Below are 136,756 nucleotides of genomic sequence, written 5' to 3' on the forward strand. Positions count from 1 at the left end.
ATTCATAAGTCTCACCACTTTCATTTCGGGATAAGGGGTCAACCACCCACCATAGACCTCTGGAGTCCTTGAAGGTCATTTGCTGAACATGTTTTGGTCAAGTTCTCCATATTTCAGTTGAGGAAACTGAAGATTGGGTTTGGGTTCACAGTGCTTGTTAATCATAGGACTGGGACTGGACTTAACTACAAGTTTAAATGATCTTAAAAACCACAAAGAAAGAGAAATCTGGTCAATCACTATGCCAGCAGGCTGTAACACCTTCTGGTGTCTGTCTGCTTATTTGTATCTCTCTCATGATAAAACATATTTTCACATATATAAGAATGATAAGGGTCACATTCTTCTTCTTTTCTTGTTTTCCTTTCTTTCTTCTCTTCATACAGAGAAGCTGGACTTAATGTTTTCCAGATAAGCTGAAAAATATTTTCTGTATTTTCATACAGAAAATGGTTGGGCTCTAGAGACTGACAAATTAATGGCAAGAAAAGCAGGACACCCCTGGCAACTGTGGGTAGCCAGAGCCTTGGCGATCTCTGTCTTGGGCAGCAACTGAGGGCTAGCCAGGAAGCAGGTCAGAACTGATAAACCTGTGGAACAACTGAAGCAGGTTTCAAAACTGCAAAGGGAACCCTTGTTTGGCCCTGGTTATCATTCCTTACACATCTGGCTTTAAACAACATTCATCAACATTCATACAACAGCCTTCAATTTTCCATCTTGAACTGATTATCTTTTCCACCCTGCAATATTTTAAAAAGTATTCCAATCAGCCTGTCCAGGTGCTTAAAACACATCAACAAGATAAACGTGTACCATATGTAATTAAAGAAATAGGGAATGGAGGAGGCTAGAAAAATAAGGGTAAGAAGAAAAAATAATGAAGCCAAGGTGAGGTTATTACACTAAATCCTGGCATCTCTAAGATAGGGTTAGTTGCTGGAGACAAACTACAAATCTGGCTTTTAAGGTCCTTGGAGCCAAAGCGAAGAAGGAAACAGGATTACTTACACGATTCATGGAGATGAGAAAATAAGCTGAGAAAACCATAACTCAAAAAGACACATGTACCCCAATGTTCCTTGCAGCTCTATTTACAATAGCCAGGACATGGAAACAACCTAAATGCCCATTGACAGATGAATGGATAAAGGAGACGTGGTACATATATATAATGGAATATTACTCAGCCATAAAAAGAAATGAAATTGGGTCATTTGTAGAGATGTGGATGGACCTAGAGCTTGTCATACAGAACAAAGTTAAGTCAGAAAGAGAAAAACAAATGTCGTACATTAACGCATATATTTGGAATCTAGAAAAATGGTACAGATGAATCTATTTGCAGGGCAGGAATAGAAACACAGATGTAGAGAACAGATGTGTGGACACAGTGGGGGAAGGGGAGGGTGGGATGAACTGGGAGATTAGGTTTGACATAAATACACTACCATGTGTAAAACAGCTAGCTAGTGGGAACCTACTGTATAGCACAGGGAGCTCAGCTCGTTCTCTGTGATGACCTAGATGTGGGGGAAGGGGTGGGGAGGGAGGTCCAAAAGGGAGGGGATATATGTCTACACATAGCTGATTCACTTCATTGTACAGCAGAAACTAACACAACATTGTAAAGCAGTTATACTCCAATAATTTAAAAAAATGAGTTTCTAATGATAAGCATATCTGTTTCCTGATAGCAAGGCCTGATGGACTTTTCTCCCATGGGCCTAGAAAGAGAAGTTATGTAAAGCAATGAGGGGTGTCTTCAACACATCCCTACGGTAATTGCAAGTTCCACAAGGCTTATGAATTCTGTTCCTTGTATATGGATGGAAGGGCAATGCAAAAAAAGCAATTTTGGACTTCCCTGGCAGTCCAGTGGTTAAGACTATGTGCTCCCAGTGCAGAGGGCATGGGTTCGATTCCTGGTCGGGGAAAATCCTGCATGCTGCATGACGAGGCCAAAAAAAAAAATAAAAAAGAAAAAGCAATTTTGAGAAGCAAAATAATCAGTGTAAAAATCCCTTGAGTTAGTTTAATCCAAAGATAAAGTCTAAAGAATCTAGAAAAATAGATCCATTGGATCTCCCCTGAAATAACAGCAATAGCTCCCCCCTGGTCTCCCCCTTCAACCATGCTCCTCTTTTTTTTTTTTTTTTTTCCGGCCATGCCATGCTCAGCATGGGGGATCTTAGTTCTCTGACCAGGGATTGAACCCATGCCCCCTACATTGGAAACATGGAGTCTTAACCAGTGGACCTCCAGGGAAGTCCCAACCATGCTCCTTTTTTTTTTTTTTCCCCGGTACGCGGGCCTCTCACTGCTGTGGCCTCTCCCGTTGCGGAGCACAGGCTCTGGACGCACAGGCTCAGCGGCCATGGCTCACGGGCCCAGCCGCTCCGCGGCATGTGGGATCTTCCCGGACCAGGGCACGAACCCATGTCCCCTGCATCGGCAGGCGGACTCTCAACCACTGCGCCACCAGGGAAGCCCCATGCTCCTTTTTAATTCATTCTTCACACAACAGCCAAATATGAAACAGCAAATCTGATCATATTATTTCCTTAATTAAAACCCTTCAATAGCATTCCATTGTCCTTAGGATACAGTTCTCCCTCTTTAACATGGCTCACAAGCACTTTTTGATTTGGTTCTTGCTAAATTCTGCTAGAGTGCCTTTCTTGCTGCCTCTACTCATGCTGGAAACCTCTCCCAGTGCTTCCATTTGGCTGGCTGATTCTTCTTTGTCCTTCAGGCCTGCTATGGGCTGAAGTGTGACCCCCCTAAATTCATGTGGTGAAGTCCTAGCCCCCAGTTCCTCAGAATGCAACTGCATTTGGAGAAAGGGTCTTTAAAGAGGTAATTAAGTTAAAATGAGGTCATTAGGGTGGGCCTTAATCCAATATGGGTGGTGTCCTTATAAGAAGAGGAAATTAGGACACAATATATAGAGGGAAAACCATGTGAAGAAAAGGGAGAAGATGGACATCTAGATGCCAAGGAGAGAAAACAAATTTCTATTGTTTAAGCCATCTGGTCTGTAGTACTTTGTATGGCAGCCTTAGCAAAATAACACAAGACCTAAGCCCTGGGGACAAGATCTCCCCCAACTCCCCCTCCCTCAACTTCCCCTCCCCTCACTGCCAACTGTATGCCTCTGCTAGGTACTCCTATGGCACTTTATGATTGTAATTTCTCTATCAGAGCTTTTACCACAGTGTATTGGAATTGCCTGTTTTGCTTTATTTAGATTGTTTATTTTGCTTTTGTTTTTTGGTCTGCACGTCTACCTAAACCATAGCTTCACAGGCAGGGACCATGTCTCTTTAGTTCCCTACATCGTGCCCTGTGCCTCGCATAGTGTCTTACACATTCCAGGCATTCAATAAATAGTTGAATGAATGAATGAATTGAGGATGGTTAAAGTCCTACAGGTTAAACTAATGTTAATTAAAAGTCACCTAAGACCTAGAGGCTCAGGATGTAATTTTGAGGCTTTCTCTGAATATTCAGTGTCAGAGATCAGTTAACTATCTCAAAATATTAATATGTGAGGGCTTCCAGCTTCCTCCTTTTCCTTTGCTTTGCTGAACTTCTTTCCCTAATCTCACTCTCTACAGAGGTAAAAAATGAAAGCCAAGCTCATGAATTTGGCAAGAGAACAGAGGAACAGAGCAGAAACCTATAATCTTCAGGGTGTTGTGCATAAGCGTTGGGGTGGGAGGGGTAGGGGCATGCCTTGTCAGGGATGGTGCAGGACTGTGCACGCTTAGAGGAGGGGAGATGGTGGAGACAGGATGGAGGGGACAGAAGAGCAGAGTTGGCAGGAGGAGAGCGAGATTTCCTCTTTGGATCAGTAATTAGTGTACATATGGTTTGCAAAATACTTTTCGTAAGCACAGTAGTATATGAGAATTTTAAAAAATAAGGAGCGCATTTTCCATGGGATAGCCAAGAAATTTAATTAGTACAAAAGATTTCTATGGTGAGCAAGGAAGCCCAGTCAGGGCTGAGATCATCTCAGATGTTTCTTTTCTTTCTTATTCTTGTTAAAGATCTCTGCTCTTTTTTATTTTTAAAAATCTTTTTATTGAGGTATAGCATATACATGGTACACAAATCATAAGCTCAAGAAATGCTTAGTTTTTCAAATAACATTATTTCTCTGATTATGAAAACAACATACGTGCATTGTAGAAATATTTTAAAATGTGGGAAGGAAATAATTATCATTAATAATCCCATCACACAGAGATCCCTTTTAACTTTCCATCCTTTTGCTATAGACTCTATTCAAGTATGTTCTTCATAAAATTGTGACTGTACGGTTCACATTGCCTTTATTATTTTTATTGTGACTAGTTCCCTATATTATCACATATTCTTCAACAACTTGACATTTAACTGCTGCATAGAATTTTATCATGTGATCTTACTCTATTTAAACAATTCTCCATTATTGAGCATTAAGGTTGTTTCAATTTTTTGCCAATATAAATAATGCTGCATAAACATTGTTCAAGATCATCTCCTGCCCACATATGTTTATTGATTAGAGGATATTAGTATATCAATTTCCTTAGTGAAGATGATCAGAAGCCCTGATTTTTGGGGTTAGGTTAATTTATATTTTCAAGTTCCAGGATCCTTGGTACTACAGAAATACAGGGACAAAGTAGAGAGAATACTCAATTGAGAGAAATGGGGTTAAAAGTAGAAGTTAAGTTTGCCAGCTTAGTTCAGTAAGTGGGTTGATGACAGATACAAAATTGTGCAAGCCAGGCATCTAAGAGCCTATGTAAATACTGAAAAATAAGAGAATGGCCAGATAGTACTTCAGATATTCATCTATACTTTTGCTCTTCTTATACATCTCCCCTGCCCATTCAAGCTAGTGGTCACCCTGTTCTCATTGTCTTAAGGAAGGGATGTTGCATGTCAGAAAGCAGAAGTCTGCTAGACTTTCTGGCTTCTGTTTCTAAGGGGTTACGTTCTAGAATAGGGAGAGGTAGACAAGGTGTTTGAAAAGTGAGACTTGAAAATATTGTCCTGGCTAAGGGGAAGGGAAGTGATGAATGAACAGAGATTGTGGGGGCCTGGAGCAAAGGAGGGTGGTAGCAAAACCCTAAAGAGGAAGCAGCTTCAAGGTGCATCCAGGCATGTGGGATGCTAGGCAGCCTTGCAAAGATCCCTGTGTCCAAGTGAGGGGAAAGCTGATTGAAATGGTGGACATCTCTGTTGAGACTTGGAACCAGATTGTGACCCGTATTCCCCCATCTTCGGCATCATGTAAGGTTCTGGAACAACAGAACAACCCAGAGGAAGTAAGGGAAACCCCCAAAGAGTTAAAGCTGTTTCTCTGTGAGATGAGAGCTCAAAATAGGAATAGAAGTACAGAAAATCAAGTTATATTTCTTTGATATTTAGACTATGGTTTGAAATTTATATCCACTCATTTGTTTTTCTATTTTCTGTAGAAATTAATAAAAATTTCCAAAATCCTAACAAAAGTACTAATGAGAAAAAGGGTCATTCTCAGCTACATTGCTTCAAATCCAGGCACATATTTTTATGGGGCATAAAGCTTTTTTTTTTTTTTTTTTTTTTTTGCGGTACACGGGCCTCTCACTGCTGTGGCCTCTCCCGTTGCAGAGCACAGGCTCCGGACGTGCAAGCTCAGCGACCATGGCTCGCGGGCCCAGCCGCTCCGCGGCATGTGGGATCTTCCCAGACCGGGGCATGAACCCATGTCCCCTGCATCGGCAGGCGGACTCTCAACCACTGCGCCACCAGGGAAGCCCCGGGCATAAAGCTTTATAGGGCAGAATGGTAAGATATAATCCATACAACATCTGATAATATCATGGCGTTATTTAAACAATATCTGACATGCCTTCACACTATTTCAAAGGAATGAAGCAGTGATTTGGATATTTTAAGAATTAATTTATAATAATCAGAAACTTTAGGGACTTCCCTTGTGGTCCAGTGGTTACGACTCTGTGCTCCTAGTGCAGGGGGACCGGGTTCGATCCCTGGTCTGGGAAATAGATCCCACATGCCGCAACGAGGATCTGGTGTTCCGCAACTAAGACCTGGCGCAGCCAAATAAATAAATATTAAAAAATAAAAAGCTTTAGAACTTTAAAGTATACTTTAGTTTTTATTAACTTTCAGTCATGTTAATGATGTCACATTTTATAATTCAGTAAAGTCAAAGAGTGGCTTATCAGGGTCTCTAATGTTCTGACTTGATCTAATAGTCAAACTTGGAGTATTAAGAGCCTGAGCTCCATTCTCTCTGGCTATCCTGCAAAAATAACGTTTCTCATAACCAGGTTTGTGATAAGGATTGGATAGAGAACATTGCAGGTAAGATTATCTGGTAAATTCCCAGTGGACAACTTCTCTTTGGAGTCTTTTAACCTGGTTTGATTGTCCAAATAACTCCTAGGGGAGTTTAATTATTCAAACATAAGTGACCTAATGCTTTCCAGGGAGGAGATGTTGAGATGAGATAGGTACATAGATAGCTAGACTGGACAGATGGATATGATAGAGAGACAGACAAATAGAATGAATGGATAACTGCTTTTCTAGGCAGGTCTGAATTGAGTCCTAGCTCCTCCTTGGTACAGGTGAGCTGGAGTAAGTGGGTTAAACCTCAAGGCCTCATGTGTCCCAGGGTGCTAATGGTCTGCATGGACTTCACACAGTAAACAGGCTCACATGAGAGATGATGTGACCCAATGCTGCTCTGCTGGCTCACCTTGGGCACTCAGTATTCACGTCCCCAGGGCACATTTCTGATGAGGCTCCTTAACAGGGAATGACTTATTTACGAAGATGGGCCATTTTATAATGTCCCATCCTTCCAGGAGAGGTTTTAAGGCTGCTTGTCACCAGGTAGGGGTTTAAAAGCAGCTAACTTCTTTCTCTCCTCTACGTTTAAAGACATTGTATACAGATGGACCGTAACTGTAGACTTCCTACGTTTTATTCTTGTAGCAATTGTAACCAGTTACGGGGTCATCAAGCTGATCAGATCTTGTCTCATGGTCTTAGGTGAACAGGGGAGAAGGGCAAATGCAGGAACTCTTGCTCCGTCTCATACTGTGGATTCTGACCACGTGGAAGAAAGGAAGGACTGAGAGGAAGTGAAGTCCAGGTCTTACCTGGAACCCGCTGGTCCACAGAGTAAGCTTAAGTTAGCCATCCTCCCTTACATAGGAGTTTGTGGAAAACTGGTGTTCTTTTCCAGCAGAAAGCAGAAGTGAGGCTTTTGGGGAGGCTTTCCCACTGGGAGTTTTCAAGTCTAAGCAACTGTAAGGCATTGATTTTCAAATGCACGAGCACAAGCCTTGGGTTCTCCTTGTGGTGAGTTGAGAGGAAGGACATGTAAAGTTGAAAACTCATATTTGTACATGTTTGGGAGACCAAAGCTAGCTACCTTTAAAATATCGTGAACTACAGGGACTTCCCTGATTGTCCAGTTGTTAAGACTCCGCGCTTCCAATGCAGGGGCCGCTGGTTTGATCCCGCTGGTTTGTCCACTGGGAGCTAAGATCCCACATGCCGCGCAGCCAAAAAAAAATTGTGAGCTACATATGATGTGACATCTTTCTAAATCTTCTCTAATGGGATGTGAGTAAATAAAGCATGAGAAACTGCTTTAGGTTGTAAAAGAAGGTGTAAAAGAAGTGTAACCCCAGTGCTAGTTAAGTAGGGAATCTACAGCAGTTCAATCAACAGAGACACGGGGCTGGAAGGGAGCTCAGAGACCATCCAGCCCAGGGTCAGCAAACTGCAGTTGCAAAAAAAGAAAAAATCAAAAGAAGAATAATATTTCATGACATGTGAAAACTATGTAAAATTCAGATTTCCCACTGTCCATAACTAAAGTTTCACGGGGACACATCCCTGCTTATTTTTTAATGTAATGTCTATTGCTGCTTTTGTGCGACCATGACATGGTTGAGCGGTTGTGACAATGTGTGGCCCACAAAGCCTAAAACATTTATTAACTGACACTTTACAGGAAATTTGCTGACCGCCGATCTAGCTCAGGGTTCAGGTGAAGAAAATGAGGCCCTGATAGGGTAACTGGCTAGCTCAGATGGCTAAACAGTAAGTGGGCTCTTAATATTATTCATGACGTCTCTTTTCAGTCTATATCTTTTTAGTTATCATTACTATGTCAGCAGTTCTCTCCTCCCTTTGAACCTTTTCTAGCTCCAAAGATCTTTCCTAATGGAATGTTCTAGAATGTATCCATAACTGTTTTAAACAAAGACAGGATATGTTTTCTTTCCTTCTAATGCCCTTTTAAAGGATATTTGGGACTGTGCTAACCTTTCCAATGAACGCACCTTGTGACCTGCATGAAATGTCTTTATAAATTAGTTTCCAAATCCACCCATTAAGGACTTTAAGACAATTAGGATCTATTGCCACCAAGTGGCCAGTGGCACCTTGGTTATGCTCGCCCAGCTGTCAGAGAACTATCATAGTATCACAGGGTTTCATCGTTGGAGCCAACCTTAAATTCCAGCCCCTTAATAGTGAACATTGATTAAAGAGCTCATAATGCTGTCTAGTCAAGTGTTAGAAATAAAAATAGAGGTGGTTTTTTTTTTTTCTGTTTTGTTTTGTGTTTTAGAAGCATAGTCCTTAGTCCTTCCTTACTCACTTTTTTTTTTTTTTTGCGGTACGCGGGCCTCTCACTGTTGTGGCCTCTCCCGTTGCGGAGCACAGGCTCCGGACGCGCAGGCTCAGCGGCCATGGCTCACGGGCCCAGCCGCTCCGCGGAATGTGGGATCTTCCCGGACCGGGGCACGAACCCGTGTCCCCTGCATCAGCAGGCGGACTCTCAACCACTGCGCCACCAGGGAAGCCCCCTTACTCACTTTTAAAGCCAGATGTAAAGAAATGCAAAATCACACATACAATTTGTTGCTATTTTGTCATTAATCATTGATAAAACTGACCCTGTTGTTAGACTGTACCACAGCTTTCTAACTCATTAGGTTGTTTTCAGTTAAGTACCACTCAGAGGTGTTTGAAACACCTGATATTCTTTAAAAGCCATTGCAGCTAGGTGGTATTTATTGTTTTATTAAAAGAGAAGTTCGTGGCCTCTAACTCTGCTTATAAACCATCAGGAGAGGAGCCTGCTCATCTTTACAACCTTTTCCTTCTCTCACATTAGGGTGAATTGTGTGTTCATATCTTTTGCCTATTTTTATATTGGGTTTTTGGTCTTTGTTTTCTATGATTTCTAAAAATAATTTATATATTAGAATACTGCCCATTATCTGTGATATATGTTGCAAATATTTTCCCCTCAGTTAGTGATATACCAATATGACTTTACTTTTGGTATTCTTTTTTGTGATGTGACAATTTTTTATTTTTATGTAGTCAACTTTATCAGTATTTTACTGAATCTAGATTTCAAGTCATAGATAGAAAGCCTTTCCCCACATTCAGGTTAAAAAAAGAATTCACCATATATTTCTTCTAGTATTTTTATAATTTCATTTTTTACATTTAGAACTTATGATGCATTTGGAAGTTAGTTTTGTGTATGGTTTGAGGTATAATCCAGTTTGATCTTTTTTGGAATGGTTATCTTGTTGTCCTCCCATCATATATTTATTTGCCCCAGAAATTTTTATTTATTTTACATTTTATTTATTTTTGGCTGTGTTGGGTCTTCGTTGCTGTGCGCAGGCTTTCTCTAGTTGCGGCGAGTGGGGGCTACTCTTCGTTGTGGTGTGTGGGTGTCTCATTGTGGTGGCTTCTCTTGTTGTAGAGCACGGGCTGTAGGCACATGGGCTTCAGTAGTTGTGGCTCGTGGGCTCAGTAGTTGTGGCTCACGGGCTCTAGAGCGCAGGCTCAGTAGCTGTGGCGCGCAGGCTTAGTTGCTCCGTGGCATGTGGGATCTCCCCAGATCAGGGCTCGAACTCGTGTCCCCTGCATTGTCAGGCAGATTCTTAACCACTGCACCACCAGGGAAGCCCTGTATGATTCCATTAGAATGACATTTTGGAAGAGGCAAAACTTTTTCCTTTCTGGTTATAGACGGGGTGCCAGATCAGCCTGAAGCAATGCCTTCTTTCACTGGAGAAGCTGGTCCAGAGCCTGAAACTGCTAGTGTTGGAGGGTCTCCTGCAGAGGCGGGAGGGGTGGCTGTGGCTCACCACGGGGACAAGGACACTGGCAGCATAAGTTCTGGAAGTCTAACTAATTCTATTCTTATCTATGGACTGACAAGAATGCTATTCTTTAATTCCTTCTGATGTTCTCTTGTGGTAATATGTCCATAGGAAACTGGGTAACACGTATTTCTTGCAATTTCCTTCTGCTTCTGGTTCCATGCTGTGGAGGCTCAGGGAATAATTTTTGTGCCTGCCTTCTTTTACTTGTCTATTGTTTCCATTTCTTATTTTCAGGGTTTCACTTTTATTCCTTCTATTGACAAAATCAAGAAATGAAAATCTCTGACCTGCTGAGACCAAAATCCCCATTCCACCAGGTTACTTTCTTCAGTTAGCGAGCAGTAACTTTCCACTGATTCATAGGATGACATTACTTCTTTCCCATCAGCTTTCTAACTGGAAACTCATTTAAACTATTTTATATATGATGGTACTTATCTTGCCACATTCTAACCACAAATCTGAATTGCTACAAATAATTTTAGAAAGAAAGTTCTATGCCTAGAGGGCACTTTAAGCGAGAATGTAAAGTTTCTGAGCAGTAGCTTGACAAACATTTATAAAGTTTAAAAAAATAAATTCCTAACTTTTATTATAAAATTTCTACATATTCAGAAAAATAGTGCAATAAACACCCCACAGCACCACTCAGATTAAACAATTATTAATATTTTACCATATATTTCAATATATATCTATATTTTTAATGAAACATTTAAAAGTAAGTTGCAAATACTGTGATCATTTACCCCTAAACAGTTCAGCCAGCATCCCCTAAAAATAAGGACATTCTCCTACATAACTGTATCATCACCCCTAAAAAAATTAGCAATACTTCCTTAATTTCATCTAATAACCAGCCCATATTCTCATTTCCCAAATTTCACTCAAATTCAAATTTCACACATTACTTTTGGTTGCTATTTAGAATTTTATAATCTACAAAGGCCTTTAAAAATGATACTGACTTTTCGAAGAGACCAGGACATTTGCCTGATGTTGCCTCGCAGTGTCATTTAACTCTAAAAGTGGATTGTCAAATTAATTTTATGGCAACCAATTCCTATTACCATGTGAAAGTTTTCAGAAGCTGCAGTGGTTTGAAGCCACAAAATCTTTTGGTCTGACTCATTCTTTCATGGCTCCTGAAGATTTGCAGCCATAGAATGTTGAAGCCAGAAAGCCCACCCGCCACTGACATGGTAGAAAAGGTAAGTGTAATAGTTTCCTATTGCTGCTGTAACAAGTTACTCCAAGTATAGTGGCCTCAAACAACACAAATTTGTTATCTTCCAATTCTGGAGGTCAGTAGTCCAAAAAGGGCTAAAATCAAGGTGTTGCATTCCTTTCTGGAGACCCTAGGGGAAACTCTGTTCTTGCTTTTCCCAGCTTACTAGAGGCCACTTACATTCCTTGGCTTATGGTCTTTTCCTATATCTTCATAGCCAGCAGCATAACATCTTCAAATCTCTCTTTAAAAAAAAAATATATAGTTTAAAAAAATTGAAGCATATAGTTGACTTACAATATTATATTAGTTTCAGGTATACAGTGTAGTGATTCAATACCTTTACAGGTTATACTTAATTTAAAGTTATTATAAAATAATGTCTTTATTCCCTGTGCTATACAATATGTCCTTGTAGCTTATCTATGTTATACATAGTAGTATCTTCAAATCTCTGAGTCTGACCCTGACTTTCCTGCTTCTCTCTTCCATTTATAAGGACTTGTGATTACATTGGGCCCACCTGAATAATCCAGAATACTCTCCCTATGTCAAGATCAGCTGATTAGCAATTTTAATTGCATATACAACCTAATTCTCCCTTGCCATGTAACATAACATATTCACAGGTTCTGTGGATTAGGTCATAGACATCATCGGGGGCCTTTATTCTGCCTATGACAGGAAGTGGCTTGATAAAGATTCATTACTTACTCACAGGAGTCCCACTGCAACCTTATATGTTTGTTTGTTTTGCACTGGAATTTCGTAAAAGATGATCCTATGTTGAACCCTATGCAAAAGAATTTAATATAAGAGGCATTAGAAGGTTTTTATCACAAAATTACATTCTCATAACCAGGTGGAGCCATAATTTGGTTCTGGAGGATAGTGCTGGTTTGTGTATCTGATTTATCTGAAGTGAGATAGTTTCACTGGCTAGTTTTGTTTGATTTTGACAAGGAAGTTGTGTTTTCTTTGACTATAAGTAAGAGAATCCAAGTGGCGTAAATCCTATAATTTGCTTCAACTCAGCATCTTAAATTCTAGTTATCTTCTTCTATCACTTCAAGGTACAGTAAGAGTCCAAAACCGTAGGTTTGGGGCTGGGGTGGGTCACACGCACCTCCTCCTGGGTTATCTGTTAAAGTCAGATTTGAGGTGGGTCATGCTGTTGACACCCAGACTCGTATAGTGTCACAGCGTAACACTTTACTAAGAGTTGAGGTTCTGGAGCCTTGCTTGTTCAATATGATGGTTACAGTTGAGAAAGTCCAGGACAGAGATGTCTGGTGCCTTCATTAGCGTGGGGGAGGGGAGGAGGGTCAAGAGACTGAAAATAGAGGAGACGCTGAGGAATGCCAATAACTTTTTCTTTGTTTCGTATTTGGTTTAAAGTTTACTTACTACATCTGTTTAACGAAGTGATTTTTAAAATTTTTCTTTGAATGTTTTATCTTCTACCTTATCTAAGGTCACTTAATATTGGCCAGGGTGTTGGGAAATGCGTTAATGCTCTCCATAGCCTATCCAATCAAGAATTCTGGTGGATTGAGCCTGCAAGTGATTACTTCTAATCTACTGTCCATTGTATCTTGGCTTTATTAGTCCTTAAATCATAGCTAAAGTACTTCAGGTAAGGCTGTGTTTGTTCCTCTTCTCTTCCTGCCTCCCTCATTTCAATGAAGTTATGTAACTTTACAAAAGAAAGAAGCAAACAATAAACTATTTTCCTCCCCTGTATTCCCTCCTCTTCTTTTCAATGAAACTTTATTCATGTTATTCTGTGTGGACATACTATTCTGTGTCCTGCCCTCCCCCTTACTATTATTTCTAAGCTTGATTACCTGCTTTGACTTAGTGCACATGCCTGTCACATATGATGTTTGTGGCTAGGCTCTCCTGCAATGGGATCATAGCATAATTTCCTCAGCCATCCCCTGGGTGTTGGGTGTCTGGACTCTTTCTTATCTGCATCTCAGGACCTCAGCAGTGTGTCTGTGCTCCCCTGGGTTCAGGCCTCCCTGCATGTGGCCCCAGTGGGGGCTCATATAGTTATAACACATAGGTACTAATTAATTTTGCTTCCTGTTGGCTTATTTCCCTGGGAGTATATTCATAAAAGAAAAATTACTGGCACTAAATCTAAGAGGGATCTGTTAAACCTATTGCCCGAGGACAATCCAGAAAACTTGAACCAGACCACAGCTGGTTCATTTAAGGAAAGGATCATAATCGATCATGTGAAGATGCAGGAAGACTTGTCTTTCATCAAGCTCCAACAAGGCCTTTCTGATATACTCCAGAGAATTGCTTTTTGAACCTTGTTGTAAAGGTCTTACATTAAATTTTTTTGCTTTTCAACTAAAATTTTAGCTGCTTGGCAGACTTTCAGGTTCTTTTTGTTTGTGTGTTTGATGGACTAACTTCTCTTGTGATGAGTAGGGCCATTCAAAGCACTGAAATCTTTTGTGTGATTTTTTGACTGGTGAATCCTTTTTTATCCTTTGGCTGGTTTTTAACATTAATTTTTTAATGGAAATTTGAAAAAAATTAAAAAAATAGGAGTAGAAAAATGAAGTTCTATGTACCTATCACCTAGTTTCAACAACCATTAACTAACTTTCTGCTCTTCTTTCTTATCTTTCTCCCTATGTCCTTATTTCCTCCCCCATTGTGGTATTTAAAACAAATTCCAGGCATTGTATGATCACAACCATAAATACTTCAGTGTGCATCATATTTTGTTAAATGATTAGTGTTGGCAACAAAGCAAATGTGGTAAAATGTTAATAATAAGTAAGTCTAGGTAGAAGTCAGTTTGAAATGATTTCTAAATAAAAAGTAAAAAAAAAAAAAAAAGAGCAAACAAAAAACATGACCATAATATCATCACATTTGATAATCCAAGGAACAGATTTTTCTTGTTTTACTATAAGTCACACTCCTGGAAAAAACCCAGAAAAAATATTAAAAAGGAAATAAGGGGCTTCGCTGGTGGCGCAGTGGTTGAGAGTCCGCCTGCCGATGCAGGGGACACGGGTTTGTGCCCCCCGTCCGGGAAGATCCCACATGCCACGGAGTGGCTGGGCCCGTGAGCCATGGCCGCTGAGCCTGTGCGTCCGGAGCCTGTGCTCCGCAACGGGGAGGCCACAACAGTGAGAGGCCCACGTACCGCAAAAAAAAAAAAAAAAAAAAAAAGGAAATAAGAATCACTCATAATTCTAACCCGACATAATCACTATTAAACGATTATGTATCTTTCTCCAGGCTATTCAACAAACAGACAGACACACAAACTTTTGCATATCATTTAAAAAGTCCAATAGTGCTAATGAGCTTATCATCAAATTCCCATCCTCCCACTCCTCCAGTCCCACCCCCTGCAGTGCTTACCCCTGCTTGCTCTCTCTTACCTGCCAGCAGCCTCTCTTTCATGGCAAAATGCCGGCTGCAGTTCTGTCTTCAGCACAGTATCTTTCTGTTCTATCTACCACAGCTGTTAAGATGAAAGGGAATCACATTTTGCTTATTTTTTCTCAGCAGAGTGTGTTTTTCATTTTGTGTTTAACCTTTATTTATTTTTAAAAGATTTAATTTTATTTATTCTTGGCTGTGTTGGGTCTTTGTTGCTGCACGCTGGCTTTCTCTAGCTGCTGTGAGCAGGGGCTACTCTTTGTTGCAGTGCGTGGGCTTCTCATTGTGCTGGCTTCTCTTGTGGAGCGTGGGATCCAGGCGTGAGGGTTTCAGTAGCTGTGGCACACGGGCTTAGTTGCTCCGCGGCATGTGGAATCTTCCCGGACCAGGGATGGAACCTGTGTTCCCTGCATTGGCAGGCAGATTCTTATCCACTGCGCCACCAGGGATGTCCCTGTGTTTGATCTTAAACATGCTTTGTTTGTGGGCAGTGGATACTGCAGACTGGTTCATTCATCATCCACCTTTTTCCAGCACGTTTTCCTGTACTCCAGAGGCTGGACAGCAAAGGCCACTTTTCCAGACTCTCTTACACATAGAGTTCTGCATGTGACTGATGGGAGTCTTGGAAAGTTGATATTAATGGGGCCAAGAACAATGGCAGAGGACTTTGGTTCCTCCAGCTGCAACGAAGGTTCTAGTGTCTGGTTCTGTGGGTCACAGGTGCTGAGTGCAAGGCATGGGAGGTAGTAAGCTTTTTGCCAAAACGACCCCATGGAGGAATTAAGCATTTCTTCTGGTTGTATTGTTCCTGGTTGTGTAGCATCCAGACCTGGATCATTAGAAGTTTATAAGCTTCCTAGGAATTCCCTAGCAGTCCAGTGGTTAGGACTCCGTGCTTCTACTGCAGGGGCCCGGGTTCGATCCCTGGTTGGGGAACTAAGATCCTGCAAGCTGTGTGGCAAGGCCAAAAAAAAAAATGTTTATAAGCTTTCTTATACCCTATAACAAATCCCCCTCTGCTTAAAGTACCTAGAGTGGATTCCATTGTCTCTAACTAAGAAACTTGATAGATGAAACCATTGAATTCCATGGTACATTTTTATTTTGAGTATTCAAAAGCAAACCCTCTTAACTTCAGTCACTTGTAGTGTTAATGATTTTCCATAGCTTTCCCATGTTCCTGAAAGTGACTTTACATCAATTATTTTACTTGGAAAGTAACAATAATTGGTAATTATGACAGGTAATATTATATCCACTTTATATAAGAAACCGAGAAAAAGAAAGATTAAGCAGCTCATCCAAGGACATATAGTCTATCTGCTATGCTGCTTAGAATCCCACTCCTGGTTTTACACTATTCCATATAGTGGAATAAATAAAACATGAGTAAATAAAACAAAAAATATTTCCGTAGAAGTCCTGGGACCAATTAGAGCTCTAGCAAAACTTTATAGGCGTGGCCACTGACCTAATAGGGTGATTCTTATTTAATATGGTATGCTCATCTGTTTAAAACTTCATTACATGGTATAAGTATTGTTATTCCAGCTTTCTTTCAATTTCTACTTGCATGGAATACCTTTTTCCATGAAATGTCTGCTTATAATTTGAATATTTTCAGAGATAGAAACAAAACATTTAAAGAAAATCGGGAAGTTTTGAGCAATAACCACATCTTTGGGCTGGTGTCAAGGAGAACAGCCACACTCTTCAAAAAACATTTCCTGATGCTTTTGTCAGGAATCAAATCCTGTCCCAACCCTGAGAATTATTCTCTGGCTTTGATCTCTTACCTATTTTCACTATACTCTCAGGCATTTGCCCTCCGTGCCCTGGGAACTCAGTCCTAGAGTTAATTGCTTATATTAGTTCTAGCCTTCTACACTAGCTAGTTGCTCAGACAGCCAGTATCTAAATTTCAGAGGGAGGCAGCTTGTGATATATTTCTATTTCTACTCCCTTCCTCCAATCCAGCTCTTACTATATAAACAGGTACCCCTACCTCCAATCCAAACTCCCTCCACTCCAGTGCGGGACTTGGAGGAGGGAGCGATGTGGTGGTCATTCTAACAGAAAAGAAGGTGCTCTTAGCCCCACTTGACGCTTGGGTCACAGTTGTCCCTCCAGTTCCTAGATGCACTTTCATGATGGTTCTTCCTAGTTTCCTGCCCCTGCTTGGCCTTCTTTGAGTAGTTCACTTCTTATACCGCTGGCTGAGCTGTTCCCATCAAGGCTAAAATTCTCCGTATCCTCGGAATGCACCTTTATTTCCATGGCTGGTATGTATGTATATCTCTGATCCCTACCTCTCTTTCTTTCTTCCTTTCTTTCTTTCTTTAATTTATTTTGGCTGTGTTGGGTCTTCATTGCTGCGTGCGGGCTCTCTCTAGTTGCGGTGAGCGGGGCCTACACTTAGTTGCGGTGCGCAGGTTTCTCATTGCGGTAGCTTCTCTTATTGTGGAGCATGGGCTCTAGGTTCATGGGCTTCGGTAGTTGTGGCATGCAGGCTTCAGTAGTTGTGGGTCGTGGGCTTCAGAGCGCAGGCTCAGTAGTTGTGTCTTACGGGCTTAGTTGCTCCATGTCATGTGGGATCTTCCTGGCCCAGGGCTTGAACCCATGTCCCCTGCACTGGCAGGCAGATTCTTAACCACTGCACCACCAGGGAAGCTGCTGCCTCATTTCTTGCATAACAGCAAAATTCATTCAGAGTTCTCATCCAGGGACACCTAAATGTCCATTGACGGATGAATGGATAAAGAAGATATGACACATTTATACAATGCAATATTACTCAGCCATAAAAAGGAGCAAAATTGAGTTATGTGTAATGAAGTGGATGGACCTAGAGTCTGTCATACAGAGTGAAGTAAAAGCCAGAGAAAAACAAAGACCTTATGTTAATACATATATATGGAATCTAAAAAAGCAGTACTGATGAACCTTGCTGCAGGGCAGGAATAAAGACACAGATGTAGAGAACACACTTGAGGACATGGGTGCGGGGGGAAGGGGAAGCTGGGACGAAGTGAGAGTAGCACTGACATATATACACTACCAAATGTAAAATGGATGGCTAGTGGAAGCTGCTGCGTAGCACAGGGAGATCAGCTCAATGCTTTGTGATGACCTAGAGGGGTGGGACAGGGAAGGTGGGAGGGAGACGCAAGAGGGAGGGGATATGGGGATATATGTACACATATAGCTGATTCACTTTGCTGTACAGCAGAAACTAACACAATATTGTAAAGCAATTATAGTCCAATAAAGATATATATATTTTAAAAAGTTCTTGACCAATCCCTTGTATTTTTCCATGATTAGTGACAGGAAATACAGGGTCTCCTGGAGACGAGTGATCTCACTATAACAACTTCTTTCCACTTACCCCAATTCCACCCAACTTTGGGAGATGCCTTTGTCTCCAGCGGACTCCTGAAATGACTAGCCAGGCTGAGAGCAATGCAGGCCACCTCCTCCAGTGATTAACCAGCGCCCCTTACTGATGTTCCCTTGCTCTTCCAGCGCTAATGAGTTCAAATGCAGGAGATGAGCAGGGGGAAGTTCTGGCTCCATGCAGAGCCAGCCCACAGCTTATATGGCTTTAGCCAGACCAAGAGGAGAAATGATATTGTCCTGAAATGCAACTTTTGGAGACAGAGGTAGGGCAGGCCTAATTTCCCCCAAATTGAAACTAACGCAATTCAACAAGGTTTGATGATCATAGGGACTTTCAGGGTAAAATGTTATATGCTGATCATTACCCCTAAGTTCCAATGTAAATTCTTAGAATGTGCTAAGAAACTCATTTGAGTGAAAATCCTTCATAACTATATAATTCTTTTTTTTTTTTCTTTTGCGGTACACGGGCCTGTCACTGTTATGGCCTCTCCCGTTGTGGAGCACAGGCTCTGGACACGCAGGCTCAGTGGCCATTGCTCACGGGCCCAGCCGCTCCGCGGCATCTGGGATCTTCCCGGGCCAGGGCACCAACCCGTGTCCACTGCATCAGCAGGTGGACTCCCAACCACTGCGCCACCAGGGAAGCCCCTATAATTCATTTTTATTTTCAAAAGAAAGATTGTCTTCCATTGCCAACGGACTCTAAAGAATCTTTCCAATAACTTTTCCTTTAATATTTATTTAATTTATTTATTTGGCTGCGTTGAGTCTTCATTGTGGCACGTGGGATCTTCCTTGTGGCATGTGGGATCTTTCTTTGCAGTGTGGACTTCTCTCTAGTTGTGGTGTATGGGTCTTTTTCCTCTTCTCTAGTTGTTGTGCACGGGTTCCAGAGCATGTGGGCTCTGTAGTTTGTGGCAGGCAGGCTCTCTAGTTGAGGCGCACGAGCTTAGTAGATATGGCGTGCGGGCCGGCATGTGGGCTCTTAGTTCCCCGAAGAGGGATCGAACCCTCATCCCCTGCATCGGAAGGCAGATTTCTAACCACTGGACCACCAGGGAAGTCCCTCCAAAGACTTCTGACTTATTTTATACAAGAGAAAAACATAATAATAGCTTTTTTGAAGCTATTATTTTTCAGATTTCTGCTACTAACAGAAAATCGATTGGGAGAACACGGCCATTAGTTGTCTAAAACCAAAGCCCAGAAAGACTCGGAACACAAGGTTTATACTTCCCCAAGCAGAGAGGAGGAAGGGAACTGTGGAGGAGAGAGAGGGAGCTAGCTGGAGGGGAGAGCACTACAGCAGGAGCAGGTGTTGCTCTGTGGCCTGTTGCCCCGAGCTGCTGAAGCTCAGGAAAGGAGATGACAGTAAAAACGCTGTATATATTAGTTTCTTGTTGCTCCTGTAAAAAATTAGCACAAACAAAATCTATATCTTAGGCTTTACTTATTTATGTATCTAGGTTTATTACAGTTCTGGAGCTCAGAAGTCCAAAAAAGGTCTCACTGGGCTAAAATCAAGGTGTTGGCAGGGCTGGTTCCTTCTGGAAGCTGTTGGGGAGAGCCGGTTTTCTGGTCTTTTTTGGCTTCTAGAAGCCACCTGCATTCCTTGGCTTATGGCTCCCTTCCATATTCAAAGGCAGCAATAGTCAGTGGAGTCTTTCTTACATGGTATCACTCTGACGTGCGGCTTCTGCTTCCCTCTTTTACGGAGATGTAGTTACATTGGGCCCTCCTGGATAATTCAAAATAATCTCCCTATCTCAAGGTCAGCTGATTAGCAACCTTAATTCAATCTGCAACTTTAATTCACCTTGCCATGTAACTACAACCATAGGTAGGTTCTAGGGATTAGGGCGTGGGCATCTTTGGGGGGCAATTATTCACCCTTCCACAAAGGCTTGTATAGGTTTGGCAATAAGCGCCCTGTTCCTCCTCTGGCCCTTTGGAAGCTTGTTAGCCTCTGTGACTTCTCCATACGGTCATGGGGAGGCCGCCGTCAAGCAGACATGGCAGTGGAGGGGCCAGGAGGGAGGGGCCTGAGAGCTGCCTGGTCATTCCCAGGCCCCAGGGCTGTCTCATGAGAGATCTTGCAGGTCCGGGAGGGGCCTCGTAGTTGGGACAAAGTGATGCAGCAGTGAAAATCACTGTGGATCCCATGACTCGGGATACATGGGGATGCAATGCCTCAGAGGATGCCAGTGTGGAGGCATAACAATTACTGAGGGTCAGTTAAGAATGTTCTCAGAGATGTCAACAGGAGCTGCAAATGTTTGGGGAACACCTCCTCCTCACACTACACAAACCTTCCTGTAAGCAGGAAGGAAGAAACCTCTGAACAGATCCCCAGAAATCTAAATTGGTTCAGAAAGCTCTGAAGTTACTGAGAAAAACCCAGTTTGACTAAGATGAAGTTTCTGTCATTAGGCTGAATGGGAATTTGAGAAAGAAACTAGGTTGTTACAGAAAAATAATGAAGGCTCATATTTGACACCCCTGGTTGTGTGCTGAGAGTTGTGCCTGCTACGTATGACTGAGGACCGTGATGCCGTCTCCCTTTCTGACAAGGACGTGGGGAGAGATGACTTTATCTGCAAGCACTTGGTGAAGTGAGGCTCATTGTCAACGGTGTGTGTTTTCCCCGACGAGCCTCTTCCTGTAGCTGAGCCACAAGGCTGAGCTGTTTGTCAGACCTGGGAAGTGTGAGGCACTCTGAATAGCAAAGTAGCTGTTTCCATATAGTTGTTTTGACCAAGATAACAAAAACCCAGCCATCAAATTTTCAGCCATTTCTTAAAAAGTCCAAGTAAAATGTTAAATATAAATCTTCACTCAGCTCTGGGCCTTGCTCAGAGGCGTAACCAGGGTGGGAGCAGCAGGCTGGGCCTGGCTTCAGGGAGCAGGTGCCTCACCAGGTCTTCCTGTGTGACACCTTCTCCGTGTCTCACAGTGGTGCTCCCACAGGGCGCCCTCTAATGCCTTTTCATCCAGATTGACAACCAGCATTTCCACAAGTCACTTTAAAAATCGTGGAAAGGTGGCCCTTTGGAGAAAAATGGTCAGAGGATGAAGTCATCAGGACCTGTACACTTTGTGGCCTCACACAGGTTTGATTGCTCTACCTGACCTTGGCTTAAGGGCAGCATTTAGAGTGATCTGGGAAACTAATGCCAGAATGGCATGGTCTCCCCTTGGTGCTAGAGATCTGGGTTCTGGCACCACAGAGGTGGAGGTAGCATGGGGCGCTTGGGGGAGTGACCTTCTGGCTTTGCCATGAGCACTGTTGCTCAGGACCCCTTGAACTGGGGCCCTAGAATTCTTGGGCTTATTATGGAGAAAGTCATTGTGCTCAGTGAGCTTGTTGTTAAAATCTGAATGGTCAATAAATGTGTTTTTTTTTTTTTTGTGGTATGCGGGCCTCTCACTGCTGTGGCCTCTCCCGTTGCGGAGCACAGGCCCCGGACGCACAGGCTCAGCGGCCGTGGCTCACGGGCTCAGCCGCTCCTCGGCATGTGGGATCTTCCCAGACCGGGGCACGAACCCGTGTCCCCTGCATCGGCAGGCGGACTCTCAACCACTGCGCCACCAGGGAAGCCCTGTTGTTTTGTATTTTAAACACGTGAAAAAAATTACAGTATCAGGAATAATATTAACTAACATTTATTGACTGCTTACTATGGGCTAGGCACCATGCTAAAGTACTTTACATACATTTATCTCATTTAATCCACATAAGAGCTCTGAGGGAAAAGAATGATTATTACCCCCATTTTAGACACAAAGAAGCTGGGGCTGAGTGAGGTCAAGGTTCCCTGCCTATGGTCACGCAACTTGTCAGTGACCAACCCAGTGCTTGAACCCAGGTCTCTCTAGCTCCAGAGCCTGACTGTTCAGCAGCATGCTGTTAAACATTCAATCCTGTAACTACCCATGGGCAGACTCCCACTTCTGGAGGGAACGTAGGTACAGCATTTGGGGGGTAGAGTGCCAGGGTAATACCCCATGAGAGCTCTCTTAGAATCACATTTTCTTACCCCAGCAACTGGTAGGAGGCCAGTGACTGGGAGCTTATTCTTCACAGGGGAAGGCATGGATTTGGCTTCAGGAAGCCTTTGGGGCAGGGAAGCGGGGAGTTTCTGGATCCCTGGGGCCCTGAAAAGACTCATACAGGGCTCAGCTCATGGGGGTGCGGGTGGTGGGATGGGCAAAGAAAATGGAGCTCAATAATACTGCCTTATATAAACCAGACTGGGGCATTTTTTCCCAGTTTATATTGTCCATGGACTATTATAACAGAAGCATTTTCTTAAGGATAAAGCTACATATGGCAATATTAATTATAGATACAGCTCATTGGATTCATGCAGTCCCTTCCCAACAATCTGAGGTGATTCTTGTGATCATGGAGTCTAAACATGACATCACTAATACATTCTGGACAAAACCAGATGTCCTGGTACAGGAGGGATGCTAACCTTTTCGATGTCACATGATAGCAGCAGCAAGTAAGAGTCTAAATATTTTATGGTTTTCATAAATAGGAGGGGACACATTCACCTTACAGTTTTGGACATTTCAAGTTCTTTCCATCGTCAAGGTGTTGGGCAGTGCTGGTGACATTCTGTCTCCCAGACTCGACTCTAGTGGTGGTCAGATCTGATGTTCTGTCACTCTTCACACTTTTGTCTCTGGATCAGCTGTCTGCAAAGTTCAGGGCAGACATTTCAATATTAAAACCAAAAACCAAAACCCCAAAACCAGGGGGAGTAGGTGGGTAGTTTAAAGCCTTGGTTTCGTCTCTGGGCTGTTGAGCGGGATAGAACAGAGGAGGAGAACAGAGGCAGAGACACGAACAGCGAACCTGACTACGGGGATCTCAGCGCTCTGACAAATCCAACCACAGAAGCACACAGGTCTCCTCTTTTTACTTTTAAAGGGAACATTAGTCAATTCACTGTTGTTTGTGGCAGTGCAACTAAGTTCCACGCATTTGGGGTGTCTTATTCCTCCTTCCTGGAGGAAAGGAGTCTGGGGCGATTCCTCATCCCTGTCGGAGATCGTGATCCCAGGAAACCTCTCTGGAATTCCCCCTGGACTGGCCTTCTCCTTCCGTTTTAGGAACGCAGCATGTTTTCTGTGACAGTGCTGCCTCCACCGCTGATGACAAAGCTCCGTGAATTAGACACTACAAGTGCTGGGGACATGTCTTCCGGGTCCTCCATCTCTGGCTGGTGGTCCCCACCCACAGGCCCCTGCAGGCCGGTCTCCTGGGCAGTCAGTTCCGAGTCTGTCTCCCCGCACTGCAGCGGGAGTAACGCCTGGTGTCTGGTCAGGGCGTCGTTGTTTTTCTGGGCCTCCAGGGAGTTCTGGCGCGTGGAATTCCTGTGAGCCATGGCGCTCTTCTGAGGCTCGTCAAAGCTCAGCGAGAAGGTGACTGTGCCACTGCCAAAAATGACCTTCTGCTTGCATCTGGGTTGCTGCTGCGATTGCTGCTGCGCCTGCAGGGTCGAGGGCGGCCGCGGCTGCGGCTGCTGCGCGCACTGGGTCAGGGCCAGCGGCTGTTGCTGCTTCTGCCTCTCGGGCTGCGGGAAGGGGTCCTCGCTGTTGCTCTTGCTGCTGATGGAGGAGGAGGGGGTGGATCCCGTGGAGGCCCCAACGCTGCTGGACCGCTGTCGGGAGACATTGCTGCGGCGCAGCGTGGCGCGGGCCGCCACTTTGAAGGCGTGAGCCGCGGTGCTGCAGCGCACCTCCTCGATGGTGTTACGGGATGGCTTGAAGAGGATGATGTAGACCTTGTTGAAGAAGATGCAGGCCAGCAAGCCAAAGCTGGCTGCCAGGATAGCAATCACCTCCACGGCAGAGACAAATTTGCCGTAGGTGCTGGCGTAGGCGGGAATGAACGAGATCCAGACGATGAAGAAGATGAGCATGCTGAAGGTGATGAACTTGGCTTCGTTGAAGTTCTCCGGCAGCTTCCGGGACTTGAAGGCGAAGAAGAAGCAGATGGCAGCCAGCAGGCAGGTGTAGCCGATCAGGAAGCCCAGTGCCATGAGCGAGCCCTCGTGGCAGGTGATGAAGATGATCTCATCCTCCAGCTCGTGGTTGCGGTAGCTCGAGGGGGGCGCGGTGTTGAGCCAGATGGCACAGATGACGATCTGCATGAAGGTGCAGAGGAAGACCAGCAGGAACTGCAGGTTGAGCCCCCACCACTTGCGGTGGAAGCTGGTGGGAATCTTGGCCTCAAACACCAGGAGGACGCGGTTGGTTTTCACCAGGATGCACGAGATACAGAGCACGAAGCTGATACCAAAGGCCGGCTGGCGCAGGCGACAGGTCCAGTCCTGGGGCTCCCCAATGAAGAACAGGGAGCTGGAGAAACAGCAGAGCAGGGAGAAGAGGAGGAGGTAGGAGAGCTCTCGGTTGGTGGCCTTGACAATGGGCGTGTTGCGGAACTTGATGAAGACGCCCAGCACGAAGGCAGTGAGGAAAATGCCCAGCACAGCAAAGAGGGTGAGTGCGATCCCAAAGGGCTCAGTCCAGGACAGAAACTCAATTTCCTTGGCAATGCAGGAAGTGTGGTTCTCATTGGACCAGAAGTCATCAGGGCACTTGTCACAGGCACTCGCGTCTGTAAAATGTCCCAGTAAAGGGTTAGTACTGTGTGGCAAAGACTGAAATTTGTGAGTGTGAATGTGGTGGTGAGGGCACTTTACATTTTCTTTATTGATGAAATAATTGTGATTTTTACGTTATCAAATAATGTATTGAACCCTGACTTATGCTTAATAATAAACTTAATTTCATGTGTATTTGATGGTTCTATTATTTTTTTTCCTGTGTACATAAGGGGGCTACTTGTTTCCTTTAACACTCCTTACTAATGGTTTGCAGCAGAGAATGATTAGGCTTGCTGGGTAGGTGGCTGCCCTGCACGCTAAGGGTCTGGCACTGTCCACCAAATTTTACAGTGCTTCACACTCAGCCTGACTCATTTTGGACATAAGGATGGGCTTTGTAGACATGCCAGAGCAGACTTCTTCTTAGATCAAGGCAAAGTATTCCACACATGTGACCTGTGCCTCCCTCATCCACAGCTTTCTAGTGAGGGAGTCTACAGACTCATTTGACCAACAAATGTTTATTAAGTCTCCGCTATGTCTCATGCAGTGTGCAAGTGTGCCGTTTGGGGAGTGAAAGGAGCATGGGCTTTTTTTTTTTTTTTTGAGCATGGGCTTTGCAGTCAGAGCTCTGGATGGGAATCCTGGCCCTGCCATTTATTAGCTGTGTGACTTTCGTCAGGCTACTTAAACATTCTGAGCCTCAGTTTCATCATCTGTGAAATGGAGGCAATAATAACCCCATTATTGTGGTGAGGATGAAATGAGTTAAAAACAATGATAAAATAATAATAGTTAATATTTATAGAGTGCTTCCAATATGCTAATCCAGGTTTTTATTTAACAAATATTTATCTATAATTTACCATGGGCTTTACCAATACTAACTCAATTAATCCCCCAAACTCTATAAGATAGGTTTATTATTCCTACTTTATAGATGAAGAAACTGAGGCACAGGAAAAACATAAGTAAGACAGTAAGTACAGTGCCAGTCACTCAGCAGGCAATGTATCATGGCCTATTAACTCTGGAGACTGGAACAGACAGAACTTTGTCGATTCAGGATCATTGAGCTATAAGAAAAAGAAAACAATATTGGAGAGCAGTATCAAAGTAAGAGAAAGATGTGTAACTGTTTGTAAGCTTTTATGGCATTACAGAGACTAACATTCCTCTTCTTACCCCCTCAGTGCCCAGCCCAGCGTGATGCTCAGACACCTTGTTAAATGAGAAACCATGCTAAGCACCATCACAGCCCAGCCCTTCCAGGGACTTCGCTGATCCCAGGGCCCCAAAGTGAACTGAGCTCTGCATGGTATCCACGAGGGGCTGCTCCTTTACCTGTCTCATCACTATACTCCCCATCGGGACACTCCACGCACTCAAAGCAGCAGGTGGGTTCCCCCTCAATGATTCCTTTCCTGGTCCCTGCCAGGCAGTCTCGGCTGCAGTTGGAGAAAGGCACCTGGAGGACAGAGATCAAAAAACAGTGAGGGGCTGCAGCCGCAGGATCAGTCTTCCAGCTCCACTGACATGTGTAAGACGGAGGGGCTGGGCACTAGGACCAGTGTGGCAGACACAGGCCCAATCCAGGCATAGGAAGGTCCAGAGGTCTTTGTTCCTGTTATCTATGAAAAGGAGGGATGCCTATGGGTAAGTGCAGGCGTGCGCGTGCACACGCGCGCACACACACACCTCAGTGGGATTCTAGAAAGTTTAATTGTTGGGAGTCTACGCCGTGACAAAATCCTCCTTAAACAGTCTTCCCTTCCATTGTCTCCAAGTCCCATAATGAGACATCTGTTTACTTTCCATAGAAGTAAAAGTTTGAAACAAAGTAAAAGACACAGGGACATGGACCTACACACAGAGGGAAAGTCACAAGGGGAGTTGCTGAGACGAAGGGAAATTTATTTGAAAATGAGACTTTGAACTTTGTAGTGAATTGCAATTCCTGCAATTTTCTTTTAGGCTTTATAGGGTGATTTCTGAGATCCTTGCAACAGCTCAGTGAGGCAGGCAGGACAGGCATGGGGGAGTCGGAAGTAAATGGATCAGAAAAATATATCAGGTAATTACTAACCAAAAGAAAGCTTCAGTAGCTACATTAACTTCAGATAACATAGAGTTTATTTCATTTAGTTATTTCCATAGTGGACTTCAGGTGCACAGAATTTGATTAATCATAATCCTTGTTTCTTTCCATCATTACTTGTTCACGTTTGAACCACTTTGGTTAGTCATTTTTAATGACTACCATCCAAGACAAAAACTAGGACTGGGACAATAACCTACATCTAACTGTACATTCCCCTTTCCACTTACTTCCTCCTCACCACATAGTCATACCTGAGATGGCCATCATCCTGTGTTCACCACAGGCAAGTAGTACGAAACTCTCAGGGAACAGAGCAACCTCATTTTGTACAAACTCGATCAGAAATCAGGAAAATAATTTTTTTTTTTTAAAAGAGTACCCTCCAACTCAATCGTGTAAGGCCAGTATAATAACCCTGATTCCAAAACAAGACAAGGACAGCATGAAAAAGAAAGAAAAAAAAATTACAGGCCCATCTCACTTATTAAGTTGTCTTCAGAAGCAGAGCTGAGTTGAGGATTTGTGTCCAAGTGATTTATAAAGAAAGTTCTCCCAAGGGAACCAGGAAGAGACTAGAGGAAGTAGGACATAGAAGGGAGGAGAACAAGCAAGGGTGTGATCCTGAGCAAAGTCCCTCAGACTTCTGCCTGATCCCCCAGGGGAGCTCTGGACTGTAGGTTATACCCAAGAGCTGTCCTGATCTGAAGAAAAGGGCTAGGGCTTTCACACTTCCACACCACTCATAGGTTAAGGGAAATGTAAATTCCTAGGCTCTTCTGAGGTTCTCCTTTGCCTCTCTGAGCCTGTGAGCAAAATGGGTTCCATTAGCCTGCAGGCAGTCTTCTGAAAAAGAGCATCAAGTTTTGGTTATTGGAAGTAAAAATGTACAGAAGTCCTGGATATACATGCAAAGTGTAAGGAATCTGAAAGGATCTGGAAAGAGTACAACTACTGTCTACTACTTGAAAATAGATGAAAAATACTAAAACTCAAAGGATATGAAAAAGAAAATACACCGTGATCATGCTGAGTTTATGCCAGGAATGAAAACAAGTTTAATATTAGAAAATCTGTGTCATTCACTGCAATAATAAATTAACACAGAAAAATATGATCATCAATGGATGAAAAGTATTTGATGAAATTTAACACAAACTAGTGATAAAAACAATGAAAGAGAGTAGGAAGAAATACCTTTACCTTGAAAAATACCCCCAAAATTCTTAAAAATCATTCTATTCTAATACACAATATTAAAAGCATTTACTTTAAAACAAGGGTGCTCAGTATCACCACTATTATTATATATTGCACTGGAGTTCCTAGCTGGTGGAATAAAACAAGAAAAATAAGGGCAAACATATTGGAAAAGGCTAAATAAAACTTATTTTTAATAAAACTGCAGATGATATGATTGTCCACATTAGAAACAATTGGAGAGCAGCCCCAGGCTAAAATGCCCAGACTGCCACTGTTCTTACCTGAGTTTCATTAGTTTTTCTTAAAAAAAAAAACCTTCACCTTTTGATGGATGCTATTGGTTGATTTCTAGGTTCTTAAATGGTTGTTTTTGACAGTTTTGCCCAATTTACCATTGCTTCACCATTTCAGAAGTCCTGCTTCTATCTCATTCTCTGATCATGCCAGGTAACTGAGTACTTACTCTAGAAATTTATTAGGTATTTACTACCTAACAGTCTACGTGTATCAGAGATAATAGATGTATCATAAGAATGAAGTATACTTTGCAAAAGCATATGTTTCTTGAAGGTAGGGAGCAAGTCTTCCTCATTTTTGTAGCCCCAGTTTACAAAGTCTTGAATAATGGTTGATATGTGGTAGGGCTCATACTATTTCCAAAATATCTCTTTAATAAGACTGTCCCCGTCTCCACGACTGCTTGAACTGGAGACATCTTACAAAGTTAAACACATGGAAAGCAATAAAATAATTATGATTGCTTCCAGCAAAAAAGAAATAACTGGCTTAACGAGGAATTTCAAAACACTTGAACAGAAGATGATTGTCACTATTTTCTAATGAAAGAGGATTAGAAATGGCAGTATCAGACCTGATGACTGCTAAGACTCTCAGGACCCTGGTTCGAAGGAAAGGAAAGGAAAGGGTAAACTATATCTACAAACATTACAACGTTGTAATGTTTGGCTATCATTATGTTCCTGTAAATTCACTGCAAACTCTACTGGATCACGATATATTATACATTTTATACATTGGTGGTCCAAGTTTGTTGATATTTTATTTAGGATGTGAGCACATCTATGTTTAGAAATTGGCCTATAATTGTCTTTTCTTGTACTGTTATTGTCTGGTTTTGGTGTTAAGATTATATCAGCCTCATAGATGAGTTTAGTAGCTTTCCCTCTTGGCTTCTGTTAGGCTGTGTGTGGCAAACACCTCAAAGTAACAAAATAAAAATGGTTCAATCTACACTAATTAGAGACAATCAATTATGGGCATCAATGGAGGTAAAATATGACCTGGATGAGTTAATAGCAGGGAAGACTTGATAATATAGCTGATCAATTTAGACTTCAGTCAGTTGAAACTTGTGATAATTTAGACAAGAGGGATGGACAGAGTTATATAACCTCTGGAACCCCCAAAAGTTCTGTCTGGAAAAGGTTATGACATGTTTATAATTGAGAATCCACCCTCTGAGGTAGAAGCTAAAAAAGACTTGCACACTGTGGATGATATTCGCTATCTATAGGAGACCTTCTCGTGGGTAACTTATCCTATATATTGGGAAACAGTGAAATTGTAGTATTTCATCAGAAACCCATCAACCTAAGAAGCATTTGGTAAAAAGATGAAGTTGAATTTTTGGTCATGTTATAAAAAGTGGTTCAAGACATTCAAAGGTGATAATAGAAAGGCAAATGCAAAGAGAAATGTAGTGGGTCTCATCCAGGCTTCTTGGAAGAGTTAAAGAGGATGCCCGGTCCAGGGTCTGTTTCTACAGAGGATCCGGGTCCTCAGCAGCCTACTATATTCTAGGACACAACCATCATAGAATAGTTATTATTTCAGCATATCATGTGTCTTTTCCTTAAGTGCATATTCATTGGATAATGTGATTCTGGTTATTAATCAAGCTTCTAGATGCAGTGATACTCATGGAAGGGAGTCCTGATCATGGTCACAAGCATCTTCCTATTTGTAACAGGTCTCTCATAGCAGGAGAATAAATTGTCCTTTTGACTTATACGTCAGTCCCGAGCTATCTGGATGACAGGGAACTACCTCTGTGTGAATTGTCCATGCCCTGTCTTGAGTGATGTTTTGCTCTGGTTGGGGAAAGTTTTAGCCAAGGAAACGTCAGATTTGTAAAGAATAAAATTGTTTCAATATAATAAGTATGGGGCTCAGGTTCTGAAGATTCTCTTCTGTACACTAAACACTCATGGATTTCACAGGGAGCCCTGGCAATGCAGTTAGTGAGTTGAGGGAAGTGGACTCATGATTCTGGAAGTCCAGTGGTGAAGTCCAAGGCCCTCCCAAAGCCCAGCACAGTTTCTGTGGTAGAGGCATCTGGTATCCTGATGGACAACACGTACCTCCCTTGAGAATCCACTCCACAGGATTTTCTCCTCATTGATGAAGAGCCTTTCTCCTTTCTTGGCATAGACATTGTAATATCCAACTTCCTCAAACACTATGGAGCCATCCTCTGGGGAGAGGTGCCAATTGATGATGGAATAGTTCCCTGCCAGGTCTCCACATTCATCAAAAGTTACCTGCTCCCCCATATTGTTGGTAAAGTTTAGGTGCCGCAGGTGCTTCAGGACCTAAAGAACAGAGATGAATATTCTGAATATAAGCCACAGGCTGCCATGTATGGTTATGTAAGTTGAGCGCTACACAGGACAGTAAACTATCTTGTTCAAACAAAGTGGAAGGAACATGACTTGAAGAAGAGAGGCCTTTTTGCAATTCACACTAAGGTACTTATATGTATAATGGCAGCCCTGGTAACCCATGAACTTTATTTGATACTCAACTTTATTTGATACTCAAATTGTAACTGGGGTAGGAACACTTTCTTGAAGTCAGGAAATGAAAAGGAATATATCTCACCGTGGCCACTGGCCAAATCAAGAGTTTTGTAGGTGCACCTCACCTGGCGGTGTCCAGGAGGGGGGCAGGGTTTGTAAGCCAGAGCCATCCCTGGTGTCTTCTGAGATGGGTTTTGGAAAGAGTAAGTACTCTTACGCTCTGCACCATCTTTCCCTATGCTACTGCTTCTGTAGAAGTGTCTTGTTGCCAAAGATCACAGAGAGAGGGTGGAAGGAAGAAAGAAACAAGGCTGTGAGTGGAGTCTTGGCTATCATTGTTGTAATAATCATGTGCAATCCTTTACTTTATGGATCACAAAGCCCTTGTACAAAAAAAGTAATGATAATAATTCCTAAATCTTACTAGTCATTTTATTACCTTTGAGGCACAATGCTAAATACTTTATATTCGTTATCTAATCTTCACAACAAATAGTACTATTACCCCCACTTTATTGATGGAGAAACTGAGGCACAGAAAATAGAAGTATCTAGTCCAGGGTCACACAGCTAGCAAGTGGTGCCAAGCCTGCGTTTGTAGTGGCTCTGCTCCACTGCAGCATCATTAGGCTCCTGCCTCTGCTTCCTGTGTGCCCCTGACTTTGGTCAAGAGGCAGTAGTGGGCACTTTGCAGCTTATCTGTCATGTGGGACCTGCCCAGGGCCAGGGAGTCATTGAGGCACCAAGAGAGAGTGAAACACACACAGTCCAGACTGTGAGAGTAGGGGTGCTCACTTCCACTGTACCTCACGACTCATGGGGCTTTCTCACACTCTGGCTCTGAGTGGGTTTCCTCACCTGCAGGATGAGAGGGCTGGGCCAGAGAGGCTGCAGGAATCTCCAGGTTCTAGTATGAACTTCTCTCTGTTCTATGGTTTGGCGTACCCCAGGAGTACATTTAGAGGTCCCTCTTCCTTTTAGCATAGCTTTTTCTTTTTTGGCCATACTACGTGGGATATTACTTCCCCAACCACGGATCGAACCTGTGCCCCCTGCAGTGGAAGTGCAGAGTCCTAACCACTGGACCTCCAGGGAATTCCCTAGCATAACTTTTGAGATACCTAAAAAAATAGCATCTGATCTGACACTGGGAAAACTTTGGGCCCAGCACCTATTATCCACATGTGTGACAAAGGGAGGCACCTTTCATGTTCCACTCCACTCCAGAGATGACACAGCTTTTAAACAATTTATATCTGTATTGACTTTATTTTAAAGTAAGCATTTATTGTAAGGAAAATCAAATGAAGAAAAGGAGTAACCTGAATTTGCTCATAAACAGCCCTGGGATGAGTTTGGGGATAGAGTCCGTGGCTGCCACATGTGTGCACGGGCACAGCACCCTGGGCACCTGTGTGATTACTGCTGTGTGTGGTTACTCCTTTAGTGCTCTCACTGCTGCCCTGGCAGACACTGGCTGCCCTGATTTTTGTGCCAGGCTTGTGGGGGCAAGGGGACCCCTTACTCCCTGCTGCCTGGTTCTCCTGTTCTGCAACCAGAGCTGCTGAGTCATCCTCAAAAAAGATGGAGAATGAATCCTAACAAGGATTCATGCCACCCATGTTCTCCCAAGCCCTCCTCAGTGGTCATCAATCTTACTTTTTTCCCTTCATTTTTACTGAGCCCTTAAAACATTCCTCAGAGAGGTGGTGCCACTGACATACTCCTTTCTTATACCTCCAACTCTCCTCCTTTTGTCCCCTTGCTCTTGGGATGATCTCCTCCTATGCAGTGGGGTACATCCTTTTGTCTCTACCCTAACACATCCCTGTCTTGATACATCTCCTTCTCTTAGAGGAACACACGTTCCTTCTGCTGTATAAGGCTGACCCCTCTTGTAGTGCTCAGAACCTCATTCTTCCCACCTACTCTGGAACTTTTCTGACATGAACAATCCACCCTTCTCCATTCCATAACCATGCCCCTCCTACTTCCTACTGGGGACCTACCATGGTTCAGATGAAGTATGCCTCAAACTTCTCTAGGTAGCTTGCCAAGCCTTCCATATTTTGGCCCCATGTAACTACCACTACTTGTTAGTGCAAATGTTTTATCCTCATCATATCCTTTCCACGTGTCATGCTAACTTTGCCTTTGCCCTGATGTGTGTAAAAGATGGGAAGTGTGGAGACGTAGGGGACTACCTCTTATTTACACTCCCTATGTGCCAGACATTGTACTAATGCTTTGCACACACCATTTCATCTAATCCTCATAACGAATCTATGGTTAGGAACTATTAATATCTTCATTTTATAGATGAGGAAAGTGAGGCATGGAGAGATCAAGAAACTTGCCAAAGTCATAAGCTAGAAAGTTCTCCAGCTGTGATTTAAACATGTGCTTTTTGCTACACCCTCCTGCCTCCAGGATAAATTGTTGAGAGTGTTGATGGCAGGTATTTGTTAGTAATAGTTCCTCATTAAATATATTTTTAAAAAGCATCATTCTTGTTTGAAGAATACTTTAAAAAGCATATGCAGCAGTAAAGCTAGAGTAGTTAGCATAAATTTTCTTCCTCCTATCCAGGTTTCAATTTCTAAGTTCTTATTCTCCAGGCAACAAGCTCCCTCTCTCCTTTTCTCAGTCTACAGCTTCTCTGCAGTGAAACTCTCCAGACAACAGTGGTGAGTTGGAAGGGGAACTGGAATAAGATCATTTCATAATTAAATGGTCATCTTCCACATTAGATTGGACAGAAAAGTGACTCAAAGATCACCACTGGCTATAATTCTTCTGCATTGCTATTGGCACAGGCTAGCGATTTCTACCATAACCTACCTTGAAAGAAAAGGGAACCGATCAAAATCATTTAAAAATTTTCTATTATAAAACTCATTGTAAATACAAGGTTAGATTTGTATACTGTTAGAATCAATCAACTAACAAACATTTATAGGTTATCCACTGTGTGTTCTGAACTGGGCTGCAGTAGTATAGGATGTAATAGTAATAAAGTTCTCATGGAGTTTACCTATGGATTAGAGTGATAAGATATAAGACATTGGATGATACAGCCAACAGTGCAAGATAAAATACAGTTAATACCTAACTTATGGGGCATCAACTCTAAGTACAGAGAAACTCAGGGGAGATGGACATTAAAAAGGGCTGAAATGGTCAACGCAGGCTTGAGGCATGGTAAAAATTTGTAGTGGCAAAGGACAAGGGGAAGAAAGGTGTTAAAGACAGTGGGCACAACATGGGAAAACAAGTATCAATATTATGGAGGCAGTGAAGAGACCAACTTCTCAAAATTTATGTAAGTGCTAGAGAAAATAAAGGGAAAATAAAGTTGAGAGGCAAAGAGCAGTCAAGGCAAAGAGGCTAGATTTCATATCAAAAGGCACAGGATCAGGTAATCACAAGTGTTGATAAGAATGTAGAGAAATTGGAATCTTACATACACTGCTGGTGGAGATGTAAAATGGTGCAGTCACTTTTGAAAATAGTCTGGCACTTTCTCAAAAAGTTAAACATAGAGTTTCCACTCAACCCAGCAATTCCACTCTTATGTATATACCCAAGAAAAATGAAAACATAAGTCCACACAACAATTGTACATGAATGTTCATAGCAGCATCATTCATAATATCCAAAAAGTGGAAACAACTTAAATGCCCATCCATTGGATGAATGGATAAATAAAATGTGTCATACAATGGGACACTATTCAGCCATAAAAAGAAATGAAGTACTGATACATTCTACAACACAGATGAGGCTTAAAAACATGCTAAATGACAGAAGCCAGTCACAAAAGACCACATACTTTATGATTCCATTTATATGAAATGTCCAGAAGTCTCCAAATATATAGATACAGCAAGATTTGTAGTTATTTATGAATTGGGTCATACCAGTCAGAATGGCCATCATCAAAAAATCTACAAACAATAAATGCTGGAGAGGGTGTGGAGAAAAGGGAACCCTCCTGCACTGTTGGTGGGAATGTAAATCAATACAGCCACTATGGAAAACAGTATGGAGGTTCCTTAAAAAAGTAAAAATAGAACTACCATATGACCCCGCAATCCCACTATTGGGCATATACCCAGAAAAAACCATAATTCAAAAAGACACATGCACTCCAATGTTCATTGCAGCACTATTTACAATAGCCAGGATATGGAAGCAACCTAAATGCCCATCGACAGATGAATGGATAAAGAAGATGTGGTACATATATACAATGGAATATTACTCAGCCATAAAAAGGAATGAAATTGGGTCATTTGTAGAGACATGGATGGACCTAGAGACTGTCATACAGAGTGAAGTAAGTCAGAGAGAGAGAAACAAAAATCTTATATTAACACATTATATGTGAAATCTAGACAAATGGTATAGATGATCTTATTTGTGAAGCAGAAATAGAGACAGACGTAGAGAACAAACATATGGATACCAAGGGGGAAAGGGGGGATGGGATGAACTGGGAGATTGGGATTGACATATATACACTACTATGTATAAAATAGGTAACTAATGAGAACCTGCTGTACAGCACAGGGAACTCTACTTGGTGCTCTGTGGTGACCTAAATGGGAAGGAAATCCAAAAAAGAGGGGATGTATGTATACATATAGCTGATTCACTTTGCTGTACAGTAGAAACTAACACAACATTGTAAAGCAACTATACTCTAGCAAAAATTAATAAAAAAACAGATGAATAGATAAAGAAGATATAGTATACACACACAATGGAATACTACGCAGCCATAAAAGAACAAAATTTTGCCATTTGCAGCAACGTGGTTGGACTTGGAGGGCATTATGCTCAGTGAAATATGGCAGACAGAGAAAGACAAACACTGTATTATATCACTTATATGTGGAATCTAAAATATACAACAAACTAGTGAATAGAACAAAAAGAAACAGATTCACAGATACAGAGAACTAGTGGTTACCAGTGGGGAGAGTGGCAGTATAGGGGTAGGGAAGTTAGAGGTACAAATTATTAGCTATAAAATAAGCTACAAAGACATACTGTACAGCACAGGGAATATAGTCAATATTTTATAATAACTATAAATGGGAATATAACCTTTAAAAATTGTGAATCACTATTGTACACATGTAACTTAAATAATATTGTACAGCAACTATGCTTCAATTAATAAATAAAATAAATTAAAAAAAGAATTGGGGGAATGAGGTGGTAGGGAGTGACAGCTTTGATATGGTGAAATGTTCTACAATTGATTGTGGTTATGGCTGCACAACTCTGTGAATATACTAAAAACCATTGAATCGTACACTTTAATGAGTGAATTGTATATAGTATATGAATTATATCTTGTTGCAAAAAAGAAAGTATAGAAAGGGATTTAAAATATACAAATATGACTTAATTGGTGGAGCTGACGTTCAGCTGCAGGTAGAGGCCTTGATACCAAGGTGACCTCTAGGATACTTGGTGCTGAGAGTTTACTAATGAGAGCTGGTAACTCTAGCCAAAAATGGGACAGGAGATAAAGACAGGCAGAAGGTAAGAGTTAGTAGTGCAAACATCTTATCCAGAAAAGAAAGCACCCTAGAGTCTTTGTGGCTAGAAAATTTATACCTACAGTTTATCAGACCAAGCTCCTCTAAAGCAGATGCTTTCTTGTTCCTTTCTGTATTCCTAATGATTTGTAGAGGGCCTGAATGTTAATGGCTATTGAAACTATGTGTGTTAAACGTTTTGGTTAATAGAGTAAACATTAAATCAACACTGTTAGGTTTGTCAAATGGTGCCCAGAATGAGGTTTTCACCAGTCTGAGGACAGATGAGAAAAACAAGGTCGACGTGAGATCTGTATTAGTTAAAGAGTAAATAGGCAGGAGGACCATAAAAATTAAGGCTTTTATATAATTGGTTGCAATTTAAACCTATATATTAAAAAGCAGAATACTTACAATTATACTATGGGATTAAGGGCCAACACAATTTCTCCTTTTGAGGTATAAATGTAACCTAAGTTCTCGGTTTCTGATTTAAAAAGAAAAATCAAACTTCTAGATTCAAACGAGCAGGCAAACAAGCAAACAGGGAAATACTAGAATTTGTTTTAAAATGTGCTAGAAGATTTTACTTAAGTGTGATAGGATAGATATATCCTATCACACTTAAGTAAATTACAGTTTTCATAGGATAAAATAACTCTCTTCATGAAGGAAAAGGAGGCATCTTGGGTTTTTCTGAGGAAATATTTCCTTTGTAGTCTTTTTAGAAAGCTTGAGCTAAATATTATATTTTGCATGTCATGTTTTCGGTTATAGGCATAATTGAATTCTCAGTAACCATTCAAAACATGGAATGGACTGATTATAAAACCCCCACCACTTTCTTGAGGGAAAAGAGAGTTGGAATTACCATAGCGTAATAATGTTGGAGTAACAGATGGGAGTTGCCTGAGGAGAAGGGTAAGTCCCAAACACAACTGTTCCATGTAAGAATGTGACAGGAGGATGCCGGACAAAGGATGAAGGGAGAAACCAACACCTAAAATGTAGGACTGGAAGTCTCTTCATATAGAGAGAACCAGAATTATTCAATGAGCTATGATAAAGTAATTCAGACTAATTGTATGAGGGATGAGGCTTCCTTTTTTTTTTTTATAAAAAGGCCAAAATATTATTTAAAAAAATAGTTTATTATGTATAGGCAGTATCCTTAGCACTGTATGCATATTAACTAATGTCATCCTCATAAAAACCTCTTAAGTTTCAGATAGAGATATCTATTCTTCAGGTGAGGAAAGTAAGGCACAAGCGCATTAAATGACTACTCAAGGCCATAAAGCTGTTATGTTAGGTAGCAACTGGGATTTAAATTCAGTTAGCTCTAGAGTCCAAACTCTCAACCATTACACTATATACTTAGATTATACAGCCCATCTACTAGGTTGTCTATCTCTAGTTACAACAGGTTGACTAGCGTAAAATTTAGGTTGAGAAGATGGACATATTTTAAAAATGGGATGGTAGAGACATATATAATGAATGCTTGTGGCAACCCAAGAGGCAGTAATAGGAAAAGTGGTCCAAACTGAATGGCATTCAGATCCATGTGCAAGCCCCCTTCCCTGGGGGCTTTCCATTGTTTTCCATTTTTAATCAGTTTTATTGAGGTACAGTTTACATAGGATAAAATGCACCCATTTTAAGAGTGTAGTTCTGAGTCTTGGCAAATGTATTTGCCTGTGTAACCACCAGTACTGTCACCCACAAAGGTTCCCTAATGTCCCTTTCAAGTCAATCCTCACCCCATTTGCAGCCCTAGGCCACTGCTTGTTTTCTTTCTACCATTAGAGATAGAATATCATATAAATGGCACAATACTGTTTGTACTTTTTTTCCAGTCCAGATTTTTTCACTCAGCATGTTTTTGTGATTTACCTGTGTTGTTATGTATAACTGCCTTTGCATTTGACATTTCCTTCAAGGAACAGATCATTTTCACACATCTTATTCATCCTTAAGGGCCTAGTCAGATGACATCTTTTACTTTCTTCCTTATTTCAAATCCTAACCTGCATAGTACCATAGTGTTTCATCCTCACAGCAGGTATGCAAGTAAGATCACACGAGTGTTGCATTTTTCTAGTCAAAATTTGCACCTTGTCCATTAATAATCAATTATCTGTTTACTAAGTCATGTCTTTAAGTCATCTCTTTAGGCATCTTTAATATTTCTTTTGGCATGTTGACTTGCATGTTTTGCACTCGAGCACCTAATTTTCTGCATCATACCTTGCATAACAGGGAAGGTGGAGATGGGAACAATTTCATCCTTAAAAGCAATGATAGGGAATCTTTAAATTGATAACCACTGAACCACAAAAAAGCAACATAAGCTAAAAAGTAATTTAGATATTTCCCCCAGAGAAAACACTCTTCTTTTAGAATTTATTTTTATTTTTTTATTTTTGGCTGCACTGTGCGGCTTGTGGGATCTTAGTTCCCCAACCAGGGATTGAACCTGGGCCCTCAGCAGTGAAAGTGCAGGGTCCTAACCACTGGACTGCCAAGGAACTACCCCCCCCCTTTTTTTTGCCTTTTTTTGGAGAAATTTAAAAGAAGGAACTAATAGTTCCATTAAAAAAGAAAATAGGGCTTCCCTGGTGGCGCAGTGGTTAAGAATCTGCCTGCCAATGCAGGGAACATGGGTTCGAGCCCTGGTCTGGGAAGATCCCACATGCCGCGGAGCGGCTAGGCCCCTGGGTCACAGCTACTGAGCCTGCGCGTCTGGAGCCTGTGCTCCGTAACGGGAGGGGCTGCGACAGTGAGAGGCCCGCGCACCACGATGAAGAGTGGCCCCTGCTCGCCGCAACTGGACAAAGCCCTCGCGCAGGAACGAAGACCCAACACAGCCAAAAATAAATAAATAAATTTATATATATATATAAAAGAAAATACACAAGTTTGTCGATACTTGAGATTATAATTCTGTATAATATACTTCTAAATTATTTTATTTGGGGAGAAATATGAGGAGAAAGAAAAAATAGATGAAGGGGAAGAGAAAGGAAAAAAGCTAAAAGAAAGACTTAAACATAGAATATAACATACAGACAGAGACTGACTGGCTCAAAAAGAAAACCAAACACCAAGAAAGACATGCTAAAAGAGGGACAGATGCGCGTAACACGCATCTCTTAGATGGTCATGTATCTATCATGTGGTAATATTTCCATCTTGTGGCCGTTTAGGGTATTTCCTCTAAAGGATTTTAAAGACATCCTTTAATCCTGGGCCCCGGCAGTGAAAGCGCCAAGTCCTAACCAAGTCCTAACCAGTGGACCACCAGGGAATTCCCATGCATGCCTATTTTTTGACTAGTGAGTGGTTGGTGCAAGGTGGGGGAAAGTACGAAGCATGCCTTGTGCACAATTGTCCTGAGAGAAGGAAGCAGGTGGTTCCTTACCTACTTATTTACATGATGTTCCACTCAGATTTGATCATTAGGCATGTGACCCAGGCTCATCTAATCAGAGTCTAGAATACCCTGGCCAGAGTCATTTGATTCAAGGCTGGGTTATTGGGTAGAATAATTCTCTGCAAAGGACTCTATGTCGTGTTGTCAGGTCAAATCAACTAGATTGCTACTCATTCATTCATTCATTCATTCACTTATTCTACACACATTCAGGTGTCAGGTGTTCTGGACACAGTGCTAAACAATACAGACATAGTTCCTGCTCGTATGAAGCTCAGAGTATTGCAGAGGAATCAGAGGGAAGAGAGAGCTGAGGAATGGTGTGAGGAGGGCTTGGGGTCTCTGTGGAGGTCAAGAGGGAATTGGGTGTTGTGTGCTCTTAAGTTACATGTTGGTGTTACTTTAAAGGCATATGACTTGATTGATAAATTTTAGGGAGAGAAAAGATCAACAAAAGAAAAAGATTGTGATTGACCTTATTTAATCAGAAGTTTAGTTGATAAGAATCTATTTTGGTTAACTGAAGAGCTGTGGAAGATTAACTTGGGTATACATAAACGGCAAAAGCGAGGAAGAAAACACGGTCAGCAAGTGTGTGTGGGGGAGTATGATTTGAAAAGACTTCCAGGAGAAAGTGAATTTTGAAAAAGAGTTAAAAGTTCGTGGTGGACAATGATAGAGGAGACAAAACTTGACAGCTCTTCAGGTAAAAGTACTGTGCCCAAAACTAATAAGTGCTTGTGGGGAGGTGCCAGGCAGATTGGCTTATAAGAGAACTGAAAGAAGGTGGGGCTGGAATTCCAGTCTGAGATACTTGGATTAGATTGTATAGATTGTATGAGTGATAGGTTTCCATGGAGGTATTAGTAATGAGAGTGAAGAATTGTTGGTCCGTCTCCTTATAGACAGAGACATGGCCAAGAACTTAAATTCCAGATTGCCCACCCAACCGCCTGGGTACCTGAGGCTTAAAGGAGACTTACAGCAAGCACACAGGACACTTTGGGCAATGCCCACATGTTGCTCCTCCCCAGAGCTCTGACCCTATTTTCCTATCTGTCTCCTCTCCTCGATGAATTGTGCCAGACCGTGTGTGAGCCAGAAGCACACGAATTTACCTGTCCGAGGGCCAGCTGAGGTGTCTGTGTAGTGGCTACTTTTTATTTTGGCCACTTTGCTACTCTTTCCTCCTCCTTTTGGTAAGAGCATTCTGATTGCCCTTTGGGGAACCAACCCCCCTCTTATTCTCAGTCTAAGTAGTTTGCGAGAACTCCACTCCTAGCTTCAGGGATGGACTTGTGATCTTAGGCTGTCTAATCAACGTGGTTTCTGGGACTTTTCCAAGAAATCCTGGGAAGTAAGGAGAGCCTAGCAGTAAGGATTTTATGAGCCTGAAGCTGCTGCAGAGCCTGAAAACTGCTAAGCCCAAGGAAAAGGAACAAAGAGATGAAGATGAGAGCATCTAGTTGTACCTGGGGTATTTCTGAGATTTTTCAGTATTGTGAGCTAATAATGTTCTTTCTTTTGTTTAAGCTAGTTTGGTTTGAATTTTCTATTGCGTGCAGCTGAAAGTCCCACCCTTGACTATAGCCTAATTCTTGGGTTTTTTTCTCATATGCCCATGCTTTGACCTTGGCCATCTGGATTTTACTTCCGTATTTGGGAGAGGAGTCCCTGAAGAGCAGAACTGTCAAACTACCTACTGGAAGCCTCTTTTCCCTTCAATCCCATCCTGGGATTTTTCTTTAGTCGTTTTTTCCCCCATAGGCTTTTCAAGAGGGAGAGGAAGGAGAGGGAGACATGGAAGGGAAGAGAGAAAGACACTAGTATTTACTAAAAGCCTGTCCCTTTATTCCTCTTTCTTAAAACTCCACTCCATAGCATCATGGCTCCTGAAGTCTTTTTGGTCTTTGACCTTCATTAGAGCTCCCTTTCTCTGCCAGGCAGTGTGTGGGGTGCAGTGCGAAGAAGGAAACTTTCAGTCCCTCATAAAGATTAGAAACTTTAGCCAACAATGATGCCTGAGTGAGACGTCCCACGCAAGAGAAGGGCTAAGAACTTGTAGGTCCTTTTGGCTCATTCTACCAGCCTAGACAGTCACTCATCCCATGAGAATCTCTAAAGTGACTGACATAGGATGTACGTTCTTTGTTTCTTGGCATCTTTTCCCAAGGGTTTGTGGTGGTTGGGTTCTGTATGCAAAGCTGGTTTCATTATCATGTTTTACTCAGTTGATTGATTAATTTGAGGCATATTGAAATCCTACTTCAAATAATCACCACCTGTTTAGAGTTTGAAAATTTACAAACTGCTTTTACATATATCATCTTATTTCCTCTTCAAAAGAAACTTGGTTGGAAAGTAGGCTGGGTATTAGGGTGATTTTACAGATGAGGAGACTGACTTGAGCAGAGCAGTGTCTTTCCTGAGGTAATGCAGCCAGTAAATGGGGGAGCCATAGCTGAAGCGGGAGGCTGAGTCATTCAACCCATATTCAGGGATTCACACCCTCCCCTCATGCCCCTCCACCCCATCATGCACTCTCTGAGAGCTCAGTCTGGGACTGAGGAAAATACAAAAGGAGCGTAAAACATGGTCTTATTGAAAAATCAAGATACATATGCAAGACATGAACAGCTCCATGGGATATAAGATGGGCCAGACTTTTATCTTCAGAAGCTCTATGAAATAAAAAAGATTATGATGTCTCTCCTGTGTTTAATTGAAGAATACAAAAGAAGTCTAAACTAAAGTGTAGGGATTCCACTTAAGTTTTGATAATTTTTTTAATAACTACTTCAGTGCTTCTTTTTGAAATATCCAATATCCTTTTAAGAAGAGTTTTTTCTGTGCCCTTGATTTGCTTGTGTCCTAAGCTTAGTTGACTTATGGAGGGGTCCAGCACATTATATTTTGAGTAATATAATGGCAAAAGTGGTGGCTAAACATAGTGACACTAGGTTTATGGTTTTATGCCCCTTGGTATATGGAATAGAACAGGTACTCAAGAAATACTTGTTACGTACAAGGGAACAATAATTTAAGCACCATTAAAAACACTCCACTCAGTACTAAATCTGTCCCAGGATATTTAAAAACATTTAGGGACCATATTCCTGATATTTTGAACCACTAGACTAAAGAATAGTTGAGCTCAAGGGTTCAAACAGATAATCAAATTAAATTACTATCAATTTTGCAGAAGTCAGTTGCTCAGATGTTTGAAAACGCAAGTTGAATCCCAGGCTACATCTAGTGACCTCATTTCGATATTGGCTTTTTGAGGTAATCACTTTAATCTGTCTTGCTTGGATCAGTCTAACTCTGCTTACACAGTGAACTGCTATCTATGTGAAGGATGTACCTGCCAAGCTTCAACTTTCTTGATATCTGCACAGGAACCGTTGGTGAAGAGCCCTCTCCCAGGTATGCAGGTGTATATATCTTGCAGGGCATGAGCAATGGAGTAGACAGCTAAGTAGACATTGTAGGATATCCGTAAATGTGTATAATCCATGTAAGGGGTCTCGACACTACTGATGTTCTCATCCCCTGTACAGAGAGGTCGGAAGGCAGTGGAGCTGTTGCTTATCCTGCTACCACCTTCTTCGTGACCTCTCAGGAAGGTGTCCACAGGTAATGGCCCTTTAGCACCTTCTTGGAGGTGGCAGTTAAATGTTTCTTCCCAAAACTCCTTGGCAAAACCATTGTGGACAGACTTCCTGGGATGGACTTTCTGCAGGAATTCCCGGAAACCTGGGATCTGCCCAGCCTTCAAAGCGAATCCAATGGTGCCTCCGACCACATGGAAGTATTCAGGCATGGCGATCAAGGAAGAGCTGGCCCAGGCCTCGCTGGCCAGCCAGATCCTACCCGTGATATTTCGCCGGACGATTTCCTTGATGAGGGGTTCCAGGTCTGGGCCACTGGAGAAGACGACGATGACTTTGGCTGTGGAATTCTGGATCACCTCAACCACTTGCTGGATCTCTTCCTCATCAGAGTACTGGGAGATAAGTTCGCTGAAGTCGATGCAGATGTCCCTCTCCTCAGCTTCCTCTCGGAACTTCTCGATTCCTGGCCGGCCATAGTCATCATCAGCGGCAATTGTGCCCACCCAGTTCCAGCGGAAGTACTCGATGATGTCAGCCATGGCGGTGGCCTGGTGTTCATCATTGGGGATAGTACGGAGGAAGGACTTGAACTGATTTTTGTTGCTGAGGAGTCTGCTGGAAGAGGCATAGCTGACCTGGAAAGAACACAGAATGAGTGAGTGATTGAGGTGCCAGGTGAGCCTCCAGACTGTGTGGAGGAGGCTTTCTGAGCATTCACTGATCGAATACATGAAACGCTGGTCACTGCAGACAGGATGGAGTGAAGACAACCTGAATCTATGCCTCTCCAGTGTGAGCACTCAAGCATCTGTCAGTCTATCAAGGAGCATTCTAATTCCCAGCAGGTGATCCTTCACAATGCTACCTTCAAAAATGGGTCTGATCATAAAGTCAACCCAACAACAACAATAGGATCTACTTACCCTTTATGCACTGTTCCCTAGTCTCTCCTAACTTCCTGTGTGCTGCCTCATTGGCTACAATATATCCATGTACATATCTTCTGCCTGTGGGGCCTAGGTTCTCATTTGAACATTTTAGCTTCCCCTTTACTATAATGAACACTTTGTCCATGACTTACTTCTGGAAGGAATCAGGTTCCCTTTGGGTTAGGAACCTAAGGCTCTTTAGAGAAGCCCCTAGGGTTCCCCTTTCTTATTCTGCCTAGTTTCTCTCTTCCAGTCTCCAGCTATTCCCTCTCTCCCCTCCCCTATCTCCCCACTTCCTCCACGCCAGCAGTACTTTAGATAAAAGTACCCTTAATTGCAGTCATTTCTAAGAACTGTTTATCATTTAGGCTCAATTAGCCATTTAGGTTCATTAGGCTCAATTCCCCTTCATCACAATCATGATGATGTACATCATTAAATGTAGTCAGAAAAACATCCTTTCCTCTCCTGGCTTCTCAGTGAGTTCAACCACCACTGGCAGCCCTTTCCTCTGTGCAATTTCAGGTGGTGGTTGAGGCCTCTTGACAGGCTTTTGATGTGGGTCTCCAAAACCTAGAGAGGCTGAAGAGGAACCCTGGAGAAGCTGCCTTGATGTGTTTCCACTTTCTAGGACATAGCCAGTACTGTATTTGAGTATGGATGTGGGTCACTAAGGGTAGAAAGCCTTACCTTTTGTGATAAAAGATCCCTGCCTGAAGAAGTATCCAAATATCATGTAAAGCATTCGTTAGTGCAGAGCTTCCCAATTTCTTTTCAAGTTGTGGCAAACATAGAAGGTGGGGTGAATGGAGGAGGCTGACCAGCCTCGGTGGGTGTGTTCTGACCACCCTAGACCCCACCCACCATCCCAGACCTGGAGAGGGTCAGTATCTCAGCCTATCTGCAGCACTCCTGTGTGTCTTGGCTTATCATTTAGGAAGTTCCAAGTTATTGAACCATTTCTTCTGAAGGACAAAATATATTTATTTTAATTTAATTTGAGGTTTATTCATATTTCATCCCTGTATTCTTTCAGCATTTTTTGCCATTAGCAGTCTTGTCTTTCAACTCTTTTTTTTGGATTTTATTTATTTTTTTATACAGCAGGTTCTTATTAGTTACCCATTCTATACATATTAGTGTATATATGTCAATCCCAATCTCCCAGTTCATCCCACCACCACCACCCCCGCCACTTTCCCCACTTGGTGTCCATACGTTTGTTCTCTATGAAGGACAAAGCATTTTTACACTGAATGGAATTTCTTCTCGGTAATGAAGGAATGCTTAATATCTCTTGTTCTCCAGTTTTCTAGAGAGATTTAAAACTTCTTAAGAAAACCATGTTGAAGAAATTTGGGGGAATGCCTTTTTAATATTTTTCACTGATTGAAACAATTAATTTTCAATGTTCAGTGCTTTAAAATGAATTCTTTCTATATATTTCTTCTTATTAATGAATAGTTTCTACATCAAAAACATAAAAGACATTGATACATGAAAGACCTGGTCCAACTTTGCTAATGAACAGGCATTTTTTTCTGACAAGAGCTTTGATTTTGAGAGTTATAATATGAAAGTGATTTTTTCCCTTTTATTAAAATAAGCTCCTTCTTGCTCTACTGTGACACCTCATGAGGCAGGTAGTTAGATTAAGTAATTGTTGAGATGTTATTGTTTTTAGAGAGCTCTATTTGCAGTCCCAAACAACAGGCTTCTTGATCAGGTTTTTGCAAATGAAAAGTCTACTCAGGCCTTTTGTAAATTCATTCATTATTGCTTACTTCTTTATACTCTTGTAAAATGGGCCAAAAAGGGTTTTAAAGATATAAAAATTACAAACATATCCTCCATGGATATGTTTCTCTTAAAGAATGCATTTATAATATTTGTCCACTTTTTAAAAGGCAAACTATAAAAGTGGGGATAAATACCAATTCATTACCCACTCCCCCCAAAAAACCCCTTAAAAACACACAAAATTTTTTTATTGTAAGAGGGGAGAGTTTCATGAATGATTCAGAAAACTTCTAACCACAACTTGTTCTAGCTGGTCTGCTTGTTCCATCCACTTGGTGGTGTGAGTGGCATAAGAAGTTCAACTGGGGCCTCTGCCTTCACCCAACAGGGCAGTGGTTCCCAGCTCTGCTGCACATTAGACTCATCTAGGGAGCTTTCAGAACTCCTGACGCCCAGGCTGCATCTCATATCAGTTAAACCAGGATCTCTGGGTGGGGGGGGGGGGTGTGAGTCCCAGGCATCAGTATTTTTAAAGCTCTTGAAGTGAGTCCCAAGCATCAGTATTTTTAAAGCTCTTGAAGTGATTCCAACATGCAGCCATGACAGAGAACCACTGCTGCAGATACACTTGCATTGGTTTGACTGATAATCATTATAGTCTTCTCAGCATTTTTAAAATTCAAGTTCAACTTAACCTTATATTTCATCCAAACCACAATGAATTAAACCCTCCCCTTCATGTTCTTTATTTACTTGATGGCAATTACATCTTATGTCTGTTGGCTATGACAACCTGCTTTAACTGTGTATTTAAAATACTACTGCGCAATATGCCAAATACAAAGATGCATATTTGCATCTTGCCCAACACATTTACTCTTCTGGACTTTGTCAGATCATTTTGGCACAGAGATTACACAGCCAGGGTTTCCCCATGGGAAACACCTTTAATTCCCTGAAGTAAGGATTCGGGAAATGATGACAAGACTTTTTCAGTTGCCACATGTATAAAAAGGGATAATGACTACCACCAAGGAAACAGACCTCCCAGCATAGAAATGTGAATTTATCAAAGGTATTCTTACAAATTTTAAATACTAGACACTGAAGAAAATAATTTAAAGCGTGATATATAATTAAATTTAAAAATTGATATATGAGATGCAACACAATTGAGCTGATTCTCACACCCATGGACATTTAGGTTGTTTCCAATTTTTCACTATTATAAAATGATGTCACAGCCCTATAAACATTAATACGGAAAAAAGGTTTGCTCTATAGTGTTACTGGGAAAAAATCAGGTTATAAGATGGCATTTAGAGTTTGCTCTCTTTTTTTGGTGAAAAACATATGCAACTTTGAACAGATGTTTATTAAAGCACTTATTTCAGTGAATTTTTAGTATCTGAAAATGCAGATGTCTATTTCCCTGTCTAGGCTGAGTTCCTGCAGGGTGGAAACTGCTTATTCATATACACTCTACAAGTAGTTGTTGAATGAAATAGAATATTTTCCATTTCTAGAATGTGCAAGATAATGATTAAGCTCCGATTTTGTGAGAAAATATGCTCTGCTTTCCTCCAAGCTAAACTTTCAACCAGAGGAGAGAGAGGCAGAGACTTTTAAGGGACTAGGATTTGGGGCAGATATTTTGGGTTTGAAAGGTGGGATTTACATCATTTGGTCTCATTCCTTTTAGTAAAGGCAGAAGAACGGCCATTTACTGAAGGAATGGAGTGGAAAATAAATAACTGAACCCTTTGAAAAAAAAGACAAAGTTTTATACAAGGTATGTTTAAAAGAATTTTGGAAGGACTGTGAAGGCCCAGTTGACATTGTTGACTCTGGGGTCTCAAAAATCCCCAGTGGTCATGATACAGATAATTAAAAGATCTTTTGTGCCAAAGTAAAGCCAGAGAAGGGAAAATAGCAAACTGTATGGACACTGGGTGTGGCATCCTCCCAGCCTGCTTTCCTGGCCCCTGCCCACATCGCCCCATCTGAGATGGCACGGGTACCTGGGGGATGTAGAAGAGCCCCAGCAGGTTTGCCACCGCTGTGGAGATGCCTGAGCCAGTTGCTCCCACCACTGCGATAGTAGAGGGGATGTGCTCTGAGCAGTTGCAGAACTCATCAAGGTTCAAAGAATCGATTTTGTTCTGAGCCACAAAACTCAGGGTGGCTTCCAGGGCTTTAGAAACAGTGTTGCAAGTGTCGAATATCCTGTATCCCAGGGTCATGTTGGGAAGAAGGGCTGGGCTGCTGTTTATTTCCTCTATGGCAAATATCATAGCTTGTAGCCAGCGAAATCCTCGGAAATTGTACCTGGAAGAAAGAAATGGAAGAAAGCAAGAGGCTTTCTGGTTAACTTCTTTAGAGTACAGACTGGGCAAAGCTGGTATGAACCTGGTTCCATTACTCTGTTGTGGTTTTTGAGACTCAAAGTCCTCTCTGTAAAATGCGGATAACACCTACTTCAGAGGGTGGCTGTGAGCATGAGATAATTATGCAAAATTCTCAGCATGGTGCCTCACACAGAGTTAGGGACCAAAAATAACAAGGATTGTGGTTAGTAATAGAATGAATCATTTGTATCTGCCTCATCCAACAAAGAATTTGAAATAACTGATATGATTTACTTTAGTAAAAGTAATACAGAGATTAAAAAAAAAAAAGGACCAGGGAAAATATAAATAGATTAAGATTTGAAGACATAAGAAGCTAAAAATAACTTCAGATTTGCAGAGTCACGAATTTAAACTGACATTCCTGGAGGTAGAAGAGGAAAGGGAAATGAGTGATATCATCTTCATAAACAAACAAGCAAACAAATATTGTGCATAGGAAGGCTGTTCACAAACAGTGGTCACTTCTGGGTGGTAGAATGATGAGTTTTAAAATTGTGTGCTTTTGTCTTTATACTTTCTATTTTAAAAAATGAGCACGCATTGCTTTTCAAAGAACATTATTTTAAATAAAAATCAAGCAAATTAATGAAGAGAAACAGGGTCAGTGACATAGTTTTCACTCTTCCAGGACACAGCACATAGTGAGAGCTTGATAAATGTTCTGAATCAATGTATCAGCGCCCAGAGAAGAAAACCTAACAACTCTGCAGGTTCTCACTTTGTATCGTGGGTTTCATGACTTGAACTCAAAGGCAGGTGGAAAGAAATACAAGCTGTTATACTTCACTGTATCAGTTAGGTTCCTAAAGGTCCTGGTCTAACTTTTAATGTGACATTTTCTCTTAGTCATTTTCTTCATGTTTCCTTCATTTATTTATTTTTTTAAACCTGCAAAGTTATGAAGATCTATTACTGAATTTTTCATTACCTAAAACATCTATACTGCTAAACTGATTTTCCTATCTTTCTTTAATACAATTAAAAAATATATATATTATTTCAGGACAAGCTCTTGCTTGATCTGAGGTATGTATGTGGCACCTGCACAACTCTGTCCAGCAAGGGAACAACAAAAAGGATATTTGTACACATGGGTTACATGAAGGATATAAACAGCATCAGTGAAATTCTACACTTAGTTTTTCTGCACTCATAAAAAAATGTGAAAATGTTATCTAATTTGTGAGCCCTCATTAGAACACGAGCAGAAATCCAGTTTTGTTGGAATGGTTCTAGTTTTCATTTTCATTTTCTAGCTATTAGGAAGGCCAAGGGAAAGTGCTAGATCCCTTCTAGAAGTTGCAAATCTCAAGAGAAAGTGCTCTTCTCTCTCAGAAGATGGGTCAAGACTTGTGGTGCAGTAATGGTCTCTGATGTCCAGATTAAGGGAGGTGATATACAGTCCTCTGTACTCTGCAGAAGTCAGATACTATCTGAAGGAATTGTACCTAGTGTTAGATGCCATATTCTAAGAGTCATGATAAATTAGGGAACATCAGAGAGAGGGCATCCAGAATGGTGAGGGTCTGAAAATCATGTCATGAAACAATTATTTAGAAAACTATTTGGTCTGGAAAAGAAATGATTCAAGGGGGCATGTTAGCTGTCTTCAAATGGCCGAAGAGAGTCCAGTGAGAGAGTTTAGATGGATTCTGTGTTAGCAGGGGGATTTCAGCTTTCTATAAGAATTTCTAATGGGAGTGACTCCAAATGCTACGGGCTGCATTTTGAAGATGCCCAGGTCATGCCAGCCACTTAAGTTTCTTTCAGCTTTAAAATCCTTAAAAAAAATAAGAGTGAGGCAGCCAACACTCATGTATTATGACCACTGGGGCACTTAAGGTCATTAGGAGATTTTACTACTCAGGTTTGCAAAACCTACAATAAATTTCTTTCTAGGTTCTTGGTCTTCCATTAAGTAACACAGCCTCCAGGTGAACAATGATGACTCAGTTACCAAGTGACCAAGCATGGCTCCAACAGGCCATGGATTTTTCTATTCAGTATCTTTGACATTTTATTTTTGGAAAAATTTCTTTTAAAAAGATGAGTGGGGGTGGGGGGAAATAAGCTTCAGCATGGTTACCAATCGCCATTTTTGAAAAGAGAGAACCAACTTTGAAAAAATTATTTCGGGTTTGGTACAGCTTTTCTCCAACCACCAGGAGGAGAAAAGACTCTCCAAGGTGGCTCCTGACCTTACCTGATACATTCCACAGACTCCGGCCTCGACTTTAGATCTTGATCTTTGGCTGCTACTCCAAAATGAATAGGAAAGAGCCCCCCGAGGATAATGTCCCCTTTCTTCTGGGCTCGCTGGTCAGGCCCATAGGCAGAAGTACACCAGGTAAAAGCCAAGAAGATCCAACAGCAGCTATAAAATGCCATAGTTCTGCTTTCTCTCCAGGGGGAGGGACAAGGGTGCTGGTGGTCTGGGGGCCCCTGAGAACTTTCCCCCTTGGTGCGACTTACTCCCTGCGGTGGAGGCACATGTCTACAGAATTAGTAACAGAATGGAACTGTGGTGTTTGAATTTCCACTTCTGCCCTCTCCATTGCAGACTAGTGAGGCGGGTGGTTCTTGAGTCTTCAGAAGCCACATCATGCAGAGACCACCTGTAGTACTTTCTAAAAACAAAAGAGAAACAAAATGAATTCAACTAAGCCTAAATCCCATGTTGTTATGATAACTGAAACAGAAGTGCCTCAGAATTTCCATTTAGAGAGGCTGAGGGGTAGCAGGTGGGGAGGGCATGGCTTAGCACCTCTTTTTTATAGCACTTCACGTAAGATACAGAAAATTTCAATTGCCCATATCAGAGAAGGACCATGTTCATTTTAAAGAGGCCATTGATAAGCTAAGGCCTTCTCTGATGTTGCACTGGATTTTAATCCCTTCATTCTTCCGTGTGAATAATGCACAGAATTGGCCTAATGGTAGCAGTTCCTTGTATTATAAAACTATTAATGCTATTTTATTCAGCATATATGTTTGTATGGAAAATACAGAATGAGTCATATTTAAGTTTAAATCTGACTCCAAATCAAACAAAAATGTCAGAGAAGGCCACTTATTTTTTAAATTATTGTACTCCCCCCCCTGCTTTCAGGGCCTCCTCATCCCAGATTTCTGGTTCCGTTTATAATATGATACTCCATAAACCTTTGAAGAATAGTTCTTGTAAAGGATGCAGATAAATCAAGGGTTGGATTATGCTCTACCAAACTCTACAGCTGGATCTAGGGAATGGTCCTTCTGCTTTAGCATGATTATCCTAGTAGGAACTCTCTGCTCTTCTCACTCCACACACTGTCTCACCCACTCTGTGGGTCAATTACTAATTACTAGTTACATGCCAACGTTGACTAACTATACAGCCTCTCCTGAGGTTCAGGCCCAAGCACTGAACTGTCAACTGGACATCTCCACCTGGATGTCCCCCAGGTGCTTCCAACTTGACAGACTCTAAACTCACCTTCCTCCCAACCTTGTTCCTCCTTCACTGTCTTCTTCCTCAGCAAATGACATGCCATCCACAAAGACACAAAATAAGGAATCCTCATCTCCTCCCTCTTTTCATCATCATCCTTCATATTCAAACAACCACCAAGCCCTGTAGACTCTACTTCCTAAATCTCTTTGGAATCCATCCACACCTTCCCATTTCCAAGGCCATCTTAAGTACCCTGGCATTTCTTACTTGGGTTTATGCAACTATTTCCTAACTGGTCTTCTTGCCTTCAGTCTTGTCCCTTTGCAGCCCACCTCTGCAAGTCTTTGGATGCCATGGAACAAGTGGTTTGAAGCACAGGCTCTGGAGTTAAACCTGGCTTTGAATCACAGTTCCACTATTTCCTAACATATGACCTTGGGAAAGTCACTTAACCTCTGATCTCAATAAAATAATGCATGGAGAGCCTTTAGCACAGTGTAACTAGTAATCTCACCACAGGAAATGCCAGCTGTAATGAATGCCTTTCCAGCCTCAATCTTGCTAGTCTTCCCTTTGAACTCCATACTGCATGCACACTGAATTTCCTATAGATCCTCAAGTTAGGCCTTTTAAAAAATTCTCAGACCTCACACATGCTGTTCCACCTCCTTGGTCCCTCTGGAAAACATCTACTTGTCTTTTAGCTTTCAGACGTCCATAACTGTGGGAGCATGGCTTGGTCAACTGTGGGGTCGTTGTGTGAATGGAGAAAAGAACTCCTATGGGCCAGATACAACCTTGTACCAAGATGTCCAGCCCGGAGAGTGGAGCACAGGTTGGATTTCTACCCACACTAACCCCTCAGTTGTGCAGTGAGCAATTTTGAGGACTCCTTAAGGAGGCCTGCTCTGAACTCTCAGATTAGGTAGGTCCACCTGTGATAGTCTTTTATATCTTGGATTTTGGAGTTCCCCTCTTGGAAGATTGATCATACTTTGTTATAATTAGATGCATAAATGTCTGATTCCAGACCCCAAGCTCTTAACCATTGTCATATGCTGCCCCTGTCCCTTAGGAAGGGGGCTCTTTCTCCAACAGCGTTACAAGCAGAGGGTGCTGGGCCCCAAATGGAAGGAGCACCCCATCAGACACTCAACAATCACAGAACTGTCTGAAATAACATCAGAACATCCATGACCATCCTAGTTCTCTGACTCCAGTCCTGCTCTTAGATTTTTGGCTTCATTTCTTGACCTTGGTCATATGTTCATTCATACATTTAATAAGTACACGTGCTAAGGACTGGAAATATAAAGGTACCACACACATCATGTTCCCTGCCCTCAGGAGCTCCCCAGCCAGTGGGCAGAATTTACCTCAACATTCAGAAGTGAAAAAAATATATATAGTAACTTTGTTTCCAATGACTAAATTCAACTTTGCTCCCCAGTACTTAGTACAATGTCTGAAACAGTAACTGTTGAATAAATGCTGGTTGAATGCATGCACAAGAAAAGAAAATACTTTGGGAGGAGACAGAAACTAGCATTTATTGAACCAAGCATAGTGTCAGGTCCTTTAAACATCCAATGTATTTTAAACTTCACAGTGGTAAAGAGGGCAATACAAACTCCACTTTTGAGATGGGGGACTGGATTACTCAAGTGAGAAATTCTGGCACTTGAATTAAGAAGGCCTCAAGAACTCCGAATATTAAGGAGTCCTGTGTGGTGTACTGAATTAGGAAAGGGAACATTATAACTGGCTAGGGGAAGTCACTGAGACCTGTTAGATTTTTCCTGTGAAAGATTAACTACTTGGAGAAGTTTATTAACTTCATTAGTCCATTCAAGAGAAAATTCATGGCAAGAAGTAATAGATGAAGGAGAGATTTCGGGTCAATTTGTAGCAATTAACTCCTCGAGTCTAATGTAGTCTCCAAACCACCCTTTTTAGTCCAATTACCAGGGTCTAATTTGCTTTCAAAGCTGAGAATCATTCTAGATCCTCCCTGCCCCTTTCCTCCCATCTCAGATTATGTTGTTTTGTTAATTCTACCATCTCTCTCCACTCTGCCTTCCATTTTCCATTCTTGTTGCCGCTGCCTTTGCCAGACTCCCATCGCCCCCACCAACTTCCTTATCGCAAAAGCTTTCTTTTCTTTCTACCTCACTCCTCCTACCCACTAGATATTGACAATCACAGCAGTACCAAGCATGACCCTAGCACAATGGATTAATTATTGGGTTCATCATTGTGACTTCAGCTTGCAACAATTAGAATACAAAAGTTCTTGAATAATCACTAACATTTCAGTTTTAGGATCTATGGTAGAGATTTTAAATTGTATCCCTTGTACCATACTCCTTTCATGGCACAGTAAAATAGTTTTTAGCTGGACAATGTTGTCCAGAATAAAGACTACTTTCTCCAACTTCTTTTATAATTATATGTGGTTATATGACTATGTTTTGGCCAGTGGGATGTAAGCTGAAGTGCCTTGAGGCAGCTTCTAGGAAACTTTGCTTAAGAGCGTTTGTGCTTTCATCTGCCTTCCTCTGTTCTGCTGCATGGAGGTGGGTGTGACAGCTGGAGCCCATATTGAACCATGAGCATATCCCAGGGAATGATGGTGCCATGAGCTGAGGATTTCACGGAGCAGAAGCTCTATATCAGACTGTTCCTGGACTTATATATGACAGAGGAAAAACAGCTTCTAGCTTGTTTAAGCCACTGTTATATTTTTCTCACTGCAGCTATATTAACAGTATCTATCCAAGAGTCACAAATCAACTCATTTGTTCTCTTTATTGTAAGTTCATTTCATTTAAATCATATATAATCATGTTTACCCTCCTGCAAAAAGTATCGCAAACACAAGCTGAAGCTAGTATTTGTTCTTTATCTCAATGGCAGATATGTTTGGAAGAAGAAATGACCCGTGGAACAGCTGGTTTTACATTTAGAATGTCCTTGAAATCACAAGGAGTGTTTCAGTACTGACAGGTGATTGATTGATCATTGAGCTCCTCATCCAAGAGACTTGGAATGGGAGGTCAGAGCTGACTGGACTATGGTTCCACAGGTTCATGAACTTCTAAATTCATGCAACTATTTATTCACTCAAGAAACATTGATTGAGCTCCTCTATTTGCTAGACACTAGGGAGTGCAAGGTACTGAGGAAAGAAAGTTGAGGCTGTTGCCTTCAATGTGCTCATGGTTTAAAAGGAGACAGGAAGATGTGTTATAATTACAGTGATACAAAAACTAGGAAGAGTCATGAACTAAGCATTGAGAAAGTACAAAGGGAGGAGTGACATTCTTTCTGGTGACTACCAGGAGAGTGAATTAACTCAAGGTGGGGACTGGAAGCTTCATGAGGGTAGGGCCTGTCTCTTTTTCTCATTGTAGCCTGGTACCAAGCACAGTGCCTAGAGCTTAGTAGATTCTCCACAGATATTTGCTGAATGAATGAATAAAGCATAACCAGTAAAAACCAGGGGCTGGTTGGGCAATTCTAGGACAGAACAGGGAAGGGGTCACCCCACAAGACTGAAGGTTCCCAAGGGCAGGGGGCCTCATCATGATCACAGTTGCATCCCCAGTGTGGAACAAGGAACCTGGTACAGAATGGATGCTCAAAAGAATTTGTTGACCTTGCATTTGTCCAAAAAGTTGGATGGCTCATCCAAGTTCCAAAGTTAAGGACAAATTAACACAGGATAGCAAGGCAAGGTTAGGGTCAACACAGCAACACTTCAATGCTCATCAAAGTAAAAACCCTGGCTCTTGCCCCTTGGCTTTAACATTTCTGGAAACTGTGTAACTCTAGAGCAGATGATTTTGCCCACATTTCAACTAGAGAAAAGAGAGGCATAGATCTTCGGAACATAAAACCATTCTTGTAAATTAGAAGCACAGCAAGCTCAGAAGCTACAATTTCTCAATTCCTAGGCTGCAGAAATAAAAATTCTAGGTTGCCTAGAAAAAAGGTGGAAACCAAAATTGATTTCCAGTAGAGATCATTTATCATTTATCTTCGTAGGGTGTGTACACTGATTTGTCTCTGGTTTACTGTACTGTGATCTTTGCCATCTTTCGTCACTCTGATCATAAAGAATACTAACAGTAAGGCGTGAAGCCACCACTGCAGAAAGGTGAAACATGTATGTTTTAATGAGGGTGAACAGGGAAAAACCTGAGAAAGTTCAACCAATAATCACAAAACCCCGCGTAGCTGGCTCTGGTTACAGCTTTCTTTACCTCTTGCTGAGGACACATCCACAACGTGGGTTATTCTATGCACCTGGTACACATTTGCCAAAGAATTAGGGACATCTCATCTGTCATCACAAATGGGACTGTCCTCAGTTCTGTGTCAGACTTCATTCTTTCTATATTAAAGCAAGGGGCATCTTGTTTTACAATGAGGGCCCCCTTTCAGCACTGGGGGAGCACAAACTGCCAGGTCACACTCGGCTGCCTCCCTCCAGCCCTGCTTGCTGCCCGCTCGCCAGCTGCACAGGGTCTTACCCTCCATCTCCCTGACGACAGGTGTGACTTTTGGAGAGTCCATGCCTCATTTAGCTCTGGTAATGGCTTAACTGAGTCGGAAAAATGCAAGGACAGGAGCGTGATAAAAACCAGCTGAGTTGGGTCCCCGTTAGTCATTGGAAAAAGCTATCAGGGAAGGGAGGTGAAGGGATGAATGAGAATGGGGAGGAGCAGCACGGGCGGCGCCGAGCAAAGGGGGGCAAAGAGCCGAGACAAAGCAAATAAAGAAGACAAATAGGAGAGGAAACGAACATTCATTAATGTTGTACTATGAGCTCCTTGACGCAGAGCCTGGTCTGTCCCTTTCATGGCCTGGGACTTGGAGGGGCTCCGTAAAGGACTGAATATGTGTGGAGTGCCCATGGCCTGATACACTGTCTTAGAAGTTTATGAAACTATGGCAAGAAGAAGGAAAGTGACAGAAGAAGAAAAAAGAAATAGAATGGGTGTTGAGGGAAGTGAACAATTAAGGTTAAAAAATGACAAGAAATGCTCGCTCATTTCTCCGGTCCAGAATCTTGTGAGTTGAAAGTGGACACTGGCTTTGGGCGTTAACATTACTAATGCAGGGTGGTCCAGGACTGATTGAGTTCCTTGGGACATGGGACAAGAACTACGAAATTCCTTGGCCTGAAACATTTCCCTCAAGTAAGCTCTGCTGATGGATATGTGGATACCCACAGACTTAATGAAACGGTTCAGGTGAAAAGCAAAGACATGCAAGTCATGTTTTTATAAAGAAAAATGCCAGAGCTTCAAGCCCTACATGAAAGTAATGTTTCTGTGGAATAACATCCTCAGTATTGCGTTTCAAAATCGCAAGGAACCCTGACTAGCCAGGCTAGCGTTTTTCAGCCTGGTGTCCCAAGATGTGCCACCACAAGGTATTCTCGTGTAAGATAAGTTTGGGAATTGATGGGTACTCTGTGCCAAAGGGCACATTCACCTCCCAAAGGCTCTTATAAGTCCTGCAGTAAAGAAAACTACTTAACTTTAACCCATTCATTCCCAAATTTATTTCAGCCTGGGACACTTTTCTCCCTGCAGGACACTTGTTACAATGCTGTGAAATACAGGCTTGGGAAGTGCTCACCTAGTGGAAAGCATAAAACCCTTCACCCGAGCCTCTCCCAGTCTCTCTGGATGCATTTTTTTTTTTTTTTTTTTTTTTTTTTTTTTTTTTTTTTTTGCGGTATGCGGGCCTCTCACTGTTGTGGCCTCTCCCGTTGCGGAGCACAGGCTCCGGACGCACAGGCTCAGCGGCCATGGCTCACGGGCTTAGTTGCTCCACAGCATGTGGGATCCTCCCGGACCAGGGCACGAACCCGTGTCTCCTGCATCGGCAGGCGGATTCTCAACCACTGCGCCACCAGGGAAGCCCTGGATGCATTTTTGAATGGAGAGGTATGTCTGCCTCTCACTGGACCTAACATTTTTTGTAACCCCAGCTATGAAATCCCAAAGGGTAGTACCAGAAAGAAGGAAGGACTGAGGTGGGTTAGGTGAATGCTGATGTATTCTGCCATCATTCTCTGGTCTCAGGCATATATGCCCTCTCTCTTCTCCTGAGGGAGTTTCTGCTATACTCAGTAAGTTTGCACACTGAGCCCTTCTGTCTCCTACTTGTAGCTCTTCTGGCCTCGCATTGTGTCCCCCTACAAGGACCATTGGAACATGCAGTGGAGCACTGGCAAACCAGCTCTCTGAAGGCAAAAAGAAAAAACAAACAAAAACAAACCCCCAAATGCCCTAATTTGTAGTGTTTGCTGAATACTCACACCATGGCTAATTTCAAGCTACCAGTGGTTTAATAGCCAACTTGCAAAAATCCTTGATATTTAACCATTGGCTCTTGTGAACCGGTAGAATCTATTGCAGCATACCACTGGGACACAACTCTAAGTAAGTGGAATCCTGGTCTTTGGAAAAACTGCCCAAATTACTTTATAGGCATTGTGAATCTTTTATCTCCTCCTGTTTCCATCTCTGCTCCAACTGTTAGGAAGCTGCAAGCCAAATTTGTGGCCCAGCTCTAGCTAAGATAGAAACCAAAAGTGTGCTTTTTTGTGTTCTAATATTACTTATAGTATTACTTTTTATTTCTTACTGCACTTATTTCACTCCAATTTCCTCAGCTTGTTAAATCTTTCATTTTTATAAACAGTGATAGGGATATAAACACACAAACAAACATATGCATAAATCTATAGTTTTGCTGCAGGCAATTGTGTCCCCAGGTGAAACTCCCTGTGTAATTAGGAGGAAGGGGCCTGGGAAAGTCACTTTTGCCTCATTAACTGAGTGGGTGGATTTAAACAGACCATTTGGGACACCAGGTCATTAGTTTAAAATACAGAATTTTAGGGGTAAAAGGGACCTGGGAAGTTTATCTGGTTCACACTGAAGGCTTCTGACACATTGATGTTTGGACTGTGGTGGGCAATTTTATCATAGTAGGAATTGGAACTCAGAACTCATTGAAAAAACTGAGGTTTAGTGATGAAAAGGAAGTCATTTTCTTTTTTCTTTTTTTTCCTGATTTGTCAGAGCACCCTAGTGTGTTTTAGTATTATTTTAGGTCGTCAGAAGATTAAACTTACTTTCAATTATAGCCTAAAATCTATTATGGGAATGCTCGTTGTTTTAATGGACCTCAGGTGCACAAAATTGGATTAATCATAATCCTTGGTTGATGACATATCCTTATCATTGGCCCATGCCTGGCCCTTTTTTATTTCTTTATTATTATTATTATTATTTAATTTTTTTCTGTTCTTAAGTTTTTCCCATTTTTTCATCAGAGTTTTGGTCCTTTTCCCCTTAAATTTTAAGAGTTCTTTATATATTATGGATTAGCCCTTTGTGATACATGCTGTAAACGTTTTCTTCTAATTTGGCAGCTCTTCTTTGACTTTACCTTACTGTGCAATTTTTAAAAACATAATTATGTAGTCAAATTTATGAATTATTTCTTTTATTGCCACTGGATTTTGAGTCAGTGTTAGAAAGCTTTTCCTTACACTGAGTTTATAGAGGAATTCACCATATTTTCTAGTTTATTAAATTATTTTCTTTTTTTTTTTTACAGTTAGTTTCCTAATCAGTGTGGAGTTTATTTTTGTGTATGGTGTGAGGTATGGATCTAATTTTATCTTTTTTCCAAGTGGCTGCCTCATTGTGCCAGCAACGTTTATTAAAAAGCCCATCTTTGCTTCCATGATTTAAGACGCCACGTTCATTATTTCCATATTTACTCAGATCTAGTTCAGGTCTTTCTATTCTATTCTTCTGGTCTGTACATCTATTCTTGTGGCAGTAGTACCCCATTTTCATTATGGGAACTTATAGTATGGTTTAATACCTGGTGGACTAGTCCACCTTTGTAGCTTTTATTTCTTAGTGTGTTCCTGGCTATTCCTGCAGGTTTCTTTTTCCTTATGAACTTGAGCATGAACTTGTCTAGGTCCCTAGATATTTTTATTGGAATTGTGTTACATCTTTATGATGAGGAATCTTCCTAAGAACAGAAATGCCTTTCCTTTTGTTCAAGGCTAATTTTGTGTCTTTCAAGAGTGTTTCATCTTTTAGGTTTTGCACATTTTTGTCAAGTTTATTCCTAAGTATTTAATCACCTTTGTTATTATTATAAATGGGGCTTTCTTACCATTATCTCCTCTAGCTGGTCATTGTTTGTGTCTATGAAAGCTATTGAGTTTTGTATGTTACTATATATCCTGATAAATTATTGAGTTCTTTTATCATTTAAATTAGCTTTATTGTTCATTGATTCTCTAGTATTTTCTAGAAATATTATTTCTTTTTAAATTGAGATATAATTGACATATAACATTATATTAGTTTCAGGTTTACAACATAATGATTCGACATTTGTATATATTGTGAAATGATCACACAATAAGTTTAGTTAACACCGTACATAGTCACAAGCTTTTTTTTCTTGTGATGAAACTTTTAAGATCTACTTTCTTAGCAACTTTCAAATATACAATACAGTATAATTAACTATAGTCACCATGCTGTACATTACATCCCCATGACTTATTTATTTTATAACTGGAAGATTGTAACTTTTGACCAACTTTGCCCACTTTTATTTCTCTAAGTTATTTTTAATAATGAATAAGCACCTGTGAATCTGCCATCCAAAACAAAGAACGTCAGTAGTACCCTATGTTCCCCTCTTGCATTCTGTTCTCCTGCTTCCCTCCCACCAAAGAAGCCATTATCCTGAACCACGTGTTCATCATTTCTTTACTTCCTCCCCACCTCCCATAACACCTGCTTAAAAATTTTTTTTTAATTGTAATGAAGGCTAGGAGGATACACATCAAAATGATAAGTGATTAGATCTCAGTGATGGAATTACGCATTTCTTCCTTGTTTTGTTCTTTGAAAAAAAATGTATTATTTTAAAATCAGAAGATGTTATTGTAAAATGTTATTTAAAATGATGGCAATATAAATAGACATAAACATTAAACAAGAAGGAAAAATTGTAAAAAAAAGAGATTTTACTAAGATATTACTGTCTGCTCATACTATAGATACTCTGAAATATATATTGAAAAATATGCTTATGAATGCTTCTTACTTCTTCATAACCTCCATCCTTTTTTTCCCCCTTATTTTTACCTCACCTTTTCTCTCTCTCTCTTAAAATAAACTTTTAATTGACATATGAGACATCAGACATGTGCACAAATCATAAGAGAATTTTCACAATGTAAACACATCCATGTAGGCAGCATTCAGATCCAGAAAAGAACCAGAATCCCTGAGGCCTCACTCATGACTCCTGCCAGTCACTACCCTTCACCCAAGGTAACCAGCAGCCTGACCTCTATCATTACGAATCAGTGTCCCATGTTTTCAAACTTTGGATAAATGGAATTACATAATATATACTTTTTTGTGTCCACCTTCTTTTGTCCAACATTATGTTGCAAGATTCATCTGTATTGTTGTGTGTAACCATAGTTTGTTTTTCTCACTGTTATATAGAATTCTATATGATTATATCAAACATTATCCACCTCCCTGTTAATGAACTGTTTGGTTTTTTTTTTTTTTTTTTTTGTGGTATGCGGGCCTCTCACTGTTGTGGCCTCTCCCGTTGCGGAGCACAGGCTCTGGACGCACAGGCTCAGCGGCCATGGCTCACGGGCCCAGCCGCTCCGCGTCATGTGGGATCTTCCTTGACCGGGGCACGAACCCGCGTCCCCTGCATCGGCAGGCAGATTCTCAACCACTGTGCCACCAGGGAAGCCCTGTTTGGGGTTTTAATGAATGGTGCTTCTATGAACATTCTTGAACATGTCTTTTGGTGAAATATGTTGAGTACATACCTCGAAGTGGAAATGCTGGGTCATAGAGTTTGTATATGTTTAGCTCCAGTAGAAACTGCCAAAAAGTTTTTTATATGGTTGTAACTAGTTTATCTTCCCATCAGCAGTATATAAGAATTTCCATTAATCCATCCTTGCCCACCCTTGGTATTGCCAGACTTTTTGATTGTAGTCATCTCTTGTTTTCCTTTTATATAGATATATTATATCTACCTGTATTCCTAAAAAGTATTTTAAAAATTTTTAGTTGTTTTAAACTTTATACAAGTGTGTCATGCTGTAATCTTTCAAGACATTTTTTCACTTAATATTATATTAATAAGATCTGCCTATGTTACTCTGTTTTACTATAGTTCATCATTTGATTGCTGTATAATAGTCCACTGTGTGAATATATCACACTTTATGCATGCACTTTCCCACTGATGGGCATTTGGCCTGTTTCAATGACATGGCAATTCTTTCCTTCAAGTTTGCTCCAGGACTGTTCGGGAATCATGCAAGAGCTCTATGAACTTCTAAAGGCACTTAAAATGGATAACTGCTATTAACTTCTTGCACATTTGCAAGGCCAAAATGACATGCCCCAGTGTTTTAATCATGCTGTTTTAAAGAAGATATTTTTCCTCAAAGTTAATGAAAAATCACATATATTGGGTTGGCCAAAAAGTTCTTTCAGGTTTTTCCATAACATCTTACAGAAAAACCTGAATGAACTTTTTGGCCAACCCAATATTTTAAAAATTAGGGCCATCTCCTCTTGCTTACTTTACCACTGCAATGAAAGACCAGAGGCAGAAAACTCTCATTCATTTAAAGGTAGAATAGAGTGGTCTTCATTTTTTTCCCAGGCTTAACAACCCAAATTTCTTTCAAATGTTTCTGCTTAGGGCTATTTCATATTTTCTAGAGATACATGCTAATATCCCATGGACTTTCTCTAACTCCTTTATGTCATTTTTTAGAGTATGCTAACAAAAATTGGTACCATGTTTGAGACTGACCTAAGGTTGGGAGGCATCATGTCCCAACCCTTCCATGACTGTGTTTTGTTGCCTTTTGCCCATAACTCCATAATTTGGCTGACTCACATCCACATTCTGGCCATTTAGGTTCTCTTCATTTCTCTAATATACATTTGCTTTAACAGTCCTATCCGAACTTATATTTGTATTTTTTAAATCACCCAATATATCACAGTACAATTGCTGAATTTTCATTTTATTACTGAAGAACTATAGCCCCCTGTTAAATTCATTTTGGATTTTGTTCCCATTTTTGAAGGACCATGTCTCCCTGTCAGAAAATGTCAGTAAAAAATTTAAGGATTTATCAACTGGCCTCTCCAGCTTGGCACAGGAGAATTGTGAGCCATCATTTAAAAAATAAATCCTGCAATATGCCACCTTCCATTGCCCCTATGAGAAGATGCTCCATTGCTAATGACATCTGCAGCTGTTCTGGAGGAAGCCTGTCTCAAAGTAATAAGCCTTCCCCAAATAAATCCCATGTATGTTTCTATAAGACTGACTTTGAAGCTGGATTATCCAACACACACTTACACATGGTGGAAACCCAACCAATTGATTTTCTGTAATGTGGTACCCCTCAAATAGAAATGTGACGGTATAAAGAGCCTCATATCTGTCAGGCTGGGTACGGGGCAAAGTGAGGTCCCTGGATCAGCAGCAGTACCTGGGAACTTGTTAGAAATCCAAGTTCTTGGTCCTACCCCAACCTACTGAATTAGAAATTCTGGGGGTGGGACCAAGCAACCTGTGTTTTAACAAGCCCTCTGGATGAATCTAATGTACACTCAATTTTGAGAACCACTAGCTTGGGTTAGTAGTCTGGTCTTGGCCCTGAAAAATCTGTTTCCTAAAAATGATCTTCAAAATGAACGTGTTTTTTTTTTTTTTTTCCTAATACTATGACTCTCCCTCCCCCCCATCCCTGAGCATAACCTAGCAAAACAGAAATGCACAGGAACACAACATTTTCCTGTCAATGTCAATTCATTCTTCAGATTCCTTGAAATTTTTCTCATGCAATAATTGCTAACATTTTATGACACTAGTTTTCCAGGAAACACAGTTCAGAAATCATTGCTCCATTGCTAGGGTAACTTTCTGAATCTATAATCAGTGTGCATGTTCTGTGAACTACAGAAAATGCCCATTTACCATGGACCAGCCACTTCTTGCCTTTTCTCCCAGAGAAATGGAGGGGATTTACCTATCTGGTTACCATTCTCTTCTACCTCTCCCTGGCAGAATCTTGGGACCTCTACTTTTAAACTTAAATCTTTCATTATTAACCATTTTCAGATTTGCAAAATTTGAGGGAATATTCCTCACAGCCAGTGCGTTAGCCCCAGAAGCCCGGGAAGGTCTGGGACCCTGTTTACATGGGGCCATTAGAAGTCACCTTCACGAATCCCCTCTGTTCAGCACCACCAGTCTCTTCTGCTCTTTGGGAGTCCTTCCAAGGGCTCAGAAAGGCGTCTTCCTCAGGAGCTGGAACAGTCCTGAATACTCTGCAATCCCTGGCCATCCAGTGCATTCTCAGTGCCTCTCTGCCTGCCCCTGAGCCAGTGACGGGCTCCTGCAGAGCTGGCCGGGGTAAGAAGCAGCCACCAGAGTCCTTACAAAGAGCTTTCCCCATCTCAGGTCCCCATTCCTTTTTTGAAATAAAATCCTATCTTATTTTTGCTTCTTTCTTCTCTCCCTCTTTTCTTTCCTTTGTCTTCTGGAAGTTTCTAAACTTAAAAAAAAGTCTTCTTCCAATCTTTCTGATGAAAAATAAGGCTCTTTTAAAAGTTACATGTAAGGATACACTATTCCTTTCTTATTCAGCTGTGCCCATGTGTGGATTACATGTGACCAGGGGTCAGCAAACCAAGCCAGTGGGCCGAATCTGGTCTACCTGTTTCTGTAGATAGTTTTACTGAAATACAGGCATGCCTATTCATTTGCATATTATCTATGGTTGCTTTCAGGCTAGAAGGGCAGATCTGAGTAGTGATGACAGAGACTGGCCCACAAAGCCTAAAATGTTAACTGTTTGGTCCTTTACAGAGAAAGTTTGACCCCTGCATTAAACTGAACACAGAGAAAACTCTACTTTTGCTATGACTGTATACTGACAGCTTTGGAAATAGTTATGTGCTGTTGAGAGCACTGGTTTCTGCAGGTAAGAAGGAGCTGACTCCTCTAACTTTCTCGGAGGAGTGAGTCCAACAGTCTGTTTTGTGGCCAAACAGGTCACTTCTTCCTCTTGGTTGCCATCTGATTCAGAAGGCACCAGGCATGGTGTCTGTTTACCATTTGTTCACATGAACAAAATACAGTTTATTCACTGGCAGGTGAGACTCTCCCGCCAGTGAATAAACCGTAGCTAAGAATGGGAAGTCCAGGCTGAGAAGCTGAATCACCAGCAGCAGCTGCCCCAGCTTTCTGCCCATTCAACAGTGGCAAATGAGTCAGTTCCCTGGAAGCCAGTTACCTTCCTATGAAGATGACTCTGAGGGAGGGTATGATTGATGTGCTGTGGTTGGGAAACAGAAGTATGGCTACCTCCCAAGTAGCCCATGCATAATCTGGGTGGGGTGTAGGCCTGAAGGAAAAAGCCCAGGGCTTCAAGTGAGGGGAGAAACGTTCACTCTGGAGGTAGTCTTAATTCCGCTCCCTCATTGCTGGATGGGAGCAAATTCCCTTGTGAAGTCATCATCTTGCATTTCCCTTCCTCACTCCCCACCCCACCACTTCAAGGATCCACTCCCTAATACCCTGAGGCCCAGAGCTGGGTGAACATCAGCAGCGGATGCCCTTTGGCTAAGGAACACTAGCACGGGGCTGGAACTAGGGTGAGGAAGGAGAGACAGACAGCAAGGGTGCAAAATGCAAAAGGCGCTGCTTGCTATAGTGGCCCTAGTCCCACCCTGCTTGAGGAACACCCCTGTGATTGGACAAGAGGGTTCGATACTCACTGCAGAGAAGTAGACTGTTAGAAAGGACTTACGGGGTTGGGGCTTGTGCACGGTGATTCTGGGGAGAGTTTAAGGAAGCAGAGCTTTGCATGCTGTCAGGAAGCAGGGGTCATTCTATGATTGGGTATCTTAGTAAATCTTGTCTAGAAGGAAGGAAGACTAGAGTGATGCAGAAGCTGTAGTTGGTAAAGAAGCAGCAGTCATCTGACCCAGGATAAGGGGATGTTTGGTCATTGTTGAGGTTTGGACAGTGTTAAGTGTGTGTGTGTGTGTGTGTGTGTGTGTGTGTGTGTGTGTGTGTGTGTTCAGGTGTGACTGTGGAATGGTGACAATGTTAATGTGTTTTTGTCCATGTTCGGATGTGATTGTGGAGTGGCCTTATTTTTGTCTTTATTTATCATGGTCAAAGAGTGGCCGTGTTTGATAGCGATATTCTATGAAATTGCTTATGTTCAGCAGGAGAACATCAGGGCCTCACTGGCAGTACAACCCTGCTCCTGGCTATCAGGGGACATTTTTCTCTTTTTCACTAACCACTTCACTTTTTTCAAAGTCACAAAATCACAGGATAGTGAAAACAGAGAGGACTTTAAAAACCACCTAGTTCAAAGCTCTCATGTTTAAGTTTAGGAGATGAAAGCTCAGAGATGTTACCTGCCTTGCCAATATCACACAGCCAGTAAGCATCACAGGTGGCATGTCACAGCTGGCACTGGGACCCATGTTTCTGGACTCTGAAAGCCCTGCATACACTGGCTCTACCTCCTCAGCAGCCTCATCCATAGGTGCAGGGAGAGCCTACCTTACTATCTCTCTTTCTGTGCTCCAGCCTGCCCATTCCTTCAGTTCCTCCAACAGGTCAGGTTCTTTATTGTTTGAGGCCCTTCCCACAAGCTGTTCCCTCTGCTTGGAATGCTCTTCCACCCCTATGATCTCCACCTCTTGTTCAATCCATTCCTCCTCACCCTTAGGGATTGGCTCAAACACCAGTTCTTAAGCAGGCCCCTCCTGATTCCCCAGGCCCCACTCTCCTGTGCTCTGTGCATCTTTCTAACACTTCCTTGCCAGAGGCCCTCTGAATCTCCACACAGTCAGGGGTCTGGTCTATCTTGTTCACTGATGTATGCTCAGGACACAGCAGATGCTCACTAATGAATGGATGCTTTATCCCAAGCCTGCTGGAGGCTCTTTTTATAGTAGAGTAAAAAAAGGATTCTGAAATCTTGGGGCCTCTATATAAACGTACAGTCTGATTGCAAGTAAAGAATACAACGGGCTAAAGTAAAAATGCTGAGGTGTTGCAAGGAGGTGGATGATTAATTTGATGATCTTATTCCAACGTCGTCTTTCCTGCGATAGCTATCTGGACATGCGGGTGTGCTTGAAAGGACAGCGTGCAGCCAGGAGCCCTTCACACCCTTAAACCAGAGAAAGGTCCTGGAGTCTGAAGCTGCTATTGCATCATTATCTAAAATGTTAGAAGAGAATATAGAGAAGACTGACATGAAAAAGTGTATAAAGCTAAGATAGTTCAGAGAGTTCTTATACATATATAGTATTCTGGGGCAGGGGCGAGGCAGAGAGGGTATATGAATCTAGCTGAGATTCAGCTGATGAAAACTATGGCTGCTCGTCCCAGAAAAATGCACATCTGCACATGATTCTAAATGTCTCAGGGGTTTCATGTACCTGAAAAACAAGGTTATGTGACTTGCCCACAGAGGTAGAGCTAGAATAGAAGGCTTGTTTCCTCATTCCTCATGTAGTATCCTTTCCCTTACAACAAAATGTTTATTCCATCATGAGCGACAACAGGGCATAACCTTTGAAGGTGCGGGCTCTGGATGAACCTGGGGCTCAAATCTCTGCTTCGACAACCACTAGTTGGTGACTTGGGGCAAGTTGTTTAATTTCTGTGACTGTTTCCTCATCTGTATAACAATACAGGAATAACAATAGCAGGTTTGCTTATATTAAAATACTTGTAAGAACTTGGCATAGAGCCTAGCACATAGTAAATGCTCAAGAAACTTAGTTCTTAATATGATGAGTCTAGGGACGCCCCACTTGAATTGAGCAGAACTGTCAGTTTGCCGTCTCTTTCTGGTCCTAGAACACACCTGGTTTAGTTCAGCTGCAGCATGGCTGCCTTCAAACAGCAAGTGTATGATGATGAGACAGGACTGCTTCAGAAAGCCAGGCAAGTCACCCGACAGCTAGATTAGAGAAATGGAACCCTCCCAGATGCAGTTAGCATCCTGTCCACAGGGTGGATGAGATTAGCTGTGTGACACACTCTTACATGGGATCATGATCAAAACATTTGCTGATATCTCTAAGGTGACACAGGCCAGATTGTGACATTCAGAAAGCTGCAAAAAGTCTGAACTGATGGCAAGCAGAACAAGCAAGGAAAGTCTGCTCTAGATTCCACAGGGAGGGATGGGTTTCAGGCTCCAAATGTGCAAACCCAACAATCTGCCAGGTCAATGCAACAACTTGCAAGCCTGCTAGTGAAGAAACCAAGAGAAAGCTCTCAGGCTGAAGAAACCTGGTGGAGGAGACCATGGTTCTAGGCTTGGCTTTGCCACTGCCCCTTGGGACCAGCTGCTGCCCTTTTCTGGGCGTTGGTCGTTTCATCTGTAAGTGGGCCGGAGTTGAGCAGCGCGGGTTTCCTGGGTCCTGCGAGGACCTATCTATGCAGGCGGAGCCTCAGTGACTGCTGGGCTTAGAAGTGGTCACTCTTCCTGTCCCCTCCCCTCAGCTCATGGGTGAGAGGGTCTCCTTCCTCCTTCCTAGCCACAGCCCATCGCCTGGGGGCTCAGCCGTCGTCCTGCGGCCAGGGGCGCCGTGCGGGGAGAGAAGGGCTCTCCCCGGACGCGGGCTCCTTTCTCCGCCGTCAGCAGCCAGCCGGCCTTTCCGCCTGCGCGTCCATGCCCACATCCGCCGCAGGGCTGACTGTGCTGGAGCAGAAAGATTGAAGATCGATTTTCAGCCCCAACCCGGCCGTGGCGTCAGCAGGGAAAAGAGATTGTTTTGACTTGTGATGCATGGGGCTAGAGGAGGGGCCCTCTGGCCTTGGGCGCCGGCTCCACGGCGTGGGGATGCTGCCTTTGAGCCTTCCTGGTCCAGGCGGGCCATTCCTCCGAAGGGCCGCTCCTGCGCGCCTCTGCTGGGCTCGGAGCATCCCGGCCCAGGGTCCTAGCTCCTCCAGGGGTTATTGATAACTTAAGACCACCGACTTACTCTAAGCAGAATGAATACGTAATTAGAATCCAGTAATGCCTGGGCCAGAAGGCATCTTGGAATACTTGTAGCTTAAATCTCCCATTTACAAAAGGGTAAACTGACGCTCAGAGAGGGGAAGCAGCTTGCTAAGGTCACATGGCCAGCCTCTAGCAGTGCTAGGAGTAGGATGTGAATGTCTCTCACTCCATAGAGCTTACTTAGGTAAGGAACAGAAGATTTTCAAAAATTTTTTAGTGTACAAACTTTTTTCAAAATGGAAATGATGAAATAATTCATATTTTAAGGCATGACAAGAAAAATTTAAACATAAAAATTTTCTCTGCCCATTTTGGCCTCTCCCCTCCTCTCTATTGTGCGTTATGTCTTAACTAGACCTCCCCAATGGCAGAAATACCTGCTCAGCTATAAAAGTTAAGTTTTCTTCTCCTGGTGTCAGCCCTGTAGCTCCCCAGAAGATAACATTCCTTTCTCAGTCCCATAAGGATGACCTTACAGGCCACAACGTAATGTCACAATGACTTGCATGTGCAGACATCTTTGGTGAACGTTATGTACAAATGCCAACATATTATCTCCTTAAAGATATCAATTGGTGCAGACTGGTCAGCTGACCTGGGAAGATACTGGGCTGCACCTAATGGAAGTTCTTAGCTTAAATACTTATTTATGACCTTATTAATGTTACTAGCTATATTACTTGTATTCTGCCTATTTTATAAGATTACTGTTTCTTGCATTACCAAATGTGTGACTGAGCCTCCGATAAAATTAACAACTAGGTGACTTGAAACAACTGACCAAATATACAGTCCTATAAGATCAATGATTTTGACAGTGTAACTCCAGATATGGGAAGAAGCAATAAGAGGGAAGCATTTCCTGGACCATAAGACTAGTAAGACAGGCAATCCAGAGGCTTTTGGCTACTGTTAACAGGGCCTAGTCCAATAACAGCACATTGAGTGGCCTATCAACAAAATCCTCACCTGACCTGGGAATGAGCATTCCTAGTGACCTGGAACAAATTGGTCGTGAAATGCCTCCCAAATCTTGGTTGAAATTAAGACAAGGGAAGGAATTATAAAATAATGTTGCCTGACCTCTTGTTCTATATGAATCAAGTCATTCGCCACTGCAGTCGCTGACCTACAATACATCCTAAAAGGAACTCAGAGCAAAAGATCAGGATGAGGGACTCTGCCCTGGGAAAACTGACAGAACTGGCCCCCAGATAGGTATTTTCAGGAGAAGTTTTTTTTTTTTTTTTGCTGTACGCGGGCGTCTCACTGTTGTGGCCTCTCCCGTTGCGGAGCACAGGCTCCGGATGCTCAGGCTCAGCGGCCACGGCTCACGGGCCCAGCCGCCCCGCGGCATGTGGGATCTTTCCGGACCGGGGCACGAATCCGTGTCCCCTGCATCAGCAGGCGGATTCTCAACCACTGCGCCACCAGGGAAGCCCGTCAGGAGAAATGTTTTATGAATATGGATTCTTGCATCTTCCCATACTTAGAAAAGCACTAAAACCGCTAACTAAGATGTCTGTTCCTCATGACCAGCAGCAACCTTCTACCAAGATGTATGCTTGGTTGCACATACCCTCTTCATCAAAAGCAGATATATTCTGACCTCCCCCTTACTTCTTCAGAACAGTTCTCAGAACTCTCTGAGAGACTGACTCCCAGGTTATAATCCTGTTTGGCTTGAATAAAATTTTCTATTTCTTTCTTAGATTGACTATTGGCTAATTTGTTTTTGTCGACAGAAAGATCCATCCCACTGGAACATTTACATATTATGTCCAAATGATACAGAATTTTAAATTTGGAAAGGATATTAGAGATCTTCTGGCTCACTCCCTCACTTCAGTCATGGACTGCTTAGTGGCAGAGAAGAGCAGAGACTCCCACAGACCCTGCCACTGCTCCAGCTGTTATTAAATAAGGAAACTCACCTTAACAGAAATGCAAATAAAATCCATACACACAATCCAGTAAGAAAGTAAAAAATTTTGCTTCTAGTGTGTGTCCTGATTTTGAGGGTAGGGTGGAGTGGGAGGGAAAAATATGGAGGCTGGTAAAAAGTGTTTAGCAGACTTAAAAATGTACATTTAAAATTTAAGACTGTTTACCATAAAATATACACTTAGTATAGAGTATTTTTATAGTGTTGTGGGATCACTAAAATTTAAGCTCAAGGAGTTGGTCTATCTTGTAGGGACGTTATTGCACACAGGCAGGGCTGTGTCAATCAATTGTGGTAACCCTAAGAATGTGAGGGTTAAGTGATTCATAATAAAATGCTAAATATGCGGTTGAGAATCATGGAAAAGATAAATCAGCGAGTATCTGAGGGATGTATTTGAAAGGAGTGGGGTGTTGGGGGATGGAATGTGGGGACAGGAGGCACAGGAGGGCGTGGCACAGTGGTGGTTCTGTTCTTAGGGGATAACCTTTACCTCACAGTGTTGTTGTTTTAGCACATGTAAAAGTGTTCGTCCTCAATAAACAGACACAGCTCTGGCTCTGTTCTACTCAGACCCTTCCCCTCTTCAAAGTTACCAGCCCTTCAGTCCCTTGGGTTTTCAGGGTCTTGATTCCAGCCAGAGACAGATGGGTCTATGTAAGTAGAGCACAAGAGGTGTGACCTCAATCTGAGGAGCTCAGATTCCTTCCTTTTCTCTGCATCTGGCAACACTATTCATAACAGCAAATAATGGAATTCCATGCCCAACAAGTGAGGACTGGCATGAAAAGATGGTACAGTCTCACAACAGAAGACTGTGCAGTCCTAAAAAACACACAGGAAAACTACCTAAAGATGTGGAACAATACTTATGATATGCTGTTAAATAAATTTAAAAAACAAATTTACAGAATAGAATGTACAGTGAAACTAATTTGTTCTGAAAATATGAATAGACAAAGGAAGAAAAGATGGGGGAGTATTAACATCCTTGTGAGATAAATAGGGAAGAGATTACTAGTGTTAGTCCCATGATGCTGAAAACAAACAACAGCAAAAACAAAATTACTTGAGATTCACAGGGATTAAGCAACTTACTTGCCCAATATTACATAACTGGTAACTGACAAAGCCTCAGCTGGAACCAGATTTCACATTCCTGATTCAATGTTCTTCCACTGGACCATTCTAAGCCACTCCTTCTCCAGATTGCTGGTGTCCCTCATAGGTATAACATTTCAGGAAGGACATGTTACTTTAACGTAGCCATACTGACATGGCCACAGGGTCATTTAGATGCCTTTAGAAAGACATCCTCCCTGCTTCCTGAATCTCTCATCGGCAAGTCGTGTGGGCAAGCTGCCAGGCACTTTATGCAGAGACTCTTTGCACCTATGCTATCAGAGCTGGAGGGGACCCCGGGAAATACTTAGCAAATGAGAAAATGAAGGGTCAAGACAAAGTGAATTGTCTTTTTGCAGCTGGGAATGGACACTCTTAAGGGCCTCTTCCAGTCCTCATTATCTCACTTTGTAGAATCTACTCTGAAATAATGCTGTTGTCTTTTAGAGGCTATCCCAGAAGAAGACCAACCCCACCTAAAACCTGAAAGAAAGGGGCCGACAGTTCTCCTTTTCTGGTAGAATTCTTAGTTGATGTGCCTGGGTCAAGAGGAAGGGGCTTAATAGATGTGGATGCAGGTATTTTGTGTGGAGAATGTGCTAGCTTAATGGGATCTCAAAGGAAGTAGGAGAAGATGAGAGTTAATAGACAAATAAGAGAGATGTGAGTAAAAAAAGATAAAAGGTATCTGCCATAGCTGTTCATTAATCCCTGCCAACGATCTCCACAGATGTTTTCCCCGCTCACAGGATGAATTTTGTGACACTCAGAAGTGTGAAGCAATGTGGCCAAGTCACACTGTAATAAATGATGGAGAAAGAATTTAAACCTAGGGTGGATTGTTCCCAGAAGACTTCACTGGTGTACTGGAGATTTTTGTTGTTTTTATTGTTACAGTTTTTCTAGCTGTAATAGATCAGTAAAGAGTCTACATCTTTAATAAAAGATTTGAGTTTAAATGGCTTAATAGGGCTTCCCTGGTGGCGCAGTGGTTGGGAGTCCGCCTGCCGATGCAGGAGACACGGGTTCGTGCCCTGGTCCGGGAAGATCCCACATGCCGCGCAGCAGCTAAGCCCGTGAGCCATGGCCGCCGGGCCTGCGCGTCTGGAGCCTGTGCTCCGCAGCGGGAGAGGCCACAACAGTGAGAGGCCCGCATACCGCAAAAAAAAAAAAAATAAATAAATAAAAAAAATAAAATAAATGGCTTAATAAAAACTGCAGAATTAGAGCCTCTTCCGTACCAATTAGGTTCATTCTTAATATCCGTTGAATGGGGCTTCCCTGGTGGCGCAGTGGTTGAGAATCCGCCTGCCAATGCAGGGGACACGGGTTCGTTCCCCGGTCCGGGAAGATCCCACGTGCTGCAGAGTGGCTGGGCCCGTGAGCCATGGCCGCTGAGCCTGTGCGTCCGGAGCCTGTGCTCCTCAACGGGAGAGGCCACAACAGTGAGAGGCCCGTGTACCGCAAAAAAAAAAAAAAAAAAATCTGTTAAATGAAAGATTAATAAATTCAGAGCTTCCTCCAAACCTCTGTAGATCCTTACTCTACCCCATTATGGACCATCCAGGTGAAGATCTGCTATGGGCAGGGAGAGGCTGGGGCTGAGGCTGAGGCTGGGGCTGGGGCTGGGGCTGGGGCTGGGGCTGGGGCTGGGGCTGGGGCTGGGGCTGGGACAAGAAAGACTCTAGCACCAAATGATGAGGAGTGATGATTCTCCAAGGAAGGCAGTAAGTGGAAAAGAATATGAATAATAGCCTTAAGGTGGAATTTCACAAATTGTTCTTGGTCAAATATATATAGAAACAGTGTCAAATAAAAGTAAACATGTCTCTTTACTGCAGGATTTATACACAGTCTAATGTGCATCGTATAATCTCCAAGAAAAGGACATAGTATATAAAGTTGAAAGTTAAGACAAAATAATGTCATTTTGTTAATTTTCTTCTTATTTTTTCTCTTCCCTGGATCTCAAGTTCAAAGTGCTGTAAGTCCTTGATGTTCTATGATTTATTTAATTCATTTGTGGTTAACTGTGATTCCCTGATGATGATGAACAGGGATACTGCTCTGTGTTTCTCTAGAAATTTTCAGTCTATGTCACACTGGATTAGTTGGAAATAATCAGTACTATCTGACACTGGCTTCTGGCTTATTGTCATAAATTGCCAAACTCTCTGTGTGTTGTTTGGTATTTAGCATTGGCTGGGATTGAGATTGGGAGAAGAACAGGAAGGAATGGTCAGATGCTGGCAAGCTCTGGGAGGAGGTAAATTGCTGCTCCTTGTGATTGACACCAGAATGGAGCATCCTTATTTGTTGTCTGCCTTGGAATCAGAGGTCACTTTTCTTTCTCTCTTTTATAAAAGCATTTTTACTGAAGTACAACTAACATACAACAAAGTTCACAAATCATAAAAGTACAACTCGATGAACTTTTACAAATGTATAACATCCATGTAACCGCCAATCAGATTAAGACATAGAGCATTCCCAGCAGCCTGGAAGACTCCCTCATCCCCCCTCCCAGTCAATTACACCCCCAATTACTGTTCTGATTTCTGTTACTTGAGATTAGTTTTGCTTATCTTTAACTTCATATGTAACTCAGAGCATGGCGATGCTTGTTACCCTGCAGGTTAATGCAGCTTAGTGTAGCCATTACTCACACCCCAGCTGCCACATGTGTTCATCATGGTTGACACAATGTGTGTATACACCTATGTGCGTGCAGATATACCAGCATGGGAGCACTGGAATGAAACTTGTCACAGAATTCTGAATATTTTACCTTATGTGCAAAATGCTGTTGAAATGTCAGAGAAACAGAATGCAATCATGAAGCGAATTATGTTCCCAGCAAGGGTACCAAAAGGCCTTATGCTCTAGATCAAACCAAGACTGGGAGGCAGGGACTCCTCCTATCTAAATCACAAAGAAATAAAGAACATTGAGATCACACTAGTTGCTATTCTACAATAGATCTCAAATGTCTGACTCATCCTCCAAATGTCTCATCAAACTGGTGTGATAGGCGGCACGTCTCCATCCTTCTAACCTTTAACTGGCAGCTTTGCCATTCTAACCTCCATGGTTGGCCCAGCCCTGACCCAGGTTTTGAACCAGTTCCCACTTCTGGTGCCAGGAAGGCAACTCTTCCTGTTGAGACCTAGGTCAACAGATTTCCCCCTCACTCTGTGACTTTGGCAACCCCAGTCTTGGTGAACTCTGATCCCAGTAACCCTGGTGCCAGGTTTGAGTCTCTGATCCCTGATCCAGGCTGGGTTTCCCTAATGCCAACAACCTGCTCTTCTGGAGCTTGGACCATGGCAGCCCCATCCTTGCCTGGACTCAGGAAATGAGCCCTATATTGTTTCTATAGGTAGGTTACACCAGGCTGTCAACCTCTGCAAATCTGCAAATGAATCATGTCACCACTGCTTTAGGGGCCATTTGGATCTTAAGTGAAGCCGGTTTTTATCTACGAAACACAACTATCCACCTCATATCTGTCTACCTCTCCTGATTCACCAACACCCCACCTAGTCCAAGCCATCATCTTCCATCTCCTGAATGACAGGTTCCTAACTGGTCTACCTGCTCTCACGCTTCCTTGTAAGTAATCCATTCCCCACCTCACCCCCCATTTTTCACATAGCAATTAGAGTCATCTTTTAAATACCGACTGATCTGCCTCTCCTAAATGATCTAAATCTAAATGATCTGCTTCTCCAGCTCCATTTTGTACAATTCTCCCTTTGCTTACTATATTCAGCCATCCTAGATTCTTACCTGTTCCTGGAACACACCAAACTCTTTGGCCTTGCTGTTACCTCTACCTGAAATGCTCTTCTTCTGTCTGCCTCCTTCTCATCCTTCAGGTCTGACCTCAAATGTCTTTCCTGACTAATATATCAAAAGTTGCCCTCACCTAGTCTCTGACATTCCTGTATATTTTAAATTCGTAGCATTTATCTGTAGTCACACACTCTGTAACACGGAATTGTAATTTGCAAAGGCAAGCATGTAATTGTTTATCTGTTTACTTACTTATTATCAACTCTCTAACCTCCAAACCTAGATTGTAACCCCCTGAGGGCAGGGACCTGTTTGTCTTGTTCATAGCTGAATCTTCAGTACTTGCCTATGTTGGAATTTAATACGGGTGCAATAAATATTTGCTGAATGAACAGACTATTCACCCTCCCCTTTCCTACCATCCAATTCATCAGGAGATCCTATAGACTTTTGCTTCTTAAATAACGCTTGATTCTTCCCACTTCTTTCCAGCTTCACCACTATCACCTAGGTCAAGCTACCATCAGCCCTCATGTGGCATGCTGTGATGGCCTCTCACACTGTCTCTGTGCATTAACGTGGGCTCCCCTCCCCCTCCAATACATGCTTCTTTTTGCAGTGGGAGTGATCTTTGAATACAGGAATTTGGTCATTTCATGTTCTTGCTTAAGTCACTTCAATGGCTTCCTTTGCTGTGAGGGTCAAGACCACAATTGTTATCATGGTCTACAAAGCCCTGCCTTTTTCAGTCACTGCCTGCCCTCAACCCCATTTTCTGCTCCACACCCATCATTCTCACTACTCCAAGATGTGACTATGTCCTGTTCTTTCCAGCCTCTGGGCCTTTGCATCTGTCATTCCCTTCACTGGGAATCTGCTTCTCCTCACTCTCTGCTACATTTGTCCTGCTCATTATTTGGATCTCAGCACAACTGTCATGTACTTAAGGAAAATTCCCCTGAATCTTCCCTACCCATTCCCCATTCATCCACACAAGATTGGGTCTACTCAGCTACATGACATCATAGAATTATACTTTCCCATCACTGCACTTAAGTTCTAATAGAATATTCATTTCCATAATTGTTTGCTGCTTGTCTCCTTCACTATACAGTAAGCTTCATGGGGATGAGGGCTGTTTGGTTCTCTGTTGTATCTCCAGTGGACACACAATGTCTTAGATGTAGTAAACACTCAATAAATATATGATGAATAAAAATTAAAAAGCAGACATTCCAAATGGTGAAATTATATCTATAAATTATGTATGAGTAGTAGTAGCTCATTGCTGAGGTACTCTTTCATGCGTCAAAAGTCACTGATAACATATACAGTGACATCTTTCTAACTTACAGAGTCAATAGATTCCAATCTTCGTGTTAATAATAACACCAAAAATAATAGCTAACATTTATTGAGCACTTTTTTTTTTTTTTTTTTTTTTTTTTTTTTTTTTTTGTGGTACGCGGGCCTCTCACTGTTGTGGTCTCTCCCGTTGCGGAGCACAGGCTCTGGACGTGTAGGCTCAGCGGCCATGGCTCACGGGCCCAGCCGCTCCGTGGCATGTGGGATCTTCCCGGACCGGGGCATGAACCTGTGTCCCCTGCATCGGCAGGCGGATTCTCAACCACTGCGCCACCAGGGAAGCCCTATTGAGCACTCTTTATGTGCCAGACTGTACTAGTACCTGAAATTTAGCCCACTCAACCACCTATTAGGATGATACAAACGTTTTACTCCCATTTTTCTAGATGAGATAACTAGTTTTAAAGCTTTCTTCCCTTTTTAAATGCATCGTGGGAACTCAGATTCCCTTGTTCTCTGAAAGATGATTTGATGAGTTTCAAATGTCAAAAGAACTGTCAGGTAAATAGTAAATCGATCAGATCCTTTTAAAATTCCAAGATAGGGGCTTCCCTGGTGGCGCAGTGGTTGAGAGTCCGCCTGCCGATGCAGGGGACACGGGTTCGTGCCCCGGTCTGGGAGGATCCCACATGCTGCGGAGCGGCTGGGCCCGTGAGCCATGGCCGCTGAGCCTGTGCGTCCGGAGCCTGCGCTCCGCAAAGGGAGAGGCCGCAGCGGTGAGAGGCCCGTGTACCACAAAAAAAAAAAAAAAAAAAAAAAAAAAAACAAATAAAATTCCAAGATAGACACCCCAAACTGAGATCATTCACACCTGCCCCCCACCCCAGGCTGCTGAAAGCTAGAAATGCCAGTGGTGATGAGTGAAACTGTGTCCCACTGGCCTTCTCTGATTTCCCTTGCCCATGCTTGGGTATTGGGAAAATCAGGTAAAATGATCATAAGGTCAAGGGCAAAGCAGTCTCAAAGGGATAATAAACCTGCAGCCCAAGAAGAGCAAAAGGGAAGAGAATGGTCCTACCCACTTATGCTTTGATGATGTGGCCATGGAGTGACTGTTTGTAGGAGGTGCACCTACAAAGAAACAAGATTAATTTGACAAACATACTTAAATAATAGTGCCTTACATTTGTATAGGGCTTGACAGTTTGCAAAAGAGATTTCATGTCCATGACCTAATTTGATTCTCATAACAGCTCATGAAAAGTGGACATTATGAACATCCCATTAAATATGAGCAAACATAAGCTCTGCGAGGGTAAGGACCTGATCGAAGCCACAGCCCTCAAGTTAGGGCCCAAGCCTGGTTCGGTTCCAGAGTTTATGGTTCCCTAGGCTTCTGCCACCCCATGCACACGTCCTTCAGAGACAGCCCCTCAGAGAGCAGCTCTGGTTGATGCTCAGAACACTTCTGATATGAGTGCCCCTCTTAGAGCCAATTTCTGAGTTGTCCAAGAAAATCAATTACACCTGACTTGGCAACAAAATCTTGTTACTTAGTTTAATCATTACCTTCACCAGCCTTAGCTGGCTCCTGGCAACTTGGACCTATTTCTGAAAAATCAAATCCTCCTTCAAATGTGGAAACTTTGCCAAAACTGAAGATATTCAAAAGAATGGGAAACACAGAGAAAGGCCTGTAATAATGTTCACCAAATATTAATGATGAACTTTCAAGTGTTTATAAAAAATCTTTTAATATTTGTTCTTTTCTACATTACTTGAAATTGCTATAATAAACCATGTTTCATTTTAATGAGAAACAATAGAAAGAGATTTCTTAAACAAAAAAAATGTTGGAAGCAAATATGCCAAAATATTAACAGTATCTAATTCTGAGTTGTAGATGTAGATGGTTGTCATTTGTGTGCATGTGTGTGTTTTCCTTTACCCAGTTCCCCAGCAATCTTTTGAGCAACGGAAACATCATGGAATAAGTGGAAAGCCTTTCAAAAGGCTTTTCTTAAAAGAAGACCACACTCATTTGGCTGTGCACACACCAGTGTGTTGGTGGAAAATAAATTAAGTTATTTTATGCTTCATTCGTAGTCCAACTGTCCAGTTGTGCCCTTTGTTCCCACCTGGAGGCAGAGGTAATCATAATATGGCCCACCTTACTCATATGTGCAGGCAAGGCTCTTTATCCATTTGTTAGATGGTGCAGCATCCATATTTGAGAAAGTAGCAAAGGCAAGGATAAACTTACTTCCTCCTTTCTTCTACCCTCCCCCTTACAGGTCCAGAAAACTCTGGTTTATGTCCTTTCAGTGACACAGATTAGTCTCTTGGTGATGCATTCCACACTCCTGAGGTTAATAAATGACTCTGAAGAAAAGCAAGTCATTTATCATGGGCTTTTGTGTGACCCTCAGTCCAGTCAATGAAAAAATACTGTGCTATGGGCACTTTCAAATAAGGAATTGGCCTTACTGCCTTGTTGCCACATGTCCCGTTAGGGCAAATGGTCTTTTTTGGTCATTTTCATTCCAAGGACTCCTTAGCCACCAAGAAAAATTTTATTTGGCTAAATTTTAGCCATTAGAGTCTAGACTGTAAAGCATTCCTATAGAGTCCAAGTACAAAGTGAACGACAACAGAGCTTACTTGAATAGTTGTACACCTCTCCCTGTTGGGCTAGAGCTGGGACTCAGATGTGGCATTAGATGCTCCTGATGTGCCCAGCCCAGCACCCCCACCTCCCACCCACCCCACTATCTCCTGGAGGTTTATAAACATTCTGAACTAAGAGAGAATAAGAAGGTTGTGTCTCCATGCTCTTGTCTGAGACACACAAATGAGAAGCTGGAGAACTGGGTTTTCTTCCAGCTCTGAATCTGTTTGCTCACCACTCCCCTCCCATTTAAGATACCATAAAGCTACTATGACATATTTTAGAGAGGTTCAGAAGGAAGTTTTGTTTCCTTTTTTTCTCTTTTTTTAGAAGACAGGACAAAATAAAGACTTAATGGGTAAAATGGATATTCTCCATTAAAGGATCTTCAAATGGATATTGTAGGTAGAAAAAAAGAACAGAGTCATAAAGTAGAATCAACAAACCTAAAAGAGCAAATGACAGACTCTGGCACAGAGACTAGAGTGACAAAGAGATAAGGAAATAGTATACAAAACAACAAAAATGCAAAAATGCAGGCACTTCTAAAAGTCACCTTGGAGTTTTCGAGAAGAGGGGATGACACAGGATCAAGTGTTGAGGAGCTAAATGTGGGCAGACAATGCACTGATATAGGTCCTGGACAACAGGCGGAATCTGGCCAAGAGGAACAACCACACGGGAGAAATGAGAAAGAAAACTTCAAATGGAGGTCTTGCACCTCTTAGAAACTACAGGTGAAATAGTCAGGAGCCACCCTGAGTAAGTCATCCTAGATTATCCTTGACCTTTCCTTGCTATGGTTGTCAAAATGGCAGATAGGGAATACGTGTTTTCAGTAATTCAGATAGGTGTTTATGAAACTGGCTTAGTAACTATTTGTAAATAGTTAGAAAAAGAGACAAAAGAGTCTATGATGCCTTATAAAGACAATACATGAGCCTCAGGGTCAGGTGATTACTAAAAGCAATGTATCGTTAGCAAGGACCAGGGGGACCTATCAATCTCAGCCTTGGCCTAGACTTCATATGCAGTATGGTGTCCAAGTATGTGTACTTCAGTCTCAGAGAAGGAGACACACACAAGATGGCCTATGTTCAGAGAAGGCGAGCAGAAAAGTGAAAGCTTGGAAATGAAGCCATGGGGAGGAAACAATTGTGGGAACTAACCCTGAGAGTCTGCCTGGAGAAAAGAACTCTTAGTTGGGACATAGTTTGGATAGTTGAGATGCTAAAAGAAGTCTCAGATTTTTTTCTAGGTGGGTACGGAGAATAGGGCTGGACAGACAGGCAGAAATTCCATGGCAATAGATTTTGGTGTGATGTAAGGAAGAATTTTCTAACCTCAGAATTGTACAGCAATGCACTAGGCTTCCAACACAGCACAAGAAAAATTTCCCATTACAACAGTAGGGCTAGTCAACAATGGAAATAATGCCTCCCAAAGTGAAAGTGAAAACATTTTCAGAAAAAGGCTAGATGATCAGGTGTAAGGGAAGCAGAGAGGACATTGCACCAGGGTAAGTGTGGACATGAGACGTGTAGGTCCAACTAGAGGAACCTGCAATTCTAAGAATAATCTTGAATTTATATTGCACTTTTTTTTTTTAAGATTTTTTGATGGGGACCATTTTTTAAAGTCTTTATTGAATTTGTTACAATACTGCTTCTGTTTTATGTTTTGGTTTTTTGGCCCCGAGGCATGTGGGATCTTAGTTCCCCAACCAGGGATAGAACCCGCACCCCCTGCATTGGAAGGTGAGGTCTTAACCACTGGACGGCCAGGGAAGTCTCTGCACTTTTCTTCCTTGAAACTTAAAGTGTCTTTACCTCTAGTCTCACAAGGTTCAGTGAATCACAGAATAATGAAGCAACTTGCTTAAAAATTGTTTGCAGCCAATTTGGGATCAAAACCCTTCCTAGGAGCTCCCAGTTCGGGCCTCGTATGAGCTCCAGCAGTGATGCTGCCCACAGGGGCAGCATAGCCCACAGGCTCTGGGCCTCTAGGAAACACTAGTGGCCACAGAGAGCTGCAGGTTAAAGCAATGGGTTTTGTTGTTGTTTGTTAGCGGGGATGACAGAAGTGGTGCTTTGCAAAAGTAGATTTAATATTAATTTAAAAATCATAACATTTATTTTGACAGTTCAAATAACATTAAAGGAGAATGATTTAGGGACTTCCCTGGTGGTTCAGTGGCTAAGACTCTGAGCTCCCAATTCAGGGAGCCCGGGTTCGATCCCTGGTCAGGGAACTAGATCCCACATGCCGCAACTAAGAGTTCACATGCCACAACTAAAGGTCCTGCATGCCGCAACTAAAGATCCTGGATGCCACAACTAAAAAAAAAAAAAAAGATTCCACATGCTGCTTCTAAAAGATCCCGCATGCTAAAACGAGTATCCCATGAGCCGCAACAAAGACCCGGCACAGGTCTTAAATAAATAAATCTTAAAAAAATTTTTTTAAAAGGAGAGTGATTAAAAATATTTTTTAAGGCATAGCTTTTAAATAATTGAAAAACATTTAGTTTAAGAAGCCTTTTTTGATAGCTTTTTTAAAATGCTTGCATTTTTTTCCTTAATGTCTTAAAAATATAAAAGGTATGAGATGTTCCCTTTTAACACATAGGTACTATTTCAGTTTCTCTTTGGATGTTGCGCATAAGGCCTCACTGCCATTCACTCTGTGATCATAGCAAGAAGAATCTGGGCCTCAGTGAACTGGTGGGATCTGATGTATCAGTCTGAAAAGCTGAGTTTTATCATTAAAATTAAGTTGAAAACATTAAAAACAAAAAACACCAAAACCCTTCCTAGGAATATAATTCTCAGTGGTTTCTATGCACTTATACCTATGAAGCTACTTGAGTTTATCCAGAGGCAAGATACTACATAAATCCAAGGCAAGCTTTTCAGATTTTATACAGTAAATATGGGGATAATGATTTTTATGTTTTAATATGTCAATAAATTGAATCGAGCAGTCCTAATGACAAATTACAATAAAATAAATGAATGAATGCAGTTACTCTGGTTGAATTTTGGCAAGTCACTCCTGCTGTCTGGGCCCTGCTGGACCAGTGAGGATCACCTCTTCAGATCTTTCCGGCTCTGACATATTGTACACTATCAAAGCCAGAGGCAGCTTTATGACATGGTGCCCCAGAGAGCCAGCTAGTCCTTGACAGGGAGGTGGCTAGCAGCAGGTATGCAAGGGTAGTGGAGAACTCTTGTCCTTCTTATTTTAATCAGTTGCTTATTCACACTGTTGATGAGTAAAAACCCAGATTCGAAAGCAACATATGATTCCAGTTCTCTGTGTAGAGTTAGCCTTTGGCTCTCTCTGGCACCTCTGGTATTGCCTTCCCTCCAGCAGGGCAAAGCCCCAACCTCCTCTTCTTCGAGTGACTCTCCCTGTCCCACTCCTGCCACCTCGCAGGCCCTGAGCCCAAGTCAAAGCGTCTCTGGCAGGAATTGCAGCTCCTCAAGTGATGAACGTGATTTTAAGCCTTGTTTGCTTATAATACTTCCCCTTTTCTTTTCCACTTTAAAAATAAATCCAATTCATTGTGTGATGAATTGGGAGATTGAGATTGACATATACACACTAATGTATAAAATGGATAACTAAGAGGAACCTGCTGTATAAAAAAATAAATAAAATTCTAAAAATAAAAAAGAAAAGAAATCCAGTTTATCTGCTTAATAGGAAATTTGCATTAAGTCTGTCATTTCCTGGTGCTTGGGTGTCTGTTTTATACAGCACTTATTGTCTTACTAGGCAGAGGCCTGTCTCTATGTGGAATAGATCTTTACAAGGAACCATGGCTTAAATGGCCATCCTGTTACTTCTCCTTCCCAAAGTTACACAGGTCTCTTATCGTTCCCCTCAGTGTTCTTTGTGGGATGCAAACTGAATGATCAGCCCTACCTGATGTATTTGCTTATTCATGGTCTCCCTTCATACTTTCCCATGAGTTCCTTCCATTGTTCATTGTCCCAAATCTCCCATTTCCTTCTGCATTTCCCTCTCCCCCCATTCTCCCATGTCTGGAGGTAGCCCGTCTGTCATCCTCCAGGGGGTGCTACTCATGGTAGCTGCTGTCACTCTCTTGAGTTTTCCTCCTTCCTTCTCAGGCACTTTAATAATTTTGTTTCCTTGTTTCTGTTCTGCCCAGTGTTGGGATGTTTTAAAGAGACAGTATTAGGACAGTGTTTTTCAAAGTGTGATTCCAAAACCAGCAGCATCTGCATCACCCAGGAACTTCTTAGAAATGCAAATTCTCAGGCCCCAACTTAGACCTTTCAAGTCATAAACTCGGGTGGGACCCAACAATGTGTAATTCTGATACTTACCCACTGCATTATAAGGTGGTTTTGGCTGGGGACTCAGAACTACTCAAATCCTGCCCTCAAGGTTTCAGAGGAAAATGCAAGTACGGAGAATACTATCTGGGCTTTGCCCCCCAACCCCAATGTCAAACTCCAGTAACTGAGGGTGAACCACACGGAGGATCCTCTTTCTCCACTACGTTAGCCTAAATAATCTAGACTAAGGCAAGCAATCGTGCCCCTTTCTCCAAGGCTAACCTTGAGTTGAGCTCTTTCCAATTAAGTATGAGAAAAGTGTACTCCAAAATACACAGAAACTTGGTGCTACAGGTGCTGAAAACAACATGCAATGATAAAATGTTAAAAGCCTTCCCTTCAAAATCAGGAAGAAGACAAGGATGCCCCATCACCACTTCCCTTTAACATTTTCCCAGAGGTTTTAGCCAGTTTAGTAACATAGTGAAAGGATATCATAAGTGTAAGGTTTAGAAAAAAAATAAAATTATCATTAATTATAGACAACATGATAACCTTAGAATCTACATTCAAATAATTAGAATAAATAAGAGAAATGAGCAAAGTTACCAGACATATACTATATAAATCAACTGCATTTCTACTAATCAATAACAGAATATATATTTTGTAGACAGATACTATTTATAATAGAAAAAAAGTAAAAGTAAGTTTCTCAAAAATAGAATGAACTAAAGATGTGTAGGAACTGTATGGAAAAATTTCAAACATTATTGAAAAACTTTTTGAAAAAATTGAAATAAATGGAGATCTCTACTGTGTTCATGGATAGTAAGACTCAATATTGTTATGATGTCATTCTCCCCAAACTGATTTATAAATTCACTGCAATCCTAATAAAAATCTCAACAGGTGTGTGTGTGTGTGTGTGTGCATGTGTGTACTTGACAGCAGGTGTGTGTGTTGCATGTGCACAACTTGACAAACTTCTTCTAAAATTATATGGATGAGCAACAGGCTGAGAATAGTCAATATTCCTGAAGAAGAACATGGAAGGAAGGCTCACCCTACCAGCTGCCAAAACAATACTACGCTGGAATAATCAAAACAGTTAATAATAGCAGAGAAGACAGATATTAACAGAACAGAGAGCCCAGAAGCAGATTCATGCACACATGGAACCGTGATAGCTGCCAGATGGCATCTGTACTGGTAGGAGAAAGGGCAGACTATGCAATAACAGTATTGGGACAACTGGTTAACCATGTGGGAAAGAAATGAATTGGACCTGTACTCAGATCATACACAAAAATCATTTGCAAATGGCTTGAAGGTTTAAATGTGATAGGCAATTTTTTTTTTAATTTAGGAGAAAATATATAATGTCTTTATAACCCCGAATATGGAAAGATTTCTTAAACAAGTAAAAAAAGCACAAACAACAAAAGAACAGATGATAAATTCAACTATATTAAACTAAGAACTACCATTCATAAAAAGATGCTATTAAGTGAAAAGATAAGCTGCAAAAAGGAAGAGGATAGTTGTAACAATATAACTGAAAAAGGAGTGGTATCCAGAATATATAGCATTCCTATTGTAAGAAAAATAGAAATCTCCCAATGGAAAAACAATGGACAAAAGACATCAACAGACATTTCACCGAGGAAAAAAATGAGTAGACAAGGAAAGAAACATATACACATCTGTAAACAAATTAAAACCACAACAATTTGGCAACAACTCAACTCTTGGCAATGATGTGAATAAATGAGAAGTTGCATACTCTAATGATGGAAGTTTGAATTTGTAAAATCACTTTGCAAATCCATTTCACATTATCTAGTAAACATGAAGATGTCCATACTCTAAGCCCAGCCCTTCTTCCCCTAGGTAGAATGCACTAGAGATTTTTGCACATATTCCAAGGAATCATGTACAAAAATATTTATAATAACATTTTTTTTTACAACAGCAGGAAACTGCAAATACTAGTTGCTGGTAGACAGGAGAATATATAAATTCTAGAACGCTTATACAATGAAATTCTATACAGCAGTGAAAATGAATGAGCCACACCTATAGTCATTAACATGGATTACTCTCACAAATAAAATATTTTAAAAAATGTACATTGGAGAAGAATGCAAAGAACATGACTCCATTTGTACAAAATTCAAAACAATGCAAATTAAACAATGCATTGTTTAGGGATACATAGGTGTTTCTCATATAAGGTAATATATGTATTTTTTTTAAAAAAAACCTCTCTCATCCTACAAAACCATGCATTAAAAGTAACAGACTTAAAAGCTTTTGCACAGCAAAGGAAACCATAAACAAGACCAAAAGACAACCCTCAGAATGGGAGAAAATATTTGCAAATGAAGCAAGTGACAAAGGATTATTCTCCAAAATTTACAAGCAGCTCATGCAGTTCAATATTAAAAAAAACCCACAACCCAATCCAAAAATGGGCAGAAGACCTAAATAAACACTTCTCCAAAGAAGATATACAGAGTACCAACAAACACATGAAAGAATGCTCAACATCATTAATCATTAGAGAAATGCAAATCAAAACTACAATGAGATATCACCTCACACCAGTCAGAATGGCCATCATCAAAAAATCTACAAACAGTAAATGATGGAGAGGGTGTGGAGAAAAGGGAACCCTCCTGCACTGTTGGTGGGAATGTAAATTGATACAGCCACTATGGAGAACAGTATGGAGGTTCCTTAAAAAACTAAGAATAGAACTACCATATGACCCAGCAATCCCACTATTGGGCATATATCCTGAGAAAACCATAATTCAAAAAGAGTCATATACCACAATGTTCATTGCAGCTCTATTTACAATACCCAGGACAAGGAAGCAACCTAAGTGTCCATTGACAGATGCATGGATAAAGAAGATGTGGCACATACATACAATGGAATATTACTCAGTCATAAAAAGAAACGAAATTGAGTTATTTGTAGTGAGGTGGATGGACCTAGAGTCTGTCATACAGAGTGAAGTAAGTCAGAAAGAGAAAAACAAATATCATATGCTAACATATATATGGAATCTAAAAAAAAAAAAAAAGGTCATGAAGAACCTAGGGGCAGGACAGGAATAAAGATACAGACCTACTAGAGAATGGTCTTGAGGACACGGGGAGGGAGAAGGGTAAGCTGGGACAAAGTGAGAGAGTGGCATGGATATATATACACTACCAAATGTAAAACCGATGGCTAGTGGGAAGCAGCCGCATAGCACAGAGAGATCGGCTCAGTGCAGGGTTGGGATAGGGAGGGTGGGAGGGAGGGAGATGCAAGAGGGAAGAGATACGGGGATATATGTATATGTATAGCTGATTCATTTTGTTATAAAGCAGAAAGTAACACATCATTGTAAAGCAATTATACTCCAATAAAGATGTTAAAAAAATAAATAAAAGTAACAGATTATGGACTGTTTTCCTATGGAAAAAATGAAAAAAAATGCTATATCACTTCGTAAACTGAATATTAATAAACCAATAAAACCCTAATAAACAGAATATTAATAAAACCAATAAAAACCCTAATAAACACATTAGTATAATCACAACATACATTGTATTCTTTTTTTTTTTTTTTCGGTACGCGGGCCTCTCACTGTTGTGGCGTCTCCGGTTGCGGAGCACAGGCTCCGGACGCGCAGGCTCAGCGGCCATGGCTCACGGGCCCAGCCGCTCCGTGGCATGTGGGATCTTCCCAGACCGGAGCACGAACCCGTGTCCCCTGCATCGGCAGGCGGATTCTCAACCACTGCGCCACCAGGGAAGCCCCATACATTGTATTCTTAATAAATAAATAATACTGAAACTAGGAGAAAAGAGGAAGATAACTTCTTAGGAGAAGGTTCAAGAAAGGTTGAGGAAGCTGCCTTCGGACAAAACACCTGACAGTCAAGGCATGTGTAACAAGCACTTCCCACACAGGGTATGAGGCCAAAGTGAGCCAAGAGAAAAACTTGGAGTGGATGAGCTCCGGGAACAGAGAGTCACAGCTTGCTGCATTCAGCTGTGTTAGTGTACTCTGTGTCAGCTGCTGCTCCGTGGTGATGCATATTTACATATGGGTAAAAATACTGTATAAGCAATGTGACTCCTGTGTATATTGACACAATTCCCTTATTTACTTACTGCATATGAACCAATATGCATTACAGTAACACCAAGTTGTAGCATAATGAACTGAACATATGTATCTCATAAAACTATAAGGCAAGGGAATGTGAAATACAAATTTGGGCGTGGTTACCTCTTTGGAAAAAGGAGTAGGACTTCACTAGAGGCACATATGGGCTCCAAAGAATTAATTTTCTTAAGCTGAATTATAAGTACACAGGTATCCATTTTATTATTATTCTTTAAACTGTAATATAACTTATCTCTGATATGAATGACAGATTTCATAATAAGAAGCCAGGCAAAGGATGTTTGATGTTTTCATTGTAAACAGTAGGAAAATATAAAATAAACAATCAAAAATTGAAGTTATTTATGTAATTTACTAAGAAAAAAACTAAGATTTTTCTTTGTTTAAAAACAGAATTTGCTAACTGTAAAATATGCAAGCAATGTAGAAAAGTATAAAGAAGAAATCAAAAGAAACAGAAAATTAAAAATCATCCAAAAAGTTCATCATCAAGAGACTTCCTTTTGCTGACTCTATACAGACGTACATGTATAATTTTACAGAAATGGGATCCTCTGATATATTCCAGTCTGCAACCTAGTTTATTTATTGCTATAAATACAGAATAATCATATTCAATGACTTTACAGTAGTATATATGAGTCAAAATGTACATAGCCAATCATCTACTGTTGGGCATTTAAGCTATTTCTTATTTTTTTACTATTATAAACAACATTTCAATTAACCTAGTTTCAAATATTTCTTTAACACTCACCAGAGATCTTCTTAGGATTCATTCCCAGAGGTGGAAATTAATGCTCTGTCACGAACTCTGTTTTTGGTTAGTCAGAGATAATATATATCTATCTTATAGAGGGAATGCTAATTAATATTTTATTTTAGTATTTTATTCTTCTGAAGTTAAACTGTTCCTTCTACAACTGATTAGGTCCTAAAGAAAAAAGCATGAGTCAGAAAACTCCACACCCCTCTCAGGACAGGGTGTGGTGCCACTTGTTTTTTTTCCATTAAAGAATTGAATTCATTCTTTTTTTTTTTTTTTTTTTTTGGAACTTGGTTTTAAAGTACCTGAAACAATGCTTCAGGGAAGGCCCATACCAAAGGCTGAAATGATCAGACCAAGGATTACCAGCTAAATGGAGAATATACAATAAGTCCCCTATCCATGAACGAGTTCTGTTCCGAGAGCATATTTGTTTAAGTCCAACAAAGTTAGCCTAGGTACCCAACTAACACAATCAGCTATATAGTACTGTACTAGATTTATAATACTTTTCACACAAATAATACATAAAAAGCAAACACAAAACATAAAGAAAACATTTTTAAATCTCACAGTACAGTACATTGAAAAGTACAGTAGTACAGCACAACAGCTGGCATCCAGGGGCTGGCATGGAGTGAACAGGCAAGAAGAGTTACTGACTGGAGGAGGGAGAGGAGGTGGGAGATGGTAGAGCTGAAGGACCGTCAGCAACAGCAGACCGAGGGCAAGATGCAATTTCACTCACTCCTGACGTTGATGGAACACACGTTCACATCTTTGAAAGTTTGCAACTTTAAGGTTCGTATGTAGGGGACTTACTGTAAATAGATAAGAGACAGACAGGTGGGCCCGATAGAAACAGAAAAGGGAAATACAAAGGGGTTGATGAAGCGAGCAGCAGAGAGATGATGAGAGTGGTGAGAGCAGAAAGAAAAGCTGAGGCAAGATATGAGGGCACTTTGCAAAGATGCCTTGAGGCCTGAAAGAAGGAGAGGCAGTGTGATGAGTGCAGGAGATCAGTGTGAGTCAATGGTACAGGCAATTGGGAGGCGACCTGGTCAGGACACCAAAGCACACTGGGCTAATGAGAAAAAAACGAATGAAAACCTACATTAAAAAAAAAAAAAAAGAAAAAAAAAGAAACTGCAAAGATAAACTCAGTGTCTGGAGAAATGCTTGTTTGTGGGGGAAATTATAAATATAAAATGGGAGCACTAGTATATGTGAACAAAGACTGCATGTTCAAACAACATGCAGCCATTTTCCCAATTAAAAAGTAAATAAATAAATACAAAATTAAAAAAAACCCTCAATGTCAATTTAAAAAGTAATTATTACATATGAAAAAAGATACAAGAAGAAAATAAAAATCAGTCTTAATTCTATCTCCTTTATCTCACGACTCTTCATAGTTTTTATATATGCTACATATCTGAAATCCTATAGTATGTCAGTTATTACATCATGAACACATTTCTATGCCACCAAATATTCTTTTTTCCAAATAATTTATAATGACTGCTTGGTATTTCACTGTTTCTATGTATCTTACTTAATTTAGCCAATTCCTTTCTGTTGGACATGGAGCCTGTTTCAAATTTTTCATATTATAAATATTGCTGCCCTGAACTTCCTTAGGGTTAAGTCTTTACACATACTAATGATTATTTCCTTAGCGTAAATTCAGGCATGGAAATCGTTAGATTAAAGGATAAGAACATTTTTAAAGCTTTTAATATGCATTGCCAAATTGCCCTCCAGCAAGGGTGTACCCATTTATACTGTCACAGTGATGTATGTGAGAGATTTGGCAAAATCATTATATTTTTTGAAGGATGGAAGAAAGCTCCCAGAAACTAAATTTTGACTATGAGCTTTGGAATTATGTGACATAGGCTTGTATCTAGCCTGTTCCACTTACTGGCCATAAGACCTCAGGCAAGTCAGTTAACCTCCTAAACCTCAGTTTCCTCATTATATTGGGACAATACCTAACTAAAGTTTTTGACAGGATTAAACAAAACAAGGTATAAAAATGCTTAGCACCATGCCTAATACATTGGAAAGACTAAAGAAACAGTAAAGGGCAGTCCTCAGAAAGACTTTTTTTCCTAGGGTTTCACTCTGAAAGCATCCAAGAAATGGAATGAGGCCCCAAGGAGAAGGAATTGAGGCCCCAGGAGACACTGAAGGAGAGTATCAGAATCACCACCAAGCTGGCTCATAACCATGGGTGACAAAAAGCCATCTGAATGAGAAAACTAATTGAATCTAAAATCATGTACTAGTGCAGGTGTCAGTTTAGCAGTATAGCTCCACGAGGCAGACACAACCAATACTTTCATCTAATGGACAGGGAGGAAAGGAAAGAAACATGGAAATCTCACCCTTTCGCTACAAGGCCCAATTGCTCTGAAGACCCCTTACAAGTTTTGGGAAAATTACCAAAGGAAGCTTACAAGGCCTGAGATGTGTAAGCTATCAGCGTGGGTTGATAATACCAACCAAGCAATATCAGGAATGATGACCTCAGAAGAAGGAAGGGAGAAATGAAGGGAGGGAGAAGAGGAGAAAGAGGAGGGGAAAAGGGAGGGGAGGAGAAAGGAGAAAAGAACCGAAGTGTACAGACCAGGTGAATGTGTCCCACTGTTCTGGCCCTAGGAGGTTTCATTAGGGGGGAAGTAAGTCTGAAGATGTACAAGTTAGGAGTGGGCAAGTGAGAACGTCTTGACATATACTTGAATGAAGACAAGGATGGAGAGTGAAACTCTTGTTTTACTGGGAAGTAAAACAAAGGAAATGGGATTTGAGGAAATATGAAAGGAGGGGAGGGGTGTCTGGAAACCTTCAAGAAGAACCAAGGGTTAAAGGACACTGCAGGTACTTTGCTGCCCAGTGCACGGCTGCATGGAAACCTTCCTTCTCAAGATACTGTGGAACAACAGGGCAAACACCAGCAAACCACCCACAACTTCACTGCAGGGAAGGAGATTAAGAAGGGTTCAGTGTGGCCTATTTTTCACCTTCTCATTGATGTGGCTTGATTTTACCAAATTAGGAAAGGACAAGGTAGAGACTGGGGGGATAGGAAAGGAGAAGAGTAGGAAGGGGGATAAAGGAGGCAATCAGTCCCCACCATGGCTATTCCAAGGGTGACCGAGAGATGCAAGGGATGGGCCCTTCTTTCAAGGAGTTCCAAGTCCAGTTAGGAAGACAAAATCCCTTGGTATGAAAATGCAAACACATATGATAAATGGCCAGATAATAACAAAAGATGCAGAGGGGTGTGGGCTATGGGCAGGGTATAGCTAGGAAAGCTTCCTGGCATAGAAGGCCTGGATGGGATCTGGACAGATTCTGAGGTGAGGGGTGTTCCATATTGGGGAGCTAAGCAGCTGGGACAGGACTGAGAAGGCATGTCACTGGAGACTTGGTGACATGTACCACTGTGTGAAAGAGGTAGGACAGTAAAATGGAAAGTAAATTGTTCTTCCCACTTACTGGGAGTCCTAGTACTTCAGTTTTCTCACCTCTAAAACTAGGATAATAATGCCTTTTTTTCAGGGTTGTTGAAAGGGTGAAAAAATGATATGAATAGGGCACTAACACAGTTACTGGTACCTGACAAGTGCTTTGGAAAGTGATAGATAAGTTTATTATGTTACTACTCCTGGACATAAAAGCACAGCATAGAAATAAGAGGACAGGAGAATGAGAATATAAAAAGCAAGTTGAAGATTTCCAGAAATGAAAATGTTCACATTAAAAAGGGACAACTTAAGGGGTATTAAAAATTAAGGCATAAATGTAAAATAGATAGCTAGTGGGAAGCAGCCGCATAGCACAGGGAGATCAGCTTGGTGCTTTGTGACCACCTAGAGGGGTGGGATAGGGAGGGTGGAAGGGAGATGCAAGAGGGAGGAGATATGGGGATATATGTATATGTATACCTGATTCACTTTGTTATAAAGCAGAAACTAACACACCATTGTAAAGCAATTATACTTCAATTGAGATGTTTAAAAAAATTAATTAATTAATAAAAAAAAATTAAGGCGTGACAAGACCTGAATAGGATCTTACTGTAAGTTGAAGGGAGTTTTGCCCTAACTCATGGATTGTGCAAGAATGAACTGCTGTTGGGTTTGACTGATTGTAGATGGGTTGTGGTGTGGTGTATCTGAAGGCTACTGAATGCAACTTACAATGCTTAATAAAAATCTTTATTCTTTTAGTATATAAAAAAAATTAAAGCGTGGATTACAGCAGGGCTACCTAATGTGTGGTCCATGGATCAGCATCACTAGCATCACCTTGGGAGCTGTAAAATGGCGGACTTCTCTCCAGACCTACTTAATCAGAATTTCTGGGGGTGGAGCTCAGTAATCTGCATAATAATATCCCCATCTTAAAGTATGAAAGCCCTGGACTGGAGGATGTGGAAAAGTTTCTTGGCCAAGAGATTAGCTCAAAGTAGATATACCTGATTCCAGTTAGCTTTGCCCTCAAAATAAGTCTTTTCACATGTGCAAGAGGGTTATTAATTTATAAAGAGAACCTTAGAGATTCTACAAGGAAAGTGAAACTATGAAAAAGAGTTAAGATTCAATCTTAATTATAATAGTAAAAAATAGTCACAGTAAGTGGGATAAAGTTATGTTAGTTTATGTTATTCAATCATGTTCTGATAATAAAGTTCTAAAAAACCTTTACGTTTTTAGAGCTTTGAGGATTTTAGAATTGTAAACCTGTATCAATTCATTTAAGTCACAAAACTACCCTATTGTGATAGGTACTCTGGTCATCCCCAGTGTATAGTTGAGGAAAGTGAGACATGGAGAGGTGTCTAAGCTTAAAGGGCTAATAACTGGCAGAGACAGGATTTGAAGCGAGGCAGTCAGACTCCAGATCATGCTTCTAGCTGCTAGTCTGTGCTGCTTCACCCCCACCATAAATGACTTAGCCATTCCCTGACTACTGGGCACAGTGGTTGTTTCTAGTGTTTCAGGTTCATTAATAAACACTGTGAAGAACATATTTGGGTATAAGTTTTTAACCATATTTCTGATGATTTCTTTAGGATAGAGTTCCAGAAATTGAAATCCTTGGTCAAGGGTGATCAACAATTTTAAGGCAATTGTTTTCCAGACAATGTGTTAAGAGGGTAGCCATTTCCTTATTCCAGCTTCTTTATCTTTAAAGTCTTAGTATTCTTGATCAACAAACTGGTATATCATTCTAAAAATTCTTACTTCTTTTGTCGAGTCAAAATATTTGTATATGTTCACCAACCATGTGCTTTTCCTCATTTGAAAAGTGTTATAGCCTTTGCCCATTTTTCTGAAGCCATGGTTTTAAATTCTATGAGTTCTTTAGATATTGAAACTTTTAACCATCTGGCATACTTGCTGCAATATTTTTTAGTTTATTTTCCTTTTAATTTAATTATGACTTTTTATACAGAAGTATTTTAAATGTTTTAAATGTTTATGTAATACAATCTATCAAAATTTTCCTTTATGATTCCCTGATACTTTCTCACTTTGAAAGAAATTCTGCATTCTCACAAAAAATATCCACTGCTTTCCTCCCCACACCCCAAAATTGAAACTTTCCAAACTTCAAGTTTTAACTTGAAGTTACTATTTGAGGATATTTATATATCCTCAAATATATTTGAGTTAAAAATATATATATATATATTTATTTATATTTAAGATTCATTTTCTCAGAGAGCTAAACAAGTTATGTGTGTTCATTTTTTTCAGGTGGATATTCTTTGAGTTCCACGAAACCTGTATAGGATCGAGAGTCAGATAGTGGGAAAAGCAGAGGGCTAGAGATAGAGTCAGGAGCATTAACCAGGTCTGTCATTTATATCATTTATAGCTGTGCTTTCTCTGGCAAGTCACTCTACCTTTCAATGTGGTGGTTTCCTCATTTGTAAAAGATGACACCTAACCTGCCCATATCCCTTATGAGTGCTTTGTCAGTCACTTACTGCTATACCAGCTTGTGTATTAGACTTGTTCATTCAGTATGCTCCTCCAATGTACCAGGCACTATACTGGATTCTGGGGTTTCAGTGTTAAATAAGACATGCTGTCTGTGCCTAATGACCTCAAACAATGTGTATTAGCTCAATGAGTCCTTTAACAATCAATGAGGTAGATAATATTAATAACCCCAGTTTATAGATAAGGAAAGTAGGGCATAGAGTGATTGAACAACTTGTCCAAGGTCACACAACTGGGAAGCTGTAGAGATGGGACGTAAGCCCAGGTAATCTAACTACAGAGCCCAGACTTTCAGCCAATGTACTGCACTGCCTCTCCTAAGATGAGGCTGAAAATTGGCTGACAATGGCACAGAGCCAAACTTTATTTGGAATATTTTCATTTTTAAGAGTGTAGAAAGAAAAGGTCACTTGGCCTCCTCACTACCTTCTTCTCTTGATCACTTAGCACAAAAGGTGCCCTGTGGACGTAAGGATGAGCAGACCTGGATCCTGACCTGAAGGTGCTCATGATCTGATGGACTTGTGGTCTGAAGCTGTGGTGGAGATCCTCCCCTCTCACCAGCTCTTTCAGATCAGCTGGCACCCCCTCCTCTCCCTGGCCACCCTCTTCCGCAAGGGCTACCAGATTGGAGATCTGGGTACCACAGCTGGCGTCTCTGAGTGAACGGTGCCAACATAATGCCTGACACGCAGTTGGAACTCAACTGATGCTTGTTGAACTAAACTATGTCAAATTATAGAACATTTAGAGAGACTCTGAGGATATGATCGTTCTTTCAACCATCAACCTCTATTATGAGGAGAAAAACAAAATTTTTTTCTCCCCTAAGTACAAACAGTTCACAGTTATTAGGGGGAACAATTACAATCGCTTTGAGCCTGCTTCTTTCTTTCTACATGAAAAACAATTTAAACAAGAAACATGCATGTTAGGAACTCCATCAACAAAGAAACATGGGTGAAAGAAGTCAAATAATTCCATTTTTCTCTTTGATAGTAATTTTGCTTGTGTGTATTGAAAGATTTGTTGAAAGACGAATATCTAAAATTAGCTTCCTCTCTGCAGGTATCATATTACCTTTGCCCTCATCACTGATAAGCATTCCCTGAGGGTGGAGGAAAACAGGTTTCCAACCCGGTTCCTGGAGGGGTGGGGGGTGGGAGGGGGGTGATCAATCATAGATGAGAAATACATAAAAGCCAATTAATTCAGGTTACTTAACCTAAGAAACCTTCATCCTTCCTGCTTTTTCCATGTAAGGATAAACCTCAGAGATGAGCAGGGGCAAAGGATACGGGCCAGGTAAGCAGCTACCATATGCCAAGCACTGTGTTAAGCACTTTCCATATATAGTCCATTTAAACCTCACAACTACCCTTTGGAGGAAACATTACCTCAGATTTATAGATATCAAAGGGATAGCCACCAGTGAAAACTGAGGCTCACAGAGCTTAGATATATTGCCAAAGGTCACAGAGATGGAATGTCCACTTTTTTTAAAACTTTTATTTGCATTTATTTTTTGTGGCATTTATTCTCAGGCCATAAGTTTTTGTTTCTTCAGTTTCTTCTGGCATATCTTTTTCTTCTGTGCGACGTCCTCTTCTGGTTTAGGAACAAACTTCTTTTTCAGTAAGGATCATCTCAATGTGGCAGAGAGAGCTCATGTATGGGTTGATCCAACCATGATCTCTGTAAGTCCTGTGCTGCATCTTGGGGGCTTTGTTCAACCTGGATGTGTTCAATGACCAGAGAATCTACATCTAAGCCCTTAAGTTCAGCATTACTCTCTGCATTTTTGAGCATGTACAGTAAAAATTCAGCACTCTTTTTGGGTCACCGACCCTGTGTCCAGCCCCACTGTTTGGCCTGGGCACACCTACCAACTCCACCATTGTAACGATGGAATGGCACACATTGCTTCTTTGAAGTGACATCCTTCACATACTTGGTGGCTTTTTGGATATGCATACCCTTAATGGACTGGGCAGTTTCACGAGTGTTCTTAAAGTGAACATGAAGATTTGAACATCTTGACTTGCATGGTTTTGTGCGGTTTTCTGGGTCAGGTGAATAGTGAACCATTTTTAGAGGTCAGCTCAGGCTGCTTATCGGAAAAGGGAAAGTCCACTTTTAATCAAATTCTAGACTTTCCATGGCAGAAGCAGACCTTTTTTCCCCCTCATTTCACATTTTGCCACCTCACTCATTGGCCCTGCCTAATTTAAGGTCTGTTCATTTCTGTGGCTTCAAGTAATTAGATAGTTGTTCAAGCAACTGAATCCAAGAGAACCACATTCAATCAACATTTCCCAGGATCCACATTTGGGGGGTACAGGCATAAAGCTCCTAGCAACTTTTCAGCAGACACTATCCATATGTCTGGATTATTTTCTGTCTTATGAATGGACAAATGTGGTTACCAAGACTACACTGTATTATAAAGTAGGGACCACCTAAATCCTCTAATTCTCACTGACTTTAATAAAGGCACCTTGGCCAGAGGTTATTGGACTGTGGGAGGACACTTGAGAAAAAAGAAGGAAAAATTCAGTCATGCTAGTGTCAGGCAAGAATTGAACCAAAAGTACCAGGCATGAGTGAGGGTTATATGTGCCGCATTATGACAATGGCAAATGGATGAAGTCTAACGTTCGTCCACCTTGAGCTAAAAGCCTCCCAGAAATGAGAGAGAGAGAGAGAGAAAAAGAGAGAGAGACAGGATGAATGAATGAATGAAATTTGTTATGGATGAACTAGATTTTCCTGATCCTATTTAATGTTATGAGATGGAAGCTGTCAAGGGGTCTCCTAAATTAGAAAGTCAGCTTTTTTTGGGTACCAATCATTGAGTCCTCAGTATATAAGCACTTCTAAATATCTGATCCCCAGTTCTTCTTGACACCTGGCTTCCTTTTGTTTATCCTAAGAACACTTGGATGACAGTACCAAAGGATGACAGACCAGAATCCCACTTGTCACAGCTAATGAGTAATTGAGTTCTGTGGTATTTACCTTGCAGACATCTCAAGCACTTGTCTCCTTCTCTCCATGTCCATGGCCACCATGGTTCAGGCCATCATTACCATCATCTGAATGGTTATAATCTCTTTAAATGGTTGCTCTCCTCCAAACTTACCTCCCATTAACCCAGCATCCACATGCAGCCAGAATGACAGTGCTCTAAACAAAAATGCTCATTAAGTCACTTCTCTACGTAAAACCCTCCAGTGGCTCCCTTTGCCCCAGGATAAAAAATGAAAATAACAGTCAACAACAAGTGGGTGCATAATGTGCCAGGTACTCCATGACTTAATTCAGTTCTTGCAGCAACTTTATGAGAGAGATACAACCTTCGTTACCATTACTTATTGAGACTAAGTGACTTGACCAGGGCCCCACAGCTAGAAAATGGCAGAACCATGACTCATACCTAAGACTGTCTGACCTTAGAGCACATACTTTAATCACTGTGCTTTTGGTGTGATGGCATGCAGGTTCTGTGACCTGGTCTGCCCGCCACTCCAGCCTCATCTCTTCATGAGACCCTCTTTGCTCTTTATGCTTCAGCTCTTTGAGACACTTGCAGGTCCTGGACCTTGACACTCTGTTTCATGCGTGTCTTTGTTTGTTTTGGCACATGGATCCCTCTTCTATAATGCCTTCTCCCCTTTGTCTATCTTGTGGTATGTCTCATCTTTCAAGATTCAGCTCAAGCATTAACTCCTCCAGGAACCTTTTCTGGACCCCTCCTCTCCTTTTCTAGTAGAATTGACCACTCCCCTTCCTTGTGCATCACTGTACCTTAGTTATGCTTCCATTCTAGCAACCACAATGCTTTCCTACCCTTAAATAGATAAGTATGACTCTCTCCTCTTACACCTCTGTGAATTCCTTAAATGCTGGGACTGAATTTTACTAATCCATTTTACCCACAGTATCTAACAGAGTGCTAGGCATATTGAAGGTTCACTGTAAATATTGTTGAATGAATAAAAATATTTGCACATGAAATATGATGCTTGGTCAAAACTCACCATGCCACTATATTGTGAGATTTATGTTAATTTTACTTACAGCGTCAATGCAATTAGTAATTTTTTTCTTTACCTAAGGATTGTATATGAAACTTTGAAGAGGTACATGCAGCTTTAGGGTAACTAAAACTAAAGCAGTGGATAGGGGTGGAGAGAAGACACTGTAGCTGACCTGCCACACCTGTTTTCACCTGGGAAAGTATTCAGTGACAACAATGAGTTATCACCATACAAGCCAAATTTGGTATGGGAGTTATGTACATATCTACCTTAGCAGTGGAAATATGGATGATTCACCTTTGAACCACAATGCACAAATTTTATTGTGTGCAATAAACTAAACTGACAAGAATAAAATTAATCTAAACATTTAATTTAGAAGCAAGAACAACAATAATGGAAAACCATGACCAACTCAGGGCAGTATAAACAAATGCTGTGATAACAAAGCATCCTTGTCCCAAATTCCAGAAATTCCAACTCTACATGTGTGCATATGCAGTATTGCAAACACTACACCTGGCTTCTTGATTACTGGCAGACAAATGGAATTCCTAACAGATACATTCTGGTCCTACCTCAAAGCCATATATATCCCCAACATTCCCACCTACCCTTGAATCTCAGCTCAAGGGAAACCTCCTTGAGAAAGCCTTCCCTGATCTCAGAGGACAGTCTGTATATACCCTCAAAGACCTTTATTTCTTTCCTTTAGAAAGCTTATCTTAGGGACTTCCCTGGTGGCACAGTGGTTAAGAATCCGCCTTCCAACTCAGGGGATGCGGGTCTTGATCCCTGGTCAGGGAACTAGATCCCACATGCATGCCACAACCAAGAGTTTGCATGCCACTAAGCAGGCCGTGAGCCGCAACTAAGACCTGGTGCAATCAAAATAAATAAATAAAATAAAATAATAATGAAAAGAAGAAGGAAAGCTTAAAAAAGAAAGAAAGCTTATCTTAGTTTGTAATTACATATTCAATACTTAGTTATTTTACTAATGGTGGCCTCCCCAAAGCATCTGTAAACTCCAGGAGATCAGAGACCTTGCCTGGTTTTATTCATTTTTCTCCCAGTGATTGGTAAATACATAGCCAGGCATTCTGCAAACATTTTGAATGAACGAATGAATGATGAATGATTCCTTCACGTCTTACTTACTCATTATTGCCTTGTTTTAAGAATTATACCCAATTCCTTACCAGTCTCAAGCTGGTACTCAGTCCATCCCTCTTCATTATTCCCCTACCCTACCACAAGGCTCAGTCCTTATTTTCCAATCCTCTCCTCTCCCAATCCTTCATTTACAAAGGTTCTTAGAAGTGGCAGCTTCTAACCAACCTGAACTTCCTGAACTGTGTGGGAGGCAGGTCAAGGTCATGCAACATGAAAAAATGAACACAGCAAAGGAAAACGTAGTGACCGGAGTAGCTATTAGGTTATTTTAAACAGTCTACACAACTACTAAAAAACCATATTAATTCAGGAAAAATAATTTAAACCCCTTCTATTTTATCACATAGACAAAAGTGGGTTGATTTGCTGATTTTTTTCCCACTTCTCAGTATGTTTTGGCCTTGCATAGAAAAAGTCTTGGAAAGTAGTTGATTGTGTTGGTTGATGGCAAGAAGTAAGCTGCATGTGTGGTCTGCTAGCTAAATTATCTGGAGGTTGTTCCTAAATGACAGGGCCCAGCTTCCAGGATTCTTCTTCTCTTAAGGGTCTTGGCCTGCTCCTCTCTTTCTAATCCCCTGATCCCCTCTAACTCCTTCTTCTATATCTTCCCCTCCCTCCTTGTCTACCACAAAGGTATGTCCCTGAGCCCCTTCACAAATATAAATCATCCACCCTATGAGATTCCTACTGATGAAAAATCCTATGCCTGTTACTTTGCTGGTCCTAGGTGAAGGCAGCAGAGATAATGGGAGGTGTGATTGGCAAAGTTCTGCTTTCAGGAATAGGAACTAGTGAAGTGTTAATTTCTGGAAATCTAGAACACTTTAGGAAATTTCCTTCATTAATTTTCCTCAGTACCAGACTCTACTTAAACTGCATTTTCAAAGTCCAGTTTAAGGGAAAGTACAGGTAGTACAGAATTCGTCAGGGGCTCTTCCCCAAAGCTCCTTTCTTTGAATCTCTGGGAGAGTTAAAACAAGTAAAAGAAATGTCCTCTCGGGAGTGGGCTCCCTACCCCAAGGGCCACCCGGGTGAAAGACTTTCGAAAAGAGCAGGGGTGGGACCAGCGAGGAACGCTGGAGATTAAGGGATGCGGCCAGTGGCGGTGACGTCATTTTCTTTTGGTACTTTCATTAGGCAGGAGCTGAGATAACGAATCAAAGGGAGGGGACGGAAGAAGTAGAGTTGAAAAAGATGGGTAAAAAACAAGGAAGGTATAAATAGACACAAATGCAAGTATAGGAATATCTCTAGAAGTTAAACTTGCATTATTTGATTTTTTAAAAAAATCATCTATTTAAACTATAATTTATTGATTAAAAAATAATAAAAGATTCCATCAAACTGGTACTTCTTTTTTCTCCCCAAGGAATATAGCGGCTGGTGATAAAGCCCCGGAACTGACACCTTAGTTTTGGTGTCACTGAGACAAGGTCCCCAAGGCAGCTGGAGGCTTGGGCCAAGGATCCTGCTAGGGGACTCATGGCCCAGAAGGATGGGTGCTGACGCTGTAGCCTTCCATATGCACACACACTAGAAAACTGCCCGTTCTCTCGTTAACACACGGAAAGGGAATACTTTCTGATTGTGTCACACGCAGAAACAAGGCGGAGGCACAAGACGCTACCCAGAAGCCGCGTCTTGGTACGCATTCCCGTTCATCCGCGAGGGCGACCCACTGCCCCTTCTGAGGACCGGTGAGCCCTTGGTCCGGTAAGGTGGACCCTGACTTCCCCCACGCCCCACGCCCCACGCCCAGTGTTCCGAGGCCTGAGCTGCTCCAGCGTGCGCCCTTCGCTTAGCCCCCAGCCCGCGGCCCCCAGCCCCGTCACTGCCCCTCCCCCACTGGGGCCCTTTCTGACCGCCCTCGCGGCCGGTGGTCCAGGTTACCTGGCGCCCCCGCCAGGGCTGCCTCACCGCGGGCAGCGCCGGCCCGTCGGCCGTGGGTTTCCACAAGGCGCGCTCAAGACGGCGCGCGGGGTCGGCTCCCGAAGCCAAGGTCACGGTCTCGGAGAGGCGCTCGTCCTCGGATATGTCCAAAGCAGCCCCCTCAGACCCTCTGGGCGGCAGCCGCTGCCCCGGCCTCGGAGCTCCGCCCCTCTCCCGCTCCCGCCCCCTCGGGGTCCCCGACTGCCGAGTCCAGCTCCCCTCGGAGCCGCTCGCGGGCTGCTCTTCAACCCTCCACCCCGGGCAGCTCCGTTTCCCTCACCGGCTTCCCAGGTCGTGCTGAGCTGACTCCGCTGGAGCCAGGCGCCGAGGGCCACGCGTCGGGTCTGGTTCTCGGGGCGGCGGGCCCCGCTCTCGCGTCCTCTCCTGTTCTTTCCGGTGCCGCGCTGGGAGGTCCCGGACCCCAGATCCTGCTCCCGAGGTTGGAGAGACCCCCACTTTCCTCCTCCTCCTTGGAGATGGAAAGAGGCTTAAGAGGTTGGGGACCTACGACTCCTCCAACGTTCTCTGTGCTCAGTGCTAAGAGTGGGAAACTTTTTTTTCCGGTAAAAGGCCAGAAAGTCACGGTAAAATAAATACAAATCGCGTACCAAAATCCTTACTCATTCTGCAAAACTCAGGTCAGGTGCTGCCTACATTGCGAGATCTCCTCGGTACTTGCAAACAGCTTCCTCCTTCCACTCTCTTGCGCGAAAGGGCGCTTGGGTCCTCCCTGGTCAGAGGCAGACACCTGTTGCGTGTCGTTTCCTCTGCCCGACCTGACCGTGCGCTCCTTGAAGACCGCGACTCGGCCTGCCCTGCTCATCCCTGTACTCAGTCCCTGGTACGGCACCTGCCACCTACCAGGGGGTCGAATACTTTATGAATAAGTGGAAAATTGATTTCTTTTGTAAACAGCCAGTTATTTCTTTTTATCCTCAAATAACACATACTCCTTTGGGTGTGCAATTTGCTAGTCTCTATAAAGAGCCACAAAAGTTGTTATCCTCTTTGATGCATTAATTCCATTCTTGGGGAAATTTCCAGACCAAAATAATACTTATATGCAGATGTTTGTAGCAGGATCTTTTATTACAGAAAACAATTAAAAAAACCCACAAAAAGCAAAGAAACAGTCAACAATAGGAAATTGGTAAAATAAATTATGGTAGGGTAACTTAATGAGATATTATACAATCGTTAAAATGAGAAACATCAAGGCAGGAGTGCCTCAAAATGTTTTTAGAGCAAGGAGGGAGCATTTATTATAAAGCAAAAAAAAAGGAAAATATGAAGCAATGAGATAAAGTGTTTACAAAATAATATTAAGCCAAAAGAGTAAGAAATTGCATAGTTACCATGCTTAACAACTTCAAGTGAAAATGCAGATTTTTTTCTCAGTAAAATGGGGTTAACACCTACCTTAAGGGGTTCTTGGAGCATTAAATAAGTTATTGGAGAAAAGTGCCTGATACCTAATGGGTACTCAGCAAAAAGTTTCCATTTTCCTACTCCAGAAGAACAGATACATCTAGAATCACAAATACATCCTCATCCTAGCCCAGTTCTACTGGTTTGACCTCCTTCTCTTCAAATGTAGGGTAAGAGAAGGAGTTGAACAAATGTTGAAGCACCAGGTTAAAGTGAAAGGGAGAATCTAGTTAATAAGAATAAATGCCTAGTCCTCCCTCAGGCCCAAATGCCCAGCAATACAAGTTCACAGTGGAGGATTTGGCTCAGCAGCAGTCCATATCAAAATATCTTAGAGATTTTAGTTGGCTACAAGCACAGCCTGGTCAGTGCCCAAAGGCTGAATTAATTCAGCCCCAAAGCTGAATGACACTGTAGTCTTAGCCTGAATTTATACTCTTCAATCATCAACTTACAACTGGAGCAAAATATTCAAATGTCTTTAAGAAAACATCACTCTGAAGAGCTATTGTTACTTCCATTTTGAAGATGAAGAAACTGGTTAAGGTGTATAGGATTGGGCAGCTAGAAAGTGGCAGAACAATGACCTGAATCTGATCAGGTTGACCACTGCCAAGCTGCTTTGCCAGTGGGTCCCAGTGTGTGCATCTCCCACTAGAAGTTTAGGCAATGCTTTTGAGTGGTACACAGACAATGTTAAATAACAGTGGATCACATGGTGAAAAAAGTTACGCTTTCTTCACTTCTCTTGAACCTATGAATGTTAAGAAAGAAGTATCATTTTTGTGGTGCTTTGTCTTTATACCTCTCAACACTTGCTAATCTCCTGTTCTAACAAAGCGAGAGCCTGCCTCAGGATCAGCACTCTTGCCAGGCAACAGTTCCTGAGTAGAATTCAATATCATCACTTTCTCTTCCTTCTGATATTATTCATTATGCTGTTAATTTCTAATTGGTGTGGGGTTTTCACTTACAAGGTGATGTAGTTTACATTTAAGGCAAAATTACTTGGCTAAGAAAATTGGGTAATTTGAAAGGGAGATATTAAGGAGCTAATAGGACCAGTGATACTTAGATATGGTAAAAAGGACAAAATGTGGAGGTGGTACACAGGTGCTTGATGTTTGGGAAATACTGCCCTACACTCTGTTATGATCAGTGGGTGCAAGGTATGGTGAGGCGGGTTTCAGTTCAAAATGAATGAGAACTTTCTGACAATCAGAGCTGTGTAGGAAGATGAAAAAAGGCTGCCTTGGGGGTGTTAACCACATCTCCCTCACTCTGGGGGTTGAAGCAGAGGTTAGATGCCTGTTTGTCATGAATGATGCCATGAGAGGTCAAACACCAGATAGGCTAGAAGCTTTATAGTTCTTGCGAACCAGAATCTGAGATTTTTGAAAGCAGAGCTTCCCAGGGATCTGACCACCTGAAAGACTGGATTTTGGAGTTAAGTTACATTAACGTCCTTTAAGGACAAATCTCAAAGAAGAGTTCCAAGTGAGCTTTGAGCAATAGCAGCACCACAGTGACAACTGCGTAGTTTATGGAGCACTTGAAAACGTTAGGGTGCTTGTTTACAATTCAATTATTTACTCTCTAATTACACTTTTTTTTTTTTTTTTTTTTTTTTTGCGGTTCGCGGGCCTCTCACTGCTGTGGCCTCTCCCGTTGCGGAGGCTCTGGACGCGCAGGCTCAGTGGCCATGGCTCACAGGCCCAGCCGCTCTGCGGCATGTGGGATCTTCCCGGACTGGGGCACGAACCCGTGTCCCCTGCATAGGCAGGTGGACTCTCAACCACTGCGCCATCAGGGAAGCCCTGCACTTTCTTTTGAGTAGCCTGTATTCCTAACCATCCCCAAGGGCCAAGAGGATGGGGTTGCTTTTTCCTTCCACACATCAGCATCTCCCAGCTTCAGGCTTTTGTGGTATCTGCTTACCCCAAAGCAGCTGATTCTGCTGTTCATTGTAACGCATTTTGACTGTAATAAAAATATGTGTGTGGTGAAAAAGGTAAATAGCAATTAAAAAGTTACTTTGGTTTAGGAAATTTACTTCGCAACGATTTAGCCTAAAATTTATGATGTATAGACCACGTTCTGACTGCCTTAAAGTTCTAGAATACTTTGCACATGAGCTATCTTAGAGGTCACCTAGCTCCATTGCCTCAAAGGGCAGAGATCCTCTTAGGAGCTTGTCTGGCAGGTGAGCTGGAGGGAGAAGAGCATTCAGAAGGCCCCATGAAGGAATAACTGCTTCCACTCGGATAACTGCATCAAGGGAAAGCTCATCTAACTGTCAGACAGCTCTCTAGGTTAGGAGGTTCTTTCCCGAGGCATTCGTGATACCTTTCTTTCCCTCACACTCCATATCCAGTCCATCTGCAAGACTTGCTGGCTCTGATATCCAAATACATCCAGAATCATCCTCTTTTCTCCACCTTCACCACTACCAGTTTCTCTAAGCCAGCATGATCTTACTCTTCGAAAACCTCCTAACTGGTCCTGCATCCACCCTTGCGGATATCTCTATAGTCTATTCTTCACACAGCAACTGGATTGATAGATTTGAAACAACTTGGATATGTAATTTCTCTGCTCAAAACCTTGTCTGTAATGGCTTTATGTCTCTCTCAGAGTAAAACCTAGTGAAATCCATGCCCGATGGAGACCAGCATTATCTGGCCCCTCGCTATTTCTATGACATCATCTCTTACAATTTTTCTTGGCTCCACACACACTGGTTCCTTTACTGGTTTTTGGATGTGCCCAGCATATCCTGCCTTGGGGTCTCTGCATTTACTTTTCTCAGTCTGGAGCACTCTTCTCCCTAACTTCTTTTGCTCTCAATTCTAAGTGTTACCTTTTCAGAGAGACCTTCCTTTGGGATTCCTGTCCTCTAATAGCATAGCCTCTCTTTCACCCCTCTTCATCACTGTTTATTTATCCTGCTTTACTATGTTTTAAAGATGTTGTAAACTTTACTGATGGTTTGAGAGCAGTAAATTTGCGGGGTGTGTGTGTGATGGGGTCATAGAGAGGTTAGAGCAAATCACAGCACAGAAAACAACTTAAAAATGAATATTAAATACTCTGTTCTTTAAAAACACTGAAGGAATCCAGCTACTGTGAATTTCTCATTGGCTGTCTTTCCTCCATGGTTCCCAGTCTCCTGTTTCATTACTGTCGGGTTTTCTCACACTCTCACTTGTAGCCCAAGTGCTCTTTTTATTCTAACCCCGCTCAGGATACTCTAAAAAACTCAAATGGGGCCTATCTCTTTTGTTCATTTTTGTTTTAATTAACTAATTTCATTTAAGTATAACATATGTTTAGAAACATGTACAGTTTGACCAGTGCTTATACCATTTTCCATCCTCTAAACCCTCCAGAGAGTAACCACTAGCTTGACTTCTAATACCATAGATTATTTATATTTATACCAATGGAATCATTCAGTAAATACTCATTTACGTCTAGCTTCTTTCACCCAATAATTTGTGAGATTCAACCATACTGTGCAGTAGTTTGTTGCTTTTTCATTTCTGTGTCCTATTCCAATGTGTGACCATGTCACAATTTATTGATTCGTTTTACTATTGATGGGCATTTGAATTGCTCTCAGTTTTGAGCTATTGTTAATAATGGTGCTGTGAAATTCTTGTATATGTCTCGGTGTACATGTGTTAGCATTTCTGTTGGGCAATATGTAGAAGTAGAATACTTGGTTAAAAGATATGCTTGTGTTTAGCACTAGAGGATATTGCCAAAGAATTTTCCAGAGTGGTCATACCAATTTATATTTCCACCAGTAGTAAATGAGAATTCTTACTTATCTCCTTACCAACACTTGGTATAGTCTTTTAAAAAATATATTACTCTTGTGTGTGTAAAGTGATGTCTCATTGTAGTTTTAATTTGCATTTCCCAGATGACCAGTGAAGTTGAGTGCCTTTTCATATGTTTATTGACTATTTAGATATTCTCTTTAATGAAGGGTCTGTTTATGTCTCTCTCCCCCTTCCCGTTTTAAAAATTGGGTTATCTCTCTTTTTCCTTATCAATATATATTTTTTTCTGATATGCTAGGCTTATATTTAGTTTTTTTTTGTCAATTATTGATATTGAAAATACCTTTTCCAATTCTGTGGTTTGCCTTTTCACTCTTTTTTTAAGTTGAAGTATAGTTGATTTACAATATTGTGATAGTTTCAGGTGAACAGCCTTTTCACTCTCTTGATAGTGCCTTTTCATGAACAGAAGTTCTTATTTTTAATGTAATCCAATTTATCTATATTTTCCTTTATGGTTAATGTGTTTTGGTCCTGCTTAAGGAATCTTTGCCTACACCAAGTCATGAATATATTCTCCAATGTTACCTTCTAGAAGTCTTTTTGTTTTGTCTTTTACATTAAGATTTGCAATCTTACTGGAATTGATTTTTGTATCGGTCAACTTTCATTTTTTTCCCAATGAATTTCCAATTGACTTGGCACCATTTATTGAAAAGATCAACCTTTCTCTACTGTTCTGTGTGTCACCATTGCTTTGAAGTACCCATATATGTGTGGTTCTGTTTATGAACTCTCAATTGTGTCTGGTTAGTCTATTTATCTATTCTTTTGCTAAAATACCATACTGTCTTATTTATTGTGGTTTTCTAGTAAGTTGTGAAATCTGGTACAGTAAGTTCTCTAACTTTATTCTTCTTTAGGATCATCTTGGCTACTCTTGGACCTTTGCATTTCCATATAAATCTTTAGAATCAGCTTGTCAACACACACACACACACACACACACACACACACTCACGAATTTTTCATTGGGGTTATATTAAATCTCTATAACAATTTTGGAGAAACTTGACATCCTGAAAATATTTAGACTACTGATCCACAAACACAGGATATCCTTCCACTTATTTAAGTCTTCCTTAGTTTCTCTCACCAATAATTTACAGTTTTTTGTGTATAAGTCATGCACATATTTTACTGGATTATTCCTAGGTATTTGATGCTTTTTGATGCAATTGTATTTGATATCTTTTTAAAATTATATTCTTAATTGTTTGTTGCTGATACCTTGTTATATTTATCTTTTTGGGATACATCACCTCATCACCTGATATACTATATATTTATGTGTTATTGTCCATCTCTCTTCCAAGATGTAAACTATGTGAGAATAGATAATTTTGCCCATTTTGATCACTTCTTTATGCCCAGTGCCTTAACCAGTTCCTGACACATAATAGACTTCATATATATTTATTGAATTGGATTGACTTATATTGAGCTGAAATCTTCTTGCAACTCATACTTCCTTCCCCCAGAACAATACAGAATAAGTCTCCTTCTTCTTGTATACTGTGGGTTGTCATCTATCCCCCAACACTATTCCTTTCCCAAAGCCAAGCACTTCAGTTCTTTCAGCAGTTCCTCATGAGGCAGGTTTTAGAGTTCTCTCATTATATTGTCTGCTTCCCTTTAGTACATGCTCTGGTTTGCCAATATTCCCTTTCAATCTGGGCTCCCAGAATTTATCTGATCAATGTATATGGTAAATTTAGAATATTAATTGCCTGAGCTGGATCATTTTTATTTACTGTGTCACAATATTGATTCATAGTAAGATTGTGGTCAAACAATATCCCCCAGCCTGTATTTTTGAAATAAGGTTTAATTATTTTAATATATATGAAGGAGTATTGCCAGAAGTACTTATACCCTGAAGCTAAAAAAGTTGAAGCTTCAGGGTCTTTTATTTGTATGGCCCCTGTGAATGTAGGGAGATGTTGGGAGTTGGATAAAGAGATCTAGCTCCAAGCCTGGGGTGATTTCTTTACCATGCTGATAAATATTCACTTTTGTATTTTTTTTTTTTTTTTTTTTTTTTTTTTTGCGGTATGCGGGCCTCTCACTGTTGTGGCCTCTCCCATTGCGGAGCACAGGCTCCGGACGCGCAGGCCTAGCGGCCATGGCTCACGGGCTTAGTTGCTCCACGGCATGTGGGATCTTCCCGGACCAGGGCACGAACCCGTGTCTCCTGCATCTGCAGGCGGATTCTCAACCACTGCGCCACCAGGGAAGCCCCACTTTTGTATTTTATTTCTTTATTTTTTTTGTATTTATAATTTTTTTAAATTAAAGAGGCCCCTCCAAATTCTGTAGGCTTCAGGCCCCACAATTCTTGGATCTGCTCCTGCTAAATTTTAACCTAGCATTACAACTCTTTGAGATCATTCTGAGTCTTGATCCTGTCATCAATCATATTATTAAACCCTTGTGTATCTAGAAAATTTGATAAGCAGGTCCTCTTATATATTATTTAAGTAACTTAAAACCTACAAATCTAGATAGGGTTAAAGACCAGGCCCTGCAGGTCTTCACTTATTTACACCTTTGGGTAAATACCAATCTCTTTATCAACTCTCTGAAGATACACTTGGTCAATCAGCTGCAGAATTGCTGGCTATATTATCATCTAGCTCTTATTTAACCGTACAAGTAACATTACTATCATGAGAGACTTGCCCAACTCAAGGAATCTAATAACACCCTTCCTGTTATAATCCTAGTAATTTTGTAAAAAAAGAAATGACACTTGCTTGTTTCAACTTGTATTATTGAACTGAATGACCCTTCATTCTAAATACTAAAAAAAAAAAAAAGTTTAATTTTTAAAAAATTTTGTCTGGAATCAACACCTACCTTATTTGTCTTTTGTGTCCAGAATCCATTTGTTGCCCCTTATTTGAAAATAAGGAGAGTATTTGCCTTCTTTATCCATTCTTTACGGTTTCTCAGTGTTGCATACAGGGACTTTTAGATCATACCTTTAACGTTTTCTACCTCATTAGAATGAGGTTTTCTGGAATCTGAGGATTCAAACCCGTTCATAGGGGTTAGGTATCTTTATTGTCTGTCCATCTACCTCAGACTCTCTTTCCGATGTTAATTCTCCCCTTTTCTGTTGGAAGGCCACTTTGATTGATTAAGAAGATAGAGACAAAACAGATCTAGAATAGTTTTGCCTTTTCTGCACCGGTAAACAGTTACCTAGGCGTACGGTTGGAGGAAATTTAGTTTTCCTCTCTTTGCCCCAGTCCCAACACAGTGTCCTCCCTGAGCTACCATCCTTTAGGAATGTTAGGATTGCTAAACTTTTCGTATTTACCAGGTTCTATTGTCCTAACCCAACTTCTTGCCACAGTTTTTCATGACTCAGCACTGATAGCCTGGTTATAAATTATTTTTGAGCTAGCTATTAAATTCCTTTTCCATAGAGAGTTTTAGTCTCACTGGGAAAAAGAGACCACACTCATGCAACTATCAGAGAATTAAAAAAAAAAAAAAACCCACACAATGAAGTCTTTTGTTTAGCAGAACTGGCAAAAGTCCTGGCACAGACAGACACTACTCTTCAAAGGGGTGTAATTTGCAATTTGAGACAGCTCTCTGGACCCAAGCTGTTGACCGTCACCCTTCTCCAGATTCTATACTCATAAGAACATTCCTTCACCTTCCTAACTCCAGGTACCAGTCTTGATAGCATCTGTAACAATACAGGGGCCAGCTGGGCCAGTGGTAGGTGTGCTGCAGAGAACATACACCCTCTCCTGACCTCTGCTTCTCTTTCCTTCCGCTGATTCCACCTTTGCTTTTGTCTTTTCTCTCAAGTCTCCTTTTCCAGCTTGGAGGAGAAGGGGGAGGAGTTGGAGCAGCTCCCAGGTACTGGAGAGAAGATGGAGCTGAGCCAAAGAAGCAATTTGCAAGTTTTCTTCATCCAATTTTATGGTGGCAACAAAGGAGAGCTAGGAGATAACTTTTTAAAAACCATTAGAGGAAAAAAAAGTGAACAAAGAAAACTTGATCAAGCAACAAAAAGCAGGAAATAGAAAAACAAGACCCAACAAGAAGGCATAATAAATGGAGAACATAAAAGAACATGACTGGAATAGATCCAACACATCACTAATCATAATAAATTATTAAAAGGGAGAAAACCTCAAGTATAGTTTTAAAAGCATCCAGCTATATGCTGTTTCAAAAGACACACCAAAAATAAAATGACATGAGGATATTTAAAATTATAGGAATAAAAATATAACTGATAAATATTTACAAAAACAATAGTAGTAACAGAAAAGGCTGAATTAAAAGCTAAAAGCATCAAATGGAAAAACATTTACACTGGTAGAAAGTATGATCCATCTAGAAGATAGGACAGTTGTTAATTCTTTATGCATCTATCAAGTTAATTTTGAAATAGATCTTGTGGGTATTGTTTTACAACCTTAGGTATAAAAATTAAAGTGAAACAAATTTTACTGTAAGTGAACTTAAATTTTGTTTCAACTGTTCATGTTGCTAGATGGCAGAAATGTAATCTTATTTGGTTCAGGCAAATCTCAGTCGGTTCAGATTTTCCATATTCCATTTACACTACCTGACAAATTCTTTGAGTTGAATTTGTGTTCCAGGGCACATAGTTAATGCCAGGGCGGCATCATTTTCTGTCTGTTCTTAGCATCTGCTGAAATACTTGTTCCTGATAGGTCTCTAATCATTGGTCCATGTGAATCAGTGAGGCAGTATTCTTCTTGTCCTATTTCAAGACCTCTTCAGGTCTGACCCTCTCTTGGTTACTTCTATGCCCCTCTTGGGAAAATCTGGAAACCTCTACAACACTGTATGAAATATTTGCCTAGTCAGTGAATGCAGCCATCTCTACTCTACTGCTCCCATTCCATATTTCATGATAGAGAACTCTGAGTATTTGCCACTTCTTCAAGCTTCACTCAGGAAGCAACGTGCAGGTCCTCTAAGCTCTTAGATCTTTCACCCCTGTCTGGAGTTTTTAGTGTGTCCTCTAACCAAAGTAAGTTAGCCCAGAGTGGGGAGGGGAGAGGGAGCTGGTCACTTTCTCAAGGAGACACACCAGTCTCCAACTCTCTTAATTCCTTTCCAGTCTCCTGATCCTTTCCCAAGGAATACTGATCTCGTCTGAGAGAGTAAAAGCTAGCTATTATAACATCAGGAATTCTTGCAAATTTGTTTCATGGCTTTGGGCTTCTAATCCGTCATGATTTAGACCTTTGAAACCCAGGCATGTGCAACTCAAAAGCTTTTGACTGATATCGGACTTTATTTTCTTCTGTTTTTGTGTAGCAGCCTTCCTCCCTCAAAGAAATGAATGATTCAAGGTCTAGTTTGAATGGGGGAAGAAACACTGGGAAAAAAGACATTACCAAGAGCAAAAGGCACATCAGCTGATACACCAAAAATTATCTTGAAACATATAAAAGAATATGTATTAGAAGCACAAAGATAATTGTCAAATTGACATTCATAGAGGGAGAATTCACACTTTTTTTTTTAAAGATACCTTTTTAAAGAAATTAGAAGATCAAGTAGATTAAAAAATGAGTAAGAACATATGCTATGTGAGTAGTACAATTGAGGTTAAACACACACATGTGTATGCATAAAACTTTGTGGTCCATAGAGAATATTAATTCCTTTCACTCACTTCTAGAATATATTTTTAAAATTGTCCATGTATTAGATCACAAAGAAAATCTCAACAAATTCTCCAAAGTAGACGTCATAAAAGCCACATTTCTTAATTATAATAAAATAATGAAATACACAGACATTTAAACTCTCTACAGTTGGATTTAAAAAAATCTTTATTTAATTGAAGTATAGTTGATTCACAATTTTGTGTTATTTTCAGGTGTACAGCAAGGTGATTCAGTTATACATACAGTATTCAGTTATACATACATAAATATCTAATTTTTTTCAGATTCTTTTCCCTTATATGTTATTATAAAATACTGAGTATTGTTCCCTGTGCTATACAGTAGGTCCTTGTTGGTTATCTATTTTATATTTATTAGTGTCTACAGTTGGATATTAACAAAAATTATTCTAAATAACACTTAGATTAAAGAAGTGAAAACTGACATTATAAATTGCTTAGCAGTAAGTAGAACATATAAAAACCTGTTGAATTTAGCCAAAGCATTATTCAGAGAAAAATGTATAGTCTTAAATTTTCTCCTTGGGAAAAAAATAAAGACTAAACATAAAGTACCTGAACATTTAAGTCCATAAAAGGACAATAAATTGTCTAAAAGTGTAGAAGACAAGAATTAATAGACGTTAAAGACAGAAATTAATGAAATACAAAAAAAAATCCAGTGCTTCAATTAAATCAGATACTATTTTTTCTTGGGGAAAACCAATAAAATAGATAAATGTTGTCAATCAAAAAAAACAAAAAAACCATAAAGTCATTAGAAACAAAAAAGTACACAGAACTACAATGGTTGAAAGGAAATTCATTATATCAATATATTAGACAATGTGGATAAAAATGGAAAAATTAATAGGAAATCATAAATGATCAAAATTTAATCAAGCCCTTGACTTCTGGAATGACAGAGTAAGGACTTCTGAAAATCTACATAAAAGCAATTAATTAGAACACTGGCAAAAATGGACAGACCAAGTTTTTCAGAACTCTGGAAATTCACTAAAGTCTTACAACAATCAGAGGAATGTTTATTCAAGAAAATCTGCTGAAGCTTACTTGGAATGGCAAATCTTGCCTTAATCCTATCTCCCTCTTCCCAGTTTTGTGGTAGCCTTGAAAGCCAAGAGTAATGCAGTTATGGTAGCTGTGAAAACCAGCAGGCTAGAAGCTACTGAGTGAACAAAAAGAGTTTGGAGCTCCCCAAAGCCCCATCCTCAGAGAATAATCACCATTTCACCTGCCTAGAAACTTGCTTAAAAGCTCCATTCTCAGGGCGTGCCTTTATTAGACCTCACTCAGAGCTCACAGCATGCAAACTGCCCTGCCTTCTGGGTATTCCTTGGAAACAAGCAGCAGTAATTAACATCACAGCTGCCTGATGTGGCATTACCAGTGAGGCTAACAAGAAGTTGAAAAACTTGATAAATCATGGGGAATAAGATGTCCATAGGGAACTTTAAAAAGCTGTGACATATTCCTTGGACTCTAATGTGCAGGGCTGTGTGGGAAAGATCTGAGAAGGCTCTAACTTCTCACTTCTGGCCTTGAGATTCTGTGCAAACAGGAATGGAGGCTAAAACAGAGTTGTAAACTGCCTGTAGGAGCATTGAAGGCATATCCCAACACACAGAGACTTTCAGCAAAGGCTGAGGCTATTGGTACCAGGCATTTATGGAAATCCCTGTCCAATCATTAGCTGACCACTAAACTAACTAAGCAGAGAGTTCAGTGGCTGCACACCACAAAGAATATAGACTTTACAGAATCAGTCCAGGAATGTTACCAAGCAAACAAACAATAAATAACAACAACAGACTTTGCAAGAAGCAGAATCTGATTTCCATAATTGATACACTGTGTTATTTTAAATGTCCAGCTCTCAACAAAAAAATTACAAGACATGCAAAGAAACAGGAAAGTATGGTCCATACAAAAGAAAAAACAGTCAATAGAAATTGTCCCTGAAGAAGCCCAGACATTGGACTTAATTAGACAAAGACTTTAAATCAGCTATTTTATATGTGGTAAGAGAACTAAAGGCACTGATGTTTAAATAATTAAAGGAAACTTTGAGAACTGTGTCTCATCAAATAGAGAATATCAATAAAGAAATAAATTATGAAAAGAAACAAATAGAAATTCTGTCACTGAAAGGTAAAATAATTGAAATAAAGTTTTTACTGGATGGACTCAACAGCATATTTAAACTGGCAGAAGAGGGCTTCCCTGGTGGCGCAGTGGTTGAGAGTCCTCCTGCCAATGCAGGAGACGTGGGTTCCTGTCCCGGTCCGGGAAGATCCCACATGCCGCGGAGTGGCTGGGCCCGTGAGCCATGGCCACTGAGCCTGCGCATATGGAGCCTGTGCTCCGCAACGGGAGAGACCACAACAGTTAAGAGGCCCGCATACAGAAAAAAAAAAAAAAAAAAAAAAAAAAAAAAAAAAAACTGGCAGAAGAAAGAATTAGGCAGATTAATTGAAATTATTCAGTTCAAGGGAAAGAAAAGAATAAAGAAAAAATAAACAGAGCCTCACAGACCTGTGGGATAATATCAGGAATATCAATATACACATAATGGGAGTCTCAGAAGGAGAGAAGAGACAGAAAAGGGCATAAAGGATTGTTTAAAGAAATAATGGTGGGAAACATCTCAAATTTGATTAAAAAAAACAACTATTAATCTGCACATTCAATAAGCTCAATGCATCAAAGGAGAAAAACTCAGATAAACCATATCTAGACAGCATAATCAAACTGGCAAAAGGCAAAGACAAAGAGAAAATAACTAGAGAAAATAACTAGAGAAAAGCAACTCATCACATACAAGGGATCCTAAATGAGATCAACTGCTGATAGAATTCTGAGAAACTATACAGGCCTTCAGGCCCCACATGATATAAGGCAGAGGGATGGCATGTTCAAGTACTGAAAGAAAAAAAATGTCTAACAAGAATTCTATAACCAGCAAAATCGTACTTCAAGACCAAAAGAGAAATTAAGACATTTTCAGATGAACAAAAAGTGAGAGACCGGCCCTACAAGAAATATTAACTGTTATACTTTATGTTCAAATGAAAGGGCACTAGATGACAACTCAAATCCACATAAAGAAATAAAGAGCACCAGTAAAGTTAATTACAGAGATAATTATGAGAGGATATAAATGTATTTTTGTTTGTAACACTTTTCTTCTCCTATCTAATTTATTATTATTTTTTTCTACCAAGGAAAAAAATAATGTTTTTTTCTTCTCCTATCTAATTTAAAAGATAACCACATAAAGAATAATTATAATGTGTTGGTGAGCTTTGAAAGAATTTTATACACTATTGAAATTAAGTTGGTACTAATCTAAATTAGATTGTTTTAAGTTAGGATGTTAATTGCAATCACTAAGAAAATAACTAAAAGATATATAGTAAAATAAACAAAAAGGGACTTAAGGTGTTATACTAGAAAATATTTTATCTGATAAAAGGCAGTAATGGAGAAATAGAGGAACAAAAAGACCTAAGATTCACACATAAAACAAACAACAAAATGGCAGACATAAATCCTACTTTTGCAGTAATGTAAGTAAATGTAAATGGATTAAAAACCTCAATCAAAAGGCAGAAATTGGCAGAATGAATTAAAAAAACACAATCCAACTATATACTGTAATAAGAGGCACAAGATTCAAAGACACACTTAGGTTTAAAATAAAGGGATGGAAAAAGATGTACCTTGCAAACAGTATCCAAAACAGAATTGGAGCAGCTGTACTAATACCAGACAAATATGCTTTAGGACAAAACTTATGACTAGAAATAAAGAATGTTATTTTTTAGTGATAAAAGTGTCAATCTATCAGAAAGACATAACAATTCTAAACATATATGTACCTAACAAGAGAGCTGCAAGATACATGAAGCAAAGACTGATAGAATTGAAGAGAGAAATAGACAATTCAACAATAATAATTGGAGATTTCAGTACTCCAGTTTCATCAGCTGAAACAACTAGAACAACTAGGAAGAAGATCAACAAGGAAATAGAAGACTTGAGCAACAGTATAAACCAATTAGGCCTAAACAGATAACTGTTTCAAACACTCTACCCCTAAACAGCAGAATATGCAGTCTTCTCAAGTACACATGGGTCATTCTCTAGGATAGATTGTGCTATAGACTAAATGTTTGTATCTCTCCCAAATTCATATATTGAAACCTAATCCCTAATATGATGTTATTTTCAGGTGGGGCTTTTGGGAGGTGATTAGGTCATGAGTGCTGAGCCCCATAAAAGAGGCCCAGAGAGCTCCCTTGCCTCCTTCCCCATGTGAGGACACAGAAAAAAGACAGTCATCTCTAAACCAGGAAGCAAGCCCTCACTAGACACTAAATCTGCTGGTGTCTTGATATTGGAGTTCCCAGCCTCCAGAACTGTGAGAAATAAATTTCTGTTGTTTGCAAGCCATGCAGTTTATGGTATATATTTTTTTAATAGTAGCCTGTATGAGCTAAGACAGACCATATGTTAGGCCGTAAAACATACCTCAGTTAATTTAAAAAGATTGAAATCACACAAAGTATGTTTTCTGACCATGATGGAATGAAGTTAGAAGTTAATTACATTAAAAAATTCAGGAAATTCACAAATGTGTGGAAATTAAACAGCATTACCCCTAAATAACAAATATATCAAAGAAGAAGTCAGAAGATAGATTAGAAAATTCTTTGAGATGAATAAAAATGAACAAGATACCAAAATGTATGAGATGCAGGCAAAGCAGTGCTTAGAGAGAAATGTATAGCTGTAAGCAACTCTATGGGAAAGGAAGAAAGATCCCAAATCAATAATCTAGTTTTCTACAATACCTTCCATAAGAAACAATCTGCAAAAGCAGGCAAACTAAATCTAGAGCAAGCAGAAGAAAGGAAAAAAGGACTGGAGTGGAAATAAGTGAAACAGAGGCTAGAAAACTAATAAAATCAGTAAAACAAAAATTTAATTCTTTGAAAAGATCAACAAAATTAACAACCTTTAGCTAGATTAACTAGGAAGAAGAGAGAAGACACAAATTATTAAAATAAAGAATTAAAGAGGGGGCATTATTACTGACTTTACAGAAATAAAAAGATTATAAGAGAATATTATAAAAAATTATATGCCAACAAATTAGAAAACCTGGGTGAAATGTGTAAGTTCCTAGAAAGACACCTACCAAGACTGACTCAGGAAGAAATAGAAAATTGGAATAGATCTATAATAAGTAGATATTGAATTAGTAATCAAAATTCTTCCTACAAAGAAATGTCCAGGCCCAGATGGCTTCACAGATGTATTACACTAAACATTTAAATAAGAATTAACACCAATCTTTCACCAACTCTTCCCAAATATAGAAGAGGAGAAAAAACTCCCTAACTCATTGTATAAAGTCAATATTACTCTGATATCAAAACCATTGAAAGAAATCACACAAAAAGAAAACTACAGACCAATATCCCTTATGAATATATAAACAAAAATTCTCAACAAAATAGTAGCAAAGCAATGTTGGGTTAACATCTGAAAATCAATTATTGTAATACACCACATTAATAAAATAAAGGACAATGTTCATCTCAATAGATGCAGAAAAATTATTTGACAAAGCCCAACACCCTTTTATGAAGATAAAAACACCGAGAAAACTAGGAATAGAAGAGAATTTCCTTAACCTGAAAAAGGGCATTTTTGAAAAATCCACAACTATCTTCACACATAAAAGTGAAAGACTAGATGCTTTCTCCTTCAGATAAGGAACAAGACAAGTATGTCTGCTCTCACTACTTCTACTCAACATTGTTCTGAAGGTTCTAGTAAGAATAGTTAGGCAAAAAAATAAATAAAAAGCATTCAGATTGGAAAGAAAGAAGTAAAACTATCTTCATGATATCGTCTTCTATATAGAAAATATTAAGAAATCCACAAAAAACTATAAGACCAAATAAATGAGTTCAACAAGGTTGAAGAATACATGATCAATATAAAAATCAAGTTCCTATACACAATGAACAATCAGAAAATGCAATTAAGAACAAAATTCCATTTACAATAGTATTTTAAAAATGAAATACTTAGCAGTAAATTTAACAAAACAAATAGAAGATCTATACTTTGAAAATGACAAAACATAGTTGAGAGAAATTTAAGAAAACCTAAATAAATAGAAAAACATATCATATTCATGAATAAGAGGAGCTAATATTATTAAGATGACAATACTCCCTAAATTGGTCTACAGATTCAATGTAATTCCTATCAGAATCTCACCTGAACTTTTGGGTAGAAATTGGTAAATTGATTCTAAAATTCATATAGAATTGCAAGGCACTCAGAATTGTCAAAACAATCTTGAAAGAGAACAAAGTTAAGAACTTACATTCCTTGATTACAAAGCTACTATAAAGCTACAATCATCAAGATTATGTGGTACTGGTATAAGGATAGACATATAGATCAATGGAATAGAATGGAGAGTCCAGAAATAAACCCATGAATCTATGGTTAACTGATTTTCAACAAGGGTACCAAGACCATTCACTGGGAGAAAGAATAGTCTTGTCAACAAATGATGCTGAGAAAACAGGATGGCCACATGCAGAAGAATGAAGGTGGATCCTTACTTCAGATCACATACAGAGGTTAACTTAAATAGATCATAGACCTAAATATAAGAGCTAAAACCAAAAAGCTCTTAGAAAAAAACATAGGAGTAAATGGAACACATGAAAAGATGCTCAATATCATCAGTCATTTGGGAAATGAAAATCAAAACCACAATGAAATACAACTTTATTCTCACTAAGATGGCTATAATAAAAAATGGACAGTAACTAGTGTTGACAAGGAGTTGAAGAAATTAGGATTCCCATAAATTGGTGGTGGGAATGTAAAATGGTATAATCACTTTGGAAAACAGTTTGGCAGTCCCTAAAAATGTTATAAATAGAGTTATCATATCACCCAGTAATTGCAGATATATATAGGTATAAGTATATATGCCTATATCTGTACCCAAGATAATTGAAATCATACCTCCACCAAAAACTTGTACACAAATATTCATAGCAGTATTACCATAATAGCCAAAAGTGGAAACAACCCAAAATCCATCAACTAATAAATGGATAAACAAAATGTGGTATATCCATATATCAGAATATTATTTGGCCATAAAGAGAAGTAAAGTTCTGATAACATTCTACAACATAGAAGGACATTAAAATCATTATACAAAGTGAAAGAAGACAGACACAAATGGCCATGTATGATTCAACTTAAATGAAATGTCCAGGATAGGTAAATTCACAGAGAGAGAAAATAGATTAGTAGTTGCCAAGAGCTAGGGGGAGGAAAGGAATGGGGAGTGACTGTTAATGGGTATGAAGTTTCTGTAAGTAATGATAAAAATCTGCAATTAGACAGTGGTGATCAATGCACAACTCTATTAAGACACTAAATACCAGTGAATAATGCACTTTCAAAGGATGAACCTTATGATATGTGACTTATATCTCAATAAAGCTGTTATTAAAATTTAATCAAGACAAAGTGAAAAACTTGAAAATACCAATAAAAATAAATTGAAAAGTAGTCCAGTAAATAAAGGAATGGAGAGTAATGCCATTTTATGCATAGAAAAAGTTAATATTATAGCAAGGTACTATTCATCCCCAAATTAGTATATAAATTCAGTGTAGTCTCAAAAAAGGTTAATTGTTTTAAAAAATGCTCTTCAGATTATTCTAAAGTCCATCTGGAAAAGTTAATATACAAGAATTATCCTTAAAATTTTAAAACGGGAAAAATATCAAGGAGTAACTTTCTCTAGCAGAACAAAACCTATTATGAAGGTAAAAATTAGAGAGTATAACACTAGATCCAAGGGAATTCCCTGGTGGTTCAGCGGTTAGAACTTGGTGCTTTCACTGCCAGGGCCCAGGTTCAGGGAACTAAGATTCCCTCAAGCCACACGGCCCAAAACACAAAAAAGCTAGATCCAAGAAGGCTATGAATTTATTTTGTGATAAATGGACAACTGCTAATTTTTTTTTGAAAAATAAAATGAATCACACTTTATACAAAACTAAATTACATATAGATTAAATAGCTAACTATAAAAAACAAAAATATTAGAATAAATCTTCTGAGAATATTTTTATAATCTTGGATGGGTAAGACCCTTCTAAGGTAGGTAAAAAACAGGTGTTCAAAAGGGAAAGACAGATGGATCTGACTACATACAAATTAAAATTTTCTGTACAATAAAAAGCATTAAAAACAAAGAAGGAAGGAAATATTTGCAATATATGTAATAGGCAATATATATTTGTAATATTTAGAGGCCTTCTACAATCAGTAAGTAAAATATGAACAATCTAATACAATAATGGTCAAGGTATGTGAACAGGCAATTCACAGATGGAAAAAAATACAAGTGGCTGATAATATGAAAAGACAGCCTCTCTAGCAGTTGTGGAAATGTAAGTTAAAATAATAATAAGATATCTTTGACCATCAGATTGACCAAAATAGTTTTACGATGAATTTTATAATACCCATGTTTGCAGAAATGTGGAGGAATGAGTATTTTCATACATGGTTGATGAGAGTTTAAGTGGTATAGCCTATTTGGAAGGTAATTTGACATTATCTACCAAAAGTTCAAATGCATATCTTTTGACTTAGCAATTATACCTCTAAGAATACCAATCAGTCTTAAGAACATCTCCCTCCAGAGAATAAGTGGAAGTTAATAGAGAGCTTCTTTTGTGTAAAGAAAATGGGATTCCCCCAGTATTGATGGAAGCAGAAACTACTTTACCAATGTTAACAAGAGTTCAAAAATTTCATATCATCTGCACTGGTAAATTCCATTGCTGGCAATTTATCATAACTATGAAAAAGCTTTATACATAAAGATATTCATAGCATCATCCTTAATAGCTAAAATTTTGAATTTATTTAAAAGTCCAAAATAGGGAAATGTTAAGTAATCCATGGTAAAGCTGCTCAATAGACTATGACACCACTGAAAATGATATTCATGAAGATAATATATTATTAACATAGAAAGTGCTACTGAGATTATATTTTGCAAAAATAGTCAAGGTACTAGATTTTCATGAATTATCATCACAGATGTGTTAAACAAGTACCTGCCTATCACTTGGAAAACCCCTTTCCATATAACAGCCCCAAGGCCTTCTAGCCCCATCTACCTGTTTTCCCTTCCCTGCCCCCTCGACTGCAGGGTTTCTCCTGTGTCTGTCTCTCTCTTAGTCTGTCCACACTGTAGCCAGCCTCTCTACTGTTTCCTGGCTTCTACTGATGTCTTTCCGCATCAGTAGCTGTGGTCCTGTCTCCCCCTGCTTCACCCCACACAGGCACCACCTCTCTTCCTTTATTCCCCAACTCTTCAGGAATACAAGGTGGCTGTCTCTACTAGACTCTGATTGAGGAATTAGGTATAACAGAGAGGAATTTGAAAACAGCACTGGAAAGAGCATCAACATGAATGTACATTACTGTTGGGAGAAGTGGTTGTACTCTTCCCTTAGTGGAATTCTGGTGTCAACTATTAAAGTAGTAATGTGTTTTCTTCTCCTAGTGAATAAAAATATGCATCTTTGAACTGAGGAAATATATGGTGGTTTCGATCACACATGCCTCTGTGGTTGATGGGGCTGCCAAGAGCTCTGTATTCTGAGATTGGAGCGAGGTTCTGCGAGAAGGATCCGCGCTGCATCTGTGGTGGCCCAGGGCTGGCCATCTTAGTAAGGTTAGTGTTAATAGTTTGTGATTAAATAGGCTTATATGCTGAATCCATTTCCACAGGTAAGAGAGGAAATCAAATTCTTTCGCCTCAGAACCACATTAGACAAATTAAAACAAAATTGTGCTTTCCTGTGAAATGGTGCTGCCCTCATATCCATATGCTGGAAGAAAGATGACTCATGTGGCTCCGTGCCCTGGTCAGCCATGTCCACAGGCTGTAGCTGGTAGTCAAGGACAAGGCAGGAAATGACCTTGAGTTGCTCACCACAATTTGCTGCTGGAGAGGGAAGCCGCTGGTGTCTTCAGGATATTTAAAGGGTCTGCAATCTTATTAAGCTCCTGTTAATAAGCACAACTTCCTTATTTATCAGGATAATACGGTCTGGGATTAGAGAGAGAGCCTGGTCTTTAGCTTTCAGGAAATAAACTTTTCTTTCAGTCTTATCCCACAGCTGTGAACCCAAGATTAATCATTTTACTCTTTCAGTATTGTCCTAAACTGCGATATACCAAGCTCATATCTGAGTGTTTAATTCTATCTCAGTTCTCGATTTTTAAAATTATTGTCAGCTGATTACTAAGAAAACCATAATTAGAAATATCAAACTTCCTTTCCAAGTAGTGGTCCAGGCTACTTTGAGAAGGAAAATTCTGGCCTTATTTTTCTTTGTGGTAGAAGAAAATCTCCTTGAGTTTCAGATGATCTATTGATTGGGTCCATCAGAATATCTTGGATGATCCTTACCCTTTCAGGTGGAGATGTGCAGACTGTCTTTCTACTTCTCTGAGAAAATCCCTTCTTACTCCATGTCACAGACTGGTTTGGGACTGCGTGCAGTTCAGAGGGAGCTCCTTCTGGGCCCCCGTGAGCAGAGTTCCCTGCAGAGCTAAAGCTTCCATTAAACAATCAGGGAAGCAGCCAGAGGTGATGCCCTTGCAGGCAGGACTCAACTCCATCCTCTAACAGTTCATGATTTGGCGTGGGATGGTGACGAAGCAGATGACAGAATAGAGAAGATAGTTCCTGCTGCTCCACTGGGAAAGTTAAAACATGTGAGTTGACTGAAGACCACCAGGGTGTGGGATAGAGCTCTGGTTAGGAAAGAAAGCTCCAGATCCAGGTATGGGGCTTGGGACAGGGTCAGTGTCCAACTAGCATCATACAACCTTATGTGTTGAGCAGCTGGTTGGCAAAGCCTCTGGCCATCCTGAGCTTTCCTTTTAGCTAAACTTGACTAAGAGTGTGCAATATACATTACCCAGTGCTTTTAATTTATTCATTTAGGCAAAGAATATCCATATTGCTGTCTGCTTTTGTGACTAGGTCTGCCTAGGAAGTTGGAAGGTAAATAAGTCCAGCAAGGCACTTGAGCAGGTAAATGGAGGAAGGCTCTTCTTTTCCATCCCTGAGGACCTTATCTTGGCTCAGCTGTCTTTGAATGCCCCTGAGTCACTCTGTAGACTTATCACCAGGCCTCTGAAAGCCTCTGTGGGGTCACAGAGACCACCTACTCATTTATCTCAGAGATGCAGCCTCACTATTTCAGAGAGGCCCTAGTAATAAAAGCACGGCTAATCAAACAATAAAACATTTATTGGGTACCTAATATGTGCTCAGCACTAAGCTGCGTGCTGAAAAAATTAAATATTATAAAAGTGTAATGCCTTTCATATATTAAATATTTAAAAACCCCTAGCATTCTTAATAAAACTGGGGGGTGGGAACCATAGGAGACCCATTATTATTCACATTTTATGCATGAAAAAACTGAGCCCAGGGTGAGTAAGGCTAAACAACCTGCCCAAGACCATGCAACTGGTGGAGCAGAGATTTGATTGGAAATGTCAGGCCCTGAGTTCAGGGAAGACACTGGAAGGCACTTTCCTGTCATTTTGGGACTTCTAAGATCCTGAAACCCTGAGGCTCTAATGGCTTGTTTCCCAGATGATGATGACAGAGAAAATGTGGATTCATTGACTGCATGTTCTATTTTTTGTTTTTTTCATAGTCCATATATTTAGGTTTGGTTTTGTGACAAGATGGCCTTTCTCAAGGTATAGGAGGCATTTACATGCCACTGCTTCAAACAGTACTCAAAATATACTTTTATTTACCGTACTATCTGTTGATTCATCTAAGTACAGAGTATTTTATCTGGATCAGGTTCATCTGACAACTCCAGAGTGATTTTTCCACCCCTACATGCTCCAAATCCCTTATGCTAGGAGTTTTATTTTTCTGTCACCTGTTTGTTGGCTCAGTTTTCTCAGAACTTTGTTTCTCAGAGCAAGAGTGACCCAGGCCATGCTGAGTCAGCAGGGCAGCCAGAGAGAGGGAAGCAGAGTCAAACTAGAGTCTATCACTGTTAGGGAGGAATGGTGTCAGGCAAAATAATAGCCACAGGGATAAGACAATTAGAAGAAATCATGATGAGAGCTACTGTGGAGGTGAGCCAGGCACACTGGAAGCTCTAACACTCATTCTTTCTCACAGCACCTTGTTTTTCTCTTGCATCATATTTATTACAATATGAAATGAATGTGCTTGTTTAACGTATGTTCTTTCCACTAGACTGTGAGCTCCATGAGAGCAGGGGTCTTGTGTGATTTTCACCACTGTATATCCAAGGCCTAGCACTGTGCCTGGCACATGGAAAGTACTCAGTAAGTATTAATTGAATACATGAATGAATGCATGGTAACCATTACATCCTGAGAAGGACCAGGGATTATATTTCATAGTAGGTACAATGTCAAAATGTTTAACAGCAAATTAGATATAGGTAAAGATATATTTAGTGAATTATAAGATAGGACAGAAAAAAATGTCTAGAGAAAAAAAACTGGGGGAATACAAACGAAAAGTTAAGAGACAAGGAGGATAGTATGGGAAGGTCTAAATCAATTCATCAGAGTTGCAGTAGGAGAGGAAGAGAAATTCGGAGAAATAATATATGAAGAGATAATGGGTAACTCACTGAAAATGAAAAAGACACAGCAATATACCAACTTAAGAAGCTAACTAACATAAATAAAAAGAAATCCATACCTAGGCACATCATAATGAAACATCAGAAAGACAAAGACAAAGAGACTATCTTAAAAGAAGCCAGAGGGGGAAAAATACAGACTGCTTTCAAAGGTGTGACAGCTTGTCAGTTGACTTCTGAACTTAACAAGGAAAGCTACAAGACAGTGAAGTAGTATCTTCAATGCACTGAGAAAATAATTGCCAAAATAGAATTTTATATCTGTCAAGAATAAGGGTAAATAAACAAAAACTGAGAATTTTTCAACAGCAGAGCATCACTAAAAGAAATTCTAATGTTTGAAGTGATGGTTTGACTGGAGTGTACTTATCTCCAAACTCATTAAGTTGTATACGTTAAATATGTACAGCATTTTGTATATTAATTATATCTCAATAAAGTGGTTTTAGAAAGAAAAAAATTCTAAAACATGTACTTCAGATAGACAGAAAATTATCCTACAGGGAAGATCTGCAATGTAAGAAGAAATAAAGGACAGGCTTCCTTGGTGGTCCAGTGGTTAAGAATCAGGAGGACCAGGTTTGATCCCTGGCCGGGGAGGTAAGATCCTGCATGCTGCCTGGTGTGGCCAAAGAAAAAAAAAAAAAAAAGAAATAAAAGGACAATAAACTAATAAATATGTGAGTAAATTTACTATATAAAACAATAATGACATCTTGTGGTATAAAAAAGATAAGATATTAAAATGCATCATAAAAACAATAAATGGGGCTTCCCTGATGGCGCAGTGGTTGAGAGTCCGCCTGCCGATGCGGGGGACACGGGTTCGTGCCCCGGTCCGGGAGGATCCCACATGCCGCGGAGCGGCTGGGTCCGTGAGCCATGGCCGCTGAGCCTGCGCGCCCGGAGCCTGTGGTCCGCAACGGGAGAGGCCACGGCGGTGAGAGGCCTGCATACCGCAAAAAACAAAACAAAACAAAACAAAACAAAAAAACAATAAATGCTGGAGAGGGTATGGAGAAAAGGGAACCCTCCTACACTGTTGGTGGGAGTGTAAATTGGTACAGCAACTATGGAGAACAGTATGGCGGTTCCTCAAAAAACTAAAAATAGAACTGCCATATGATCCAGCAGTCCCAATCCTGGGCATATATCCAGGAAAGATGAAAACCATAATTCAAAAATATACATGCACCCCAATGTTCATTGCAGCACAATTTACACTTAAACATCAGAGGTATTGGTCATAGTTAATGTGATGGGCAGCAAGTTTGGAACAGCAGCCAGGAGGGCCTCAGAGATCCCTAGAGATGGCTCACAGAACACGGTACTCCTGGGGGCAAGGAGATAGGCTGCCATCAGAGGCCCTGTGTGACTGCCCTGGTTGTATGCCCCATGAAGCCGACCCTGCATAAAATATTCATACAACAACATAGAACATTTAAAAGGAAGATGCTATAGGTGCACACACACTATATGTGTAAGTCTCAGAAACATAATATTGTTTGAAAGAAATTAGTCACACATAAAAAACCATACAGTATAACTCTATATAAAATTTGGAGTCCTGGGCAAATTAGACTATATTCATTAGGGTGCATACAGTAAAACCATAAATCAAACAAGAAAAGGTTTATCACAAAGGCAGGATGAAGACTACCTTTGGGGGGAATGGTGGGCTTTTGACCTCAATTTTCATCTCATTCATTTTTGATCCCAGACAATTACTGATCTGCTTTTTGTCATTAAAGATAAGTTTATAGATAGTAGATTGATTTTCAAGAATTTTACATAAATGAAATCATACAGTGTGTATTGGCTTGATTACTGGCTTCTTCACTCAGCATAATTTTGAGAATCTACTTATTCTTTTTTAAAAAATCTTTTAAATTTTTTATTTTTTTGACATATAGTTGATTTACAATATTGTGTTAGTTTTAGGTGTACAGCAAAGTGATTCAGTTACATATATTTTTTCAAATTATTTTCCATTATAGGTTATTATAAGATATTGAATATAGTTCCCTGTAAAGCCCACTTCTGTAGAAGTGTCTTCTACTGTCAGTCCCGGCCTACAGAGAACAGATATTACTGGACTTTTGAAAATGTGTGTCCCTCTCTCACCAGCATGTTTCTCATCGCCTTGGTTAATGAAATATCTTCCAGGCCCTGCTGAGAAACAGAGACAGTGATAGGTTTTCAGGTTTATAAGCAGGCTTATTCTAGCATTCCAACTTCCCAAAGCCCTTTGAGACTTTCCTCCACAGTTTGCATCTCTACTTCATTTGCTATGTACGTGTCATGTTTTTTTCTAATCTTCAAGCACCATCCCAGTGGTGTATTAGAACTGTCACTCAGAACCCTTTAATAACCAGATGTTAAATCCCTTTTTAAGATATTTATTCTTCCTCCCTTGATCCAGCACCCCCAGGATCTACTCCCAGTTCCTGCCAATACATGCTAACCTGGTCCTGCAGTTCTTTTGGTATATTTTCTCTTTCTTCTCTTATCAAGCCTGTATTCCCTCAGTCAGATTTTACAGTCTTGCTCCTAACTGTGCATCTCGTGGCCAGGTGGAGGTGGGAACAGATCCTGAAGAGGGCAAGGATTGCCTTGACAGTGTGGTTGCCAGATTTAGCAAGTAAAAAAATAGGATACAGGAGATTAGGATACTAAAATATTATTCATTATTTATCTGAAATTCAAATTTAACTGCATATCTTGCACATTATCTGGTGACCCTACTGCCTCATTTGAGGCCTCTTTATAGCCTTTAAGCAGCGGAAGTCCTCTCTCATCCAACAAGGGAGAGTTGGTCATTTCGGTAGGCCGAGAGGGTTCAGGCAATTCAAAGTTCTCATTAAATCCTCAGCCTGATCTTCAGCTGTGCCTCCCCTCCAGCTGTAGGATATGAGTCTTTTTAAATGCTGTCAAGGAAATACTCTGACTCTTTCACTGCTTAAAGTTGTTGATGAGTACAGCTGAGCCTGTGATTTTCTCTCTGCAAAGAATCAGTAGTGATTACCAACAGCTATCTGATCCCACGGTTCTTCCTTACAGTTATTTTTGCTCCCATACCCCTCAACTGCATGACACAGTAGTTCCTAAATTGGTCAACACATTGGAATCATCTGGGAGCTTCTAAAAGTACTGCTGCCCGTGTCCTGCCCCAAGAAATTGCAATGTCATTAGTCTTAGGTGTGGTCTTGGTTAGGAATTTTTAAGAGATTACCAGGTGACTTTAATGCTAGGACATTGTACCAGTTAGTACACATCCCATTGTACCTGTATCTCTCTATAGCTCATTACAGTTAAGTCTTAGTCTACTACCACAGCATCCAGGCAGTCTCAAAATCTAGTCCTCATTGTCATCCAGCTGGTGAGTAATCCAACTACAAAATCTCACACTTTTAGTGTCTACTTCCTAGGACCTTTTTTGGTATCAACTATCTTAGGTAGGGTTCCCTGAAGACAGGGAATCTTATCCAAGTAACTTGCCATGAATGCTCTTAGAAAAAGAGAGTGAGGAAGGCAGGAACAGGGCAGGAATGAAAACAAGCAGGAATGTGGTCCTAGCTGAAGACTAGCTGTAGAATCTGATCCCATGGGGAGTTCTAGAACAAAGTTCAACTGCCGAGTTAGTCCTATCTTGAGGCAAGGGGGCTAACCTTTTGTACCCCTACATCAGTTAATCATTGGCTGAGGTCTGCTCCCAGAGGGGATGCAAGAGGGCTGGAGTGCAGCTTCTTAGCCAGGGCTAGGACTAGGGTGAGGTGAGCAGGGTAAAGTTAGAGAAGTGCAAAAATCTCAGTAATCAAGGTGAATACTATTTTAATGCAATATTTTAAATAAATCAAAATTAACCCTCCAAACTCATAACGAAGTCAAATTTTAAATAAAGAGAATTAGGGGAGGAGGTTCCTATTTGGCCAAGGGCAAGTCTCAAAGAGAGGGCAGCTGTGGCTCGTTGTCAGTCAACATTCACAGCATCTGGGGGATCCATGCAGATAAAGGGGGCCTGGGCGGGGCACCAGCAACATCCAGTATACCACCTTTCCCCAGTTCCATGTATTTAAGTTTGGGTTGACTCCATTCCCCTAGCATTTTGGGGAGGGAGAAGAGGAGAATAATACTTGGACCTGTTTCATAAGGTCAAAAATCTCTGGCCATGGTGATTACTTTAGGGATGAACATGTGACCCAAACAAGCCCAATCAGCTTCCTCTCAAGGATATTTCTGCTGGAGCTAACAGAAAAGATGCTCTGGACAACATAAGTTAGAGTTGCTTGTTGATGTCTTTTCTAGCTCCACCGAAGGAATATGCCTGTCATAGGAGAAGAGATCAACATACAGAGAAAATCGGAGCCCAAACTGAAGCGAGAGAGAGAGAGTGGCCTAAAAATATTGATTGTGCTGGACTCAGGTGAGTCAAGGTTTTTCTGTTCTATGATGTTTCAATTAGGAATATATTTGTTGTATAGAACAGAAAGTATGACTTAAGGAATAAAACCAACTTGAGGAATAAAAAGGGTGGGAGGAGAGGAGAGGGAGAGAGAGAGAAAGAAAAACTTAACTAGGGAGCCCAGGAGTACTTTTGTTTCAGGTGTGGTGGGAACAGTGCTTGCATGACATCACCAGGATCTATCTCCTGGATCTCCTGGATCTGCTTCTTTTTTTTTTTTTTTTAATGTATCTATGAAAATTCAGCTGAATTATATTTATTTTTTATTTTTGCTGTGTTGGGTCTTCGTTTCTATGCGAGGGCTTTCTCTGGTTGTGGCAAGCGGGGGCCACTCTTCATCACAGTGCGCGGGCCTCTCACTATCATGGCCTCTCTTGTTGCGGAGCACAGGCTCCAGATGTGCAGGCTCAGTAGTTGGGGCTCACGGGCCTAGTTGCTCTGCGGCATGTGGGATCCTCCCAGACCAGGGCTCGAACCCATGACCCCTGCATCGGCAGGCGGACTCTCAACCACTGCGCCACCAGGGAAGCTCAAGATTTATTTGTATTGTTAAAAAAGCATTCCTTCTTTTTCCTTTCTTTTTAATTGATAATGAGAGTCTCAAATGTAACTCTGAAGCTGTGACTCCAAGAGAGTTCAACAAGTAAATTGAAAACCAGAGGAAAAAAAAATATAAAGGACTGATTTAATTGTTTGTTTTGGCTTTTTTTTTTAATGGAATGGGCTTGATGTTTTCCCATCAAGTGGACACAGCTCAGCTGTTCTTACAGAGATTGTGAGGCCTGAAGCCTGAGGGTAAATACTTGATGTGTGCAATTAAAAAGTGGCAGGTGGACTGGTGGAAACAGCATGTAACTAGTTTGTGTTACCAGTTAGCACGGTGACAATACCCTGGCCTGTTCTAATAATAAGCTTCAGATATATGCTCTGGGTTGCAAATATGAATTTAAGGGAGGGTTTTAATTATTAGTAAACCAGTGTTCTGGGAGCAAAAAGCCCCGGCTTCCTGCTCTGTGTCTCTGGGCTCTCACATCTGAAATTAACCTTTGCCCTAACCCCATGCTGGGTCTATGACATAGAAAAAGGTTTTTTCACTTTGGTGACTAAATCAAAGACTGTGATTGATAATACTATTTTCAGTCTGCCGGCTATGTTGAATTATATAGTTTTTCTAATATCCAATGTTAGGATTTCTTTCCTCCCATTATGATTGAGTGCAGAGAACTCCTGTGGTCCATCTCTCCTAAAGCGGCTCACTTAAGTTTTCATTTCCCTGCCATTTGCATCTGCTTCTGTAGTGGAGTCCACTTGATCCTGCCTTTGGTCTGATGAGCCTGGGCTCTGGGGTCCAGCCTGGAAATGTCAGGAGTCTTCTCCTAGTTCATCTCCTTAGAAATGCCAAACTTGTAGGGGTTAATTGTACCAGTTTCCTGTTTTTCCTGTACACCCCTCCCCCAACAAACCGTCCTCTGCATGACTACCCTTTAAGACTAAGTCCTCCAAAATCTTAACAGGGAGACCCTAGCCCTTGAGAGATCCCCTTTTTCCTCTCAGTCCAGCTGCTTAGAATCTCATGTTATACTTAGTAAGGACAGAGCTCTCTGCCACCATGACAGAGAAGTAGATATTATTGCATGTCTGGAAATAATCTTGACAAAGGAAATATAAAGAGAGTCTTAGAAAGATGGCTTTGGCCTCAGATGGTAAGGATGGAAAAGTCCCATGTGCATAACATGATGGCATGAATCATCTCAGTTCCTGGGTTTAGATGCTGAGAGACTTCTTCAAGTGAGGCTGATGCAGGAGGTATTGTAGGAGCATTTCTGGCTTTCAGCAGGGTGTGGAGGGACTTCTGGGCTGAGTGTTATATGAAAGAACCCATGCCTACCCCTATTACTCCACGATGGCTTCCTGTTCCCATTCTCCTACTTCTAATGCTCCCTCACCACCACCAACCCCAACTTGCTGCAACAAGGTACCCAATTGCTTGTTTGCTGAAGCCCCTTCCCTTCCCTTCTTTAACTGTGTAATCCTTGTATCTTTTGGATTGCCCCTGATTCTATGAGGTAGGTAAGGAAGTATTATTAACCCTATTTTACACATAAGAAAACATAGAATCAGAAAGATTAAGTAATTTGCCTAAGGTTACATGCCAACTATAGCAGTGTCTGGTCTACTTGACCGAAAGTCCATGCTCTTGCTGCGTTATACTCTGTCAATGCCCATTTCCCAGATGGTCCAAGTAACAGGAAGCATGGAAAGGCACAGTAAGGTGGAAAGCACCCTTGACTGAAGCTGGGGAACCTGACTTTTGGTCATAGCTCTCTTTAATGTTTGATGAATCCCTCTCCTCTGCCCTCATTTGCCACATAAAATGGAAGGGCTCTACTGGATGCTTTCTATGTTTCTTCCATTTCTAATAGACTGTTAGGACTATTTAGTGACTCTTTACTCTGTACTCTCTATATTTAGGAAATCCATGAGTTCACAGCATTTAACCTCAGGAACAATTATTTACAATCAGATCATGGGAAGAGGTGCCACTTTGCCACATGTGCTGAGTAGTATCAAGCTGGCACTACTGCCAGGGTGGAGAGCTACTTTCTGAAATAAGTTCGTGTGTATTTTTAAAAGGCATCTTTTCATAATAAAAACACTTAAAAGGTACTGAGCACTCTAATCTTTGTTGAGTTAAACTTGTTTATGAAAAATACTTCATTGTTCTTGTATACATATGAATAGGGAAGAACATAATTGGTGCCAGCATGAGGAAGGCTAGGTATTAGTTTCCTCTAAAGCGTCATTAGTAGACAGCCTTGACCTAAGGCATAGCATCTATGGGTCCCCGAACTCTGTGATTCTGATTTAGATTCTACTAAAGTAGAGTACTACTTTAGGACACTATACATACTGAGATGTATTGCCCTTGTCCACTAAAGAAAATTTATTAATCACTCTCATTGAAAGTGTAGATTAATAAGAAATAAGTTGAGCAGTGGGAAATCTTATGTGCTTCTTATAAGATGTGGAAACTACTGATTCTGATCTCTTTTTGTTTCCTTCATTATCATGCCTTTTATCCTTAATGTTTGTTAATGCACTGTCAGCAGGAAAGTATTTTCTTAAGAAAGTTATAAGGAACAGATAGATAACTGCCTACATAATTAGAAGTATTTTGTTATATGCTGGCAAACAAAGTGTAGCAAGGTTCAGAAATGTTGCTCTAATGGACATTTTTCCTTTTCTAGTCTAATTTAACCTTGCTACCACCCCACCTATCTCTGAATGAATCTTTACTTTCTTTCCCATCTCTCCAGACCCTGCTTCCCAATTCCTGTGGTACCTAGCCTCCATCTCCCATGAGGGCCAAGGACTATTTGACTTCTTTTAAGCTCTAGAATTATATAATTTCATGAAATGAGAGGTTTTACTTTAGTTAATAAGGATCTCTACTAAAATTGAGAGGTAGATACAGGGTAGATACCTCTACCTCCTGTATAGAGTCAAGTATGTACTCTGTGATCCTGCTTCCTGTTGGCTGGGAAGAGCTCGTCTGGTGTGAACGCTCTGAAATAATGGGTTCTGAAGGCTGAGATGATGGGGGGATGATTATCCTGGGTGGCCAGAGGCAGCTTTTATAAGGGAGTAAATCCAAGTCATTCTTAGAGTGGGAAACTAAAGTTCTAACTTGGGAGGTGGAGCTGATTGTCAGGTCTGAGTGTTGTGGCAAGGACAGGAGGCAGCTGGGCGGTTGAGAGCTAGGATGGTTGGGGTGAAGATAGCAGGTAGAGCATGAAACTACCAAGACCAAGAAGTTTAGGACTAAGGCTGTGAACAAGAACACTTGCTTATTTAGTGGCTTGAGGTTGCCCTTGGGAAACCTGGAGCTGCTCTATATACTGCAGTGGCCAGAGTCATGGTGCTTGGTGGAGAAAGGAAGTGTTGGGACAGGAATGAATTATTGCTGGAATGGGTATTCTTGGATCACAAGATATTGTGTCAATTGTGTGCAGCCTGGCTAGTGGTGAGGTATGTGGCCCAACAGAAGTAGTGGTATTTGAGCCGAGCTCTAATGATGAACAAGAGTCTGATAAGCAGAAAGAGATGGTGAGAAATATTCCAGAGACACACAGAATAGCACAAGTGTAAACAACCCAGATAATACAAGCTATATTTTGGAAACTATTAGTAGTTAAATGTGGCAGCATCATGGATATCCAATATGAGAAGAGGGAAAAATAAGGTTGGTAAAGAGTTGAGTTAGTTTTGAATCACATGTTGATGACTTTGGATTTTAGGCTGAAGGCAGCCAATGATAGAGTCCTTGAAAATTTTGAATAGTGGAGTTCCAGGTAAGAGGGTTGATTAAATTCACATATCTAATTCCATTACCTCCTGAAATTCCACTAAAACTAAAGAAAAAATATTTTTTAATTTCAAGTACAAGAATAAGAATAAGAAAGGAGACAACAGTTTGGAATCTGAAAAATAGATGGATGCCTGGTAACTAACTTAGGAAAGCAGAATAGCCAAATCTTTTCTGTCAGTGTAGAAACCAAGAGACAACCCAATTTGTACCCCAGAGTCATCAAAAGCCTCGGGAAATGGCAAGACTGGAAACCAATTGACAGTGAGTGTGAGGCCAAAATAAGGAATACTGGGTAAAAGTTGTTTGAGAAGCTGAGCTCTCTTTCCCACTCCATACCACTGGGCAACTTTCCTCTCCCACCCTGGCAGAAATCTGGAGTTTTATTATCTGGAGAGGGAAAAGCAGTAAGTGTTTGAAAAGAGGGACATCTCACATATTTGAGGATGGAGTTACCCTACTGAAAACATAGTTACAGAGTAAATTTATACATACTGAATAAAGATTGCAGAGACTCCACCACTAACACACACACACGTACACACACACCCCTCTTCTCTCACTTGTCTCCCAAAATTCTGACAGCCAGACTTCTACCTTTCAGGCAAGATATTGGAAAACTACCAGCCCAACAGGAAAGACCTAAAGATGGTTTTCTGACAAAGCGCTCCTGCCAGATCCCTTTACAGTAAAGCTAAAGTTAACAAGGTCATCCATAGACTCAGATCCTCCAAACAAATATTCAGTTCTGCACTTTTAACATGAACAGGCAATCAAGGAATATTAGATATTTAAGGAATCCCCCAACATGGATGATATATACCAAAGCAGGAAGAAACAACTTGGAGTATACAGAGACAATGCAGGAAAAAGAAAGCTTAACTTATCATTAATATCTTCAGAGAGTTGATAGATTATATTGCAACCATGAAGAACAAGGTCCTAGGAAAAAGAAATATTCAGAGGACAAAAAAGAGCTCTTGGAAATTAAAACATGATAGCATAAATTTAAAAATACAGCAGACAGATTGGAAAATTAAGTTGTGAAAACCTTTAAGAAATGGAACAAAGACAAAAATACAGAGAAGAGGAGAGAAAGATAAGAAAATAGGAAGATCATTCTAGGAGGTACAACACTGGAATTCAATAATCTAAAATGAGAGATGAGAGAAATAGAGGGAAAAATAATCAATGAAACAATTCAGGAGCATTTTCCTGGAGTGAAGGACATGAGTTTCCAGATAGAAAAGGCCACCTCAGTGCTAATAATAGTGGGTGAATAGGTATTTCATTACAAAATTTAAGAACACTGGAGGTAAGAGAAGATCCTAAAACTTCCACATAAAGATAAGGAATCAGAATATCTACTGATTTTTCAAGGCCAACACTGGAAGCTAGAGACAATGGAAATGATTTCTAATCCAAAATTCTCTATAGAGCCAAATGATTAAGTGAGAGAGTAGGATAAATACATTTTCAGATACACAAAATCTCATTAAGTTTAATCCCTACATACCTTTCTCAGAAAGTTACTGGTGGATATGTATGTACAACCAAAGTGAGTGAGTAAATAAAGACAAATACATGAAATGCAG

General features: G+C 40.7%; 1 protein-coding gene and 1 non-coding gene across 5 annotated transcripts; both read right to left on the minus strand.

The window, feature by feature from the left end:
• Positions 1 to 21,918: 21,918 nt before the first annotated feature.
• Positions 21,919 to 103,239, minus strand: CASR (calcium sensing receptor). Of its 4 annotated transcripts, none has more exons than XM_067034465.1 (7): positions 103,177 to 103,239; positions 50,896 to 51,319; positions 48,303 to 48,609; positions 43,363 to 44,247; positions 30,573 to 30,803; positions 26,235 to 26,358; positions 21,919 to 24,901 (listed from the first exon to the last, which is right to left on the minus strand). In XM_067034465.1, exons 2-7 carry the CDS (start codon positions 51,078 to 51,080, stop codon positions 23,388 to 23,390), a joined length of 3,246 nt encoding a protein of 1,081 aa, XP_066890566.1. In that variant the 5' UTR covers positions 51,081 to 51,319; positions 103,177 to 103,239; the 3' UTR covers positions 21,919 to 23,387. The 4 variants fall into 4 exon arrangements, with proteins under 4 accessions (XP_066890566.1, XP_066890564.1, XP_066890565.1 ...); XM_067034463.1 differs by lacking the exon at positions 103,177 to 103,239 and adding an exon at positions 102,849 to 103,128; XM_067034464.1 differs by lacking the exon at positions 103,177 to 103,239 and adding an exon at positions 102,530 to 102,731.
• Positions 59,327 to 59,398, minus strand: LOC131757888 (small nucleolar RNA SNORD112). Its single transcript, XR_009336036.1, has one exon. It is a non-coding gene; the product is annotated as a small nucleolar RNA SNORD112 (small nucleolar RNA).
• Positions 103,240 to 136,756: the final 33,517 nt, after the last annotated feature.

The sequence above is a fragment of the Kogia breviceps genome, chromosome 5 (assembly GCF_026419965.1).
Source record: "Kogia breviceps isolate mKogBre1 chromosome 5, mKogBre1 haplotype 1, whole genome shotgun sequence".
NCBI classification, from domain to species: domain Eukaryota; kingdom Metazoa; phylum Chordata; class Mammalia; order Artiodactyla; family Physeteridae; genus Kogia; species Kogia breviceps.

Bases quoted from the DNA above. Each gene is read 5' to 3' on its own strand.
- CASR (XM_067034465.1), bottom strand. From the start codon at position 51,080: ATGGCATTTTATAGCTGCTGTTGGATCTTCTTGGCTTTTACCTGGTGT. The intron at 48,610-50,895 runs GTAAGGTCAGGA...TCTTTCTTCCAG, and splicing joins GAGTCTGTGGAATGTATCAG to GTACAATTTCCGAGGATTTC. The intron at 24,902-26,234 runs GTAAAGGAGCAG...GACATTTTACAG, and splicing joins GGAGTATAGTGATGAGACAG to ACGCGAGTGCCTGTGACAAG.